Raw genomic sequence first — 144,179 nt, forward strand, 5'->3', positions numbered from 1 at the left:
ACACTGTCATGCTAACGCTACCTGGCTAACTCGTGAGCTGTATCTAATCTGCACGGCGCTCCATAGCACTTTTAGCAGCAAACAATATTATATGATTTGCGTCCTATTGAAGCCTACAACTGTTGTATTGACTATTCTACGGTTTGCATGCCACCCAGCACTAATCTCAACGTATTATAGTGTGAACTGTAGAGACTTTAGAGGTTCTCCTGCGAGACACGTATGTGTCATTTAGTAGAATACATCATATTGCTATCATGCATTAAAGTTGTGAACATGACCAATTTTACCACCCAGAAAATCCACGTGAAAGAAAATAATACATTTTATAATGAATTTCTAAAACGTTTATTTTGTGGCAGTTGTAGCCTAGTGGTTAAGGTACTGGACTAGTAATAAAAAGGTCGCTGGTTTAAGCCCCACCACTGCCAGGTTGCCACTGTTGGGCCCTTGAGCAAGACCCTTAAACCTCAATTGCTTAGACAATATACTGTCACAGTGCTGTAAGTCGCTTTGGATAAAAGAGTCTGCTAAATGCCATAAATATATGTATGTAATGTATTTTTATTTCCTACACACAGACTTAGACACACAGCTGATATAAAAGGTCTGCACACATGCTAAAATGGCAAAAGTTTTTTTTAATTATATATGCAGTGGATATAAAAACTGTACACACCCCTGTTAAAATCACCAAAGGTTAGGACCAAGATTGATCATTTCAAAACTTTTTCCACCTTTAATGTGGCATATAATCTGTGCAATTCAATTGAAAATCAAACAGAAATATTTTAGGGGTAAATAAAATAAAAACTAAAATAATGTGATTACATTATACAGACACCCTTAAACTAACACATTGTTGAAGCACCTTTTGTTGTTAAGACAGCATTCAGTCTTTTTGGATAAGAATCTATCAGCATGGCACATCTTGACTTGTCCACTCTTCCTTGCCAAAGCTCTCGAAGTCTGTCAGATTGTAAGGACATCTCCAGTGCACAGCCCTCTTCATGTCACTCCCCAGATTTTCAGTTGGACAGGTCTGAGCTCTGGCTGGGCCTTTGATCTTCTTTTGTTGATGTCGAGGTTTGCTTTGGGTCATTGTTGTGCTGAAAGGTGAAATTCCTCTTCATCTTCAGATTTTTTTAATATAATAAAATAAATATTGGGGTCATATTGGGGTTTTGACAAATAGAATTCTTTTTGTTTCCCCTGAATAACTTTAGTTTTCACCTTGCAACTTTTCCATCAATACCAATTTTGCCTTTTGTCTTTCTCATCATGAAAGCTGACGTTTTCTGAATGGATCATGGTGTTTAGTTCTTTAGTAGTTTGTTTGTGACTTCCGGAGTGGCAACCACATTGGGAGGTGGTCAAGTATGCAGACACCGCATTTGTAGTGTAAACGTTAACATGTCCCAAATGTGCCTTAGGACCCACTGTCCTGCAGATTTGTAATTTTCTTACTATGCCTTTCTTACTATAAATCTTTTAGTGACCACCTGGGTGGGTCTTTGATTACTAATGCTAGTTATTGTATTCGGAGTCAGTGATCTCACTGTGCTTTTGCTTGCAGTATGGTGTGCTGCATGTTAAGACCTGCTGCTTTTGTCCTACTTCACAAGGCTGGTTTTTATTTAGTTCAGATTTAGATTCGGGACTGGCAGTACAATTTTATTTGGTTAATTGAGTATTTTTTACTCAGGACAAGTGAAACTACTTTATATTTAGGCACGCTTTTGTATGTTCATATCAAATATCTGAAACAAATTAGTGTGATATTGTTCTGTTCGGTTTTTTCTGGAATCACACGGTGCAATTTAGTAACACACCCTGGACAGAATGCGAATCCATCACAGGGTTTCTGCCACCCCTCTTTCAGCCAATCATATCTGTATGTAGACACCTGCATGGCCAATAGCACCACTGGGGATCTGAACCTTGGATCCCAGTGGCAGTGGGCTAGTGCAGTTTATCACAGCACCACCCAAATGTGTCTGTTAACTAACAAATCATAATGAATACAGATGCAGTGGGTGTATTAAAGCTCCTTCTGACAACATTAACGTGGTTATTATTGGAAAATTACACATACTGTATATACATACATATATATACACCTATATGTATATGGGATGTATATACAGTGTATATCACATTTCTGCAGATATTTAAGTATATCTTTTCATGGGACAACACTGACAAAATGACACTTTGACACAATGAAAAGTAGTCTGTGTGCAGCTTATATAACAGTGTAAATTTATTCTTCCCTCAAAATAACTCAATATACAGCCATTAATGTCTAAACCACTGGCAACAAAAGTGAGTACACCCCTAAGAGACTACACCCCTAAATGTCCAAATTGAGCACTGCTTGTCATTTTCTCTCCAAAATGTCATGTGATTTGTTAGTGTTACTAGGTCTCAGGTGTGCATAGGGAGCAGGTGTGTTCAATTTAGTAGTACAGCTCTCACACGCTCTCATACTGGTCACTGAAAGTTCCAACATGGCACCTCATGGCAAAGAACTCTCTGAGGATCTTAAAAGACGAATTGTTGCGCTACATGAAGATGGCCAAGGCTACAAGAAGATTAACAACACCCTGAAACTGAGCTGCAGCACAGTGGCCAAAATCATCCAGCGTTTTAAAAGAGCAGGGTCCACTCAGAACAGACTCGCGTTGGTCGTCCAAAGAAGCTGAGTGCACGTGCTCAGCGTCACATCCAACTGCTGTCTTTGAAAGATAGGCGCAGGAGTGCTGTCAGCATTGCTGCAGAGATTGAAAAGGTGGGGGGTCAGCCTGTCAGTGCTCAGACCATACGCCGCACACTACATCAAATTGGTCTGCATGGCTGTCACCCCAGAAGGAAGCCTCTTCTGAAGTCTCTACACAAGAAAGCCCACAAACAGTTTGCTGAAGACATGTCAACAAAGGACATGGATTACTGGAACCATGTCCTATGGTCTGATGAGACCAAGATTCATTTGTTTGGTTCAGATGGTCTCAAGCATGTGTGGCGGCAATCAGGTGAGGAGTACAAAGATAAGTGTGTCATGCCTACAGTCAAGCATGGTGGTGGGAATGCCATGGTCTGGGGCTGCATGAGTGCAGCAGGTGTTGGGGAGTTACATTTCATTGAGGGACACATGAACTCCAATATGTACTGTGAAATACTGAAGCAGAGCATGATCCCCTCCCTCCGGAAACTGGGTCGCAGGGCAGTGTTCCAGCATGATAATGACCCCAAACACACCTCTAAGATGACCACTGCTTTATTGAAGAGGCTGAGGGTAAAGGTGATGGACTGGCCAAGCATGTCTCCAGACCTAAACCCAATAGAACATCTTTGGGGCATCCTCAAGCGGAAGGTGGAGGAGCGCAAAGTCTCGAATATCCGCCAGCTCCGTGATGTCGTCATGGAGGAGTGGAAAAGCATTCCAGTGGCAACCTGTGAAGCTCTGGTAAACTCCATGCCCAGGAGAGTTAAGGCAGTTCTGGGAAATAATGGTGGCCACACAAAATATTGACACTTCAGGAACTTTCACTAAGGGGTGTATTCACTTTTGTTGCCGGTGGTTTAGACATTAATGGCTGTATATTGAGTTATTTTGAGGAAAGAATAAATTTACACTGTTATATAAGCTGCACACAGACTACTTTTCATTGTGTCAAAGTATCATTTTGTCAGTGTTGTCCCATGAAAAGATATACTTTAATATCTGCAGAAATGTGAGGGGTGTACTCACTTTTGTGATACACTGTATATATATGTATGTATGTACGTACGTACGTACGTACGTACGTACGTACGTACATACATATACATATATACATACCATATACATATAGGTGTATATATATGTATGTATATACAGTATGTATATATGTGTGCATGTATTTGCATGTGTACATGAGTATATATGTGTATGTATATGCACATGTGTATGTATATGGGTGTATATGTGTATGTATATATATGGCTATATTGGCCTCATTGTGCAATATTGTCACGTCACTTTACTATTTAATAATTTAATTACTATTCAATTTTTACACTAGCAATATACCTCATGCATCATTACAGTTACCAGTTATTCATTTTATGTTAATCACAAGAAAGACTCGGTTCTATTTTTACTTTTCTGTTTGCTTTAGTTTTGTTTTGTACTGTTAATTATTTGTTATGCTACTGGGGCTTTAATTTCCGTCGGGATCAATAAAGTGTCTGTCTGTCTGTCTGTCTGTGTCTGTCTGTCTGTCTGTCTGTCTGTCTGTCTATCTATCTATCTATCTATCTATCTATCTATCTATCTATCTATCTATCTATCTATCTATCTATCTATCTATCTATCTATCTATCTATCTATCTATCTATCTTAAACGACTACATTAAAAATAAATGCTAACTTAAATGGAACACACAGACAAACAATAAACTACATGAGATTCACCCCAACATCAGGAATTGACCAAAAATACATTATGGAAAACGTACAGAACAAGTTATTTACACTAGATGGTAACACTAGTACTAGGGCCAGTGATAGCTCAGTGGTTAAGGTACTGGACTAGTAAGCAGAAGGTTGCCGGTTCAAGCCCCGCCACCACCAAGTTGCCACTGTTGGGTCCCTGAGCAAGGCCTTTAACCCTCAATTGCTCATCGTGTTCAGCTCATTGTGTAAGTCGCTTTGGATAAAAGCATCTGCTAAATGCTGAAAATGTAAATGTAGAACACCCCAGACAGTGACTTCTTTGTTTATTATTAACATTCCTAATTTTAATTAATTTAATGTAATGAATCAAGTTGTCATGCTAATAGCCTTATGTTTACTTGTGCTACTTGTGTGTTTGCAGGTGGCGTTTTGTCTCTCGTGTATGTGTGATTGTGTGTGAGAGTGTCAGGCCTACTCTGCACTATGGAGCAGTGTGCATGTGTGGAGAGGGAACTGGAAAAGGTCCTGCACAGATTTGTGACCTACGGACTCCAGTCAGAGGAGCGTCTGGATGAGCTGCTGAGGAAAGTGTGTGAGCTGCGCAGCCAGCTTGTTAACTTTGGTAAGGACAGGGGAACAGGGATTTAGGAGCAATGTGGATTACACCATTACACTATGCTTTAATTTGTTTTATTTTTAAACAATTTCTGTCAGTGTACATTTACATTATTAAGTGAATTGTTAATGTCCATGCACTTATGATCAATTTTCATACATATAAAATTATTTGGAGTTGCTTTTACACTGAGTAACTCATCTTAAAGACAGTGAGGGGCTCATTCAGCAATGTCACTTTCCAAATCCTTTAGAGGTATTTTACTTTGGGGGTATCAGTAAACAAATAAAAATATAGCTCATGCTAGTACGAGACATTTATGCCTGGAATTTATGCCAGTCCTGGAATTGTAATTATTTCTGTTATGTCAGAAATGTAAGTTCTTTTCCAAATTTATTGTGGGTCTATAGAAAAGTAACTCAAGGAATCTTCTGGTGTATTAGCCCACCACCGCTGAGATCTGGGTTCGAATTTCAGTGGTCTTATCGGCCGCCCAGACGTCTACACAGACATGAATGCCTATGTCTGAGGTCGGAAGGGGCGGTGGGTAAACTCTTATGATAGATCCAGAGGTTTCCCAGTGAACCAGCCCTCACCAGGATGAAGTGGTTTCTGGTGTCACAGCTGCATTTTTCACCAATTTCCCTCCCAATGTAGTCGTATCCAAGTACCCGACTGCATTACGCTTCCTCTCTACTGATGTTGACCTCCACTCTGACTGAGGAGAGCCGTGACTGACACACGCCCCCTCCAACATGTGTGCAGTAGCCAACTGCATCTCTTCACCTGCATGAGGCGAGTTCATATGTGGATCAGCTTTGTGTATGGAGAGACACACCCTGATCCTCATTATCCCTCGACTCGACGGCGCCATCAATGAGCCAGCAGAGGTCATAATTGCATCAGTTATGTGGTCCGGGTGGCAGAGCTGAGATCCGAATCGACGAGTTTGAGATGTCAGCTCTGGTGTGCTAGTGTGTTTTACTGCTGCACCACCTGAGCGTCTTGTGGTAATTAAAAAAAATTTTAGCCAAAATATTTGATAGGACACAATGTTACTGAGGTTACTGATTGCTATTGTTACTCTACATCACCACCTATAAGCACTGGGCACAGAATTCACCCTGGGCAGACACCCCACTTACATCTTGGTACACTTTGGAGTAACTAATCCACCTTCTGTGAGCTGCTTTGTAATAGGGATATGTGTATTACTTAACCGGTCGGATCTGAAATGATCTGCACTAGACAGTAGAGAAGAAAGTTCATGACTATAGATGAATTGTAATTTGGCACCATTAATAGCCAGGTCTGGCAGATCCTTTGGCTAAGCGGATATAATGTGGCCGCCATCCTGGTTTAGTTTGATGAAACGAAATCTTAAATTAGATATTGTCAATTTGTGATTAGGACAGCTGCTCAGGACAGTTGTGCAGCGGTCTAACATGCACACCACTGTAGAGAGTTACCGCACTGGTCAGGCATTCACACAGACACAAATGGTTGTGTCTGTGGGAGGGAAGGTTGCATTGCGTCTCTTCTCACTGCCGCTGCAATCTAGGCCTGGTCTGGGTGCCTGTGACGAGAAGCGGCCTCGTGTTGGAGGGTGATCAGGCTCTCTTTTATCAGATAAGGGGCTGTGCAAGAAAAAAATGTGATTAGAACAGAATGAAGCTGGTGTAAATGAAATGATAAAAACAACATAAGGATAACATTGCAAGCCTTGACAGAAAGCTGGGTGCTAGTCCTGAACAGTTTTAAGGCGTTTTAGTGAATAAACTCGAAAAAAAAACATCAGTTCTGTACCCACCAACACCTACAACAAACCAATAAGTCTTTTTTGTTGATGAATCCCAAAATGTCCTTTTGAACTTGCATCAGATAGTCGTAGATGCCTACGAAGGAAAAGTGCTTTGTTTCATGTTGGGAAGGCAATACAGCCCACTTATTTAGTCATGTTTAGCTTTCTGATCCCTCGAACTGCTTGCCCACACAACTGATTGCCACTGGTTTATATAACTTCAGATTTACGCAGATGAGTCACAGATGTTTCAGTTTCATGTTTTCATGTTTTTATCCACTCTCAGGTGTGCAGGATGCAGATTTGTCTGTGCTCACGCAGACGATGACACAATGCTGTAAGGAAATCAAGGAGACCGTGCAGATGCTCGCCTCCCGACACAAGGACATCCACGGCAGCGTCTCCAAAGTGGGCAAAGCTATTGACCGAGTGAGTGGCACACCCTTTACTGAATCTTTTTTTGGGGTTGGGGGAGGGGTTCAATTTCCCATGCCTATTGATACTGTTGTGTGCCCACTCTGCCACGTGCAGTTATAACCAGTGAGCAGTGAGGGCTTACACAGAGCTTTATCACATACAGAGTCACGCTAATGTCAATGCAAGTAGCGCCTCAGTTAGTGATGGGTTTGTAGTATGCAACGGCAGATAAGAGAAACTCTTGGACTGGTCTGGCCTGGTCAGACTTACTCTAGTTCATCAGACCTTTCATGCTATTTTCCCTAAACTTCTCATCACCTTTGTCACGTTTTAACCAGACATTAGGGCGGCACGGTGGCTCAGTGGGTAGCACTGTCGCCTCATAGCAAGAAGGTCTTGAGTTCGATCCCCAGGTGGAGCGAGTCCTTTCTGTGTGGAGTTTGCATGTTCTACCCGTCCGAGTCTGTGTGAGTTTTCTACCACAATCCAAAGACGTGCAAGTCCTGTGATGAATTGAAGAATTGGAGATACTGATGAAGTGTAAAACATGACGTTAAATCCTAATAAATAAATAAATTAACTAGACATTAAATGTCGCTGTATCAGCAGCAGGGAGGTGACTCTCCATCCAGCCTTTTCTCCCTCAAACACAGTTAATTGTCCTAAAACTGCATAAAAACAGTTCTAGCTAAAATACTGGACTAGTAATCCAAAGGCTGTCGGTTCAAGCCCCACCACTGCCAGGTTAGCTTGCCCAGATTTGCTAAGATTGTATTCAGTCACAATTTTAAGTTGCTTTTGATTATTACATTTGCTACATGCCAACAAATGAATGCCCTTTATCATACTTGAAGCATTTGACCACTAAACGCAGACACATCTTCAGTGTTTGTTGTAAATAGATGAGTTAAGGGCGCCCAGGTGGCGCAGCGGGCCCGATATTCCGCTAGCACACCAGCCCTGGGATTCTGAACACCCCGGTTCGAATCTCAGCTCTGCTACTGATCGTCTGGGCACCATCTAGAGGGCACAACTGGCAGTGCCTGCAGCTGAAAAATAGGCCACTGAGTCTGCTGTGTGGGAAATGGCCAGAATTTAGCAGACTGAGGTGCCTGTGGAGAAGTGAATAAGCCTAAAAAGAAGGGGTTGAAGGACTGCGCATATGTCAGAAAGGGTGTGGAACAGGCAACTATACCCTCCTCAAACGTGATCGGGATCCCCAGCATTGGAAGGCAAATTGGCTATGCTGAATCGAGAGAAAAAGGGAGAAATGCATAAATAATTAGAAATAAATGAGTTAAAACGAGTTAAATTATTAAGGGGTTGTGGAGGTCGTCACACTTGTAAGAACCCGTCGCTGCATCTGAACTGAGCATTTTGCGTACAAGTGAGCATTAAGTGTATAATGAGACTTTGTGCTTTATAGAACTTTGATGCTGAGGTGAGTGCAGTGGTTGCTGAGACTGTGTGGGAGTCTCCCGAAAAGCAGAGGAACCTCAGTGAGACCATCGTGGAACACTTGTATCGCCAAGGCATGCTGAGTGTCGCTGAAGACCTCTGTCAGGTACACTATTTATTTATTTGTTTAAAATAACTTTCTCAGGAGAGAATGTCGCAGCATAAATTTCACACACTAAACTACAATTTGTGCATTTTCACATTCGGTTCTTGGTGGAGAAATGCAACAGACCCTTGAGCTCTTTTTCATTTAGCTTGTTTTTGTGTTTGCTTCTCTCACGGCAGGAGTCTGGGGTCGTCATCGACATGAGCATGAAGCAGCCGTTTTTGGAGCTCAACCGCATACTTGAGGCTTTAAGGATGCAAGACCTTGGACCAGCGCTAGAGTATGTATTCTTATCACTATCAAAAATGACTTAGGGTGCATTCACATGAGAAGTGTTTTGTGCTTCGCTCACTGCGAGCCTCTGCGCAAACTGCTGCTTTGTTCAGCTTGTGCGGTGTGGTAAACCGTCATCAAAGTGTGAATATGGGACGAATCTGCATTTGTATGAAATAACCATCAAATCCACTCTGAAAGCATCCACATGCATATATGTTTTGATGTATTTTTGCCTGTTTCACTTTTAAACCTGTGTTATAGCTCGGGGTTCTGAGAAATTTTGGGAATCAGCTCTTCCAAGAGTCTAAAACGTGTATCGTTAAAAAAAGCTTAACATGGTTTAATGTATTAAAAGAATAACACAGGAACACTAAACCTGTCTTAATTATTACTGCTCATAAGTTCTATCCACTAATGAAATTCCTTGCTCCTTGTTTTAGTACAATAAGTCACGTTAAGTTTTGCTCACGTTAAGCATTGTTCGTGCTGCCTGACACACTTTTACCATATCATATCAAACAGTTTGTCTCACTGGAGGCGCTTTGAGCACAAAAATCATGAGCTCAGCGTGGCAAAAGTGTGTGGTGTGTCCTGCTCAGGAAAGCGCAGTGGAAAGCTAAGCAGCGCCGCCACACTCCATAGGAAATAAGGGCACAGCCGCTGATAAGCTGCACCCTTATTCAGGTCCAATGCGCTAGCCCACCACCACTTAGATCTTGAGCTTTTGAGTTTGAATCACAGCTGTGCTATCAATCTGACCAGTCAGGCACAATTGTTCTTAAGTTCTGCTGCAAATGCGACCTCTGCTGGGCTGGTCAAGGCACTTGCATGAGGAGTAAATGGCTCACAGAGCACCATAGAGTGACTCTCTGTATTCGATCCAGCTCTGTAAGACTTTACCTCTGGCAGCTGAAAATAGGCAGCGGGAGACTGCATTTGTTTTGGAGGGGGCGTGTGATAGTCCGTGACTCTCCTCGGTCTGAGTGTGGGTGGTGCAAGCAGCAAAGGTTGTTATGATCAGGAATGTGGAAAGAACTAGATTGGAACAAATATTGATTATGCAGAATCCAGATTCCATACCATGGTACAGTTGTTGACTGTTAAAAAAGCTGATGTACACTTATTTAACGGATGCTTTTATTCAAAGTAACTTACAATTGTGACTGAGTACAATTTTGAACAATTGAGTTAAGGACCTTGTTCGGGGCCCAACAGTGGCAACTTGGTGGTAGTAATGGGACTTGAACCAGCAACCTTATGATTACTAGTCCAGTACCTTAACCTCTTAACCACAGCAATTGGTCATTTTATTTTAATGTATTGTATTATTCTCTTTGTTAGATGGGCTGTGACAAACCGACAGAGGCTGCTGGATCTGAACAGCACTCTGGAGTTCAAGCTGCACCGGCTCTACTTCATCAGCCTACTCAATGGGGGTGTAGAGAACCAGCTGGAGGCGCTGCACTATGCCCGACACTTCCAGCCCTTCGCTGCCCAGCATCAGAGAGGTGAGACAGATTTTAGATCACACCACAGCTTCTCAGCTGACATACTTGCTTCCATAGTTTGATACTGTATTGTACCTAATGACTTCTTGAGTGCTAAATTGCATTGTTTGGTGTGCAGTCATTTATTGTTTATTAATTTTACTAGTCCCTTCATCCTGGCACCACTTCAGGGTGGTCTGGGTGCAAGGAGGGGAACACACAGGGCAGTGGTAGCTCGGTAGTCAAGGTACTAAGCTAGTGATCTGAAGGTGAATCAAGCCTCACCGCTGATACCATAACTGATTAAATCAGTTATATGCCTTTAACTTGTGGTGAAACTTTGGAGAAGGCTATTTTCATTTAAAGACATTTGTTGGCAGGTTTGGTGTGAAGAAACTTCAGTGACCTGCAGTGAGTCTGGACTAATCCCAGCGAACACCTCTGTAATGAATTGGATCATTGATTGCAAGCCTGACCTCACAAATGCTCTTTTTTCATTGACACACTTTCAACTCTTGTGGAAAGCCTTATCAGGAGAATAGAGGCTCTTATAGCTGTAGGTTAGGGGGGGGTTAGAATGGGATTTCTAATAATCCCCTGGTCAGGTGTCCACATGTTTTTGTCTGTCTAGTGTATGACTTGCAAGTTTATGGATATGTGTGTTGTTTGTGTAGATATTCAGGTGTTAATGGGCAGTCTGGTGTACCTGCGTAACGGCATCGGAAACTCGCCCTATCGCAGTCTGCTGGAGACCAACCAGTGGGCCGAGATCTGCAACATATTCACCCGGGATGCCTGCGCTCTGCTCGGCCTGTCCGTCGAGTCTCCTCTCAGCGTCAGGTCAGACAGCATGCCCTCCTGTTCCTTCATACATTCACTTTAAGCATTCACTCATACCAGGAACACACGTCATGCCAGCTTTCGGATTTCAATGCACTTGTTTAGAAATGCCTATGTAAACAGGACCAGTTTAACTGCAACCATTAGACTAAGCGTCAAGCAGTACAATAGGGAAGGTCCAGGATGGCCTGTAGAAATCGAATGTTGGTAAAAGAATGTCTGTAAATAACCAGTACTTGGAACTAGGGATGCATCAATACCATTTTTTCCCAACCGAGTACGAGTACATGTATTTTTGTACTTGCCGATACCTATTTAGAATACCGTTTTTTTTAAACAAAAACACACGTGAGAAGTGACGAGAAGTTTAATGATACCACGTCCAAAAATGCACGTCAACAAGTAGCGAGAGATCAAAGTGTTTGTGCACTGATGTGATGAAATCAAGGAGGAAAAATAAATGAATCTGAGTGGATTTGGCAACACGAATAGCATGGATTGTTCTGTAGTGAGTTGGAGGTTAATAAATAGTTTTTGCAATGTTGGTGTTTTGTTGTTATGTTTTGTAGAGATGTATTCTGATATAAACTATATTATCCCCCTGTCCCACCTGTTTACACTTCTCTCCTGCGTTTCCCCTCACACCGTATCCTGCGTTCTCATTGGCTGTTCGACACCGCACTCATTCCCAGTCGCACATGTCAGATCAGATATCTGACGTGCTAGAAAACTCGATCCGGTCGCCGAGCGAAAATCAGGGCAAAAATCGTGTAGTGTGAACCAGGCATAACGCAGCAACGTGCACTAGGCACACGGTATCGGATGTTTAGTATCGGAGCCTCGTTAATGAGGTTAACGTAAAGTTAATGAGTGCGGTATCGGGCAAATACCCGATACCAGTATCGGTACTCATGCATCTCTACTTGGAACATTAGTCTGTTTTCCAAGGTAGGAAAGAATACCCAAACTGTCACTTCATGCTGTAATTACATTAGTCTAAAACTAATTCCAGGACCTCCAAACACTGCTGTGAATTAAATCCTGCTTGAACTCATTTGTCAAGCAATCTGTACCCCACCATGGGTTTAGACTAGACTCAAGTTAAGGCCCTACCTAATTCACGGACCGTGAAACGAGCCCTTTCCAGTGTAATATGTGACTTGCTGTGAAATTCAAAATGTAAGGTTTGTGTTTAGTGATTTAACATTTTTCATTTGTGTAGCATTCAAGTGCCACATGTGTACTGGTTAATTTGCACTATGAGGCGTCCTAGCAATTTTACGGCAATTCAGTTAGCAATCGGTTAAAAACACGAATCTGATAACTGAGTTTGGAACACACCCAACCAATTCTGTGGACGTGTGGGGGAAGGGGGGGGAGGATGTCGAAACACGGACAAGAATTTTCTTTAACACGACGCCTCGGACCGTCGCTGGATGTTTTATGTTTACATTCAACCGTTAAGGTAATCTGTGCTGTGTATTGTAGCTTCCGTTTATTCTATCATTAAATTTATGAGTGTAATTTTTTATTATTTTTATTTTTTTTTAATTAATTAAATTTTCTCCCCCTTTAGCGCATCCAATTGTTCAATTAGCATCGTGCTTCCTCTCTGTCTATGCCGAACCCTGCCCTGACCGAGGAGATCGGAGCTAACCTGTATCCCCTCCGAAACATGGGCAGCAGCCGGATGCATCTTTGCCACCCGCACATTGATGAGTTTGGCGCCACCTAGCGTTGCGTGCGGAGAGACACACCCTAAGGGCACCCTCCCTCATCTCTGTGCAGGCGCCTCTAATCAGCCGGCAGAGGTCGTAATCGCACTCTGACAGAGAGAGACCCACATCCGGTTCTTTGTCCCGCCCCCCAACTGAGCAACCGGCCAATCGTTGCTCATACAGCCACTCAGCCTCGAACCGGTGAAGCAAAGCTGGATTCGATACGAGGTACTCAGAATCCAGCTCTGGTAGCAGCGCGTCTTTTTACCGCTGCAGCACCAGAGCGGCCGTTTATGAGTGTAATTTATTGACTTCCGTGAAATGTGGCACTTTTCTGTAAAAATCCTTGAAATCTGGGATTTTTTAAAAACAAGGTCCATGAAATTAAGCACATTATTCCATGAATTTAGGAGGGTTCTAAATCGAGTTATTAGAGGTATAATCAACAAACCATTAAGAAGCTTGAAGACCCAAACAGTAGACTGTATATTCTGGAGAAACACTGTCCATGTGGTTGCCAGGAATTGACTTGACGGCACAGAATAGTAATAACAGTAAAAATACCCAAATGTGACGGTCAACATCCAAGTGTATAGTACCAGTATTAATATTTTAATGTGTGTGTGTGTTTCCTCTTGTGCAGTTTTGCGTCTGGTTGCATGGCCCTACCAGTGCTGATGAACATTAAGCAAGTCATTGAGCAGAGGCAGTGCAGTGGTGTCTGGACACACAAAGACGAGCTGCCCGTAAGACACACACACACACACACACCAGCCTTGATGAAAATTATTATAATTGTTTATTATGGATACCTCTCTGCTAACACAAACCATGATATTTAATTGTTCTTTAAGTTCAGATTGTTCTTACTGATGCTACTACTGGGTAGGTACAAGTGCAATTACTTCAACCTTATTACTTTTTAACTCTTGGCAGTTTGAAAACTCTGTTAGTGAAGATTTTCAGTGGGATCTAACACAATGAAGATTGGTTACACTCAAATAAATGTTGAATTAAAAACAAACATCACAAAAGATTGTGGTAGTTTTAGATTTATTGCACTTATGAATGCTGTAATGTATTTCTGACCATATGCCCATACTCCAGAGCACTGCTTTGTTTATACTTCAAGATGTTGATGCCAATATATACACTAACATTTCATAGTTTAATATATCTTTCCTAATAGTTTACAAACCTTGGTATTGGATGAAAATGTATGAATTTATATCAGTGGTGAACACAATGTTTTGCTGTCTGGTGGCATGTGTGTGTGTGTTTAAACCACTTCATCTAGTATTGGGCAGTGGTAGCTCAATGGTTAGGGTTCCTAGAGTAGTAAACACAACACTAAGTTCAGCCAGATCTGTATTACTTTATAGTGAATGTATTTGTTGATTATACTAGCACAGCTATACACAGAATACAGAGAAACCCAATAAATTGCTATTTTCTTTATTAAATAAGAATCTTGCTAATATAAGCTTCTGTCTATTTCTTCAATGCTCGTTCTTGCGTCAAAGAACCTTGATTGGCAAATATTATGTGAATAGAAATGTTGGGCAAGAATGGAATTTGGCTTAAGTATGCTATATTATATTAATAAAATCCATTATAAAAATATAATGCAATGAATTTTATTTTTATTACTCGGTTGGTCCATTGTTTATTCCATTCTAACACTGCACTTAATGGCTTTAAAATGGGTTAACATGGTCTCTCATGAATAATTAGTCTAATCTGACTTGTTGCTGTGAATATTTAAGTTTTTATCAGAATTACTTACTATCATAATTTGGTTTGTGTTTTGTGTGTGTGTGCAGATTGAAATAGACTTGGGGAAGAAGTGCTGGTATCACTCAGTGTTCGCGTGTCCCATTCTGAGGCAACAGACATCAGAGAGTAATCCACCTATGAAGCTTATCTGCGGCCACGTCATCTCAAGAGACGCCCTGAACAAGCTCACCAACGCTGGAAAGTATGTGCATACTCTGATTTATTTTTCTAATCCTAACTGGTTTAGAGTTATTTATGCAGGCAATATGAGAAATTAAACAGATTTTTTTGCACCACACACCAACTTTTTGATCATGGAGCATTTTGCGAGTTAACATAACCTGACAAATGGAACCACGCCTCATCCGAGAACCATCTGATGTTCAGTATTCCTCTGTTGTCACTCACAAATGCCTGCAACCAGTGACAGTATCTGACTCTTTTCTCTATTTCGCTTGCTTAGAGCTTCTAAACGACAGTGACACGATATGACTGCAACTTTTTGCAGCTCTCTGACATGTTGAATAACTGATGCAGGGGCATCCCGGCTTGTTCGACGCTCCATATACTGAGGAGCACAGTGCGTGTTGTCTCTTTTAGATTGCTTCGTCCTAGCGAGAGTTATTACAGGATATTTGGGGCCTTTTTCGAGTGAATCTCCCCGTAGTAAAAATAAGTTATTTCACTTTAATGCCTAAAACTAAAATAAAATGGGGGGAGGGACCCAAACTAATAAAAATGGTAAAACGTTACACCTGCTACTAATGCTGCTTTCCTGTTCCTCAGGTTGAAGTGTCCCTACTGTCCGATGGAGCAAAACCCTTCGGATGCAAAGCAGATCTACTTCTGATTTCCTGGAGCGGAGCAGATTAACACAGCGACGTCTCCTCGACATGTTGGAGTCTCCTCGGACTGAGTTGGAACGATCCGCATTTACGGCCTTCTGCGGCGGCTCGGACCGCGGAGCCACCACTCCCCCTCCCGAGCTTTTAGTTGGCACAGGCCGGTGGTCAGGGCAACCCACACCTGTAGATATGAGTCAGTTATGTGAATGTCAAGAAGACAGATCTCCATGGATTGTTCACTCATATGTACTCATGTAAAACTCAGACGTTTAGACCTGTGTGTGGTTTTTTCATGATTAATGTTTTTATTTTTATTTTTTTCTGAGTACTTTTCGGTTGTTTTTTTTCTTTTTACCCTCCATAAGGAGAGTGGGCTGTGTGCTTGTAAACAGGTGTGACCTCTTACATTGTCTGTTTTCACGGCTGCTTATAACAAGATATTTAAACGACTATATGTAGAGCCTGTGTACATGACAGAAAGGCTTTACAGCAAACGTATATTCAGAAACGTATTAAATAAGACCTTGAGGTTTTTTTTTTTGGTGGATGGATTGTTGGTGAAGACGGCCGTCTGCTTAGACAGGATGTTGAATGTAGACAAACGGCAGCGCTCGTTATCAAAGTCTAACGATAATAAAATCATAATTAGACTGGCAGATTTTTGATCAGCGTATCTGTCTGATAAATCGTTGGAGATGTAAAATAAGCAGATTATCTTGAGCATTTTGATCTGACCTCTCTGATTCATCAGATGACCTGATGTGTGTACTGGTTTGTGTATATATTTAAGAAATATTTAAAAGAGAAAAAAAATGTTCCTGCTGTGAACTGTCTCTTTATTTTTCATTTGATGGAAATATCGAGTGTAGGTGAAAATCCTAGAGCCTTAAATGTATTGACATGTTATAAAGGAACTACAAATGCAGGTTGGCTATTTTAACTCGGTTTTTCAGTATTTTCGTGTTGAGTAGCCGACTGCATCTTTTCACCTGCACGAGGCGAGTTCATATGCGGATCAGCTTTGTGTACGACGAGCCACACCCTGATCAACGCATTATTCCTCGTCTCTGTGCAGGTGCCATCAACCAGACAGATGGCAGAGCTGAGTTTCGAACCGACGAGTTCGAAATATCAGCTCTGGTGTGCTAGTGTGTTTTTATCGCTGCGCCACCTGAGCGACATTTTTCAGTTTTTTTTTGTAGGAAACATAACATTTACCTTTTAATATTGGTATAGGGTGTCCATTTTTTACTTTGGTTTTAAATGCAAAATGATTAGAACAAATTCAACATGTTAATTATGTCTGAAGCATTTTCATATTGTGTTTATTGTTAACCATCACAAGACAGATCACCCATAAACAAATACAGGAACCAGACTATCTTACAGCATGAAGTCACTGTGGCTGTAACTTGGTGCTCAGGTGGCGCAGTGATAAATTGCTCTTGTCCACTGCTGCTGTGGTCCAGGGTTCAAATCCCCAGCGGTGGCATTAACCTGTTGGGCGTTTACATACAGACATGACTGGCTTTGTCTGAAGAGCCGTGGTCGATGCCCTGCGATAGATTGGCATGCTGTTCAGGGTGTGTTGATTCTGGGGAAACTGGATCCACCATGACCCTGACCAGGATAACGCTCTGGTAAAACATAAAAATGGATTGAAAAATATGTTATTTACACAAGAAGTTCTGAGTTCTAAAAACTTTGTTGTTGGTTGTTGGCAACCCCTGGTGAAGATGAGTATAAAGTGTTATGAGAGATTCAACTTTTGAACAAATGTCAACCTTAAATGGTTTATTCTGAGAAAAAATAAATACTTTTAATTATAAAAAAGTAAAAACAAAAGTTAAAAGTACCAATTGATTGAGTTTGTTTTACCCTCACACACAGTGTGGAAGATGGTATGAGAGTCCAAAAAGCTCCCCAGGGATCTGAAAGGTACTGCATCTTGGAGTCACCACATCTCCTAAGCTATCATCAGATGCCACCTCCATGCCGACAGATTATTTGAAAGACTTGCCAGGTTAAAGCGTTTCCTGTTATCTAACTACAAATGTAAGCACCTGGAGTTTGCTAAACGCTACTGGAACTCGTTTATTGGATGCTCTCTGGTAATATGCAATAATAATTGAGTTGTTTTTTATTTTTTTATCAACAAACACTAAAGGTGGGTTTGGTGTAAAAGATTGATGACTACAATGAAAACTTAATGCCCACTGTACATAGGGTTGCCAACCGTCCCGTAAAATACAGAAACGTTCCTTATTTGAAAACTAAACGTGGTGTTCAGTATTGAACTGGTACGGGAGGAGCTTTGTTCCGTATTTTTACCAGTGGGAGAGAAATGCTGCAGATTAAACTGAGACAGGGCGATAACTGCTGCTGTCGTGGGAATAAGAAAGCATCTGGTTATTATTTTAAGTAGTGTTCACTTTTAGTCTTAGTAACGCCGTGTGTGCGCAGGCATATCAGCATAACAACCTGTTTATTACTCCGCTGTTTGAGTAGCGCAGTGGGCAGAGAGCATCGCGCATATTTTTTCGCCCTAGATTCGAATCCGGCTTAGGGCGAAACTAAAGTAACACAAGCAGGACCGGCGCTAAAGAAAAAAATGTTACATGATGTTCTTTATGTTGTTTTGTCTAAAATATGGTTCTGATTTATTATTATAAAGAATGAAAATAATAAATGTTAAACAGCCTAAATAAAACATGATTTTGATAATGTTCCTATGACTGTGTAAGACCCGTTATATTTTTTATAGGTGCAACCCTAACCGCCAACCCCCCGCTCCCGCTCAGGTAAACCAGGTTCGCTCAGGTTTGATTCACAACAGGTAAGCAACAAGCACTTCCTGTGTATTGTACCTACCCTTTCCGTCTGATCGGCCGTTTGTAAATTTGTTTCGGCATTGGTAAAAGTGTTTCAGCTCTTGTAAATTAGTGTTTTTTTTTTGTAAATTATTAAAAAAAATTTTTTTTTTTTTTTTTTTTTCTAAAATGTTAATTTGTTTTGCACTTCTCGGCCACCGTAATTTTGCATCTGCAGTATTTGTGTATTACACAAATACTGATGTGCTGTATTGACCTCTAGAGGAACATTGCTTCACCTTAATACTAACTGTGTATTAAATATATAATGCTTTCTTTTAAGAGAGACGGCACAGTGGCTAGGTGGGTAGCACTGTTTGTTGCCTAAATGAGATAAATTCAATGTTGTGCATAATAATCAAGAGTGACTTACTGAATCTCCATAAAGGGGAGAACACAGTATACATCATTTGACTGTTTTCTGAGAGTTGAAGCATTAAACTAATAATATACCATTACTAGTATCAGTTTACCTCACCAGACTGTCATGTAGCTCAACTTAAGACCTACCTTTGATTTCAAATCAGAAACCCACTTTGGGTAGTTAATGTTAACAATGGGCCTATTATTATGCCAATAAAATCAAATAGACAGCTAAATAACATTTTCCTATTTATTCATCATTTTTTGTATGCTGTTCTATATCATAGAGCATTATATTTAGCCTTCTACATATATTAGTTTGTAATGTTAATTACCTAGCAAAATTATCCTCATTTGTAAACCTCAACTGTTCAAGTATAAATGCTTGCATGAAAATAACTCCTTGACTAAAGGTGACCTTTCCTACACAGCGTTTTGGCCAGGATGCTGTAATTATAAAATATTGTATGTTTGTATCTATTTTCAACACTTTACTGTGAGAGCTACTTGACATTCTCCTGCAAAATGTTTGTGCTCATGCTTTTTCTTCTTCAGGCTTTCACATCAAAATAAGTAATATTTTAAATGAAACAAAACTAGTGAACTTGTCTAATTTGTAAAACAGTAAAATTGTCTTTAAATTCTCTGTCTGTCTGCTGCAGTTTGTCCCCCTCCCCCTTCATTAAACATGACAAACATCAGTAAACAGCTGGACAAGGCTTTGAAATCACGTATTTCATGACTCATGAGTACTAAACGTGTAGGCTATGTGTTATGCATGGATGCTCTTTGTATGAAACACTGTCGTTACCTGTCTGTCTGATGCTGCGGGTCAGAGGAGAAGTGTGTAGCAGCGGTTTGGCCTGGCGCTCAGCACTGCATGAGTGCTAACCGGAGGAGGAGGAGGGAGGGGCAAGGCGGGAGCTTGTGCGTGCCGCGGATCAGATCGGGGCAGAATTCTCACAAGAACTCAAATAAATGCCCGTCAGATATCAAAACACTTTTGGGCTCCAGCAGAAAGGGCACTTTTCTCATCCAGGGCAAAAGGGCAGGTGCTTGAGCACCACTAGGGGTCTATCCGTGCACGTGCCTGCAGCATACCCTGTTTATTATTCCAATGTTTAAGTATGAAGTCACATGTCAGTGTGAAGATGGATTATGTAAAAATGTTGTTTGGGCCAAGCTGGTTGTCACAGGGGCACTGGCCCCCGCTGCCCCAGAACCGCCACTGGTTCTTTATGCATGTTGTTTTGCCTAAAATATGGTTCTGATTTATTATTATAAAGAATGAAAATAATAAATGTTAAACAGCCTAAATAAAACATTTTGATAATGTTCCTATGACGGTGTAAGAGCTGTTATATTTTTTATAGGTGCAACCCTAACCGCCAACCCCCCGCTCCCGCTCAGGTAAACACCCAACTTCCCACCCCCACCTTATGCCTTCCACCAACCCGCCAACCCAGGGTGTTCCTTATTTCCAGTTCTGAAAGTTGGCGACCCTACCTGTACAGTATGAAGTAGGGTCTGTTGTGTTCTCGTTATGAGTGAAGAGGATGGATGAGATCAGGAAGGAGTTTATTAGAAGAACTCTGATGACTTTCTGTGTGTACTGGTTTGTGTATATATTCAAAAAATATTTGAAAGAGAAAAAAGTAGATGATATTCCTAGAGCCTCAAGATTTTTGACAGGATCTAATTCTAAAAAAATGTTATGGTATTTTAGAGTCCCAACAAGTTCTGACTAAAAAGCATTTTATTGTTACTGTAGCATCGTAACACGTTCTGATTCTTGAATATGTCCTTTTTTATTATAGAGTCCTAACAACTTCCTAACAAACATACAAAAACATTCTCGAATTTTCTTTTTACACAGAGTGCCTTTTGCATCTTTCTTTACCGATAGAGAGCAGTATTAGCCTAGAAAATATTTCGGTTCCATCAAAACAGGTGAGGGTGGTTTTGCTTACCAACAACAATGATTCTGTGAGATATGTGTCCCAACAGCAGACATCCCAAGTTGCAAAAACTCATTTCAGGGAGGTACCCCCAGACCTGGACCCCGACCCCCCAACCCCCCCCCAAAAAAAGCTAAAAAACCTCTCGTACACACCAAAGGATATGGGGGTGATAACAGAACTTTTAGGAGCTACTAACTGAGCTACTAAACTAACTGTTCGCGTCACAAACACATTAATGTGTACTACATAGTGCACTAGATAGTGTGAAAGATAATAGATTTATGTTCCCTACATAGTGCACTAGATTGTATATTAGAAAAGAATTTATGTTCCTTACTTAGTGCACTAGATAGTGTACTAGATAATAGACTTATGTTTCTTACATAATGCTTTAGGTAGCGTATTAGTTAACGGATTTATGTTCCCTACATAGTGCACTAGATAGTATTTTAGGTATGAATTTGTGTTCCCTATGTAGTGCACTAGATAGTGAATTAGACAATTGGTTTATGTTGTATAATAGATCACAGATTTATGTTCCCTACATAGTGCACTAGATAGTGTATTAGCGCTAGATTGTATATCAGATAACGAATTTATGTTCCCTACATAGTGCACTAGATAGTGTATTAGCGCTAGATTGTATATCAGATAACGAATTTATGTTCCCTACATAGTGCACTAGATAGTGTATTAGCGCTAGATTGTATATCAGATAACGGATTTATGTTCCCTACATAGCGCACTAGATAGTGTATTAGCGCTAGATTGTATATCAGATAACGGATTTATGTTCCCTACATAGTGCACTAGACAGTATAATAGACAATTGATTTATGTTCCTTACACAGTGCACTAGATTGTATATTCGATCATAGATTTAATACGCGTGCGCGTGTGTGTGTGCGCTCTTGGCCGCTCGTTCTAAATTCCGGGAGATTTTATCTGACTTGCGGGCATCAGGGAGCCGCTTTTTATATGCGGGAGACTCCCGGAAGTTCCGGGAGACTTGGGATGTCTGTAACAGCCACATGTTGCTTTATGTAAAGCTTTATATGTAAACTGCTGTGAACTGTGACTATTTTTCCTTCGATAGAAATATAGTGTAGGTAAAATTCCTAGAGCCTTACGTGAATACAGTATTTAGAGAATATTTTGGTTCCATCAAAGCCTTTCTTTCCCATGAAGGGTAGAATCCAATCTTAGTTAAACTCAATTCTAATTTTATTGAAACATTTAATTCAAAATTAAAGCACCGGTTTATTATTTTTATGGAACAAATAGACTGTTTTGTACAAAGTAATCAATCATTTTTGATTTAGGAAAAAAAATGAAAATAATGATTTAATATTTACAGAAACAAATATTACATAAAATGTGTGTGTTTGGGGGGGTACTAGTGGAAATACTTTTGTTTAGCATTTATTACAATGTATTCATTACAAACTAGCACAAATATTTAAAAGAGAAGTTTTCTTTTTTTTTTAAATGACTTAAATTTTAGAACTTCTTAGTATTTGGTATTTTCCTTTGGCATGGAGTTGGCTTGGACTCCACAACATCTGATAATCCATGTTTTCCCAGCATGATTTCACAATATTTCAAAACATTTTGTGATCTTATCAAATGCTTAGCTTTTTTCATCTTCACATGCCCCCATAAATCCTAGGTCAGGTTTAGGTCAGGTAACAAGAGTAAAGTCCATGCTTTCTCTGGGTCTTCAAAGTACTCAGCAAATTGAGAGAGCATCTTCTTTTACTTTTTATTATAGTAGCATGATTGCTTAATAATTAAATGAGTACATCTTGTGTTCGGAAACTAATATAAAAATATATCCATTTTCTTTTAAAAAAAACATAGTAAAGTTCACTGGGCACTCCCATTCACTCCTTTCTTTACCTTCTTTGTGGGAAACTTCCATCATCACAGAGACCCTCCTGTGCTGCAATCCTACCTAAATAAGATGACCTCTGACCCTTCATTAAGATCTGTGAAAAGAACGACTGCTCAGGATTAGGGTTGCAGAAAGGTGGAGAAATGAATTGAGAGATGAGGCACAGACCACAGAAGAGCATTTCCCCCCCAATTTGAAGAGCTTCAGAGTACAAAAACATGAATAGTGATGAATTATTAAAGAAAATCCCAGTTTAGCTCTGCATTTTTTGCTACTTTAATGTACCTTTAGCTGTCAATACTTTCTTTTTTCTTCTTTACAGAAAAGCTGTAGCTACCACATCATGTTGGTTCTGATCAAAAGACCTTTGTTAGCACCTATAAGCATTCATTCATTTAGAGCTTTTCTGTGTTCAGCTTGGTGAAACCACTTTTGAGAGACTATAGAGACTATAAAGACCTTGAGATGTTTTAGAAGGCCTCATTGTCCTCTCGAGAGCAGCTCCTTCTGATCTATCAAGCGCAAAGATCCTCCAGTGAAGCTTACGCTAATACGCTAAAATGCAGGTGTGCCTTAGCTGTATGTGTGTGTGTATGGGACATTAAGCTATCCACAGTTCATTCATTCATTTTTACTACATACTTCATCCTAGTCAAAGTAATCATGGGTCCAGTGCTATTCATAAAACACTGAGTGCAGGGCAGGAACTTACCGTGGGCAAAAATAATGGCTAACACTAGGGTCACCATATTATGGTTTTTAAAAAAGCGGACACTTGTGGTGGTGGTTGCATCAATAATGCAACTATGTTATTGAATTTTAATAATAAACAGCTAATCTTTAACACAACAACTAACAAATGCCTTTATGGTCAAATAATCTTATTTCCTTCCATTCAGCGTTTAGCCGGAAATAGTAATCACAACAAATAAAATAGTTTATCAGTAGAGCTATTTTACCAGAATGTGGCACTATCACAGCATTGACAGTAACCTCTATTTTAGTACGCGCATTTGGAAATGTTTATGCAGTTTTAGCATCAGGGAAAGACTTTTTAACAAGGCAGACGTGCAGTCCACTGATCTGTAGGTGTTGTGTTGCTTTGTGATGTGAAATGCAAAAACTCTCTCTGCAGCAGTAACAGCATCTTGTGTTTTACCCGGTCTCACAGAATAGTTCATTTACCTGACAAACTTTTTCTCCATTTGTGTTTTGCTGAACTGGCATCTTTACTGGACTTTTTTGCAGGTCATGCATTCTGCTTCCCGGGGATCCCGACCGAGACAAAAACATTTTTGTGTAACAACGTTTTTGTGTAATTTGTCTGTGAATTTTCATTTGCTCTTGGACATTTTAAGGGAAGTGTGAGAAGTCAGGACCTAAAGAGAAAGGTAAAATCAGTGTAAAAACACACAAAGAATAGAGCACACAGGCTACAAAAGACAAAAAATGGACATTTTTGATGATTTATTAATCTCAGCCAGACACATTTTTTTAGTTACAAGAGCCATATTGCTGAATGGTACCCACTCTACCAGCTGAGCCACTATGCTGCCCCCTAGTCAGTTTACACTATAAAAACCTGAGCATAATCCTGTCCTCTCGAATCTGTAGAGGAGGTGGGAGAAAGTAGGATGATAGCTAAGCTGTCATCCATCCTGGACAACACCACACATCCACTACATGTGTCTGTAGGGGTCCTAACAAGCTCCTTCAGCACCAGACTCCTCCACCCCCTGTGTAAGAAGGAGCGCTACCACAGGTCCTTCATTCCTGCAGCCATCAGGGCTTTCAATAATAATATGTAACATATCACTCTTTTCTACTTTTAAATGTCTATAGTGCAATACAGAAGTGCAATATGTAATATACACTATATTGCCAAAAGTATTCACTCGTCTGTCTTCACACGCATATGAACCTGAGTGACTCCCATTCTTAATCCATAGGGTTTAATATGATGTCGGCCAAACCTTTGTAGCTATAACAGCTTCAACTCTTCTGGGAAGGCTTTCCACAAGGTTTAGGAGTGTGTTTATGGGAATTTTTGACCATTCTTCCAGAAGCGCATTTGTGAGGTCAGACACTGATGTTGGACGAGAAGGCCTGGCTCTCAGTCTCCGCTCTAATTCATCCCAAACATGTTCTATCGGATTGAGGTCAGGACTCTGTGCAGGCCAGTCACGTCCTTCCACACCAAACTCACTCATCCATGTCTTCATGGACCTTGCTTTGTGCACTTGTGTGCAGTCATGTTGGAACAGGAAGAGGCCATCCCCAAACTGTTCCCACAAAGTTGGGAGCATGAAATTGTCCAAAATCTCTTGGTATGCTGAAGCATTAAGAGTTCCTTTCACTGGAACGAAGGGGCCGAGCCCAACTCCTGAAAAACAACCCCACACCATTATCCCCCTCCACCAAACTTTACACTCGGCACAATGCAGTCAGACAAGTACCGTTCTCCTGGCAACCGCCAAACCCAGAATCGTCCATCAGATTACCAGATGGAGAAGCGTGATTCGTCACTCCAGAGAACACGTCTCCACTGCTCTAGAGTCCAGTGGCGGCGTGCTTTGCGCTTGGTGATGTAAGGCTTGAATGCAGCTGCTCTCTACACACTGTTCTTAAGCTAATCTAAAGGCCACATGAAGTTTGGAGGTCTATAGCGATTGACTCTGCAGAAAGTTGGCGACCTCTGCGCACTATGCTCCTCAGCATCCGCTGACCCCGCTCTGTCATTTTACGTGGCTACCACTTCGTGGCTGAGTTGCTGTCGTTCCCAATCGCTTACATTTTGTTATAATACCACTGACAGTTGACTGTGGAATATTTAGTAGTGAGGAAATTTCACAACTGGACTTGTTGCACAGGTGGCATCCTATCACGGTACCACGCTGGAATTCACTGAGCTCCTGAGAGCGACCCATTCTTTCACAAATGTTTGTAGAAGCATCTTTCAGCAATCTTTCTTTCATACTGATGTAACAAGTTAATTTCCCCAAGAGAATCAATAAAGTCTTATCTTATCTCACCTACCCTGTCAGTGAGCTTTATTCTGTAAATGTGATTTGTCCTTGCTATTATTTCACCTTATTAGCTTTGAAATCTTATATGAAAGCACTAATCAGAGAGGTTTTTATACCGTATGCATGCTAATAATAGGGTGACCATACGTCCTCTTTTTCCCCGGACATGTCCTCTTTTTTCGACCTAAAAAAATGCACCTGGCTGAGATTTCTAAATCACCAAAATTGTCCGGGATTTGGCTTTGGTAGTCTGCGTGCATTATGCTTTGTGTGTTTCTGCACCGATCTGAACTTCCTCTTTAGGTCCTGCCTTCTCACATTCGGTTTTTGTCTCGGTCGGGATCCTTGGGAAGTAGAATGCATGAGTGTCAAATAAAGCTGCTTTTATATCTGCTCTTGCAGTTCTTTTGTTACCACCTGTAGATATTAAAAGTCCCACACATTGTGTTACAAACCCCAAAGATAAAACAGGAAAACTGCAGTAATCTTTCTGAACGTATCCAACAATAGCACTTGCTGCATGAGTCTGGTAGAAAAAAATCCCTTCAAACTTAAATTAGTAACAATCATTAAAGTAAATTTAATGGAAGTTTTTAGATCCATCAGAACAACAATCTACTTTCTCAGACATATAACGATCTTGAACATAAGAAAATGGGTTATAAAATAAGCGAATAATTATTACAGTAAAATAATACAACATTTTCAGATATGAACCAAGACATTCGGGTTGAGCTGTGTGTATTCTCTTGCATATTAACAGTCAGATTATAGATGTATTTATTTTCATACTATTTACACATTTAACACAATGGTGTGAAAAAGTAATCGCCTTCTTTCTAACTGCCTTTCTAACATTAAATTATTTTTAATCGTTAAACAAAACATATGTATTTGGACACCTGACCATGAGCTTGTTTGACATCCCATTCAAAAACAAATGGTATTAAAATATAGTGACCTCTATGTGATCTCTTAAGCTAGAACAACAGCTACTCCTTTGAGAAGGCTTCACACAAGACTTTGAAATATGTCTGTGGGAATTTGTGTTGGTCAAGAAAGCCTCAATTGATGTTCCAGTTAATTCCAAAGCTGTTCAGTAGGACACTGGAGGTCATCAAACCAAGCTTTTCGTCATGTCTTTGTAGAGCTTACATTGTGCACAGGGACACAGTCACACTGGACCAGGAAAGGGACTTCCCTAAATGTTGCTGCAAAGTTGGAAGCATATAATATCCTTTATATAATTGATTTATTACACCTGTTTACAACATTGTTGTGGCTGAAACACATGAATTCAAAAATTACAAGGGGTGTCCCAATACTTTTGTCCATATAGTGTAGTTAGCTTAAATAGAAACACATTTTGTAAAATGGAATTTTTGTCTATTTTGATTAGTTACAAATGTTCATGTCACCCTGGTTGTAATTACCCTGCTCTCTGGGTTGCTAAATCAACCAACTCCCCAAATGTATTTAAACACACCCATATCTGGCATTAGGGGACAGTAACTTTTTTAACAAGTGGATGAGTGTGTTAAATAAACTGGAACTTTAAATAAATGATATACACCAAACAGCCATAACATTAAAACCACCTCCTTGTTTCTACACTCACTGTCCATTTTATCAGCTCCACTTACCATATAGAAGCACTTTGTAGTTCTACAATTACTGACTGTAGTCCATCTGTTTCTCTGCATGCTTTGTTAGCCCCCTTTCATGCTGTTCTTACATTTACATTTTCAGCATTTAGCAGATGCTTTTATCCAAAGCGACTTACACAATGAGCGAAACATAATGAGCAATTGAGGGTTAAGGGCCTTGCTCAGGGACCCAACAGTGGCAACTTGGTGGTGGCGGGGCTTGAACCGGCAACCTTCTGTTTACTAGTCCAGTACCTTAACCACTGAGCTATCACTGCCCTATGGTCTTCAATGGTCAGGACTCTCCCAGGACCACCACAGAGCAGGTATTATTTAGGTGGTGGATCATTCTCAGCACTGCAGTGACACTGACATGGTGGTGGTGTGTTAGTGTGTGTTGTGCTGGTATGAGTGGATCAGACACAGCAGCACTGCTGGAGTTTTTAAACACCTCACTGTCACTGCTGGACTGAGAATAGTCCACTAACCAAAAATATATCCAGCCAACAGTGCCCTGTGGGCAGCGTCCTGTGACCATTGATAACGGTCTAGAAGATGACCAACTCAAACAGTAGCAATAGATGAGCGATCATCTCTGACTTTACATCTACAAGGTGGACCAACTAGGTAGGAGTGTGTAATAGAGTGGACAGTGAGTGGACACAGTATTTATAAACTTCAGCAGCGCTGCTGTGTCTGATCCACTCATACCAGCACAACACACTAACACACCACCACCATATCAGTGTCACTGCAGTGCTGAGAATCATCCACCACCTAAATAATACCTGCTCTGTGGTGGTCCTGTGGGGGTCCTGACCATTAAAGAACAGGATGAAAGCAGGCTAAAAAGGTATGTAGAGAAACAGATGGACTACAGTCAGTAATTGTAGAACTGCAAAGTGCTTCTATATGGTAAGTGGAGCTGATAAAATGGACAGTGAATGTAGAAACAAGGAGGTGGTTTTAATGTTATGGCTGATCGGTGTAGATGCCTGACTGGTTGATGGCACCGCTGGGGGATTTAAACCTTAGATCCCAGCTAGGGTACCAGGCTAGTGTAATTTACCGCTGTGCCACCCGAGTGCCTAAATGATATGATTTTTAACAAAATGTGTGTTTTGTTACTCCCGCTAACTTTGTGTTAAATCATGTTTTGTTTAACGATCTGAACACATTCAGTAGGACAAATATGCAACAAAAACAATCCGTAGGAGGCGATTACTTTTTCCACAGCAGTTAATACATTTAGATTTCAGATGATTCAATCCTTTCGATCCAGGGAAGATCCGAGCGCAGTCTTTCGTCCACCTCCTGCCCGGCCCTGTGTCCATCACTGACACCAGCCCCGGCCCCATCTCCTCTGAGCTGCTGCAGTTCTCTCTCCAGGCTCTCGTTTTTGTGGTACATTTCCAGGTAACTGGCCTGTAGCTCCTTCTGATACCGAAGCACCTTCTCCTTCTCCAGCTGCCACGTACTGCGCTCGGCGTCGAACGCTGAGGCCTGGGCTTCATTCTGACGTCGTTCCAGCAGCAGTTCAGCACGGAGACGCTCCTCTGTAGCACCACACGTCCCACCGTCCTCGACCGTAGTCAAGTTTTGTACAGACCGTCCCTGAAAAAAAAAAAAAAACATTTCACAATGAGATAATACGTTAGTGGGGGGTAAAAAAAAAATCTTAATAATAACCATAACCATACAAATAAATATTATGTTTGTTTATCACATTTTATGGACATTATCTGATTATTTTAATTTTTAAAATTTCCACATTTTACTAAACTAAGGCAAGAAAGCCCATGAAAAGATTCATGGAAATATTTCACCACAGCATGGCCTGGAAATCTGGTCAGGTCTTATTACAAAACTAAAGGTGCACAAAGTAAAGAGGATCTTTAGACTTTTTTTCACTAAGCAAAGACTCGATGGTGGTCCTAATGTTTTGGTTTATGTCATTTTTTTAAAGGAATCCACACCAGATCAAACAAAGGAACAAACAAAATGACCTCCCAGCAGTTAATGTGAAAAGATTTCCCTCTCACCAGTGAACATTTATGCCGTACTGCCTGCAGGGCCAGTTGCAGCATGTCCACCTGACCATCCTTGATCCGCATTTCATGGCGAGTCTCTCTCAGCTGCGTCTTCAACATGAAGATCTCGCTCAGCTTCTGAGTCACTTCTGCCTGAGAATCTCTGAGCTGCTGCTTTAACAGAGAGATCTCACCCACCTTCTGACACACCTAACACACACACACACACACACACACACACACACACACACAGTGTGTTGAAGTTATCACCATCAAAGTTATTAAGTCTGTTTACAAAAACACATGAAATGCAGAATTTGCCAAATTCTTCTAAATTCTTTATTGGCACAATTTTTTCATTTAGTTTCAGAATCACTGGGTGCAGTGCAGTAACACTACCTGCACAGCACACCAATCCATCGCTGGGCATTGGCACAGATGTCTGACAAAATAGTTTGTTACATAGACCTGAGTTTAAATGATGCTACCAGCCTAGTTGAGCACTCAACAGACACAACCATCTGGGTCTCGGTTGCCTCCGTGCCACTGCAGCACTACTAGAAAGGTCCTGTCTCACACCATGTACTACATTTGATATAGTATTAAAACACTAATAGTTGTGCACTGATTTGTCAGGACAAAGCGATTGATTAAAATGAAATGAAATTAAATAAGAAATTATGTGGATTGTTACACAGCCATAATGTCTGTAAGCTAATTGCTTTCCTGTATTATGAAAATATTGTTAATGTTAAGTTAGTTAAATATGCAAAAATGCATAAATATATGAGAAAAAGTGTAAATATATATATATATATTTTTTTTTCTTTTACTTGTAGAGGGAAATGTGTAGAGGGAAAATACATTTTAAGTGCTGGATTGAGCACTTTCGGTTGCTTGTTGATGGCGGTGACTGATTTTTCTCTTCTTTTTCCTTACTGACCTGAGTGACTGAATCTAAGTGTCTGATTGACTCATGAATGACTGTTAGAAAGCGGGACATCAATAATGTGGGCAGCGTCCTGTGATCACTGATGAAGGTCTAGAAGATGACCAACTTAAACAGCAGCAATAGATGAGCGATCGTCTCTGACTTCACATCTACAAGGTGGACCAACTAGGTAGGAGTGTCTAATAGAGTGGACAGTGAGTGGACACGGTATTTAAAAACTCCAGCAGCGCTGCTGTGTCTGATCCACTTATACCAGCACAACACACACTAACACACCACCACCATGTCAGTGTCACTGCAGTGCTGAGAATCATCCACCACAAAAGTAGAGAAATAGATGGACTACAGTCAGTAATTGTAGAACTACAAAGTGCTTCTATATGGTAAGTGGAGCTGATAAAATGGACAGTGAGTGTAGAAACAAGGAGGTGGTTTTAATGTTATGGCTGATCGGTGTATATTGTGATTACAGCTTTGCTTTGACACATGCCCATGTTAGTGAGTATGACCTGTCAATGCATCATTATCATTCAAATTAATTAATTAATTTTTATTTTATTAGGATTTTAACGTCATGTTTTACACACTTTGGTTACATTCATGACAGAACTTTACTGGTTACTCAAAATTCATCAGTTCAAGTCTTTAATGTCAAACACAGTCATGGACAATTTTGTATCTCCAATTCACCTCACTTGTGTGTCTTTGGACTGTGGGAGGAAACTGGAGCTCCCGGAGGAAACCCACACAGACACGGGGAGAACATGCAAACTCCACACAGAAAGGACCTGGACCACCCCACCTGGGAATTAAACCAGGCAACAATGCTACCCACCGAGCCACTGTGCCGCCCACTTAATTAACTAAGTGCACTGAATTAACAGCGGTCAGTTTGTACCTCCCACTGGCTCTCCTCAAGCTTTGGTTGGAGTTCATGGTTCTGCCCGTTTCCGGGCTGTTTCTGCAGGTTTTGGTATTCTCTACGAAGGGTGTTTAGCTCGTCCTGCAGTTGGGTGCGCTCGTGCTGTGCTTTGTAGAGCTGTAGCTGCAGAGTTCGCTGCGAGCGCTGAGACTGCTGGGATACCTGCTTCAGCTTAGTGGCATAAAGCTGCTTCAGCTCAGTTACTTCCTTCTCCCATCTTCTCTGCTTTCCCTCAAACACCTGCAGCACACAAACACACAAGAATGTAAAGTATAATTATAATAAAAAAATGCAATTAATACAAAACGATTTTACTATTGTGTTAACTGCAAACATAATATAACTTCACTCTCATATTTTCACTCTCACTCTCTATTACTACTCCTCCCACCCTCCAAGATCCCTGTATAAGTGTATATATATATACACACCGTGAGAAAGTATTCACACCCCCTCACTTTTTCCACATTTTGTTACGTTACAGACATATTCGAAATCCGATTTGAGTATAGTTTTCTTTTAAAAAATCTACACGAAATAGCCCATAATGACAAAGTGAAAACATGTTTTCAGACATTTTTGTAAATCTTTTAAAAATTTAAAAATTTAAACATAATAGGTACATACGTAAGTAGTGCAAAAACTGAAGTGATGTTGGTTGGCACCTCACTCCAGACCCAGTCATCCCCTATAACCAGTATTACACTGGCTGGTCATACTGTTTCTCCCTCTTCAACGGTTATCAATCTTGGCATAAAATTCGACCCTCAACTCACTTTTGAAGCCAGTATTAAACATCTATGCAAGACCTCCTTTCATCATCTCAGAAACATTGCCAAACTTCGTCCTACCATCACCGTCTCAGATGCTGAAAAGCTGGTTCATGCTTTTGTTTCCTCCAGGCTGGATTACTGCAATGCACTTCTCATCGGGATTTCTACCAAGAGTCTCCAGAGATTACAGTTTATCCAGAATAGTGCTGCACGGATCCTGCTGAGAGTACGGAAACACGAGCAGATCACACCTATCCTTCATTCACTCCACTGGCTCCCTGTCTCTGCAAGGATAGAATATAAAATTTCTCTCCTTACATATCAGTGCATCTATGGAAATGCACCGCCCTACATGAAAGAACTTCTTACCCCTAAAATTTCATCGCGATCCCTCCGTTTTGCAAACTCAAATCTTCTCCACATTCCCAGAACTAAACTAAGCACCATGGGTGATTGGGCTTTCTGTTCTGCTGCTCCTCCTCTATGGAATGCCCTTCCCGACCATCTGAGGGCACCACAGACGATTTAAATAACCGCTGATTATATGATGCATGTCTCATGATGCTATGATTTGTTTTATATTTCATGATTTTTTTTATATTACTCTTTTTCTGTAGCACTTTGAGATTTGTTTTCAAATGTAAAGTGCGTTATAAATAAAATGTATTATTATTATTATTATTATTAAGTATTCACACCCTTTGCTATGACGCTCAAAATTAAGCTCAGGTGCATCCAGTTTACACTGATCATCCTTGAGATGCTTCTACAACTTGATTGGAGACCACATGTGGTAAATTCAGTTGATTGAACATAATTTGGAATGGCACACACGTGTCTATAACAGGTCTCACAGTTGACAGAGCATATCAGAGCAGAAACCAAGCAATGAAGTTAAAGGAATTGTCTTTAGACCTCCGAGACTGGATTGTGTCAAGGCACAAATCTGGGTAGGGATACAAAAAAATTTCGGCAGCATTGAAGGTCCCAAAAAGCACTGTGGTCTCCATTATTCGGAAATGGAAGAAGTTTGGAACCACCAGAACCCTCCCTAGATCTGGCCGCCCGACCAAACTGAGTAATCGGGGAAGAAGGGCCTTGATCAGAGAGGTGACCAAGAACCCAATGGTCACTAAGGCAGAGCTTCAGTGTTCCCTTGTGGAGATAGGACAACCATCCAGTAGGTCAACCATTGCTAACACACTCCACCAATCAGGCCTTTATGGTAGAGTGGCCAGATGGAAGCCACTCCTCACTAAAAGGCACATGGCAGCCCGCTTAAGGATTCTCAGACCAGAGGAATCAAAATTCTCTGGTCTGATGAAACCAAAATAGAACTTTTTGGCCTGAACTACAAGCGTCATGTCTGGAGAAAAACAGACACTGCTCATCGCCTGGCTAACACCATCCCTACTGTCAAGCATGGTGGTGGCAGCATCATGCTGTGGGGATGTTTTTCTGCGGCAGCAACTGGGTGATTAGTCCACATAGATGGTAAGATGACAGCAGCCAAATATAGAGAGATTCTTCAAGAAAACCTGCTCCAGAGTGCTCTGGAACTCAGACTAGGGCGACAATTCATCTTCCAACATGACAGTGACCCAAAGCACACAGCCAAGATAACAAAGGAGTGGCTTCAGGAGCAGTCTGTGAATGTCCTTGAGTGGCCCAGCCAGAGCCCGGACTTGAATCCAATTGAACTCTGGAAAGACCTAAAATAGCTCTCTACAGACGCTGCCCATCCAACCTGACTGAGCTTGAGAGGATCTGCAGAGAAGAATGGGAGCAAATGCCCAAAAACAGGTGTGCCAAGCTTGTACAGACATACCCAAGAAGACTTGAGGCTGTAATTGCTGCCAAAGGTGCTTCAATAAAATATTAAGCCATGGGTGTGAATACTTATGTACCTATTATGTTTAAATGTTTACATTTTTAATAAATTTACAAAAATGTCTGAAAACATGTTTTCACTTTGTCATTATGGGCTATTTCATGTAGATTTTTAAAAAGAAAACTATACTCAAATCGGTTTTCAAATATGTCTGTAACGTAACAAATATATATATATATATATACAGTGCCTTGCAAAAGTATTCAGCCCCCTTGAACTTTTCAAACTTTTGCCACATTTCAGGCTTCAAACATAACGATATGAAATTGTAATTTTTTGTGAAGAATCAACAACAAGTGGGACACAATCGTGAAGTGGAACGAAATGTATTGGATATTTTAAACTTTTTTTAGAAATAAAAAACTGAAAAGTGGGGCGTGCAATATTATTCAGCCCCCTTGCGTTAATACTTTTGTAGTCGCTTGGGGTATGTCTCTATCAGTTTTGCACATCGAGAGACAGAAATTTTTGCCCATTCTTTCTTTCAAAACAGCTCGAGCTCAGTGAGGTTGGATGGAGAGCGTTTGTGAACAGCAGTTTTCAGCTCTTTCCACAGATTCTCGATGGGATTCAGGTCTGGACTTTGACTTGGCCATTCTAACACCTGGATACGTTTATTTGTGAACCATTCCATTGTAGATTTTGCTTTATGTTTTGGATCATTGTCTTGTTGGAAGATAAATCTCCGTCCCAGTCTCAGGTCTTTTGCAGACTGCAACAGGTTTTCTTCCAGAATGGTCCTGTATTTGGCTCCATCCATCTTCCCATCAATTTTAACCATCTTCCCTGTCCCTGCTGAAGAAAAGCAGGCCCAAACCATGATGCTGCCACCACCATGTTTGACAGTGGGGATGGTGTGTTCAGGGTGATGAGCTGTGTTGCTTTTACGCCAAACATAACGTTTTGCATTGTGGCCAAAAAGTTCGATTTTGGTTTCATCTGACCAGAGCACCTTCTTCCACATGCTTGGTGTGTCTCCCAGGTGACTTTTTATAGATATCTTTGAGAAATGGCTTTCTTCTTGCCACTCTTCCATAAAGGCCAGATTTGTGCAGTGTACGACTGATTGTGTCCTATGGACAGAGTCTCCCACCTCAGCTGTAGATCTCTGCAGTTCATTCAGAGTGATCATGGGCCTCTTGGCTGCATCTCTGATCAGTCTTCTCCTTGTTTGAGCTGAAAGTTTAGAGGGACGGCCGGGTCTTGGTAGATTTGCAGTGGTCTGATACTCCTTCCATTTCAATATGATCGCTTGCACAGTGCTCCTTGAGATGTTTAAAGCTTGGGAAATCTTTTTGTATCCAAATCCGGCTTTAAACTTCTCCACAACAGTATCTCGGACCTGCCTGGTGTGTTCCTTGGTCTTCATGATGCTCTCTGCGTTTTAAACAGAACTCTGAGACTATCACAGAGCAGGTGCATTTATACGGAGACTTGATTACACACAGGTGGATTCTATTTATCACCATCAGTCATTTAGGTCAACATTGGATCATTCAGAGATCCTCACTGAACTTCTGGAGTGAGTTTGCTGCACTGAAAGTAAAGGGGCTGAATAATATTGCACGCCCCACTTTTTAGTTTTTTATTTCTAAAAAAAGTTTAAAATATCCAATAAATTTCGTTCTACTTCACGATTGTGTCCCACTTGTTGTTGATTCTTCACAAAAAATTACAATTTCATATCGTTATGTTTGAAGCCTGAAATGTGGCAAAAGGTTGAAAAGTTCAAGGGGGCTGAATACTTTTGCAAGGCACTGTATATATATATATATATATATATATATATATATATAATAGTGTTAAAAAAAAATAGCAGTCCAACACCATTAACTTGATAAATCACTGTTTTTAGTAGAAGTGATATTTCTACATAGCAAAAAATTCACTTGAAAGTGTAGTAGAGTAATGAAAACAAAACAAACCCAACAATTAGGACATGCATCCCACTCATTCTGAGTAATTGAAGCATTGATTGAAAGGGGGTTGTTCAAAATAATAGCAGTGAGGTGTTCAATTGGTGAAGTCATTCATTCTGCAGAAGAAGGTTGTTCCAGACATTGTTCTGATGAACAGCGTACTTTGATTAAAAAGTTGAATGTAGAGGTAAAAAACATACAGAGAAGTGCAGCAAATGATAGGCTGCTCAGCTAAAATGCCTTAAAGTGACAACCAAAACCTGAAAGACGCAGAAGGAAGCGTGGAACTACTGTTCGAATGGATCAGAGAATATCCAGAATGGCAAAGGCTCAGCCAATGATCACCACCAGAAAGATCAAGGAACATCTGAAGTTACCAGTAAGTACAGAAGATGATTAAGTGAAGCCAATTTACCAGCAAGATCTCCTTGCAAAGTCCCGTTGTTAAGAAAAAGACATGTCAAGAATGGGTTCAAATTTGCCAAGGAACACATTGACTGGTCCAAAGAGAAATGGCTCAACATTTGTGGACTGATGAAAGCAAAATTGCTCTTTTTCGGTCAAGTGGCCGTAGACAGTATGTCAGACGACCCTCGAGCACTGAATTCAAGCCACAGTTCACTGTGAAGACAGTAAAGCATGGTGGTACAAAATGATGATATGGGAATGTTTTTCATACCATGATGTTACGCCTATTTATCACATACGAGGGATCATGGATCAATTTAAATATATCAGAATGCTTGAGATCATGTTGCCCTATGTTGAAGAAGAAATGCCCTTAAAATGGGTGTTTCAACATGACAATGACCCAAAACATCTTGGTTACAGACAAACAAGATTAAGGTAATAGAGTGACCAGCCCAATCCCCTGACCTCAATCACATAGAGAACTTGTGTTCTGACGTCTGAAACACGTTTTTTTGAGGCAAAACCCAAAAATGCAGAAGAACTGTGGAATGTCGTCTAATCATCCTGGACTGGAATACCTGTTCAGAGGTGCCAGAAGTTGGTCGACTCCATGCAACACAGATCTCGGAAATAATTGTTATGCCACTAAATATTAGTTCAGTTATTTAAAGTAAAGTTAAACCTCAAAAATTTTTTCATGTTATAGATACATTTTTTGAGTTTTTAAAGAAAAATGCTGGCACTGCTATTTTTTTGAACAGCCTAATATTCATTTTTCTTACCTTTCTGTAAAGGATTAACACAAACTGGCTACATTTTGTTAATGCTTTGATTTAGAATTGAAAGTGTAGTATTTTCAGTGCATTTGCATTTATGGAAATAAAAGTTATTATAATGATTTTGTGCTTTATTCACTTTTTTAAAGTCACTGCTATTTTTTTGAACACTACTGTATTTAACTTATATCTCCTACACTGTTACAGTGGGGCCAAAAAGTATTTAGTCAGCCACTGATTGTGCAGGTTCTCCTACTTAGAAAGATGAGGGAGGTCTGTAATTTTCATCATAGGTACACTTCAACTATGAGAGACAAAATGAGAAACAAAATCCAGGAAATCACATTGTAGGATTTTTAAAGAATTTATTTGTAAATTATGGTGGAAAATAAGTATTTGGTCACCCACAAACAAGCAAGATTTCTGGTTCTCACAGACCTTTAACTTCTTCTTTAAGAAGCTCTTCTGTCCTCCACCCGTTACCTGTATTAATGGCACCTGTTTGACATCGTTATCTGTATAAAAGACACCTGTCCACAGCCTCAAACAGTCAGACTCCAAACTCAACCATGGCCAAGACCAAAGAGCTGTCAAAGGACACCAGGAAGAAAATTGTAGACCTGCACCAGGCTGGGAAGAGTGAATCTACAATAGGCAAGCAGCTTGGTGTGAATAAATCAACTGTGGGAGCAATTGTAAGAAAATGGAAGACATACAAGACCATTGATAATCTCCCTCGATCCCGTGGGGTCAAAATGATCATGAGAGCGGTGAGCAAAATATCCCAGAACTACACGGAGGGACCTGATGAATGACCTGCAGAGAGCTGGGACCAAAGTAACAAGTCAAGTCAAGTCAAGTCAACTTTATTTATATAGCGCTTTTTACAATATACATTGTCTCAAAGCAACTTTACAAAATCCAGGACCAACAGATACAAAAACCCCTGTTGAGCAAGCCAAGGGCGAATGTGGTAAGGAAAAACTCCCTGAAAATTACAGGAAGAAACCTTGAGAGGAACCAGACTCAGCAGGGCCCATCCTTCATGGGTGGCCTGGATGATACTTTAAATAAATACACGATTTCCACAAAACACAGAATTAAATTATCTAGTCATAACTGGTAATAAATAGATAAATAAACAATTAAATAATAATAGAGTTGTTATCCGCTCTAGTCTTCAATAAAGTCTGTAGTGATTTCTTGTCGTTGCAATTACTCCAGACCCGTCACATCTGACAGGAGCAGCATCGTTGTCCCGGCAGTCTCGACTTTAATCCTTAACCTCGGCGGGTAAACAGGTTTCCATCAGAATGCCCTCGGGGTAAAACAACAAAGAATGTAGTTAATAATGTACAATGCTAGTTGACAAACAGTTTTACAGAGAGTTTTAGACTCCGGCAGCCCTAATTATTACAGCATAACTAAAAGGGAGAGCAAGCAGGTAACAAGGTCATGAAGGCTTTCACAGGACATCAGCGCCCATCTCCCCACCGTCATCAAACCTGAGTGATCGGACAAGAGAGGCAGGACGACAGCAACCCAACATCCCTGATCACCACAAGTTTCTATGACCAAGAACCCCCAAGCTCTGCACCTTTGTCTATACTAATCAAAAGCCTGAGAAAATAAATATGTTTTCAGTCTAGACTTAAACATTGAGACTGTGTCCGAATCCCGAACAGAGGCAGGAAGATTATTCCAAAGTTGTGGAGCTTTGTAAGAAAATGCTCTTCCACCAGCTTTGGTCTTTTTAATTTTAGGAACTATAAGTAACCCTGCATCTTGTGAACGAAGTGGACGTGCTGGGTTGTAGTAATTAATAAACTCACTCAGATACTGTGGAGCCAGACCGTGTAGCGCTTTATAGGTTAGTAAAAGTATTTTGTAATCAATGCGAAATTTAACTGGCAGCCAGTGTAGAGATGATAGAACAGGAGTAATATGGTCAAATTTTTTAGTTCTAGTTAGCACTCGAGCTGCTGCATTTTGAACTAACTGGAGTTTGTTTAAGGATCTACCAGAGCATCCTGTTAGAAGAGCATTACAATAATCTAACCGAGAAGTTATAAACGCATGGATCAGTTTTTCGGAGTCATTAACAGATAGTATATTTCTTATTTTAGAAATGTTACGCAAATGATAGAAAGCAACTCTAGTAATATTATTAACGTGTGTATCAAATGAGAGATCTGAATCTATTGTGACACCTAAGTTTTTTACATCTGGGCTGGGAGTAACAGAGAACGTGTTTAAGTTTAGCACCAGGTTAGACAACTTGTCTCTTGCAGCTTTAGAGCCAACAAGTAAAACCTCAGTTTTATCTGAATTAAGTAAAAGAAAATTACACGACATCCAGTTTTTTATGTCGTTTACACAATCTTCTATCTTACTGATTGTGTCAGTATCATTTGGTTTGGCTGATATATACAGCTGTGTGTCATCTGCATAGCAGTGAAAGTTTATGCCATGTTTATGAATAATTTCACCTAGTGGAAGCATATAAAGTGTAAATAATAGCGGTCCCAGTACCGCTATTTACTTTTGTAGTTTCCGAGCATTTATTATTTACATAAACGAATTGAGAGCGGTCAGTCAGATATGATTTAAACCAAGAGAGTGCGAGTCCTTTAACACCTACTGTATTTTCTAGCCTCTCCAGTAAAATGTTATGATCGACCGTATCAAACGCTGCACTAAGATCTAATAGAACAAGAAAAGAGACACATCCATTATCAGAAGACATTAACAACTCGTTAACTACTCTAATTAATGCGGTTTCGGTACTATGGTTGGGTCTAAATCCTGATTGAAATTTTTCATGAATACAATTTTCATTCAAATAAGAACATAGCTGTTTGGAAACGACTTTTTCTAATATCTTAGAGACAAAAGGAAGGTTTGAAATTGGCCTATAATTAGATAAAACATGTTTAATCAACACAGTTAATTCATTTTGGGAGATTGGATTAAAGGAATTTAGTTGGATTAACTCGTTACTATTATCACCAATGCTGCTCGGAGTGAGTCCATACTTAACATTGGCAGGTGACACACTCTGACTCTGAAGTCGTATTTTTTCTATCTTATCATTAAAGAATTTTAAAAAATCATCGCTGGTACAGTCGGGTGGTATATTAGATTCAGTTTCATTGACGTTTTTAGTTAATTTGGACACTGTCTCAAAAAGGAATCTGGGATTGTGCATGTTTATACTCAGTTAGAGCATCTTTCCAAGCAATCTTATACACCTCCAGTGTAGTGTGACGCCACTTGCGTTCTAATTTCCGTGCTGCTTGTTTAAGTGCGCATGTGTGGTCATTGTACCAAGGAGCAAGTTTTTTCTCCCTAATCAGTTTAGTTTTGAGTGGGGCTACGTTATCTAAGGTTGTGCGCAATACAGTCTCTAGGTTTTGAGTTGCCTGATCTAGTTATTTAGGTTCCGATGCTGATATATTTGGTAATTCTGGTAGGCAGTTTATGAACGCTGCTGCAGTTGCAGATGTAATAGTGCGCTTAAATTTAAAACGATGTGGTTGCTGTACCTTATTGGACAGGGACACTTCATAAATTAGTAGAGAGTGATCAGAGATTAAGTCATTCTGTGGTACAATTTCCAGGTTGTCTATGTTTATACCATAAGTAAGTATTAAATCTAAGGTATGTTTACAGCGGTGAGTGGGTCCTGTTACATTTTGGGTGATGCCTAAAGATTCTAAAATAGAGTCAAACACAGTTTTGAGTGGATTACATTTATCCTCATAATGGATATTAAAGTCACCAACAATTAAAGCTTTCTTAGTTGATAAAACTAATTTAGAAAGAAAATCGGCAAATTCGTTAAGAAATTCTGAGTAAGGACCAGGGGGTCGATAAACAGTAACCAGTTTAAACATACTATTTTTATCAGATGAACCTTTATTGGCTATGTCAGAGATAAGAACTTCAAACGAGTTTGTTATGGGAGATGATTTTACAGTAAGACCTATGTCTTTATCATAAATTGTGGCTATTCCTCCACCACGACCGCTAAGACGTGGCTTATGTTCATAACTGTAACCCGCAGGAGATGCTTCATTTAAACCTAGATACTCATCAGGTCTAGTCCAGGTCTCGGTTAAACAAAGTGCACTAAGACTATTATCTGTAATTATTTCATTTACAATTACTGTTTTGCATGCAAGTGACCTGATGTTTAGAAGTCCTAACTTTAGTTTAGCTTTACTATGGTTTTCATGATGCTCATTTAGATAAATTTTAATTAAGTTATTATGACATACTTTTTTATTTTGTTTTGGCTTACACCTGCCACGGTAAACAGACAGTCTCAATGGTTTGTGACCTAAGGATTCCGGGTGACGTCGCAGACAGTTGGTTAGACCTGTTTGTCTGCTGCCTGGTCTTGGCTCTGGATAGTCATTTAACACTATCTGCCGCTACACTAACGCGGTGGTAAGGCCTGTCACCTATGCTGCAAGAAATGCGAGCAGCACCCTCCCACGTGGGGTGGACACCATCCCGCTTCAAAAGACCAGGCATTCCCTCAAAAGTGGACCAATTATCTACAAAATTAATGCAGTTTTCTGAGCACCATTTAGACATCCAGCGGTTCAGCGACAACAACCTGCTGTAGGTTTCGCCACTGGGTCGAATCGGTAAGGGGCCAGAGCACACTACTGCCTCAGACATCGACCTAGCTAACTCACACACCTCTTTAACATTATTCTTAGTAACCTCAGACTGCCGTAAACGAACATCATTAGTGCCGACGTGGATAACAATCTTCGAAAATCTACGATTAGCATTAGCCAGCACTTTCAGGTTTGCTCTGATGTCAGGCGCCCTGGCCCCCGGAATACAAGTGACTATGGTTGCTGGTGTCTCTATGGGGGTTGCAATACGCACGTGTCGGAGCTGAGAATCTCCTATAACCAGAGCACTTACATTAACAGGCTTCTCAGCGGGTGGCTCACTGAGTGGGGAAAACCTGTTGGACACGTGCAACTGAGATGGTCGGTGCTTTGCCCTACGACTATGTCGGCGAGACGTCACCCAGTCGCCCCGCTGTGAGGACTCTAATGCCGGAGTCTGGGGCTCTACACCTGAACTGCTGGCATTCGGGACTGCTACAGCTGAATCTAAGCCCTCACTATTAGTAGTCTGTTCTAACGCCCGAATGCGCCCTTCTAACACTGAGATCTTCTCCGTCAGACTAACAACTAATCTACACTTATCACATGTAAAGTTATCACTAAACACGGAGAAGGAATAACTGAACATATTACACTCGGAACATGGATACAGCGCTCCTACTGGGGCCATAATAACAAAGAAATATACTTAGCTTTACAAGATGAGTTGGAGATGATGTTTATGTTGGATTCACCGGCGCTTCTGCTGGTAGTCACAGAAGAATGGCTTTAATTCCGGATGAAACAGGCGATGATGAGCTGGAATACAAAAACCACCAACCAAACCAACACAAACGCGCTTCGTTCGGACAGAAGCGGCTGTAATTCTAAAGGAGAACGGTGTTATGCGCTGGTGTACAAAACAAATAAACGTGCTTCCTACGAACAGAAACGGTTATAACTCCCCACAAAACAAAGGTGTTTTAAGAGCTGAAATACAGAACACAACCAAACACAAACGCGCTTCGTGCGGACCGAAAACGGTTTTAATTCTGGATAATTAAGATGTTTATGCGCTGAAGTACAAAAACAAACAAAACCGGCTTCGTTCGGATGCCGGTAGCAGAACTTTCCTAGTTTCCAACACAGCACGAATTTACGTTAGTAAACACAAGCGCTTTTTTACGATAAACAAAATAAAACTAAATCAACAACACACGGAAGATTAACGTATAAATTATATGTTTAAAACATACGTATATAAAAAGTTATTTAGCTAAAGGCTACAAACAAACAACTAGGCTAGCGTCTCAGCGTGCGTACCACCGGAAGTGACGTTCCCCCTTGTGGCTTCTCCACTCCTCGTTACCCACTCCAAGGCTACCATCAGTAACACACTATGCTGAGAGGGACTCAAATCCTGCAGTGCCAGGCGTGTCCCCCTGCTTAAGCCAGTACATGCCCAGGCCTGTCTGAAGTATGCCAGAGAGCTTATGGATGATCCAGAAGAGGATTGGGAGAATATCATGTGGTCAGATGAAACCAAAATGGAACTTTTTGGTAAAAACTCAACTCGTCGTGTTTGGAGGAAGAAGAAGAACCCAAGAACACCATACCTACTGTGAAGCATGGGGGTGGAAACATCATGCTTTGGGGCTGTTTTTCTGCAAAGGGGACAGGACGACTGATCCGTGTTAAGGGAAGAATGAATGGGGCCATGTATCGTGAGATTTTAAGCCAAAACCTCCTTCCATCAGTGAGAGCATTGAAGATGGAACGTGGCTGGGTCTTCCAGCATGACAATGATCCCAAACACACCGCTCGGGCAACGAAGGAGTGGCTCCGTAAAAAGCATTTCAAGGTCCTGGAGTGGCCTAGCCAGTCTCCAGACCTCAACCCCATAGAAAATTTGTGGAGTCCGTGTTGCCCAGCGACAGCCCCAAAACATCACTGCCCTAGAGGAGATCTGCATGGAGGAATGGGCCAAAATACCAGCTACAGTGTGTGCAAACCTGGTGAAGACTTACAGGAAACGTTTGACCTCTGTCATTGCCAACAAAGGTTATGTTACAAAGTATTGAGTTGAACTTTTGTTATTGACCAAATACTTATTTTCCACCATAATTTACAAATAAATTATTTAAAAATCCTACAATGTGATTTCCTGGATTTTTTTTTCTCATTTTGTCTGTCATAGTTGAAGTGTAGCTATGATGAAAATTACTGACCTCTCTCATCTTTCTAAGTAGGAGAACTTGCACAATCAGTGGCTGACTAAATACTTTTTGGCCCCACTGTATCACCAAAGCAATCCTTGACTGTCTTCGATTTGTGTATGTTTACCTGTGCAATGGCGTCCTCACTCTCATCCAGATTCCTCCTCATCTGCCAAAGCTCATGTTCTTTCTCCTGCAGCCGCTCCTCCAGCTCCCTCACTACGTCCTCCATAGAGCGTGACAGCTCGTAGGACTCGGGGCCCAAACTGAGAGCCTCCCTGCCCACCGCCCCCATGGCCACCCTCTCAAATGACCCGATGTGCTCGATGTGGCCCATTGAGGCACTAATCTGACTCAGATTGGGACGAAAGGGTGGACGGTAGGGTGGCAGGCTGCTCATGGAGTTATGACCTGAATCGGACGCCGTCTCCTCCTCGTGGGAGACCAGCAAGACCCCTTTGTTCGCGCCGTTTCCGGCTCGTGACGGAGAGGAGGAGGTGGAAGAGGTAGAAAGAGATTTGGAGGTCGTCTTGGAGTAGAAGGAGTAGGTGCCGTTGGTTAGCTCGTCTGATTTGGAAGGATAGAGGTTTTGGACGGAGCTGAAGCTCTTTGGCGTGACCGGCTTGAAGGCAGATGGTCTGAAACGAGGCTGAGGAAAAAAAGCAAGATTACTTTAGGAGATCTCATCTACATTTAAGCCCTGAATTTCAGCCAAATGGCATGAAATAACTCGCACTGCTGCTTTTACCTTCATTAATCTTTTTAGTGCAGATCTCATGCACAATAAATCTGCTACAGTGTTTGATTACGGGGCTAAATTTATTCCAACAGATGCCAGAGATTCAGTCTGCACATCTGATTTACTGCAGATTGATAAAGGATGGTGCTGCCAGCCCAACTATTTGCAACCTATAACAAAAATTTAACCAGCCAGCAGATGTGACAGACCGTTACAAGTGCAGATAAAATTGTTTGATTGAAAAAAATACTGTTTGTCTGATGGGCAATAAAGCCATCTGGAGAATAAACATCAAACAGCCATAACATTAGAACCACCCAAAGAATATGCGTCCAAAACAGCTCTGATCTGCCAAGACTGGACTACACAAGACATCCAAAGAGGTCCAGTGGTATAGTACCAGGACATTAACCATCTTCTGTTACTTCTGTATGTTGAGAGGTGGATCGTCCTTCAGTGCATCCTGGTGCTTCTCTTCCATTGGTGTACAATGCCCACATCATTGGCCAATCACATGATCTTGAAAAAAACAAGACAGACAAGTCGACCTTTTTCTGTTTCTCTGATGTCCAGTTCAGACGCCTGTATGTCCATCATAGGAGCTTTCAAAGGTGGACAGTGGAATTGGTGAAGTTAGTATGGGCACTTTGACTGCCCTGTTACTATGCAGCCCCATACACGAAAGCTTTGATGAACTGTGTGCTGTGGGACATTCACCTCAACAGCAAAATTAAAATGATGAAACTGAGCCACAGTAGCTGTTGGTCTGTACCAGACTCTATAGCCTTCATGTCTTTTGACATTGATGCTTCTTGGCTGCCTAACAACCACAGCCAACAAACCACAGCCGTTGGTTACTCAACACGGCTGCCAGCGAGCATCCTTTGCTGTGTCCGAGGTGTTTAGCAAGTTGAAAATCCCATTACAAAGCCATGGGCAGATCCCTGGAGCTGTTTTAGATTTTTCCTAGATCTTCCCCCTTATCTCCCATTGTAGTCATTTCCAATTCCAGATTGCGAATCTGCTGCCACTTGCACAATCCCTCAATCTGATCAAGGAGATCCAGATCTAATCAGTGTCTGCTTCTTATCACCAGCCAATGTTAAGTTCTCACACAAAACCGTATTTCGTTTGGAAAGGGCACGCTATGCTCCAAGTACCCCCCCCCCCCCCCCCCCAAAAAAAAAGGTTCATGCAGGTGGGCAGACCATTCACAGAGATCACATATCAGAAATCACATATCGCAGCTGCAGCGGGAGGAGCCCTACGCCCTACTTGCCAAAATGTGCATGGCAATACTTATGGCTGATGGTAGTTCATGTGCTGGTAGTACATGTGCTGAATGCAATAGATCTGATCAGCATAAAGACCTGAGTGGTTTTGATAAGAGGTTACATTGTTATGGACAGACGACTGGGCTGAAGAATCTTAGAAACATTTATTTATTTACTGTTTTACCACCGCTTCATCCTGGTTTGGGTCATGGTAAGTCCAATTCATTTGGCAAAGGGCAGGAAACACACTGGACAGTTCACCCAGGACACACACTCTCACACGTAGGGCAATTTCCAGTAGCTCCAATTGTCCTGACTGCATGACTTTGGGAGGAAACCAGAGCACCCAGAGGAAACACATGTTCCACAAGGACATAGGAAGAACATGCAACCTTCACACTGAAAGGAATCAAGCCCAGGCCCTTCTTTCTGTGAGGTGACAGCGCTACTATCTTAAAAACAGCAACATTATAAAAACACAATTATGTTTAATAAACAAATGCATCTGCACATATGACACACGAGGCAATCAACATGGGGGCAATTACTTTTTCACCCTGCTGTATTTTGAACACATTTGCTGTATTAACAGAAGCACAAAGCTTGGCCCTTCATCATTCATACCTTATCAAACTTGCCGCCTATTGGAAGCGAGTTCTTTCCCAGGTCTACCTCTTTTCCATCTTTCTGGTATATTTTGGTGTAGATGTTCTCGCCCTCTCTGGAACACTCCCGCTTGATAGACGAGGTCCCACAGAAGATGTGCTTGCCACTTTTTGGTTCTTTCTTGGTGATGTTAAGGTAGTTAAGCAGCTCCCTCTGGTTAAAACCTTTCTTTCGCGGACCGTTTCCTCGATGCGGCGGTACTTGAGGGACCGCTCTGTTAACTTTAGTGGGTGACACTTCCTGCTTCTCGATTAGACTGCCCACGCTGCCCATAATGCAGTCTGCTGATGTTAGAGAAGACGCCGGGTACAGAGTGCTGATGCTTTTGCTGGGGTCTCGGGTTAAGGGCAAGGCCTGGACTGTTGCCATTGATTACAGAATCAGGAGGCTCCGATGGAAAGTCTGAAATTGACAAAGAATAAAGAAATGTATCAGGAATTGATGGGGTATTAATAGAGAAAGTATGACTCCCCACTGGACATGTTGAAAATGTTTATATTTCCAACAGTTTATATTTTAAACAGACTCAAAGGTCAAACATGGTTTTGTATTTATTAAACCAATGAGCCAAAACACTGGGGCCACAACATTGTGCTGGTATGAGTGGATCAGACACAGCAGAGCTGCTGGAGTTTTTAAATACCGTGTCCACTCACTGTCCACTCTATTAGACACTCCTACCTAGTTGGTCCACCTTGTAGATGTAAAGTCAGAGACGATCGCTCATCTATTGCTGCTGTTTGAGTTGGTCATCTTCTAGACCTTCATCAGTGGTCACAGGACGCTGCCCACGAGGCGGTGTTAGCTGGATATTTTTGGTTGGTGGACTATTCTCAGTCCAGCAGTGACGTGTTTAAAAACTTCATCAGCATTGATGTGTCTTATCCACTCATACCAGCACAACACACACTAACACCACCACCATGTCAGTGTCATTGCAGTGCTGAGAACGATCCACCACCTAAATAATACCTGCTCTGTGGTGGTCCAGTGGGGGTCCTGACCATTGAAGAACAGGGTGAAAGGAGGCTAAAAAAGCATGCGGAGAAATAGATGGACTACAGTCAGTAATTGTAGAACTACAAAGTGCTTCTATATGGTAAGTGGAGCTGATAAAATGGACAGTGAGTGTAGAAACAAGGAGGTGGTTTTAATGTTATGGCTGCTCAGTGTATATGACAAATAAAGGCATTCTATTTCCCTACATTGGTTTCATGTCATCTTTTGCCTTGCTCCTGTTATTTTGCGTAAGCCTTGCAGCAACAGTCAAACTACAAAATTTTGATTTGGTTAGCATGTCACATTGTGCGTTTCAAGACCACTGATCCTAACCAAAGTAAAGCAAAATGAAGGAAAAAATCTTATGATCAATAATTTGGTCTGCTTTAACAAAACCAGGCTAAGTAACGCATGCAGCGTACCACCAGCTTTCCATAACACCACGACCTCTAAAATTCAAAGCGGCAGCTTTCTACCCTCATCATCAACACAACAAGAATTTTCCCACTCCTGTACGCAGTACATGCACATGTTGCTGCTTGCATTGAGGATGCAAAGATCTCATCCAGAGATATGACAGTACCCTACTGAGTGCTTTCACAGACAGGACTGTGCCCTCATAAGCATGAGGTTAACCATTTCAACACAAACATCTCCTACACAGACACAGTCAGAGAGATTTAATGGCTGGAAGCTATGTAAGCCCACCCACTGTCTTCCTACTGAAGTGCTTTTATCTCTCATGTTCTTTATGCTGTTATTCAATCACATACCTACCATAGAAACGATGGTATTTCCCCTTTATACTCTGCTTACTGTGTGTGGTCTAAAATTAATTAAACATGGTGGAAATCAAACCAGATGCCCACCCCAAATCAACAAATATCACCTCCAATAACACTACAAATAAATAAAAAAATTCTCAATAGGCGCACTGTTCTTCTAAGGTGGAAACTTTCCTCTCCGCCCACCCACAACTGGTGGCTTCAGGAGCTCTTGGGTAAATCGAGGGATCTTCAAAAAGTTTCTGTACTTTTATATTTTGGTTGGAAACGATGAGGGTGGGAGGAGTAGTAATTGGTCGTGCCTGAGAGAGCTTATAGTCCGGATTTAGCTCCATCTGATTTCCACCTTTTTGAACACTCAAAGAATCTTTAGGCACTTACCCCTTAACCCTCAATTGCTTAGACAGTATACTGTCACGGAACTGTAAGTCGCTTTGGATAAAAGCATCTGCTAAATGCCGAAAATGTAAATGTAAATGTAAATGCAAGCTGACTTAGACGTTTCACCTAACGGCAGTTTAAAGCAATTCGCCTTATGTGTGTTGTTGTATGGTACGATGGAACTGATGTCCAGGAAAGAGCAGCACATTGCCGTGAGGCTCCCATTCTACTAGTTGCACCACTTTGCTGCTCTTTGTTGACAATAACTGATGTAGATCAATAACTGGATCAATTTACCTGGAAACAAGGCTGGAAACACCCACTCCCACCAAGTGACACAATATTCCACTACCTGAAGAAAACCCACTCAAAGGGACACTGTCCATGAATTAAATTGGGTCACAGGAGCTGTACACCACCATCATTACCTATTGTGCCACTTTTCTGCACTCACTGGTACTTATAAAATCTGAAATGATATCCAGGTGCAACTTTGTAAGTCTGTTATGTAACCAACAACCCAAACTCCCACACAAACACAGATCCTGAAAAACTCAAAGCACACATGGCTGGCAGCATGATGAACCCGAGTGAATCAGAGGGGAGTGTGGTGTAACTGATGTGAAGTGGTCTCCTCTAATCCTCTGCTGTAAGCTCTCAGGAGGATTTTTGTATGGGTGTAACTTTGCATGTTGTTGTGATGATAAATGAAACGTTTTTTACAGTCAAAATTACATATACAGTGCCTTGCAAAAGTATTCAGCCCCCTTGAACTTTTCAACCTTTTGCCACATTTCAGGCTTCAAACATAACGATATGAAATTGTAATTTTTTGTGAAGAATCAACAACAAGTGGGACACAATCGTGAAGTGGAACGAAATTTATTGGATATTTTAAACTTTTTTTAGAAATAAAAAACTGAAAAGTGGGGCGTGCAATATTATTCAGCCCCCTTGCGTTAATACTTTGTAGCGCCACCTTTTGCTGCGATTACAGCTGCAAGTCGCTTGGGGTATGTCTCTATCAGTTTTGCACATCGAGAGACAGACATTTTTGCCCATTCTTCCTTGCAAAACAGCTCGAGCTCAGTGAGGTTGGATGGAGAGCGTTTGTGAACAGCAGTTTTCAGCTCTTTCCACAGATTCTCGATGGGATTTAGGTCTGGACTTTGACTTGGCCATTCTAACACCTGGATACGTTTATTTGTGAACCATTCCATTGTAGATTTTGCTTTATGTTTTGGATCATTGTCTTGTTGGAAGATAAATCTCCGTCCCAGTCTCAGGTCTTTTGCAGACTGCAACAGGTTTTCTTCCAGAATGGTCCTGTATTTGGCTCCATCCATCTTCCCATCAATTTTAACCATCTTCCCTGTCCCTGCTGAAGAAAAGCAGGCCCAAACCATGATGCTGCCACCACCATGTTTGACAGTGGGGATGGTGTGTTTAGGGTGATGAGCTGTGTTGCTTTTACGCCAAACATAACGTTTTGCATTGTGGCCAAAAAGTTCGATTTTGGTTTCATCTGACCAGAGCACCTTCTTCCACATGCTTGGTGTGTCTCCCAGGTGACTTTTTATAGATATCTTTGAGAAATGGCTTTCTTCTTGCCACTCTTCCATAAAGGCCAGATTTGTGCAGTGTACGACTTATTGTGTCCTATGGACAGAGTCTCCCACCTCAGCTGTAGATCTCTGCACTTCATTCAGAGTGATCATGGGCCTCTTGGCTGCATCTCTGATCAGTCTTCTCCTTGTTTGAGCTGAAAGTTTAGAGGGACGGCCGGGTCTTGGTAGATTTGCAGTGGTCTGATACTCCTTTCATTTCAATATGATCGCTTGCACAGTGCTCCTTGAGATGTTTAAAGCTTGGGAAATCTTTTTGTATCCAAATTCGGCTTTAAACTTCTCCACAACAGTATCTCGGACCTGCCTGGTGTGTTCCTTGGTCTTCATGATGCTCTCTGCGCTTTAAACAGAACTCTGAGACTGTCACAGAGCAGGTGCATTTATACGGAGACTTGATTACACACAGGTGGATTCTATTTATCACCATCAGTCATTTAGGTCAACATTGGATCATTCAGAGATCCTCACTGAACTTCTGGAGTGAGTTTGCTGCACTGAAAGTAAAGGGGCTGAATAATATTGCACGCCCCACTTTTTAGTTTTTTATTTCTAAAAAAAGTTTAAAATATCCAATAAATTTCGTTCCACTTCACGATTGTGTCCCACTTGTTGTTGATTCTTCACAAAAAATTACAATTTCATATCGTTATGTTTGAAGCCTGAAATGTGGCAAAAGGTTGAAAAGTTCAAGGGGGCTGAATACTTTTGCAAGGCACTGTAATTCATGTAAGGTACAAATGTGTATTATACATCTTTAATGAGTGTAAGGTAACCAGTAAAACCAAAAGTATGTGTAGACCTTAATGAATTATTAAGCTAAAATGATTTAGCCACACCCATTGCTAAGAGATGTAAAAAATCAGTTACATAAAGTAAATTCTACTGCATCTATATTATGTAAGCATCTACATTATTGACAAAAAGCTGCTGTGCATCTGTATATAATAAGCATATAATCTGTGTAACAAGTCTAAAAACGCATCTTCAAATAAGTATAAAAAAAGTAACTCCGTATAATAAATCTAAATAGCAGCTCTATATAATGAGCATAAAAAGCAGCTCTGTATAATAAGTCTAAAAAGCAGCTCTATATAATAAGTCTAAAAAGCAGCTCTATATAATAAGTCTATATAATAATATAAGCTATATATGCCTTGCCTTGCCTAAAAGTACATCTCTAATAACTATAAACAACTCTGTATAATAGTCTAAAAATGCAGCTCTACATAATAAGTCTAAAAGTGAATCTTTATTTAATAGTACAAAAAGCAGCTCTGTATAATAAGTATACAAAGCTGCTCTGTATAATAAGTATAAAAGCAGCTCTGTATAATAAGTATAAAAAACAGCTCTGTATAATAAGTATAAAAACAGCTCTGTATAATAAGTATAAAAACAGCTCTGTATAATAAGTATAAAAACAGCTCTGTATAATAAATATAAAAAGAACATCTATATAATAAGTACAAAAAGCAGCTCTGTATAATAAGTATAAAAGCAGCTCCGTATAATAAGTATAAAAGCAGCTCTGTATAATAAGTATAAAAAACAGCTCTGTATAATAAGTATAAAAACAGCTCTGTATAATAAGTATAAAAACAGCTCTGTATAATAAGTATAAGAAGCAACTCTGTATTAGGGCTGGGCGATATGGATCAAAAATTATATCTCGATATTTTTTTCTGAATGGCGATATACGATATAGATCTCGATATTTTTTTATCCCATAAGGTAATAACAAAAAGACACTTCTGAGACAAAGCTACATGTTCCAAATTTTTTACAGGCACTTTTATTAATATTCATGCTGGGGAAGCTTCACACAAGAATTATTTTTCCTAAAAAAAAAAAAAAAAAAAAAGAGCTATTCTAAGAAAAAAAAAAGTTGTTTTCTAAGGCATCTCCTGTTGTGTAATGTGAATTACAAATATATTGTCTGGCCCTTTAAGAATGTTAAGTGTACGATAGGGCGCAGGGAGCGAGTGTATAGGGAAGATGTCGGAATGACACGGTTTCCGGCTGAGCTTGTGTGACATTTAAACCCTGTTAAAGTAAACCCCTCGTTAACCCCCCACCCCCCCATGTTTGGACTTTATACATTATTTTATGTATATGTTGCCACAACATTAACATTTACATTAATATTTTCTTTTACTGTATAGAACTCAGTTCTGTAATACAGGCAGAACTAATCGTTCATGTTACTGTGTAACTATTACAACATTTAATGCATTTTAATCAGCGTTCTTCTTCATGCACTTTATTATTATTTAACAGCTTTATTTGTTGTTTAATTGCTGTTTGCTCCTTGTTTACTGCAGAGTTAGTTCATGCAATTTAATAAATGACGTGTCGGACGTCGGGCGATCGTCCAGTATAAACTAACACAACCACGTACAACATCCAGTACAGAAGTCACTCCCCATAATGTTTGTATTTACACATAGAGCAAATACATGCACATCACATATACAAACACAAGAGTCAGAACAACAGGAGACGCACCGATACGTTATTATTACTTTCTCAACACTTAATGTGAAGTAAATACGTGCATGTCAGCGCGTGCATGCCCTTGTGTTGGTTTTTAAAACAAATAACGACTCGTTTTCTTGTTTTTTAACTTTGGGATTTGAAGTGAAAAACGAATGAAGGTACACAGAGCTGGAACCTTTTGTCTGGACTTGTTTTCGGCGTTCTCTACAGAATACATTATTCTGCTGCTCATCTGACACTTTGAATTCGAACCGTCTCCAAATAATTCCAAAATTAGTCATTATTTTTTATTTTAGTAAGCAGCTCCTCTTCGATAGCTTCTGTCGTGTCTTTATCCGTCTCCATGCTATCGCTGCCTGCAGGGCTTACTGGTGAAGCGGTGGGGAGGGGCGAGTTGTGTTCAGTGAGGGAGAGAGGCGGGGCAGGTGAACATGTGCAAAGACAAACTGGGAGAAGAGAAAGACGAACTGTCGGATCTAACTGGAACGCAACATCTATATCGATATATGCGATATTGTCTTATCTTATATCGCGTATGAAAATATATCGATATTTTATAAAATCTCGATATATCGCCCAGCCCTACTCTGTATAATAGTCTAAATGCAGCTCTATATAATAAGTCTGAAGGTGCATCTTTATGTAATAAGTACAAAAAGCAGATCTGCATAATAAGTATAAAAAGCAGCTCTGTATAAGTAAAAAGCAGCTCTATATAAGTCTAAAGGTGCATCTCTATGTAATAAGTACAAAAAGCAGCTCTGTATAATAAGTAAAAAGCAGCTCTATATAATAAGTCTAAAGGTGCATCTCTATGTAATAAGTACAAAAAGCAGCTCTATATAATAAGTAAAAAAGCAGCTCTATATAATAAGTAAAAAAAAGCAGCTCTATATAATAACTAAAAAAGCATCTCTACATAATAAGTCGGAAAAAAGCAGCTCTACATAGATCTAAAAAATCAGTTCTACAGTGTATCACAAAAGTGAGTACACCCCTCACATTTCTGCAGATATTTAAGTATATCTTTTCATGGGACAACACTGACAAAATGACACTTTGACACAATGAAAAGTAGTCTGTGTGCAGCTTATATAACAGTGTAAATTTATTCTTCCCTCAAAATAACTCAATATACAGCCATTAATGTCTAAACCACCGGCAACAAAAGTGAGTACACCCCTTAGTGAAAGTTCCTGAAGTGTCAATATTTTGTGTGGCCACCATTATTTCCCAGAACTGCCTTAACTCTCCTGGGCATGGAGTTTACCAGAGCTTCACAGGTTGCCACTGGAATGCTTTTCCACTCCTCCATGACGACATCACGGAGCTGGCGGATATTCGAGACTTTGCACTCCTCCACCTTCCGCTTGAGGATGCCCCAAAGATGTTCTATTGGGTTTAGGTCTGGAGACATGCTTGGCCAGTCCATCACCTTTACCCTCAGCCTCTTCAATAAAGCAGTGGTCGTCTTAGAGGTGTGTTTGGGGTCATTATCATGCTGGAACACTGCCCTGCGACCCAGTTTCCGGAGGGAGGGGATCATGCTCTGCTTCAGTATTTCACAGTACATATTGGAGTTCATGTGTCCCTCAATGAAATGTAACTCCCCAACACCTGCTGCACTCATGCAGCCCCAGACCATGGCATTCCCACCACCATGCTTGACTGTAGGCATGACACACTTATCTTTGTACTCCTCACCTGATTGCCGCCACACATGCTTGAGACCATCTGAACCAAACAAATTAATCTTGGTCTCATCAGACCATAGGACATGGTTCCAGTAATCCATGTCCTTTGTTGACATGTCTTCAGCAAACTGTTTGCGGGCTTTCTTGTGTAGAGACTTCAGAAGAGGCTTCCTTCTGGGGTGACAGCCATGCAGACCAATTTGATGTAGTGTGCGGCGTATGGTCTGAGCACTGACAGGCTGACCCCCCACCTTTTCAATCTCTGCAGCAATGCTGACAGCACTCCTGCGCCTATCTTTCAAAGACAGCAGTTGGATGTGACGCTGAGCACGTGCACTCAGCTTCTTTGGACGACCAACGCAAGGTCTGTTCTGAGTGGACCCTGCTCTTTTAAAACGCTGGATGATCTTTGGCCACTGTGCTGCAGCTCAGTTTCAGGGTGTTGGCAATCTTCTTGTAGCCTTGGCCATCTTCATGTAGCGCAACAATTCGTCTTTTAAGATCCTCAGAGAGTTCTTTGCCATGAGGTGCCATGTTGGAACTTTCAGTGACCAGTATGAGAGAGTGTGAGAGCTGTACTACTAAATTGAACACACCTGCTCCCTATGCACACCTGAGACCTAGTAACACTAACAAATCACATGACATTTTGGAGAGAAAATGACAAGCAGTGCTCAATTTGGACATTTAGGGGTGTAGTCTCTTAGGGGTGTACTCACTTTTGTTGCCGGTGGTTTAGACATTAATGGCTGTATATTGAGTTATTTTGAGGGAAGAATAAATTTACACTGTTATATAAGCTGCACACAGACTACTTTTCATTGTGTCAAAGTGTCATTTTGTCAGTGTTGTCCCATGAAAAGATATACTTAAATATCTGCAGAAATGTGAGGGGTGTACTCACTTTTGTGATACACTGTATATAATAAGTCTAAAAGTGCATCTCTATATAATAAGTATAAAAAGCAGCTCTATATAATATGTATAAAAGCAGCTCTATAAAATAAGTCTAAAAATGCATCTCTATATAATAAGTCTAAAGGTGCATCTCTATGTAATAAGTACAAAAAGCAGCTCTACATAATAAGTAAAAAGCAGCTCTATATAATGAGTAAAAAAAAAGCAGCTCTATATAATAACTAAAAAAGCATCTCTACATAATAAGTCGGAAAAAAGCAGCTCTACATAGATCTAAAAAATCAGCTCTATATAATAAGTCTAAAAGTGCATCTCTATATAATAAGTATAAAGAAGCAGCTCTATATAATATGTATAAAAGCAGCTCTATAAAATAAGTCTAAAAACGCATCTCTATATAATAAGTCTGAAAAAGCAGCTCTATATACTAAATTTGTTTGTTTGATTCTTAACACCAAGTCAGCTGCTATATTTGTATATAGTAAGTATAAAACCACTTGTATCTCTGTATAATAAGTCTAAAATAAATCTCTATATAATAACTAAAAGCATCTCTATATAATAAAGTAAAAAAAAAAAAAAACTGATTGGACACATACCCACACACACCATCATCCCAAATCTGGTGGAAAGCCTTACCAGAAAAATGAAGGGTGTTAAAGCTGCAAAGTGGAGCCAACTCCATTTTAACCCCTATGGTTTTGGAATAGTGGCTATCAAACAGAAGGTTATGGGTTCGAATCCAAGTTCTGTGCAGCCACTGTTGGGCCTTTAAGCAAGGTCCTTAACCTTCTCTGCTTAAATCTGTAAGTAGCTGACGCTGCACTCTGACCCCAGCTCCCAAACATGCTGGGATATGCAGAAGAAGCATTTCATTGTACTGTACATGTTTATATGTATGAATGACAAATAAAGGCTTTTCATCTGCCCTAGATGATAGAAATCCAACAATTTAATGCCCAGGTATCCATATATTTTGGCCATAGTGTTTACAGCTAGTATAATTAAGCTACAAAAACACGGTCAAAACAGTGACATAAAACAGTGTCAGTAGTGTATAAAATGACACTTAGATTAATTGAATGCATGAGGTGTGTGTGGGCGTGTGAGTGAGAGAGAGAGAGAACTGTGAGAGGGAACTGTGCACCACCATCCTAATGCTAAATGAACATTTCCTGCTTTAGCATGCACACACACTGAGACAAGCTAAAAGACATCCTGTCCTACCAGCTAATAAATATTGACAGTGTTAGCATTTTAGCATTCATGCATTTGGAAGCTATTTTTACCCAGTCACTAAACCCTGAGCAGTTAAAGGTACAGGCTCCAAAAGCTTAACAAACCAATAAGCTAATGCAAATGAATGCATCAAAAAAAGTTTGGATTAGTTCGGTTGACATCAGTTTTATAAGATGTATAGAAAAGATTATCGATTTTTTTATTGCATGACACTGAAAATGGTTCCTTGTTGCACACTAAAACTGAGTGAGAACCAGTAATGAATTCAAACAATGGGCAAGTGACATCATATCTGTAAACGGTTGTGTTTAGCTTTGGTGCTAATGCTGAAGTGTAAACTATTCTTTACGTACTATAGCTTTTATTTTAAATCTGAACAGCAGGCTGAAACATCACATAAATGTGATGATACAATTTAAGAATTTATTATTAAGAAATAGTATTTAAAGCCGCTCAGGTGGCGCAGCTGTAAAGTACGCTAGCGCACCAGAGTTGGGGTTTCGAATACATCGTATCGAATATCAGCTCTGCCTTTCCGACTGGGCTGGGTGGCTGCATGAACAACGATTGGCTGTTGTTCAGGGTTAGAGGGTAAGAAAGTCAGATCATAGGTCCTCATAACTGGTGCGACTGCGGCCCCTGCTGGCTGACTGATGGCGCCTGCACAGGGCTGAGGAATAATGCTGATGGGGGTGTGGCCCTCTGTACACAGTGCCCGTAAAGTGTATGAACTCGACTTGTGCAGGTAAAAAATGCAGTCTGTACTGACTGTACGTGCTGGGGGGGGGGCGTATGTCAGTTGAGAGGCGTCCTCAGTCAGCGGTGGAGGGTCGAATCAGTATAGAGGACGCAATCAGGGTAATTGGACACGACTGGATTAGGGGGGGAAAATTCGGGGGAAAAAAAAGAGTTTTTATTTTCTATATCTTTGCAATAAATTAATTTCGTTATTCAAGCTTCCATGAATTCCTCAATTAACTTGTTTTTGATCATCACAAATCCTTATTTCAGTTTTATATTTTTTGCTTTTTTAGTACAAATCATTTTTGTATCACTACCCTTCTAATGCACAACATGGGTCAAAAATGACCCTTATGTATTTACTATGGAATTTGACAGAAACTACTGACATTTGTAAGTGTTTGTAGTCAAAAACATATTTACTGATCTTTTGAAAGACAACCAAAGATTAGGCTCTTGAATCTGTCCAATACTATTTGCTTGCTAGCTGTTTACATATTCTAGTATAGATAGCTTTTATTAGCTAAGACAGCAAATACATGAATAACTGACAAATGTGCATATGAAAATATTCTTGAATGGATGAATATGGGTCATTTTTGACCCATGTTGTGCATTAGAAGTGGTTTGCTTAGCTTGTGCATCAAAGGGATATGGCCAATATTAATAAAACAAAACATAATTCATTGATTTTAATCCATGATATTCTTTTAATTTTTAAACTTGCCCAGGATGTTCTGTCAGGTGTTTTTTCCCCCACAAAACTGGTAGTTTGTGTGTGATCAGGAAACATCCCAATAGTGCTTTGTTTGTTTACTAGGATTTTAACATCATATTTTACATTATTCATTACACAAGATTCATCAGTTCACAAGTTTAGTATCAAACACAGTCATGGACAATTTAGTGTCTCTAGTTCACCTCACTTGCATGTTTTTGGACTGTGGGAGGAAACTGGAGCACCCGGAGAAAACCCACACAGACACAGGGAGAACATGCAAACTCCACACAGAAAGGGCCCAGACTGGCCCACCTGGGGATCGAACCCAGGACCTTCTTGCTGTGAGGCGACAGTGCTACCCACGGGGCCACCGTGCTGCCCCACTAGTGCTTTACACAAATATTACTATGTCCTTTGTTATTATTATTTTATTATTTGTCCTTTATTATAATATTTCATATACTGTATATACTTGCTGAATCATTAACAAAGCACTCAAGTTATTTACATATTTTTATTGCACTACATAGTTTAACGATGTCTTATTTAATCTTTATTTAACTTATTTAAACTTTTAGCTGTGATTAATAATGTTATCTCCAACTCTGACTTCAGTACTCAGGACAGTCGAGTGTAAAGAACGAAGCTGACAGCACAGAGTCTGGAGTGAACAGATCTAAAACAGAGAGATACTTCAAAGATTTTAAAGTGCTGCCACAAATCATTCAGTACTGCAAAAATGTTGTATCCATCAAGAGCTTTGGTTTGATTTACAACCCAGACACTAAGCACTGCTACATACCTGCTTTGAGGAAAAGCTTAATTAAAGACCAGTTTAGTTCCAAGGGAATAGTTGTGCTCAGGATGAAGAATGAGTGAAGTGTAAAAAGTAAGGTTTGAAAATGCCATGTTTTGACTAATGATCACTGTTTAATGTGAGTTTGCAGATGAGTACTTGTTCACTACATGGTTTAACTTCTTAGAATTTGGGCTGGATGGTATAATGACATACAGCTGACGTCAAAGGTTACATACACATTTGTGAAATGGCAATTTTGGGCTTAAAATAATTTCTGAAACAATTCTTTTACAATGACAACCCAAAATAATTCATGTACTCAGTTTGCCCTACAACATTAATCCGATGGGGACAATGTTATAAAAAATAAATATAATATTAGGGTTGGAAACGTGATCAGTACCCTGATTGAATACTTCAAAGAGCCACATTTTGCTTTAATTACAAGCAACAGTCTGTTTGGTTATGTCTCAACCAGCTTTGCACAGTTAGATTGGGAAATGTTTGCCCATTCTATCTTGCAGAATTGTTGGAGCACATTAACGTTCATCTACAGGTTGCTTTAATCAAATTTAGTACATGGCTCTGGCTTGCCAACTCAAAGACATTCACCTTCCTATCCTTAAGCCACTGTGTTGATTTTGGCAGTGTCTGTAGGGTTGTTGTTGGACTGGAAGCACCTTCCAATCTCTAACTCTCTAGCAGAAAGCCGCACCCAATCAAAAATCTGGGTGTACTTGGAATGATCTGTTTTTCCCTTAAATTCTGTCCAATTGTCCAGAGAAGAGAAACCCCACCAAAGCACCATGTTTCACAAGATGTGTGCAATATTTTAGGTAATGTACTGTTTTTGGTTTTGGCTTTTTGGTAACTATAAAGCCTTTTTTGTGATTTTTCTTCCTGTAAATGAGGCTTGTGAGACTACTGTAACTTGCACAGACGGATCAATCTCAGTCATAAACACTTGTCCATTTTTCAAACCTGCCATTTGCCTTTTAGTAGCTTCCCGAATCAATATCCTCCTGGCTTTTCAGAAATTAAGTCAGGACAGTAATTTGTGTTATTATGCACTAAAACTAGTGGAATCCTCAAACAACAGTTGAAGTAATCCAACCCACTACAGTTGATGTTAGGTGGGGGTCAATTGAATAATTTTGAATTTTAGTTTTTAGAGTGTAATGTGACAAAACAGTGATGGGGTATGGTAGCATGTTGACATACAGTAACTGCATCAAAAATTGCTGCAGATTCATCAGTTACATATTTATGCAGACAGTGTTCCAGTCTACCACCTTCCTAAAGTGCTCTGCTGGATTCAGATCTAGCAAACAGGGAGGCCACTTAAGCACACTAAACTCATGGTCATGTTTATGGACCTGGTTTAAAATAACCTGTGCTTTGTGACACAGTACACTTTCATACTGGGAGTTGCCATTGTTTGGGCACATTTACGGTGTTTTGCGCTTTGCTCACAGCGAGCCACGGCACAAACAGCGTTTTGGTCAGCGCTCGGCTTTAACACAGTGTAATGTATTAAAAGAACGACACAGGAACACTAAACTTCTCTTAATTATTACTGCTCATATGTTCTCTCCACTAATGAAATTCGTCGCTTGTTGTTTTAATACAGTAAGTTACGTTAAGCGTTGTCCGTACTGCCTGGGTCACATTTACCGTGTCATATCAAACAGTTTGTCTTATTGGAGGCACTTTCAGGGGCAAAGGTCAGGGGCAAATTGGGCCAAAGTTCAATCAGGTGAATTTTGAGCACTGTGGCAAGTGCAAAAATCACAAGCCCAATGCGGCAAAAGTGTGTGCCACTTAGGGAAGCACAGTGGCAAGCTAAGCAGCACCGCCACACTCCATAGGAAACAACGGCACAGCCAGCACAAAAGCGGTTTCGCCACTTCTCATGTAAATGCGCCCTTAGGGTCCAGTGTTAGGGGGCCCAAGGTGTACCATAAATGAAACATTTCCAAAACATTTAACCTAAAGTGTTGACAGGCAAGCTGGGTCCATGGATTTATGCTAGTTCTGACCCTACCCCCTGCATATCACTCCATAAATCAAGAGTATGCAGAGCAGGGATTATTCCAGTCTTCAACTCTGTAGTTGTGGTGAGCCTGGGTCCACTATAACCCAAAATTCCAGTTTCTGGCAGACAGGAGTAGAACATGATGTGGTTTTGTGTTGATGTAGACCATACATTTTAAAGTTGAATGTTTGTATCTATGCATCAGCCTATGATTGCCAATTATGGTAATATTAAATGTACTTGATGTCCATAATACAAACACCAATCTAAAACATCTAATATTAATATGCATATGAGTGCACATCCCTGCTCAGTCTGTGAGGTTTGCATGTTCTCTCCATGTGTACTTAGTTGTCCTCTAGTAACTCGTTTCCTCCCATCTCACAAAAACATACAAAATGTGGATAAGCTGGTGGGATTTGACCCCAGGTGTGAGTGAGTAAATGTCTAAATGTGTGATACCCTAAACTGGTTGTAAATGAATTGCTGTGCTTTCCACGTTGTAGTCCCACTTTACGCCCAACGCTTCTGTAATACTGACCAGGATATTGTTTGTTTGTTTATTAGTATTTTAACGTCATGTTTTACACTTTCGGTTACATTCATGACAAGAACGGTATTACTCATTACACACAAGGTTCATCAGTTCACAAGGTCATATAGAACACAGTCATGGACAATTCACCTGTATGTCTTTGGACTGTGGGAAAAAACCGGAGCTCCCGGAGTAAACCAACGCAGACACGGGGAGAACATGCAAACTCCACACAGAAAGGACCCAGACCGCCCCACCTGGAAATCGAACCCAGGACCTTCTTGCTGTGAGGCGACAGCGCTACCCACTTAGCCACCGTGCCTCCCCTGACCAGGATAAAGTGTTTAGTTAAAATGCATGAATTACCGAATTATATTTTGCTGAATATTTTTCTTCATTTGATGTCTTCAAGGTTAGGAAGCTTTCTGAAATGAAAACAGGGTTTATATTTAACCTGTTCTCAAGCCCAGTGGACCAAATGTATGCAAGGCAACTAAAACTCAGATGAGCATGAACACAAACAAATACCAAGCATACTTCCAAAAAAAAAAACAAGTTACGACCCGCCACCCACCTGATGCTCCTCAGATTACTGGTATCACATTGTTTTAAAAATATCACTGTGCTCATTTCCTGCTCAGCTGTTAACCACAATACAGTGTTTCTTTCCTGGTCACATATATTTTTTAGAGTTCTGACTTCCCTGGAAAAATGACCTAGATGCTCGTAAAACTGTTGATTAGTGCCCTTAGTTAAAATACCACAGAGGAAATGGTGCGTAACCTGAGTTTAACTTCCCTGCTCTTTTGTTGGACACACCTAGCTCAATGCCAGATCGCCGAAAATGACACTTGTCAATCGACCGCCAACTTCTTCCATGCTGATTTGTTGACACTCAGCAATAAAAGCCGCTGGTGTTGATTAGCAAAGTGGCTTTAGCCAAACAGTGTGAGGATGCGGACGCTGCAGTTGAAGCATTGCACCATGACTGATTGATGGCACAGCAAAGGCTGAGCTGCATACAGAAACCAGGAACACTCAGAGATCCAGAACAAAACAGCAACACAAGCTAATCAGTAATGACCATTAGCCTCGGGGTATGCATGTTACATGCCTGTAAATCTTCATGTTGTTAAAAGGTTACCAATTATAAATAATGTAAAAATGTGAATCCCATAGGGTTGGTCGGAGAAACGGCACCTTATTTTAGACCTCCTTATTTTATCTGGGCTTGGGATCAGCACTAAGATTGCACTGACAAGTGCACTTTCCAATGGCTTGGCGGTTCTTCCATTCCCGAACCCCCACTCAAAACCAGACATACTAAATCCTGTCTGTGTAGACATCCAATCGGCCAACAGAAACCACACACACTCAAGCACCCACCTCCAGGCCAGATATAAAACATCAGAGAGAACAACAAACAACTTTAACAACTGTACTTCCAAATTTACCCTCAGAAGTGGTCTTAAAAAACCAAGTTATATTACTTTCTTTTTCATTCCATTTTCATCAACTGCTTTATACTGTTTAGAGTTGCAGTAGGCCCAATTTCACCGGAAAACACTGGGCACAAGGCAGGAATAAACTGGGCAGTGGGCTAAAGTAACAGACCCCTGTGCCTCCCAAACACCAAAGTCTAGTTATGTACCTTAAAATAGGTTTTAGAATAGAGATGGGCTGGAATTTGTCATTAAAACAATTGTAGCATATTTTTTATATTGTATGTGTGTTGTGTGCTTAGGTGGCACAGTGGTAAAATATGCTCGCACACTACCGTTGAAACCCAGGATTCGAATGTCAGCAGTGCTATTAGCCAGTCGGGTGTCTACACAGACATTGGCTGCGTCCGATGGTGGCTGATCCCAGGAAAGCAGCCGACACTGGTACTGAAGCTGGCTTCAGCTAAACTCAGCCAATCCGTACTGGGAGAAGCATTTCTTAAACACTTCAGTTCTCAAGATAATCTGTACTAATCAACTTTAACTGCCAAGAAAATATAAGCGTTGTAGAAAGTAGGCTAAATAAAAGTTGGGATGCAACTGGGATAGAAATACAGTATAAAATATTCACTGTACTTCACTGAACCATAGTGAGAGCCGTTGTCTTGGATAACTTTGATTCCTAAATAAATTAAAATTGCTTTTATCTATTTAATTTCTTTAGCCTTTATTCAACTGACAAACTGCTCAAACAGAAACAGGGGTTGTATACAGTGCCTTGCAAAAGTATTCAGCCCCCTTGAACTTTTCAACCTTTTGCCACATTTCAGGCTTTAAACATAACGATATGAAATTGTAATTTTTTGTGAAGAATCAATAACAAGTGCGACACAATTGTGAAGTGGAACGAAATTTATTGGATATTTTAAACTTTTTTTAGAAATAAAAACCTGAAAAGTGGGGCGTGCAATATTATTCAGCCCCTTTACTTTCAGTGCAGCAAACTCACTCCAGAAGTTCAGTGAGGATCTCTGAATGATCCAATGTTGACCTAAATGACTGATGGTGATAAATAGAATCCACCTGTGTGTAATCAAGTCTCCGTATAAATGCACCTGCTCTGTGACAGTCTCAGAGTTCTGTTTAAAGCGCAGAGAGCATCATGAAGACCAAGGAACACACCAGGCAGGTCCGAGATACTGTTGTGGAGAAGTTTAAAGCCGAATTTGGATACAAAAAGATTTCCCAAGCTTTAAACATCTCAAGGAGCACTGTGCAAGCGATCATATTGAAATGAAGGGAGTATCAGACCACTGCAAATCTACCAAGACCCGGCCGTCCCTCTAAACTTTCAGCTCAAACAAGGAGAAGACTGATCAGAGATGCAGCCAAGAGGCCCATGATCACTCTGAATGAACTGCAGAGATCTACAGCTGAGGTGGGAGAATCTGTCCATAGGACAACAATCAGTCGTACACTGCACAAATCTGGCCTTTATGGAAGAGTGGCAAGAAGAAAGCCATTTCTCAAAGATATCTATAAAAAGTCATCTGGGAGACACACCAAGCATGTGGAAGAAGGTGCTCTGGTCAGATGAAACCAAAATCGAACTTTTTGGCCACAACGCAAAACGTTATGTTTGGCGTAAAAGCAACACAGCTCATCACCCTGAACACACCATCCCCACTGTCAAACATGGTGGTGGCAGCATCATGGTTTGGGCCTGCTTTTCTTCAGCAGGGACAGGGAAGATGGTTAAAATTGATGGGAAGATGGATGGAGCCAAATACAGGACCATTCTGGAAGAAAACCTGTTGCAGTCTGCAAAAGACCTGAGACTGGGACGGTGATTTATCTTCCAACAAGACAATGATCCAAAACATAAAGCAAAATCTACAATGGAATGGTTCACAAATAAACTTATCCAGGTGTTAAAATGGCCAAGTCAAAGTCCAGACCTGAATCCCATCGAGAATCTGTGGAAAGAGCTGAAAACTGCTGTTCACAAACGCTCTCCATCCAACCTCACTGAGCTCGAACTGTTTTGCAAGGAAGAATGGGCAAAAATTTCAGTATCTCGATGTGCAAAACTAATAGAGACATACCCCAAGCGACTTGCAGCTGTAATCGCAGCAAAAGGTGGCGCTACAAAGTATTAACGCAAGGGGGCTGAATAATATTGCACGCCCCACTTTTCAGTTTTTTATTTCTAAAAAAAGTTTAAAATATCCAATAAATTTCGTTCCACTTCACGATTGTGTCCCACTTGTTGTTGATTCTTCACAAAAAATTACAATTTCATATCGTTATGTTTAAAGCCTGAAATGTGGCAAAAGGTTGAAAAGTTCAAGGGGGCTGAATACTTTTGCAAGGCACTGTATAGTGTGTTTTGCTTCTTTTGTCTTAATCAGATATGAATTTCTCAGGAATTACAAAAATACTAACACATGCTTCAGTTTCGATGCATCACTATCAGTTTACTCACTATAGACATGACAGAAACTTGTTGATCTGAGAGCTGCTCATTCAACAACAAAGATTAGATCTGTGTGTCTGTATCAGATTAGACTTGTAAGAGTCTTCCTTTGTAGTGGAAACAAACAAGTATGCAAATCAATATTCATAACAAGATTAACACATAACACTAACTGTAGTAAAGCAGGCTAGCATCACGCATGTGGCGTTTTACAATGATCACTAGTTGAAAGTTACTGTATTTTATCTGACTACATTGGCAAACACACACACACACCTAGGGGCAATTTTAGTAGCTCCAATAAATCTGATTGCATGTCTTTGGACTGTGGGAGGAGAGACACAGGAAGAACATGCAAACTCCACACAGAAAGGACCCGGGACACTCCATCTGGGAATCAAACCCATTAACTTATTGCTGTGAGGTGACAATGCTACCCACCTAGCCACTGTGCTGCCCCGATGAACACTTATTATTTAAATCCTTGGTACAGTCAGATGCAACTCAGATGGTGCTTTTGTTTTATTTTTGCTTTATTAGGATTTTAACGTCATGTTTTACACTTTGGTTACATTCATGACACACAAGATTATATCAAACAGTCTTGGACAATTTAGTGTCTCCAATTCACCTCACTTGCACCCGGAGCACCACTCAGATGGTGCAAAAAGTTCTACAATATTATTGACTTTTGTGAATCACCTGTTAATTCATCAGTATTGATTATGATTGCAGAAGGTAACTTTTCTAGTTGTAATGCTTGTAGTTCGCTCGAATGGGTTCAGTCAAACTAGCCCTATTTATTTGGGTACATGGAAGACCTACCTGTAGTCATTCATAATCACAAATCAGGAATTAGCACCCAATGCTAACAAATAAACTTTACATGAACACCCTTATGCCTAGTTCACACTACATGATCACTACAGTCGCTATGTGTGAACTACTTAACAACTCGATCCGAGTGGCTCGCCGAATCACCCGACTGGCAATGAGGGCTATGTTGAACAGCCGATGAGAACGCAAGATACGATGTGAGGGGGAACGCAGGGGAGAAGTGTAAAAAGGTGAAACGGGGCATAATATAGTTTCTATCAGAATACATCGGCACACACACACAGGTTTTACAGTATTTCTGACCTTAGTGTCATAACATCAACGTTTCATTGCAAAAAATTTTATTAACCTCCAACTCACTATAGAACAAACAATCCAATCCAAATCCACTCAGATTCATTTACTTTTTCTCCTTGATTTTACGCTGCACATCAGCGCACAAACTTTGATCGCTTGCTACTTGTTGACGTGCATTTTTGGACGTGGTATCATTTAACCTTTCGTTACTTCTGGTGTTTGTTTTTGTGACAAAACGTAGTTTGGGAGACCAGAGAAACTCGCCTGCGATTCCAGTTGGTGATAGATGGTGTAGTGTGAACCCCCCTATCGCTGATCAGTTGTGTAGTGTTAAATACACACCGACTTGAAAGACTCCCGATTACAAGAGATCCAGTCATGTAGTGTGAACTGTACAGCGACCTGACGACTTGGAAAGTCGTGTAGTCTGAACTTGGCATAAGGAAACTTAACCCTTTGATGCACAACCTGGGTCAAAAGTGACCCAACTGAGTTTTTATTTTCTATATCTTTGCAATAAATTAATTTCGTCATTCAAGCTTCCATGAATTCCTCAATTAACTTGTTTTTGATCATCACAAATCCTTATTTCAGTTTTACATTTTTTGCTTTTTTAATAAAAATCATTTTTGTATCACTACCCTTCTAATGCACAACATGGGTCAAAAATGACCCTTATGTATTTACTATGGAATCTGACAGGAACTACTGACATTTGTAAGTGTTTGTAGTCAAAAACATATTTACTGATCTTTTGAAAGACAACCAAAGATTAGGCTCTTGAATCTTGAATATGTCCAATACTATTTGCTTGCTAGCTGTTTACGTATTCTAGTATAGATAGCTTTTATTAGCTAAGACAGCAAATACATGAATAACTGACAAATGTGCATATGAAAATATTCTTGAATGGATGAATATGGGTCATTTTTGACCCATGTTGTGCATTAGAAGGGGTTTGCTTAGCTTGTGCATCAAAGGGTTAAAGTGCTAAAAAATGTTGGGACAAATAATTACGTGTTCTTATCAGTCACAGAAGCAGAAATGATTAAGAACTCAAGACATGTCTCTTAGAGATTTTGACTTTAACTGTATTTGAATAGTTTTGTGAAACTAAAACTCTGTTCCTTTCATCATCTTATGCTTCTGATTATTATTATTATTATAAAATGTTTTTGGCAAACCCAGTCCTTATTACCTATAACTACTAGTATCTAATTTCTTGCTATTAAAATGATTATTTAAAAGAAACATTAATAAATGATATCAGTTGATGCTTTCAGGAATTACTTTATTTAATTCCTTGATATCAGTATTGGTATTCATGATAACACCATTGATATCGGTGTAGCTCTGAGTTCACTCCACCCAGTACAAGCCCAAAGCTTAATGACTAACTGAATCAGCACTATTTCTAATGAAGTCGGTGGGAAATCTGTACAAGGGTTTTATGTGTGCCATTAGTTAAATTAAAAAAACAACAACTGTAGGTCAGAATCAGATCAATTAGACACTTCAGCAAAGTGAAGCTTTGGCAGCTACAGGCCACTTTCACCTCAGAGCCATGATTTGAAAGGTGGTTTGGACAAAATAACAGCCACAAATGTTATGGTGCAGAGAAACCATTCGCTAGGACAATATCAGACTGACTTCTTCATGATTAAATGGACCTAGTACCTCGTTTTTACATGCCATGATGATGTAATAAAGGCTTATTTCATAAAATAATTCATATAGTACAAAGTAACATATCGTCGCTGTCCGATTAAAAACACGTATCTACAAAAAAACAACTTTTCAGGAAAAAAGAAAAAACTTTTCCCCCTGACCACAGATGGCGACATTTAGATGCAATTCAGCACAGAAATAAAAATATATCTTTATCAGGTCGTCAGTCCGTCACTTTCATATGTAAAATGGACAAAATTTACAAATATAAATCATGTTTACAATCATGCAATTGAATAACCTGAATAAACTGTATAGATCAAACATTACAACGAGGAGGAGTACAGAGGACTGATCGAGAGCTTCACTACATGGTGCAGTGAAAATCACCTGAAGCTCAACATCAGCAAGACTAAAGAGATGTTGTGTGGTTGCCAGCGCCCTCTTTTTTGCTGTGGTGTGCTGGGGTGGTGGCATCAAGGCTGGAGATGCCAACAAACTAAATAAGCTGGTGAGGAAAGCCAGTTCTGTGGTGGGTCTACAGCTGGACAGTCTGGAGGCAGTATGTGAGAGGAGAACAAAGGACAAAATCAGGGCCATCCTGGATAATCCTTCTCACCCTCTCAATAAGGGTTCTGAAAAGTAAGACGGAGCGCTTCAGACGTTCTTTTGTGCCAACTGCCATCAGACTGCATAACAATAGCAGAATACACAGACTGTCTTCACAATGATGAGCCAGCTCCCTCTACAATAACTCAAGGACCCCCCCCCCCCTTTTTTACCTGCACTGGACTCTATGGTTCATTATTCACACATACTGTATGTACAGTGTATCACAAAAGTGAGTACACCCCTCACATTTCTGCAGATATTTAAGTATATCTTTTCATGGGACAACACTGACAAAATGACACTTTGACACAATGAAAAGTAGTCTGTGTGCAGCTTATATAACAGTGTAAATTTATTCCTCCCTCAAAATAACTCAATATACAGCCATTAATGTCTAAACCACCGGCAACAAAAGTGAGTACACCCCTTAGTGAAAGTTCCTGAAGTGTCAATATTTTGTGTGGTCACCATTATTTCCCAGAACTGCCTTAACTCTCCTGGGCATGGAGTTTACCAGAGCTTCACAGGTTGCCACTGGAATGCTTTTCCACTCCTCCATGACGACATCACGGAGCTGGCGGATATTCGAGACTTTGCGCTCCTCCACCTTCCGCTTGAGGATGCCCCAAAGATGTTCTATTGGGTTTAGGTCTGGAGACATGCTTGGCCAGTCCATCACCTTTACCCTCAGCCTCTTCAATAAAGCAGTGGTCGTCTTAGAGGTGTGTTTGGGGTCATTATCATGCTGGAACACTGCCCTGCGACCCAGTTTCCGGAGGGAGGGGATCATGCTCTGCTTCAGTATTTCACAGTACATATTGGAGTTCATGTGTCCCTCAATGAAATGTAACTCCCCAACACCTGCTGCACTCATGCAGCCCCAGACCATGGCATTCCCACCACCATGCTTGACTGTAGGCATGACACACTTATCTTTGTACTCCTCACCTGATTGCTGCCACACATGCTTGAGACCATCTGAACCAAACAAATTAATCTTGGTCTCATCAGACCATAGGACATGGTTCCAGTAATCCATGTCCTTTGTTGACATGTCTTCAGCAAACTGTTTGCGGGCTTTCTTGTGTAGAGACTTCAGAAGAGGCTTCCTTCTGGGGTGACAGCCATGCAGACCAATTTGATGTAGTGTGCGGCGTATGGTCTGAGCACTGGCAGGCTGACCCGCCACCTTTTCAATCTCTGCAGTAATGCTGACAGAACTCCTGCGCCTATCTTTCAAAGACAGCAGTTGGCTGTGACGCTGAGCACGTGCACTCAGCTTCTTTGGACGACCAACGCGAGGTCTGTTCTGAGTGGACCCTGCTCTTTTAAAACGCTGGATGATCTTGGCCACTGTGCTGCAGCTCAGTTTCAGGGTGTTGGCAATCTTCTTGTAGCCTTGGCCATCTTCATGTAGCGCAACAATTCGTCTTTTAAGATCCTCAGAGAGTTCTTTGCCATGAGGTGCCATGTTGGAACTTTCAGTGACCAGTATGAGAGAGTGTGAGAGCTGTACTACTAATTTGAACACACCTGCTCCCTATGCACACCTGAGACCTAGTAACACTAACAAATCACATTACATTTTGGAGGGAAAATGACAAGCAGTGCTCAATTTGGACATTTAGGGGTGTAGTCTCTTAGGGGTGTACTCACTTTTGTTGCCGGTGGTTTAGACATTAATGGCTGTATATTGAGTTATTTTGAGGGAAGAATAAATTTACACTGTTATATAAGCTGCACACAGACTACTTTTCATTGTGTCAAAGTGTCATTTTGTCAGTGTTGTCCCATGAAAAGATATACTTAAATATCTGCAGAAATGTGAGGGGTGTACTCACTTTTGTGATACACTGTATATATTAGAATATATAGTGTATTATATTGTAGTAATTGTATGTATAATAGTAATAGTTTTTCCTTATTTTCTTATTTTTATTCTACTTTTATTTACTCTACTTATTGTACTTACACTGTACTGGAGCTGCTGTAACACTTGAATTTCCCCCATGGGGATCAATAAAGGAATCTTATCCTATTACGCATTTCTCAAACAGTACCGGAGGGGAAGGAAGAGGAGATACGTGGCTTTGATGAACAGGTCTAGCAGCCAATGGATATACTTGTTGAAGAGATTGTGTGATTTTTCATCTTCTCATTGGTCATTTCGATATTCACTGCTAAACTCGCACTGGCACGAAGAAACACTAAACCACCTCCACTTTACATTTAAAACGCGAATGTGGAGTGAAAATATCATAACGTGGAATCAGTGTGATGCTAACATAATTAAGACAACACCGGTGTTGTTTAAGGTTGCTTAAGGTTGTCGAGCCCTACATAATGAGTCTTCAATGGCATCAACAAATGTGCACTTGGTTAAACTTGTGTGACACTAAGGTAAAGAATTGAAAACATTTTTCATTTACTTTCATTTTACTCAACCGCATTATCCTGGTCATGTGTGTCAAGTTCCACCAGGAAACACTGTTAATGCTTTTCCACTAAAAGAACTCTGGTTCCTGAACCGGTTCTGTTTGGGTTTCTTTGAACCTTGGTGTTTTTTAGAGAACCGACCGGCGTTTCTACCAGTTTTTGGGAACCAAGCATGTGTCATCAGTGGTGGGTGTTGCGTAGCTAAAATAGAGAGTAGTAACATGATGGCGGAACGTGTAGATTACCTGCGAGCATTTGTGCTGTTTATACAGATGTTCATTTTTATGCAAAAGGCATCAATCAACTATTGCTAATGGCAGTGGGCAGTGATAGCTTAGTGGTTAAGGTACTGGACTAGTAAACAGAAGGTTGCCGGTTCAAGCCCCGCCACCACCAAGTTGCCACTGTTGGGTCCCTGAGCAAGGCCCTTAACCCTCAATTGCTCATCGTGTTCAGATCATTGTGTAAGTCGCTTTGGATAAAAGCGTCTGCTAAATGCTGAAAATGTAAATGCTAATAAGATCTAGAAGGCGACTCCATTCCTCGTGTTTGTCTTTTAGCTTGAGCATTAAAACATCACTAAAGTGTACTAAGACATGAACATTTGTGTAAAATAACCATCAAACCCACTGTACATGTGGTGGTTCTGCAGCTCGTGGTTCTGAGAATCCACTTCTCGTAAAGCGTAACGTAAAAAAGCATAGGTGGCTGAATGTAATAAAAGTTTTACATAGGAAAACTAAACTTCTTTCCGTTATTACTGGTTATAAGTGTACTGGTTATAAATCCATCGCTCGTTGTTTTAGTACAATAAGCCACGTTAAGCTTTATTTTTCACGTTAAGCATTTTTCGTTCTGTCCGGGTCGCTTTTACCACGTCATATCAAACAGTTCATCTAATTTGAGGTGCTTTGAAAATATCAGCAGCAAACTGGATCAAAATTTAATCAGGTGAACTTAAAAAAATAGAGGTAAAGCGTCAAGCTCCATACGAGCCAACAGCACAGCGGTTTTGCAGCTTCTCATGTGAAAGCACCCAAACCTCCATACTTTGACACGCCCACAGATGACGTCACGGTTTGCACTGAAAAACCGAGTATTCTGTGGTGCCAGATTAGAAAGCTAGTTCGCTGTCTGGAACCTTATTTTTTCAGTGGAGACACGCAGAACCGGTTAAAAATCAAGTTTGCGAACCAGAACCGGAACCGTTCCGCGTCGGTGGAAAAGGAGAATGTGAGCAAGGCAGGAATACCCTCGAGTGCCAATTTCTCGCAGGGCTTCAGCTACCCAATCCTAGACATAGCAAATCATTTATAGACACCCAAATGTCTGATAGTACCTCTAAGATTTAAGATCCAAGATTCTCAGCAGTGGTGGGGTAGTGTAACCCCAGAGTGCCAAATTTAAAACTAAAATGCAAATTTAAAAGTAGAATAAAACATTGTGATGTTATTTTTGAATAGCAATAATCCACTTAGTCACATGTGGTGGAACTATACTGCGGTAAAATAAATGAACCATATTCAAACATATTTACTTTAAACAACGTTTGTAATAAAAATAAATGCTTTTACCTGCATCCAAAGTCCAGCTGTAATGTTATTTATGATAACACCCCCCTCATGTTCGACTTTTTACAACATTATTACAACAAAGTTACAGTAAAATCAGCACTTTTTACAGTTTTTTGGTGTGTCACAGACGTTTTTCACATGAATAAAATCATGCTATTCTACCTTCTGCTCATATCTAAGCTGTGTGTAGTTCGAAACAGCTTAGCCCACTGTTGTTCACTCTGATGACCCACGACTACAAAGCTCAATTTAAGAACAACCTCGTGGTTAAGTTCGCAGACGACACAGTGGTGGCCGGACTCATCACTCACGGAGACGAGTCGGCATACAGGCGGGAGGTAGAGGACCTGACATGGTGGTGTAGGGAAAACAACCTCATCCTCAACGTCCAGAAGACCAAGGAGATGGTTGTGGATTTCCGCAGGTCTGGCACGTCACCCCCTTCCCTCTACATTGATGGTGCAGCTGTGGAGATGGTCCCCTCTGTCAGGTACCTCGGGGTACACCTGACCGACACACTCACCTGGCGCACCAACACCACAGCTGTCACAAAGAAAGCCAACCAGCGCTTGTATTTCCTGAGGAAGCTGAGGAGGGCAGGTCTTCACACAGACATCCTCAGGTCCTTCTACAGCTGTGTGGTGGAGAGCACCCTGACCACCTGCCTCACTGTGTGGTATTCTGGCTGCACTGTGGCAGAGAAGGAGGCGCTGCAGAGAGTGGTTAAGTCTGCACAGAGGACAATCGGATGCAGCCTACCACCCATCAGTGACATTTACACAACCAGATGTAGGGAAAAAGCCACCTGCATCCTCCGTGACCCCACCCACCCCGCACATGGACTTTTCACCCCCCTTCCCTCCGGAAGGAGGCTGCGCTGCATCCAGGTAAAAACATCTAGACTGAAAAACAGCTTCTACCCGGATGCAGTCAGACTGTTGAACTCTTCTACTCCCCATATACTGAACATCTTATCAACACAATCTACCATACTGGACACAACTGGCACACTGTCACTTTGACAATCTTGGGATTGTTGCTGCTAGTTTTTGCTGCTACACCTTTGCAATCATGCACTTTAGTAAACATAAGCTGCTGCAGTTGTTGTGCAATACTTGTAAACTTTGTACTTGTACTCTTTTTAGTTTCTCAGTTTGTTCTAAATTTTTATTACTTATCTTAGTTTATTCTATATTATTCTATATTTTATTCTATTGTATTTTCTTCATGTCACACACACCGAGACCGGGGAAACTGTATTTCGTTCTATCATGTACGTGGTTGAATGACAATAAAGCAGAGTCTGAAAAGGAAAAGGAAATGCTAGTCCATATTTTCTTTTAGACTTGCGGAACTTCATTCTAGAGTTTGTATATTTTGCATGCTGTGCCAAAAGCTTTGTAGTTTTTATGATCTCATGTTCCGTACAGGAATGAGAGACAGAGATAGACGACTTGCTTTCATTTCTAAACGGATCTAAAGAGTCCGAGTGTAGAGCTGAATTCTTTATGGGTAAAGAATATGATAAGTGGTGGAAAATGGCATTCCTGAAATTACTGTGCAGGTAATCATTAATACAAGAGGTACAACAAACTCAGATAAGCAGAGCTGGGAAACTATAAAAACTTGGAGCCTGTCCATATTTTAATACTACTGCGAACATAAATGCATTAATGCTATAAAACATTCATGTGAGGTGATGTTCTATGTATTGACAGCTGATATAATAAATAATAATAATAATATAATGCCTTGCATGTACCAGACATATGCTTCTATTCCAACAATTATACTACACAACTAATTATTATTAATATACAACTAATTATTGTAGGCTAACACTGGACATGGTCAGGTGTTGATAAGTCTCTGACACAAACATGCCATTCACTGACTATATTATATTTACTGTACAGGTCTGAGATGCTGGGTTCGAATCTCTAGTAAGGTGTCTACACAGACATTATTGGCTATGTACTGTATGTGGGGAAGGGGGGTTGGCTGAACAGCCCAGACATTGGGAGGTAAACTGGGTTGATTCAGGAAGGGTCTCCGCATAAAGTCTGTGCTAAATCAGGTGCATGCGGACCAGAATGATCCACTGTGGTGACACCTACAGTGGTGCTTGAAAGTTTGTGAACCCTTTAGAATTTTCTATATTTCTGCATAAATATGACCTAAAACATCATCAGATTTTCACACAAGTTCTAAAAGTAGATAAAGAGAACCCAGTTAAACAAATGAGACAAAAATATTTTACTTGGTCATTTATTTATAGAGGAAAATGATCCAATATTACATATTTGTGAGTGGCAAAAGTATGTGAACCTCTAGGATTCACAGTTAATTTGAAGGTGAAATTAGAGTCAGGTGTTTTCAATCAATGGGATGACAATCAGGTGTGAGTGGGCACCCTGTTTTATTTAAAGAACAGGGATCTATCAAAGTCTGCTCTTCACAACACGTTTGTGGTAGTGTATCATGGCACGAACAAAGTAGATTTCTGAGGACCTCAGAAAAAGAATTGTTGATGCTCATCAGGCTGGAAAAGGTTACAAAACCATCTCTAAAGAGTTTGGACTCCACCAATCCACAGTTAGACAGATTATGGAGGAAATTCAAGACCATTGTTACCCTCCCCAGGAGTGGTCGACCAACAAAGATCACTCCAAGAGCAAGGCGTGTAATAGTCTGCGAGGTCACAAAGGACCCCAGGGTAATTTCTAAGCAACTGAAGGCCTCTCTCACATTGGCTAATGTTAATGTTCATGAGTCCACCATCAGGAGAACACTGAACAACAATGGTGTGCATGGCAGGGTTGCAAGGAGAAAGCCACTGCTCTCCAAAAAGAACATTGCTGCTCGTCTGCAGTTTGCTACAGATCACGTGGACAAGCCAGAAGGCTATTGGAAGAATGTTTTGTGGACGGATGAGACCAAAATAGAACTTTTTGGTTTAAATGAAAAGCGTATGTTTGGAGAAAGGAAAACACTACATTCCAGCATAAGAACCTCATCCCATCTATGAAACATGGTGGTGGTAGTATCATGGTTTGGGCCTGTTTTGCTGCATCTGGGCTAGGACGGCTTGCCATCATTGATGGAACAATGAATTCTGAATTATATCAGAGAATTCTTAAGGAAAATGTCAGGACATCTGGCCATGAACTGAATCTCAAGAGAAGGTGGGTCATGCAGCAAGACAACGACCCTAAGCACACAAGTCATTCTACAAAGAATGGTTAAAGAAGAATAAAGTTCATGTTTTGGAATGGCCAAGTCAAAGTCCTGACCTTAATAAAATCGAAATGTTGTGGAAGGACCTGAAGCGAGCAGTTAATGTGAGGAAACCCACCAACATCCCAGAGTTGAAGCTGTTCTGTACGGAGGAATGGGCTAAAATTCCTCCAAGCCGGTGTGCAGGACTGATCAACAGTTACCAGAAATGTTTAGTTGCAGTTATTGCTGCAAAGGGGGGGTCACACCAGATACTGAAAGCAAAGGTTCACATACTTTTGCCACTCACAAATGTGTAATATTGGATCATTTTCCTCAATAAATAAATGACCAAGTATAATATTTTTGTCTCATTTGTTTAACTGGGTTCTCTGTATCTACTTTTAGAACGTGTGTGAAAATCTGATGATGTTTTAGGTCATATTCATGCAGAAATATAGAAAATTCTAAAGGGTTCACAAACTTTCAAGCACCACTGTACATACGAGATAAGTGAAAAGAAAAAGTCCATGCTGGCCATGACGATCCAAGGTTAGTAACTGTCTTTTGAAAAAAGAATGTTTACTGGCATAACAAAGTACAGGGAACATTGATGTCTAATAAAGGGACAGCAGTAGCCTAGTGGGTAGAGCTTTGGGCTATCAATCAAAAGGTTGAGAGTTTGAATCCTGGCTCTGCCATACAGCCACTACTGGGCTTCCAAACAAGCTGGGATATGTGGGAAAAGCATTTTATCATACTGTACATGTGTATATGTATTTATGACAAATAAAAGTGTTCTATTTAAAAGGTTGGCAAGCAGGGGTGACAGTGTCCACAGTCAAGCAAGCTTGACATTCTAATGGGTTTAAAGGTTGCCGTGACATGCACAGCCTCTTAATGTGCAATGTTAATCACTTGATTAGTTCACTAACATTGTTTTGAGATATTTAGAAGCAACTGAGTTGAACTATTCAATAAATGCATGTAAGGCAATTAATATGAATTGATATTTTTACCGTCACATGGTAATAAGCCATAATTTCAGTTCATCATCATTTTAATTTTTTACCACCACTTCATCCTGGTCAGAGATGTGGTGGGTTGGGTTTTCCTTAAAATCACGGGGCGCAATGCAGCAACACCCCCCAAACAGGACGCCAATCTATTGTCATTCCTTCCTCCCGGAGGAAACCCATGCAGACACAGGGAGAACATGCAAACTCCACACAGAAAGGACCCAGACCCGCACCGAGCCACTACATGTGTACAGTACAATCCAATTTTTTACTCTCCATATATGTATATATATGACAAAAAAACATTGTACATGAGGATATATACAGCATTCATTCCAAAAACTATTCCAAAAAAGTTGGGACAATAGGACAAATGTAAACAAAAAACATTTATTACTGGGTTACGCATTAGAATGCCATGGGCATTTATAGCTCAATGGTTAAGGTACTGGACAAGTAATTACAAGCTGTCGGTTTAAGCCCCACCAATGCCAAGTTAACACTGTTGGGCCCCTGAGCAAGGCCCTTGTATGTATTTTTATTCAAATCTTCCTTTCTTAATGGAAATTACTTATTACTAGGGGTGGGTTTATAAAATCGATTTTTCGATTTTAATCGATCTGTATTTGAACGATCCGATATCGATTCATATAAATGCGAGATCGATTTTTTAAATACGCCCCTTTTTACGGTGCACACGGAAATCTATTACTATTGTTACCCCCTTTAATTTCGCGTGACCAGCCACTGTTTTTTCATGCAACGAGATCTGACCTGCACATCAGTTTAGCATGGCAGAAGCTCAAGTTATGACCACTACACAACTTTTTGCACTGATTTTCGCTCGGCGACGGGTCGGTGCTGGATTCGGGAGGAACTCGGTGTTCGCTCTGCGATCAAAACTCGGCTCTCAATCAATGTGAGAAACAGCGAGGGGAAACACAGGGGAGAGGTTGGAAACAGGTGGTGGAGCGCAATATAGTTTCTATCAGAATACATCAGCACACGCGAGATCGTTCTCTACAAAACAAAATATTTATTAACCTCCAACTCACTACAGAACGATCCATGCTGCTCGTGTTGCCAAATCCACTCAGATTCATTTATTTCATCAGCGCACAAACTTTGATTGCTCGCTACTTGTTGATGTGCATGTTTGGACGTGGTATCATTAAACCTTTCATCACTTCTCACGTGTGTTTTCGTGACAAAACGTAGTTTTGGAGACCAGAGAAGCTCGCCTGTGATTCCCCCTGGTGATGGATGGTGTAGTGTAAAACTCCCCATCGCCGATCTAAGTAGTGTGAACATTACAGTGACCACGTGTTAATCAGAGTGTCGTGTAGTGTAAACTTGGCATAAGCTGTACAACAGCCAGGTGTATGTTTACATTACATTTACAATGTTGTAGCATGTCAGACAAATGGAAGAAAACAGTAACATTCATTTTTTATTATTATTTCATTTGTCTGACATGCTACAACATTGTAAATGTAATGTAAACATACACCTGGCTGTTGAATGTTACTGTTTTCTGTTTTGGATTAATTATTTATGTAAACAAAATACACAAATATTTTTATTAATGAGCGTTCTTTGTACAATTATCACATTCGTTCTCTGAACATCTGTACATATGTAAACAAAACCTGTTAATGTAACTCAAATATGCCTAAATGTGTTGAATCGAAATTGGATCGAAAATCGAATCGAAAATCGAAGATCGAATCGAATCGGGACCTGGTGAATCGGAATCGAATCGATCCAGGAAATTGGTGGCGATACCCAGCCCTACTTATTACCACAACAAAAAAACACAAAACTATATTGTCGTTAATAAATAGGGTTTTTAAGATGCTTTAAATGTGTCTAAATAAAGCAGAGAGAATCACAGGTCACCTGAACTAGTGTGTCGTCCCCCAGCCGTATTTAATCCAACTTTCTCCAACTTAATCCGTGGTTACACCTGCTCCCTGCTTCAGCTCTGTTTCAGTACAGATCCTCAATCATTATGCTCGCTGCTTTCGGACTAATCTTACTTGCGCTGCCCTCAGCATGAAAAATCCCTGAGAAACTTCCCTGTGCTGAGCAGCGTCTCTGATTACTCTTATCTCCTTCTCTTGGCCCCTTTGTAAAGAAAGCTCCATTATGTGCAGCGCTGTGGTAGGACCTGTTCTCCTTGTTTACACATGCGGGATTAGCAACAGTGAGGTAGCATTATACACAATGCATGACCAAATCTATGTGGACACCTGACCATAAACATGTTTGATACCCCAATCCAAAACTATAGGTATTTACACTGGGGGAATTGCACCTCTCCCCTAAGAGCTATTAGTCTAATCGTCTATGGGAATTTGTGACCATTCGGGCAAATGAACATTCGAATGGTCTTCAAATAGACCATAGAGGTCAGGCCATCAAAAATCTAAAATCATAAAATGTATTTAATTTAATCACTTTTATACTTCTTTAAACAAAGGGTGTGGCTCACAGAGCTGAATTCAATCAATAATTAATCTGGGTGAACAGCTATGTTTAGCCATGTAGTGTACATACTGAAAACAATACACTGTTTACTATAAATATTGTAATGATTAAAGTTTTGTATGCTGTGGGAGCTTGTATAGCAAATTCTCAACAAAAAACTATGGGTCCATAAATCATTCAGCATCATTTATTTATTTATCTATTCATTCACCTTCTTCTTTCTTATTTTTCGTCATCTTGATACAAATTACAATAAATCCTACACACATTTCATTATTCACCTACAGGCATGTGTTTGAAAGTTTAAAGCAATAAAATGTCCAAATTGTCCATGACAACTGCATATTTTGTTCTATAAAACAGGTGACCTCTTCTAAAAGCTTTGCTGTTGTCTTGCAGTGTGTTCAGACAACGACATTTAGACTTGATCACTTGATGCCTCATCTGGTTCTTCATAAGATCAAATGACACAATGCTGGTGGGGACCACTTGACTCTAACAGGCAAACTGAATAAAGGAGCTACTCACTCAGGGCTTTATCACGGCAAAAAAATACAGAGACGTTTTGCACAAAAAAACGGAACCACCAAGTGTGTTTACATGCATACCGCCTTTCATAAATGTCCTGGAACAATTAATATCTCTTGGTCCTACACTACTGTTTAGTGAATATAAATGTATATACACTGCCTGGCCAAAAAAAGGTCACCACCTGGATTTAACTAAGCAAACAGGTAAGAGCCTCCCATTGGATAATTACTGCATGGGTGATTATGTTTCAGCTGGCAGCAAGTTATTTAACCCTAACTGATGCAGTGAGTAGCTTCTCATTTGTTAAACAACCATGTCGAAAGATGTTAATCTGTTTCAGAAGGGTCAAATTATTGGCATGCATCAAGCAGAGAAAACATCTAAGGAGAAGCTGAAACTACAAAAATCGGGTTAAGAACTGTCCAACGCATTATTAAAAAGTGGAAGGATAGTGGGGGAAACATCATCTTCGAGGAAGGAATGTGGTCGGAAAAAAATCTTGAACGATCGTGATCGGTGATCACTTAAACGTTTGGTGAAATTAAATGGTAGAAAAACTGCAGTAGAACTCAGGGAAATGTTTAACAGTGAAGGTAAGAGCATTTTCACACACACAATGTGCAGGGAACTCAAGGGATTGGGACTAAACAGCTGTGTAGCCTTAAGAAAACCACTTGTCAGTGAGGCTAACTGGCAAAAACGGCTTCAATTTGCTAGGGAGCATAAAGATTGGACTCTGGAGCAGTGGAAGGTCATGTGGTCTGATGAGTCCAGATTTACCCTGTTCCAGAGTGATGGGTGCATCAGGGTAAGAAGAGAGGCGGCTGAAGCGATGCACCCATCATGCCTAGTGCCTACCGTACAAGCCTATGGGGGCAGTGCTATGATCTGGGGTCGCTGCAGTCGGTCAGGTCTAGGTTCAGCAACGTTATGTGCCCAAAGAATGAGGTCAGCTGACTACCTGAATATACTGAACCACCAGGTTACTCCATCAATGGATTTTTTCTTCCTTGATGGCACGGGCATATTCCAAGATGACAATGCCAGGATTCATCGGGCTCAAATTGTGAAAGAGTGGTTCAGGGAGCACGAGACATCATTTTCACACATGGTTTGGCCACCACAGAGTCCAGACCTGAACTCCATTGAGAATCTTTGGGATGTGCTGGAGAAGACTTTGCGCAGTGGTCCAAATCTCCCATCATCAATACAAGATCTTGGGGAAAAATTAATGCAACTCTGGACAGAAATAAATGTTGTGACATTGCAGAAGCTTGTGGAAACGATGCCACAGCGAATGCGTACTGTAATCAAAGCTAAAGGCGGTCCAACCAAATATTAGAGTGTGTGACCTTTTTTTTGGCCAGGCAGTGTATATAAGAAGAAGAAGAAGAAGAACGCCTTTATTTGTCATATATACATATACACATGTACAATACAACAAAATTCTTTCTTCACATACTGTATCTCAGCTTGTTTGGAAGCTGGGGTCAGAGCACAGGGTCAGCCATTGTACTGCACCCCTGGAGCAGAGAGGGTTAAGGGCCTTGCTTAAGGGCCCAACAGTGGCTGCATGGCAGAGCTGGGATTTTACTTCTCAACCTTTAAGTTGGTAGCCCAAAGCCCTACCACTGTCCCTTATATACAGGGGTTGGACAAAATAACTGAAACACCTGTCATTTTAGTGTGGGAGGTTTCATGGCTAAATTGGACCAGTCTGGTGGCCAATCTTCATTAATTGCACATTGCACCAGTAAGAGCAGAGTGTGAAGGTTCAATTAGCAGGGTAAGAGCACAGTTTTGCTCAAAATATTGCAATGCACACAACATTATGGGTGACATACCAGAGTTCAAAAGAGGACAAATTGTTGGTGCACGTCTTGCTGGCGCATCTGTGACCAAGACAGCAAGTCTTTGTGATGTATCAAGAGCCACGGTATCCAGGGTAATGTCAGCATACCACCAAGAAGGACAAACCACATCCAACAGGATTAACTGTGGACGCAAGAGGAAGCTGTCTGAAAGGGATGTTCGGGTGCTAACCCGGATTGTATCCAAAAAAACATAAAATCACGGCAGAATTAAATGTGCACCTCAACTCTCCTGTTTCCACCAGAACTGTCCGTCGGGAGCTCCACAGGGTCAATATACACGGCCGGGTTGCTATAGCCAAACCTTTGGTCACTCGTGCCAATGCCAAACGTCGGTTTCAATGGTGCAAGGAGCGCAAATCTTGGGCTGTGGACAATGTGAAACATGTATTGTTCTCTGATGAGTCCACCTTTACTGTTTTCCCCACATCCGGGAGAGTTACGGTGTGGAGAAGCCCCAAAGAAGCGTACCACCCAGACTGTTGCATGCCCAGAGTGAAGCATGGGGGTGGATCAGTGATGGTTTGGGCTGCCATATCATGGCATTCCCTTGGCCCAATACTTGTGCTAGATGGGCGCGTCACTGCCAAGGACTACCGAACCATTCTGGAGGACCATGTGCATCCAATGGCGGTGCCGTGTATCAGGATGACAATGCACCAATACACACAGCAAGACTGGTGAAAGATTGGTTTGATGAACATGAAAGTGAAGTTGAACATCTCCCATGGCCTGCACAGTCACCAGATCTAAATATTATTGAGTCACTTTGGGGTGTTTTGGAGAAGCGAGTCAGGAAACATTTTCCTCCACCAGCATCACGTAGTGACCTGGCCACTATCCTGCAAGAAGAATGGCTTAAAATCCCTCTGACCACTGTGCAGGACTTGTATATGTCATTTCCAAGACGAATTGACGCTGTATTGGCCGCAAAAGGAGGCCCTACACCATACTAATAAATTATTGTGGTCTAAAACCAGGTGTTTCAGTTATTTTGTCCAACCCCTGTATATAATTCTTGACAGCTCCTCTGACGTTTAAAGCCTCTGACTGGTTCTTTTCACTTTCCGCTTGTGGCGGCACCTCAACCAGACAGTAAAGGTCACTACTCTAGTGACAAGGTGGTAACTACCAACCCAGCTTTTCTTTCATCTCATGGGTCTCAGGAGTAAAGTGCATTACAGTGATCTGTTTCATTTAAAATTTTATTAAAATATTTGTTTATTTGGGGCAGTAGTAGCTCAGCCACTGTTGAGTTATTGAGCATGGTCCTTAACACTACCAGCTTTAACGACACTGCATGATGGCTGAACCCATCTGATCCCAGCAAAGAAACGAAAAGAAGTTGATTGACTAGCCATTGGGAGATGCACTTGTCAGCATGTACTGGAGCAGCCAAAAGAAAATAAATAAAATGAGTAAATGGTGTTGTTACCATGCTCACATACTATAGTGCAAAAACAATTCCAAAAAAGTTGGGACGGTAGGACAAATGTAAATAAAAACATAGAATGCAATGGGCATTGGTAGCTCAGAGGTTAAGGTACTGGACCAGTAATCAAGGGGCTGCTGGTTAAAGCCCCACCACCGCTGTTTCCACTGTTGGGCCCCTGAGCCAGGCCCTTAACCCTTAAACACTTGTATGCAGACAGTCCTAATAATTGAGACACCTATCACTAACTAAGTGTACCAAATTAAAAATATAAAAAAATCTTGCCCATGGTTTTGAAATGGTATGTCCAACTAGCTTAAGGTCAAGTGTCCACATACTTTTGATCATATAAGGTATGGAAATAAACAAGCCAGCAGTGTTTCTTCAATCTGATAGCAACAGAAGCTACTAGAAAAGCACTAAGAGTGAATACTTGATGGCTTAAAAACTCATTAGATAAAACAAGGAAGGTCCAGGTCTGCTGTTTCAGCGACTCTGTCAGTGGTGATGTGTGATCTAACAGCGAGTAAAAATGCCTGCAGAGGAACTTGATGGGAACAACAGGAACGAATTACATGCAGAAGAGCACAAGCATCAAAGAACTACTGGTGTCTGTTGAGATCGCAATGTATGATGAAGCTCTGAAATGTCTAAATCACCCAAGTCATCTTTACCAACTAAAAAGTATGTGGACATTTGTCAGCTTGTTGGACATCCTGTACCAAAATCATGGCCATCAATATAGATTAAACCTACCCCCTCTTTGCAACTATAGCAGGCTCCACTATTTTGTAGGCTTAACACAAAAGTTAACACAAATAAGACCTGACATCATCTTGCCGAATTACCCATTGACTTCCTGGGAAAAGCTGTCACTTTTATGGCAGCATGTGTTTTTCTAAAATCCCAATACACCATTGCACATGTAGTTTACCCATGCCATAGGCCGATGTTGGCTTTTGCACCTTTCACTAATAACAGTCTGGATGGTCCTTTTCATCAATGATCCCAAGAACTCAACATCCGTTTCCCAAAGACAAGCTGGAATGTGGGCTCACCTGTGCACAGCAGACGATTGCGCTGTCTATTGGTCCATTTAAGATGACCTTAGACCCAGAGTGAGACTCAGCTGTGTTTCTGCATGATTTAGCATTCCCCTTTTACAACTTTTTTAAGTGTGTTGCAGGCTCCAAGGTCTTGCACATTCAACAGTGGTTAGCATACATGGATCGAGATTTCTCTGAATTCCCCAAATATAACATTATTTAATAGATAGAATGCCTTTATTAGTCATATATATATATATATATATACAGTGTATCACAAAAGTGAGTACACCCCTCACATTTCTGCAGATATTTAAGTATATCTTTTCATGGGACAACACTGACAAAATGACACTTTGACACAATGAAAAGTAGTCTGTGTGCAGCTTATATAACAGTGTAAATTTATTCTTCCCTCAAAATAACTCAATATACAGCCATTAATGTCTAAACCACCGGCAACAAAAGTGAGTACACCCCTAAGAGACTACACCCCTAAATGTCCAAATTGAGCACTGCTTGTCATTTTCCCTCCAAAATGTCATGTGACTCGTTAGTGTTACTAGGTCTCAGGTGTGCATAGGGAGCAGGTGTGTTCAATTTAGTAGTACAGCTCTCACACTCTCTCATACTGGTCACTGAAAGTTCCAACATGGCACCTCATGGCAAATAACTCTCTGAGGATCTTAAAAGACGAATTGTTGCGCTACATGAAGATGGCCAAGGCTACAAGAAGATTGCCAACACCCTGAAACTGAGCTGCAGCACAGTGGCCAAGATCATCCAGAGTTTTAAAAGAGCAGGGTCCACTCAGAACAGACCTCGCGTTGGTCGTCCAAAGAAGCTGAGTGCACGTGCCCAGCGTCACATCCAACTGCTGTCTTTGAAAGATAGGCGCAGGAGTGCTGTCAGCATTGCTGCAGAGATTGAAAAGGTGGGGGGTCAGCCTGTCAGTGCTCAGACCATACGCCGCACACTACATCAAATTGGTCTGCATGGCTGTCACCCCAGAAGGAAGCCTCTTCTGAAGTCTCTACACAAGAAAGCCCGCAAACAGTTTGCTGAAGACATGTCAACAAAGGACATGGATTACTGGAACCATGTCCTATGGTCTGATGAGACCAAGATTAATTTGTTTGGTTCAGATGGTCTCAAGCATGTGTGGCGGCAATCAGGTGAGGAGTACAAAGATAAGTGTGTCATGCCTACAGTCAAGCATGGTGGTGGGAATGCCATGGTCTGGGCCTGCATGAGTGCAGCAGGTGTTGGGGAGTTACATTTCATTGAGGGACACATGAACTCCAATATGTACTGTGAAATACTGAAGCAGAGCATGATCCCCTCCCTCCGGAAACTGGGTCGCAGGGCAGTGTTCCAGCATGATAATGACCCCAAACACACCTCTAAGACGACCACTGCTTTATTGAAGAGGCTGAGGGTAAAGGTGATGGACTGGCCAAGCATGTCTCCAGACCTAAACCCAATAGAACATCTTTGGGGCATCCTCAAGCGGAATGTGGAGGAGCGCAAAGTCTCGAATATCCGCCAGCTCCGTGATGTCGTCATGGAGGAGTGGAAAAGCATTCCAGTGGCATTCTGTAAAGCTCTGGTAAACTCCATGCCCAGGAGAGTTAAGGCAGTTCTGAGAAATAATGGTGGCCACACAAAATATTGACACTTCAGGAACTTTCACTAAGGGGTGTACTCACTTTTGTTGCCGGTGGTTTAGACATTAATGGCTGTATATTGAGTTATTTTGAGGGAAGAATAAATTTACACTGTTATATAAGCTGCACACAGACTACTTTTCATTGTGTCAAAGTGTTATTTTGTCAGTGTTGTCCCATGAAAAGATATACTTAAATATCTGCAGAAATGTGAGGGGTGTACTCACTTTTGTGATACACTGTATATATACTGTATATATACAGGGGTTGGACAAAATAACTGAAACACCTGTCATTTTAGTGTGGGAGGTTTCATGGCTAAATTGGACCAGTCTGGTGGCCAATCTTCATTAATTGCACATTGCACCAGTAAGAGCAGAGTGTAAAGGTTCAATTAGCAGGGTAAGAGCACAGTTTTGTTTAAAATATTGCAATGCACACAACATTATGGGTGACATACCAGAGTTCAAAAGAGGACAAATTGTTGGTGCACGTCTTGCTGGCGCATCTGTGACCAAGACAGCAAGTCTTTGTGATGTATCAAGAGCCACAGTATCCAGGGTAATGTCAGCATACCACCAAGAAGGACAAACCACATCCAACAGGATTAACTGTGGACGCAAGAGGAAGCTGTCTGAAAGGGATGTTCGGGTGCTAACCCGGATTGTATCCAAAAAACATAAAACCACGGCTGCCCAAATCACGGCAGAATTAAATGTGCACCTCAACTCTCCTGTTTCCACCAGAACTGTCCGTCGGGAGCTCCACAGGGTCGATATACACGGCCGGGCTGCTATAGCCAAACCTTTGGTCACTCGTGCCAATGCCAAACGTCGGTTTCAATGGTGCAAGGAGCGCAAATCTTGGGCTGTGGACAAGGTGAAACATGTATTGTTCTCTGATGAGTCCACCTTTACTGTTTTCCCCACATCCGGGAGAGTTACGGTGTGGAGAAGCCCCAAAGAAGCGTACCACCCAGACTGTTGCATGCCCAGAGTGAAGCATGGGGGTGGATCAGTGATGGTTTGGGCTGCCATATCATGGCATTCCCTTGGCCCAATACTTGTGCTAGATGGGCGCGTCACTGCCAAGGACTACCGAACCATTCTGGAGGACCATGTGCATCCAATGGCGGTGCCGTGTATCAGGATGACAATGCACCAATACACACAGCAAGACTGGTGAAAGATTGGTTTGATGAACATGAAAGTGAAGTTGAACATCTCCCATGGCCTGCACAGTCACCAGATCTAAATATTATTGAGCCACTTTGGGGTGTTTTGGAGAAGCGAGTCAGGAAACGTTTTCCTCCACCAGCATCACGTAGTGACCTGGCCACTATCCTGCAAGAAGAATGGCTTAAAATCCCTCTGACCACTGTGCAGGACTTGTATATGTCATTTCCAAGACGAATTGACGCTGTATTGGCCGCAAAAGGAGGCCCTACACCATACTAATAAATTATTGTGGTCTAAAACCAGGTGTTTCAGTTATTTTGTCCAACCCCTGTATATATATATATATATATATATATATATATATATATATATATATATATATATATATATATATATATATATATATATATATATATATATATATATATACATACACACACATATATATATATACTGTATATATATACATATATATATATACTGTATATATATATATATATATATATATATATATATATATACACAGTGCCTTGCAAAAGTATTCAGCCCCCTTGAACTTTTCAACCTTTTGCCACATTTCAGGCTTCAAACATAACGATATGAAATTGTAATTTTTTGTGAAGAATCAACAACAAGTGGGACACAATCGTGAAGTGGAACGAAATTTATTGGATATTTTAAACTTTTTTTAGAAATAAAAAACTGAAAAGTGGGGCGTGCAATATTATTCAGCCCCCTTGCGTTAATACTTTGTAGCGCCACCTTTTGCTGCGATTACAGCTGCAAGTCGCTTGGGGTATGTCTCTATCAGTTTTGCACATCGAGAGACAGAAATTTTTGCCCATTCTTTCTTGCAAAACAGCTCGAGCTCAGTGAGGTTGGATGGAGAGCGTTTGTGAACAGCAGTTTTCAGCTCTTTCCACAGATTCTCGATGGGATTCAGGTCTGGACTTTGACTTGGCCATTCTAACACCTGGATACGTTTATTTGTGAACCATTCCATTGTAGATTTTGCTTTATGTTTTGGATCATTGTCTTGTTGGAAGATAAATCTCCGTCCCAGTCTCAGGTCTTTTGCAGACTGCAACAGGTTTTCTTCCAGAATGGTCCTGTATTTGGCTCCATCCATCTTCCCATCAATTTTAACCATCTTCCCTGTCCCTGCTGAAGAAAAGCAGGCCCAATCCATGATGCTGCCACCACCATGTTTGACAGTGGGGATGGTGTGTTCAGGGTGATGAGCTGTGTTGCTTTTACGCCAAACATAACGTTTTGCATTGTGGCCAAAAAGTTCGATTTTGGTTTCATCTGACCAGAGCACCTTCTTCCACATGTTTGGTGTGTCTCCCAGGTGACTTTTTATAGATATCTTTGAGAAATGGCTTTCTTCTTGCCACTCTTCCATAAAGGCCAGATTTGTGCAGTGTACGACTGATTGTGTCCTATGGACAGAGTCTCCCACCTCAGCTGTAGATCTCTGCAGTTCATTCAGAGTGATCATGGGCCTCTTGGCTGCATCTCTGATCAGTCTTCTCCTTGTTTGAGCTGAAAGTTTAGAGGGACGGCCGGGTCTTGGTAGATTTGCAGTGGTCTGATACTCCTTCCATTTCAATATGATCGCTTGCACAGTGCTCCTTGAGATGTTTAAAGCTTGGGAAATCTTTTTGTATCCAAATCCGGCTTTAAACTTCTCCACAACAGTATCTCGGACCTGCCTGGTGTGTTCCTTGGTCTTCATGATGCTCTCTGCGCTTTAAACAGAACTCTGAGACTATCACAGAGCAGGTGCATTTATACGGAGACTTGATTACACACAGGTGGATTCTATTTATCACCATCAGTCATTTAGGTCAACATTGGATCATTCAGAGATCCTCACTGAACTTCTGGAGTGAGTTTGCTGCACTGAAAGTAAAGGGGCTGAATAATATTGCACGCCCCACTTTTTAGTTTTTTATTTCTAAAAAAAGTTTAAAATATCCAATAAATTTCGTTCTACTTCACGATTGTGTCCCACTTGTTGTTGATTCTTCACAAAAAAATACAATTTCATATCGTTATGTTTGAAGCCTGAAATGTGGCAAAAGGTTGAAAAGTTCAAGGGGGCTGAATACTTTTGCAAGGCACTGTATATACGTATATATACACACACACACACACACTGATCAGCCATAACATTAAAACCAGCTCCTCGTTTCTACACTCACTGTCCATTTATCAGCACCACTTACCATATAGAAGCACTTTGTATTTCTACAATTACTGACTGTAGTCCATCTGTTTCTCTGCATGCTTTGTTAGCCTGCTTTCATGCTGTTTTTCAATGTTCTTCAAGGACTCTCCCAGAACCACCACAGAGCAGGTATTATTTGGGTGGTCATTCTCAGCACTGCAGTGACACTGACATGGTGGTGGTGTGTTTACAGTATATATACAGTATATCCAAATGTTTCCAAATGTACAGTACAACAAAATTCTTTCTTTGCATATCCCATTTTGTTTGTGCAAGGCAGAGCTAGGATTCTTTTACTAATTTATTTATGGCAGGTGGTGAAATATTGGCAACTCTTTCACAAAATCTGGCCAAAAGTTTAAATCTATTGAGTAGTGGATCCTTCTACTAATTCACCTGCTTATTGCCGAAGATTCTAAAGACTTCTCACCTTTTTGTGCCATTCCCATCTTTTTTGAGTGTGTTGCAAGTATTAGATTAGATTAAACATTTGTATTTACAAAATACAAGTAAGTTGGTCAGTAAGAACATTAAAAATCCTTTCTTTGTACTTTTGTTGGATAATAAAGGTTCAAGAGGATTAATAAATCAAAGCTTCTTGCTTGTACTGCATTTTACAAAATGTCCCAACTTTTTCCGGAAATGGGATTTGTACTTTTGACCATATATTTTTCCCTTCTTTCACCAGTGTGTTTGCAACATGAAAGGATTTCATTCATTGGCCCTTAGTCCAGTCGTGACAGCTGTGAAGCAAGCGCTGAATCAGATCCCAATAGAAGCCACAATATCGTGTCCACACTGGATCCCAGCAAGTCCAAGCTGTGCTTTTAATTCTTCATGCAGTATATTTTCTCCAAGGTATTTTATCAGTCTTTCTCATTTTTGTCATAAAAATTAAGCCAAAAACTCAGGTTTCGTTTAGAAGATGACGAATGTGTTCCATTACTTTAGTAAAATAATAACAGTGGTTTCGGATGTAAACCTTTGACTTGTACTACAAAAGTGCTATAAAATGCAGAAGTAAGTGCAGAAGTTTGATTCTTAACCTCATAAAATCAGCTTTGAGAGGGAGGCTTTGTGGAATCAGAGCGCTCTAAATATAAAGAGCTTTTGTTTAGAGCTGTTCAGTGCATAACAGGTTTGAATTACTCTTTGTTTAACCACAGATGTAGATTCCATGATGTGGGATGCATTTTGGGAAAGATATCAATGGTGTATTTGTAACCAATACTTGTAGGCCAAAAAGAAAAATGACAAGCAAGGTTGATCAAGAGTCACTCGCCCCCAAGTTTGAACAGTGCAAGGTAGCACAGCTGCAAATTCAATAAGGTTTGTTTTTCCATTCGATGCACATTAGTCTGAGAATCATATGTTTTCATAAAGTTACAATAATTGTCTGACTATTTTTGGGTATATGCACAAAGAAAATATCCAGTTAGACGGTAGAGATCATTTTTTCATAAGCTTCAGAACAGAGATGGGCACACGTAATGTCACAGCGACTTCAGACTCGACTCGGACTCGTTTCAAATGACTCAGACTTGACTCATGACTAACAAGAGTCGCTAGCGTCAGCATGTGTTAACATTAGTTACGTGTGACAATTAAATGTATATCTGATTATTATTATTATAAATATTCTGCTCTCTAATAACGCTCCGGCCGTCCTAACCCACAACACACGCAATGGGTAAATGTTACAGCTAGCTTCCGGCGTAGTGATGAAGCATCGCTCCCTACACAGTTTGAAGTTTACTTCATTTAAATATTTTCGTTACCTTTAGATTGGAATCTCACCTAAAATGGTGAATTACCCTACGTAGTGCACTTCACAGGAACAACTGTGGTGAATGGAACGCTCCTACAGAATTGTCACTAATGGTTGAAAGAACTAGTCAGAACTTCTGATTAAAATTTTTAGTAAGAAATGCTGTTATTTGCATTTATTCAGTTTGTGTCACATGATGTGTCAATGAAACGCTTGACTGGCTTTGCAATAAAAACAAAACGTATCAGTTTAAGTTTTTAACTGATACCTTGTTGTTATGGAAATTATATTCATTTGCACAATGACTAGGAAAGTAAAGGCACTAAGTAAAACGGCAAAATACAGTCGCTAATCTGTTGTTTTTTATCTGAACTTACATATTATTTGTTTATTTCTACGCTACATTTCCAATATATGTTTTGTGTATATTATATTGACTCGTGACTTGACTCGGACTCTAGCCTAAAGACTCGTGACTTGACTCGGACTCTAGCCTAAAGACTCGTGACTTGACTCGGACTCTAGCCTAAAGACTCGTGACTTGACTCGGACTCGTATTTTGTGAACATCTCTGCTTCAGAAACAAACTTTCTATCGTCACCAAACTCCTCCTTAGAGAGATGCAAAAATAAGCACTGAATTGCATTGTGGGTTACAGTGGATAGACAACATACATATATTGAAAACTAAGAGTTCCAGGAAGTCTCCAAATTGAAGGTGCATTAATGTTTTGAGAGAAACAGTCTGAGATCAACGCAGCAGGTCAAACACTGACGAATGACATCATCAAATGTGAGCAGTGGCAAATGACATGAGATAAATACAGTGGGGCCAAAAAGTATTTAGCCAGCCACTGATTGTGCAGGTTCTCCTACTTAGAAAGATGAGAGAGGTCTGTAATTTTCATCATAGGTACACTTCAACTATGAGAGACAAAATGAGAAAAAAAATCCAGGAAATCACATTGTAGGATTTTTAAAGAATTTATTCGTAAATTATGGTGGAAAATAAGTATTTGGTCAATAACAAACAAGCGAGATTTCTGGCTCTCACAGACCTGTAACTTCTTCTTTAAGAAGCTCTTCTGTCCTCCACTCATTACCTGTATTAATGGCACCTGTTTGACCTCGTTATCTGTATAAAAGACACCTGTCCACAGCCTCAAACAGTCAGACTCCAAACTCAACCATGGCCAAGACCAAAGAGCTGTCGAAGGACACCAGGAAGAAAATTGTAGACCTGCACCAGGCTGGGAAGAGTGAATCTACAATGATGGTGTGAATAAATCAACTGTGGGAGCAATTGTAAGAAAATGGAAGACATACAAGACCATTGATAATCTCCCTCGATCTGGGGCCCCACGCAAGATCTCATCCCGTGGGGTCAAAATGATCATGAGAACGGTGAGCAAAAATCCCAGAACTACACTGAGGGACCTGATAAATGACCTGCAGAGAGCTGGGACCAAAGTAACAAAGGCTACCATCAGTAACACACTACTCCGAGAGGGACTCAAATCCTGCAGTGCCAGGCGTGTCCCCCTGCTTAAGCCAGTACATGTCCAGGCCCGTCTGAAGTTTGCCAGAGAGCATATGGATGATCCAGAAGAGGATTGGGAGAATATCATGTGGTCAGATGAAACCAAAATGTAAAAACTCAACTCGTCGTGTTTGGAGGAAGAAGAATGCTGAGTTGCATCCCAAGAACACCATACCTACTGTGAAGCATGGGGGTGGAAACATCATGCTTTGGGGCTGTTTTTCTGCAAAAGGGACAGGACGACTGATCCGTGTTAAGGGAAGAATGAACGGGGCCATGTATCGTGAGATTTTAAGCCAAAACCTCCTTCCATCAGTGAGAGCATTGAAGATGGAACGTGTCTGGGTCCTCCAGCATGACAATGATCCCAAACACACCGCTCGGGCAACGAAGGAGTGGTTCCGTAAAAAGCATTTGAAGGTCCTGGAGTGGCCTAGCCAGTCTCCAGACCTCAACCCCATAGAAAATTTGTGGAGTCCGTGTTGCCCGGCGACAGCCCCAAAACATCACTGCTCTAGAGGAGATCTGCATGGAGGAATGGGCCAAAATAGCAGCTACAGTGTGTGCAAACCTGGTGAAGACTTACAGGAACCGTTTGACCTCTGTCATTGCCAACAAAGGTTATGTTACAAAGTATTGAGTTGAACTTTTGTTATTGACCAAATACTTATTTTCCACCATAATTTACAAATAAATTCTTTACATTTACATTTTCTGCATTTAGCAGATGCTCTTATCCAGAGCAACTTACAGAAGTGCTTCCATAGTGAACATTTCATTTCTCAAGTATTAGTAAACAACAGTCAAAGAACACAAATCTGCTGAAACCTGTTAGAACCAAAGTTTTTTTTGTTAATGGAAGAAAAATGTTAGTAAACAAGTACAAGTCAGCTGATGGGATTAAAAAGTTGGTATGACACTGGGAAAAATCGAAATAATTTCTTAATTAATAGAGTTTGAATAAGTGCGAAAACTTTTTGAAGACCCCTCGTATTAGGATAGCAAAAAGTCCTAAATTAAAGCCACTAAATTAAATAAACACTTCTACAAATCAGTCTTACTCAAATTCAGCTTACATGGTTAGACACATCTGAGGATCCATAATAGTACATCTAAAGCCCTGTTGCCCAGTCCAGGGTAATTCCTTCGTTGTGCATCCCAGTAAAACAAAACCTGCTATGATAACCATAACCAGGACTAAATGGTTGATGATTAAAATTATTGAAATGTGTAACTAAATAAAGGCACAAACAAGGGACAAATAATGCAGGGTTCGACCACACAACCTCCCTCAGCATAGAACTTTGGACCCTTACCTTCTAAATGGTTTCAAATGTAAGTTAGTGAGTGTGTTTGCCCTGTGATGTAATGGCTACCTGTGTTTCCTACCTTTTGCCCAGTAAATTTGACCCACTGTGACCCTGAATAGTACACAGCAGGGGTAAAACAGACAATGAATGAATGAATGATTGGTTGTGTCTGATGGGGAGAATGATCGAAGCCCTGTGATGGGTTGTGATGGATCCTGTCTGGAGTATTCTTGCCCTGCACCCAGCGCTTACGGGTGAACAGGATAAAGCGGTTGATGAAAATGAAAAGAAAACATGTTTTATTTTAGTTATTGTTGGTTTGCTTGGCATTGGTACTCTGTACCAGTATCAAAGTTAAACTGGGACTTAAATGTGTGCCATCAACTATTTTTCAGTGCTTTGTTACTGTACCAGACAAATAGCTCCAAAGCATTTTAGCATTTAAGCAGTTAATGTGCACCAAATGCATAGAGGATCCTTTTTCATGGTGTACGATATGCAACAAAACATTCCTTATATAGTATATTCCTTATAGCTGACCACACACCATAGCTGGAGAAGCCAAAGGTCATGAAGTGGCCTCAAGTCTCCATGGATACTGTCTGGTGGGGGAAAACACTGTGGCAGTCCCTTTTGTCTCTTGGTTCTTGGCGCTAACTCGACAGGTCTTCTCCAAACAACACCCAACAACAGATAAATACACTCCAGTCCTACTGAAGTGGAAGTGGAGGGGGTGTCAACGTTCCACAACCACCATGTTAGATAACAAGAACTGCCAGGCGACACCTTCTACTGCGCATTGTGGTAGCCATTAAACTTTCAATACAGGGTTTGCAAATCTGGGTTTTAAAACCACAAACATGAGATGAGTGATACACCCCTTGAAAAGTAGAGACGTGTCTGCCAGAAGAGACCTGATTCTATTGTTCATACCATGTTACAGAAAGCTCATGATTAGAGTTGTGCTGTAAACTGTTACAAACTGTGCTGATAATTTTAAACAGATACCTAAATTGTATCTCATTTATATATATATATATACAGTGTATCACAAAAGTGAGTACACCCCTCACATTTCTGCAAATATTTTATTATATCTTTTCATGGGACAACACTATAGAACTAAAACTTGGATATAACTTAGAGTAGTCAGTGTACAGCTTGTATAGCAGTGTAGATTTACTGTCTTCTGAAAATAACTCAACACACAGCCATTAATGTCTAAATAGCTGGCAACATAAGTGAGTACACCCCACAGTGAACATGTCCAAATTGTGCCCAAATGTGTCGTTGTCCCTCCCTGGTGTCATGTGTCAAGGTCCCAGGTGTAAATGGGGAGCAGGGCTGTTAAATTTGGTGTTTTGGGTACAATTCTCTCATACTGGCCACTGGATATTCAACATGGCACCTCATGGCAAAGAACTCTCTGAGGATGTGAGAAATAGAATTGTTGCTCTCCACAAAGATGGCCTGGGCTATAAGAAGATTGCTAACACCCTGAAACTGAGCTACAGCATGGTGGCCAAGGTCATACAGCGGTTTTCCAGGACAGGTTCCACTCGGAACAGGCTTCGCCAGGGTCGACCAAAGAAGTCCACGTGTTCGGCGTCATATCCAGAGGTTGGCTTTAAAAAATAGACACATGAGTGCTGCCAGCATTGCTGCAGAGGTTGAAGACGTGGGAGGTCAGCCTGTCAGTGCTCAGACCATACGCCGCACACTGCATCAACTCGGTCTGCATGGTCGTCATCCCAGAAGGAAGCTGACGCACAAGAAAGCCCGCAAACAGTTTGCTGAAGACAAGCAGTCCAAGAACATGGATTACTGGAATGCCCTGTGGTCTGACGACACCAAGATAAACTTGTTTGGCTCAGATGGTGTCCAGCATGTGTGGCGGCGCCCTGGTGAGAAGTACCAAGACAACTGTATCTTGCCTACAGTCAAGCATGGTGGTGGTAGCATCATGGTCTTGGGCTGCATGAGTGTTGCTGGCACTGGGGAGCTGCAGTTCATTGAGGGAAACATGAATTCCAACATGTACTGTGACATTCTGAAACAGCGCATGATCCCCTCCCTTCGAAAACTGGGCCTCATGGCAGTTTTCCAACAGGATAACGACCCCAAACACAACCTCCAAGATGACAACTGCCTTGCTGAGGAAGCTGAAGGTAAAGGTGATGGACTAAACCCAATTGAGCACCTGTGGCGCATCCTCAAGTGGAAGGTGGAGGAGTTCAAGGTGTCTAACATCCACCAGCTCCGTGATGACATCATGGAGGAGTGGAAGAGGATTCCAGTAGCAACCTGTGCAGCTCTGGTGAATTCCATGCCCAGGAGGGTTAAGGCAGTGCTGGATAATAATGGTGGTCACACAAAATAATGACACTTTGGGCACAATTTGGACATGTTCATTGTGGGGTGTACTCACTTATGTTGCCAGCTATTTAGACATTAATGGCTGTGTGTTGAGTTATTTTCAGAAGACAGTAAATCTACACTGCTATACAAGTTGTACACTGACTACTCTAAGTTATATCCAAGTTTTAGTTCTATAGTGTTGTCCCATGAAAAGATATAATAAAATATTTGCAGAAATGTGAGGGGTGTACTCATTTTTGTGATACACTGTATATATACAGGGGTTGGACAAAATAACTGAAACACCTGTCATTTTAGTGTGGGAGGTTTCATGGCTAAATTGGACCAGTCTGGTGGCCAATCTTCATTAATTGCACATTGCACCAGTAAGAGCAGAGTGTGAAGGTTCAATTAGCAGGGTAAGAGCACAGTTTTGCTCAAAATATTTCAATGCACACAACATTATGGGTGACATACCAGAGTTCAAAAGAGGACAAATTGTTGGTGCACGTCTTGCTGGCGCATCTGTGACCAAGACAGCAAGTCTTTGTGATGTATCAAGAGCCACGGTATCCAGGGTAATGTCAGCATACCACCAAGAAGGACAAACCACATCCAACAGGATTAACTGTGGACGCAAGAGGAAGCTGTCTGAAAGGGATGTTCGGGTGCTAACCCGGATTGTATCCAAAAAACATAAAACCACGGCTGCCCAAATCACGGCAGAATTAAATGTGCACCTCAACTCTCCTGTTTCCACCAGAACTGTCCGTCGGGAGCTCCACAGGGTCAATATACACGGCCGGGCTGCTATAGCCAAACCTTTGGTCACTCGTGCCAATGCCAAACGTCGGTTTCAATGGTGCAAGGAGCGCAAATCTTGGGCTGTGGACAATGTGAAACATGTATTGTTCTCTGATGAGTCCACCTTTACTGTTTTCCCCACATCCGGGAGAGTTACGGTGTGGAGAAGCCCCAAAGAAGCGTACCACCCAGACTGTTGCATGCCCAGAGTGAAGCATGGGGGTGGATCAGTGATGGTTTGGGCTGCCATATCATGGCATTCCCTTGGCCCAATACTTGTGCTAGATGGGCGCGTCACTGCCAAGGACTACCGAACCATTCTGGAGGACCATGTGCATCCAATGGCGGTGCCGTGTATCAGGATGACAATGAACCAATACACACAGCAAGACTGGTGAAAGATTGGTTTGATGAACATGAAAGTGAAGTTGGATAAAACCAAAGAGATGGTCATTGACTTTAGAAAGACACTAAGGGACCACTCCCCACTGCACATCGACGGCTCATCTGTTGAGATCGTCAAGAGCACCAAATTTCTCGGTGTTCATCTGGAAGAGAATCTCACCTGGACCCTCAACACCAGTTCCATCACCAAGAAAGCCCAGCAGCGTCTCTACTTTTTGAGAAGACTGAGGAAAGCTCATCTGCCACCCCCCATTCTCACCACGTTCTACAGAGGAACAATCGAGAGCATCCTGAGCGGCTGCATCACTGTCTGGTTCGGAAATTGTACTGCGTCGGACCGCAGGACTCTCCAGCGAGTAGTGAGGACAGCTGAAAAGATCATCGGGGTCGCTCTTCCATCTCTCACGGTCATTTTTAACACCCGCTGCATCCGCAAAGCTCTAAGCATTGTGGACGATCCAACCCATCCATCACATGGACTTTTTACTCTGCTCCCGTCTGGGAGACGATACCGCAGCATCCGGACTAACACAACCAGACTGTGTAACAGTTTTATCCCTCAAGCAATCAGACTCCTCAATTCAGTACTATAACAATTTCCTCCGGAAATTTTCTGCTGCCACACACTAACCTGTATTGACTATGTTACTTGCATTTTTTGCACACCTCCTGGAACTGCACAAGTAATTTCTGCACCTTACTTGTATTTTTGCACCTTATTTACTTTTTAGGCACCTTATCGGCATTGCCAATTTTACGCTGCTAATGTACAACATGTCACTACCTCATGAACCATTGTACCATCTATTCACCATCATGTACTAACACTTGTCTTTAGTCCTGTCTTCTAATTACTTGTTTAGATTAGGGATAATTAGGAATATCTTTTGTAGTTATTTATTATAGGATTTTTTGTATTTATTGTTGTATTTACAGTGTTTTGTATTTACACTGTTTTGTCTTGCACTTTTTGTACCGTGTTACACCGTGATCCTAGAGGAACGCTGTTTCGTTTCAATATGTACTTGTATGTAGCTGAAATGACAATAAAACCTCTCTGACTCTCTGACTGACCTCCTTGTTTCTACACTCACTGTCCATTTTATCAGCTCCACTTACCATATAGAAGCACTTTGTAGTTCGACAATTACTGACTGCAGTCCATCGGTTTCTTTACATACTTTTTTTTAGCCTGCTTTCACCCTGTTCTTCAAATGGTCAGGACCCCCACAGGACCACCATAGAGTAGGTATTATTTAGGTGGTGGATCATTCTCAGTACTGCAGTTTAAACAGGAATGTTTGTCTCCAAACTACCTCCTTCAGCATGTTTTGAAAATGTTGCCTTGTGGAAGCCACTTTACAGCTTTTAAAACCCCGATTGCTTTACAGGCTGTAAAAATCCTGACCCGAGGCTGCTTGACCTATTGCTAATCAGATTCAGCAATAAAGCACTGCAGCGATTCTGAACCTGTTCCAAAACCATAAATCATGCAGAGACTCTCATGGGCCATAATGCATTATTACATAAACAAGTTCAAGTAGATGCACAGCCTACACCAAAACAGCTTCCCTTGATCCAGGCTCGGTTGCTTTAGTACGTTTTCTAAAATGACATGACAGAGCTAGCCTAGTGAGTAGAGTTTTGGGCTACCAATTGAAACATTGTGGGTTTGAATCCTTGCTCTGCTATGCAGCTACGTTGGGCCCTTAACCCTGTCTGCCTCAGAGGTGCTGTACAATGGCCGACCCTGTGCTCTGACCCCAGCTTCTAAACAAGCTGGGATATGCACACATGTATACGTATATATGACAAATAAAGGCATTCTATTCAATTCTATTCTATATAAGAAAACACCAACATATTCTTCAGAAGTATGTGGCCACCTGACCACGAGCATGTTGGACATCCTATTCAGTTGTAGCTTAGCGGTTATGGTACTGGACTAGTAATCAGAAGTTTACTGGTTCAAGCCCCACTACTGCCAGGTTGCTGTTGTTGGGCTCTTGAGCAAGGCCCTTAACCCTCAATTGCTCAGACTGTATACTGTCCTAGTACTGTAAGTCACTTTGGATTAAAAACTATATGCATTCATATGAAGTTGCCCCACCTTTTTTTGTTTTGTTTTCTACTCTTCTGAGAATGTTTTCCACAAAATTCCAGAGTGTGTCTGTAGAAATTTCTTGCCAATTTAAAAAGAGACAAAAGACCATTTATGACACCAGGTACTATTGTTGGATGAGAGGGCCTGGCCGGCAGCCACCCGGAAGGTATTTATTGGGGCTGTTGTCTCTGGGCCACTGGAGTTCATCCATAGCAAACCCATCTGTCATTTTGTGCTTAAAAGGTCCTTCCTTAAACTCTTCTGTTCCACAAGGCTGAAGTCTAGACTTTCCAAAATATTTTAATCAGTCACAGATAAATTTAACTTATAAATGGGTGGGGGTGTAAACAAACAAGCCCTGTGATGGATTGGCATCCTGTTCAGGGTTTTATTTTAGCCTTGTGTCCAGTGTTTCCAAAGAAACCGAACCCACAGCAAGCCTCACCAGGACAAAGCTGTGATGAATATGAAATTGAAATCAATAATAAACTTTGTAAATCATAAAGTTTAATAAACTGGGTTATTATGCAATTTTATGGTTAAATGTATAGAAAACCAGTTCAAAAAGTCTTAAAATTCAGTAAACAAACTACTGTATTTTACTTGTAATGGTTGTTTAACATGATGCACTAAAATTGAAACACGTAAGCGTGTTTTGTTCTGTCCGGGTCACTTTTATCTCGTGATATCACACAATTCATCTTTTTAACGGCGCTTTGAAAATATCAGCGGCAAACTGGCTCAAAATGTTATCAAGTGAACTTTAAAAGATAAAAATGCAGCATTACGCTCCATACCAGCTGACGGCATTGTTGCTAACGCGCTATGCTGTACAACATGACACGCCCACTGATGTCACGGTTCGGGCTGAAAAGGGGTAGTACAGGACAGTACAGTATACACTATATTTGTGTTCTGGTATCTTGTGTTCTATGTTTATGTATAGGTTCTCGAGTAGTGCACTAGTCCATCAACCGGGTTGGAATCTCAGCTGCACTAACACTGACCTGTAACCGACACAGACATGACTGGCTAAGTCTGAAAAAGGGGGGTGTTCATTCCTAATAGTATTTGAGTAATGGAGAATGATGGGCCTTGCTCAGGAGCCCAACAGTAACACTTGGCAGTAGTGGGGCTTAAACTGGCAACATTTTGATTACTAGTTAACTGCACACTGACACTCATACCGTCATGTCAAACCTACATACAGTGTATCACAAAAGTGAGTACACCCCTTACATTTCTGCAAATATTTCATTATATCTTTTCATGGGACAACACTATAGACATGAAACTTGGATATAACTTAGAGTAGTCAGTGTACAGCTTGTATAGCAGTGTAGATTTACTGTCTTCTGAAAATAACTCAACACACAGCCATTAATGTCTAAATAGCTGGCAACATAAGTGAGTACACCCCACAGTGAACATGTCCAAATTGTGCCCAAATGTGTCGTTGTCCCTCCCTGGTGTCATGTGTCAAGGTCCCAGGTGTAAATGGGGAGCAGGGCTGTTAAATTTGGTGTTTTGGGTACAATTCTCTCATACTGGCCACTGGATATTCAACATGGCACCTCATGGCAAAGAACTCTCTGAGAATGTGAGAAATAGAATTGTTGCTCTCCGCAAAGATGGCCTGGGCTATAAGAAGATTGCTAACACCCTGAAACTGAGCTACAGCATGGTGGCCAAGGTCATACAGCGGTTTTCCAGGACAGGTTCCACTCGGAACAGGCTTCGCCAGGGTCGACCAAAGAAGTTGAGTCCACGTGTTCGGCGTCATATCCAGAGGTTGGCTTTAAAAAATAGACACATGAGTGCTGCCAGCATTGCTGCAGAGGTTGAAGACGTGGGAGGTCAGCCTGTCAGTGCTCAGACCATACGCCGCACACTGCATCAACTCGGTCTGCATGGTCGTCATCCCAGAAGGAAGCTGACGCACAAGAAAGCCCGCAAACAGTTTGCTGAAAACAAGCAGTCCAAGAACATGGATTACTGGAATGCCCTGTGGTCTGACGAGACCAAGATAAACTTGTTTGGCTCAGATGGTGTCCAGCATGTGTGGCGGCGCCCTGGTGAGAAGTACCAAGACAACTGTATCTTGCCTACAGTCAAGCATGGTGGTGGTAGCATCATGGTCTTGGGCTGCATGAGTGTTGCTGGCACTGGGGAGCTGCAGTTCATTGAGGGAAACATGAATTCCAACATGTACTGTGACATTCTGAAACAGAGCATGATCCCCTCCCTTCGAAAACTGGGCCTCATGGCAGTTTTCCAACAGGATAACGACCCCAAACACAACCTCCAAGATGACAACTGCCTTGCTGAGGAAGCTGAAGGTAAAGGTGATGGACTAAACCCAATTGAGCACCTGTGGCGCATCCTCAAGTGGAAGGTGGAGGAGTTCAAGGTGTCTAACATCCACCAGCTCCGGGATGTCATCATGGAGGAGTGGAAGAGGATTCCAGTAGCAACCTGTGCAGCTCTGGTGAATTCCATGCCCAGGAGGGTTAAGGCAGTGCTGGATAATAATGGTGGTCACACAAAATATTGACACTTTGGGCACAATTTGGACATGTTCACTGTGGGGTGTACTCACTTATGTTGCCAGCTATTTAGACATTAATGGCTGTGTGTTGAGTTATTTTCAGAAGACAGTAAATCTACACTGCTATACAAGTTGTACACTGACTACTCTAACTTACATCCAAGTTTTATTTCTATAGTGTTGTCCCATGAAAAGATATAATAAAATATTTGCAGAAATGTGAGGGGTGTACTCACTTTTGTGATACACTGTATAATTCCTTGATAATTCTTTGACATTTGTATCTCTTGTGTTTATAATTACATGTATATATTGGTTATAATCTATACTACTGCTTCTACTACATATATTCATTCATACCTACAGTGTATCACAAAAGTGAGTACACCCCTCACATTTCTGCAAATATTTTATTATATCTTTTCATGGGACAACACTATAGACATGAAACTTGGATATAACTTAGAGTAGTCAGTGTACAGCTTGTATAGCAGTGTAGATTTACTGTCTTCTGAAAATAACTCAACACACAGCCATTAATGTCTAAATAGCTGGCAACATAAGTGAGTACACCCCACAGTGAACATGTCCAAATTGTGCCCAAATGTGTCGTTGTCCCTCCCTGGTGTCATGTGTCAAAGTCCCAGGTGTAAATGGGGAGCAGGGCTGTTAAATTTGGTGTTTTGGGTACAATTCTCTCATACTGGCCACTGGATATTCAACATGGCACCTCATGGCAAAGAACTCTCTGAGGATGTGAGAAATAGAATTGTTGCTCTCCACAAAGATGGCCTGGGCTATAAGAAGATTGCTAACACCCTGAAACTGAGCTACAGCATGGTGGCCAAGGTCATACAGCGGTTTTCCAGGACAGGTTCCACTCGGAACAGGCTTTGCCAGGGTCGACCAAAGAAGTTGAGTCCACGTGTTCGGCGTCATATCCAGAGGTTGGCTTTAAAAAATAGACACATGAGTGCTGCCAGCATTGCTGCAGAGGTTGAAGACGTGGGAGGTCAGCCTGTCAGTGCTCAGACCATACGCCGCACACTACATCAACTCGGTCTGCATGGTCGTCATCCCAGAAGGAAGCTGACGCACAAGAAAGCCAGCAAACAGTTTGCTGAAGACAAGCAGTCCAAGAACATGGATTACTGGAATGCCCTGTGGTCTGACGAGACCAAGATAAACTTGTTTGGCTCAGATGGTGTCCAGCATGTGTGGCGGCGCCCTGGTGAGAAGTACCAAGACAACTGTATCTTGCCTACAGTTAAGCATGGTGGTGGTAGCATCATGGTCTTGGGCTGCATGAGTGTTGCTGGCACTGGGGAGCTGCAGTTCATTGAGGGAAACATGAATTCCAACATGTACTGTGACATTCTGAAACAGAGCATGATCCCCTCCCTTCGAAAACTGGGCCTCATGGCAGTTTTCCAACAGGATAACGACCCCAAACACAACCTCCAAGATGACAACTGCCTTGCTGAGGAAGCTGAAGGTAAAGGTGATGGACTAAACCCAATTGAGCACCTGTGGCGCATCCTCAAGTGGAAGGTGGAGGAGTTCAAGGTGTCTAACATCCACCAGCTCCGTGATGTCATCATGGAGGAGTGGAAGAGGATTCCAGTAGCAACCTGTGCAGCTCTGGTGAATTCCATGCACAGGAGGGTTAAGGCAGTGCTGGATAATAATGGTGGTCACCCAAAATATTGACACTTTGGGCACAATTTGGACATGTTCACTGTGGGGTGTACTCACTTATGTTGCCAGTCATTTAGTCATTAATGGCTGTGTGTTGAGTTATTTTCAGAAGACAGTAAATCTACACTGCTATACAAGTTGTACACTGACTACTCTAAGTTATATCCAAGTTTTATTTCTATAGTGTTGTCCCATGAAAAGATATAATGAAATATTTGCAGAAATGTGAGGGGTGTACTCACTTTTGTGATACACTGTATATATATTTTGATGATCATAATGTGTATTTGTATTTATTGTTAATAAGAATCATGGACTACTGCTGCTATTTTTTAGTTATATTTCAAGCCAAAGTATCGGACACACAGTTGGACATCTTTTGCATGTTCTTGTATTTTGTATGCATGCACATTGTACATTTGTATTAGTTCTTCTTTTGTTCTTGTTTAGTTACTGGAGTCTGAGACCAATAATTTCCTTCGGGATAAATAAAGTGTCTGTCTGTCTGTCTATCCATCTATCCACCTACCCATCTATCTACCCATCTATCTACCCATCTCTCTCTCTCTCTATCTATCCATCTATCTAGTCCAGTAGTGCAACCACAGAGCTACCACTGCCCTGCAAAAATGTTGCTTTCTTGTCACCCAGTCCAGGGTATTCCTGCCTTGTGCTCAGTGTTTCCTGGTGGAACTGTGCCCGCTGCTACCCTGACCAGGATAAATCAGTTGATGAAAATGAAAAATTCACCAGGAAATTAAATGAACTATGTTTTGTCAAATAGTAATTAATCCTAGCTTATTTTCATATGACAACATGACATAAAAAGAAAGTAATAAAACAGTTGGACACTCCTCTATGTGCAGTTACTGAGACAAATAATTGAGACAAACAAACCTCCTGCATTTTTCTCAGTACAGGGAAACGTAATGAAATGACTGTCCATGGTAATCACACAAACTTCTAATAGGGTAAAATATGAGATTAGGATCAAGTTCCTACAGGTTCCTAAAGTAACACATTAACTCTTACTGTTTTGTGTACAGCTGGACTTATTTGATCCAGTCTAGATAGATAAATCTGATCTGTAGGTACTGAAACATGCATCAGATTTAAACAACGCTCACCATCATCACTCGATTCCGTTAAAAGCGCGATCCTGAATGTGATGCGGTTTAAATCCTTCTGGTTTAAATTAAAAGTGAAGTGAAACAATCCCTGCAGTTGGAGGTTATGAATCAGATGTGCAGGTAGTCCTGATCAGATTCAGTGTTAAACTCAGACTGCTGCTGCAGCTCACTTTCCCTCTCTCACATTCAAACTCCCCGTTCAGAGTGAGCAACCACAACACACCCGCATTCCGAAAGGAAACATACCTCTATTCATACAAGCCCGGATTCCTAACCTAGGATTGGCTGGAAGTTCAACAAAGCGGTCTCTAATTGGACAGTTTTAATGTCAATCACGTCTCTATGGAAACAGTAGCAAACGATGAAAGTGCCCACTAGTGGATGTCCATAGTGACACCTGCTGTCTACAAAACAACCGCATATTAGTTTGTTTATTAGGATTTTAATCTCATGTTTTACACTTTGGTTACATTCATGACAGAAACAGTAGTTACTCATTACCCAAGATTCATCAGTTATATCGAACACAGTTTTGGATAATTTTGTATTTAGTTCACCTCACTTGCACGTCTTTGGACTGTGGGAGGAAACCCACACAGACACGGGGAGAACATGCAAACTCCACAAAGGACCCGGACCGCCCCACCTGGGGATCGAACCCAGGACCTTTTTGTTGTGAGGCGACAGTGCTACCCACTTAGCCACCGTGCCGCCCCAACTACACATTATCATACTAAATAATGACATATATAATTACGATAACAATAAAATAATACAACAAGCTATAACTACAGCCACTCTTCTGAAAAGGCTTCTCAGTCCTTACAAGAAGTTGAAGTATGTCTGTGGGAGTATGGGTCCATTCAGTCAAAAGATTATTTGTTTGGCTGGGCACTGATATTGGTCAAGAAAGCCTGACCAGTTCCAGATCACTATGAAGCTGTTCAGAGGGGCTGAGGTCAGAGCTCTGTACAGGACACTGTAGTTTCTTTAAACCGAGTCTTTTCCTTGCTTTGTGCAGGAAACTTTAGTGTACAGTAAAATGACAATAAAGTAAATCTTGAATCTTGAAACGGCCTTCCTTAAACAACAACAATAATAATAGTAATAACAAGCAAGCAACGATTCCTCAAATCTAATCACAAATTAGCGTAATGTGGCCAACTACCTACTGGACCATTTCTGAAGGAAGACCATCACAAAAATACACCAATAATTATCAACAGCAGCTATAATCAATTTACAGATCTTAAATAATTCAGCAAACTTTAACTTTGTTATTTAATTATTTATGTATTTACATCTTCTGCATTTAGCAGATGCTTTTATCCAAAGCGACTTACATTACAGTATACAGTCTGAGCAATTGAGGGTTAAGGGCCTTGCTCAAGGGCCCAACAGCAGCAACCTGGCAGTGGTGGGGCTTGAGCAACCTTCTGGTTACTAGTCCAGTACCTTAACCACTAGGCTACTGCTTGCCTATGTATTTGATATAGCAACAGCAACAACATGTGAACAATACAGTAGACCCTTGAGTTACGAATGGTTTACCATATGAACATTTTGGGTTATGAACAATCTTTTTCAACTTAATGTACGAAAATTCGCGAAACACGTGATGTCACGAACAAGTTGACTCCAACCGTCTCTCTCTCTCTCGCTATATATATATATATAGTGAGCAAACATTCGGACAGCGGACGGTGTTTTTTCGGTGTTTTCTTTATATTTTGTAAAATTCCATACTAAAATGCAGAGGATGTCCAGTGGTGAGAAAATGTTGTTGTATAATTACTCCTGCCAGTAGGTGTCACTGTGTATCAGACAGAAGGGACAGTGAGTGTGAGAGAAGAGGGAATTCGGCTCAGTAAAGTATTCTTTCTTTCGTGTAATTACACCTACAAAATACAACATTATTGAAATAAAGAAGGAAATAATAGAGACATATAAGAGTTGTTGTTTCTGGTGAAAAAGACCATTAAATACATTAGAGAGGTTAGGTAAGGGGGGGTTTGGGAGGTCTGGCATGGATTAATTCTATTTACATGATTTCTAATGGGAAAAATAGGTTTAACTAACGAACATTCTTACTTAAGAACAGCCCTTCAGAACCAATTAAATTCATAAGTCAGGGATCCACTTACTGTAATAATAAGCACAACTGTGTGATCCAAGGGCGCCACACTCTGGTCCACTCAGGTCCTACCAATATTTTTTTTATGCTTGCCTCCAAAGCTGGGTAAAATACATTGTCCAAATGTACTCAGTAGGGTATTCTATTACAATACATAGATACAGTATTTAAAATACATTTAAAAAACAAATCCCTAATTTAGTCTCTTGGGCTGGGCAAAATCACTGAGTTTGTCTCAAATGAGTAGCTAAGGTCCCCAACCTTTTTTGCACCATGGACCGGTTTCATATAAGATATAATTTCATGGTCTGGGGTGTTTAAAATAGAATAACAATACTACTCACAAATGAGCTTTTTTCGCTGCAACTAGACGCAGCTCCCACCTAGGAGTGATTGGGGACAATACACCCGTAAAAAAGTTGTGTTTTCATTGCTGATGTAGCAATCTCTAATTATATATTCTTTCTGTGCGGCCCGGTAATAAATGACCCACGGACCGGTACCGGTCCGCGACCCAGTGGTTGGGGACCACTGATCTAGTGATATCCCTGCTTTTTTCAGTTTGATAAGCTTTATTGTGCACGTCCCAACAGTGTGCTTTTGTAATAAGCGAGTGCAGGTGCTAGGTTAGTCTTGTCTGCAGTCTCCCATTAAAATGTAAGGCACAATAGTAATTGCAATATTTATTAAATAAGATGCTGGATTGTTTAAAAGCTGAGGTGCTTTATCAAGCAAATAAAATGTTAACATTCAAAGGTACAACAGATGGTTTCCTCAGTTCCATTCTATTAAAAAAGAATGTAATACAGTGATAAACATACACCAGACCCAACTTATCAAGTGTTAAAGCCATCAAATTAAAAATAAGCATATATACATAAAAATAATGAAGTTGATCAGTTTAAATAATACATTTTAGGCATTTAGCAGGCGCCTTTATCCAAAGCGACTTACAGTACTGTGAAAGTATACAGTATTGTCTAAGCAATTAAGGGTTAAGGGCCTTGCCCAAGGGCCCAACAGCAGCAACTTGGCAGTGGTGGGTCTTGAACCAGTGACCTTCTGATTACTAGTCCAGTACCTTAACCACTAGACTACAACATCCTTAATGTATGTCTTAAAATATTTTGTCTTTTTACTGTTTTAACTGAATACAGGTCAAACATGCATTAAACAAGTCCTAATATACTACATTTGAAATATCATATATATTGTGTAAATTTTTTTCACCAAGCTGTATCTACAGGGAACCACAACCAGGAAGCACCTGTATGATTAACGTATGCATTGATTTTCCTCTCAGGTTCTTCTTGGTTTGGTGGTGGTGCGATTCTTTTGCACTTTGACGGTGGTGGAGACAGAACGGGAACCCTGAAGGTTCTGGGCGGTGCAGGTGTAGGTGCCTTCATCAACTTCTCTTACTTCATCCACCAGCAGGAGCGACTGGGAGCGCTGCCGACTGCGCCCGTCCACCTGCACTGTCTGCACATCCTCCTGAGTGTAGAGCGGCCGGTCAAGCTGGAACGCATGCAAGTTCACACAGGTTGTGTTTTAATATTTACAAATGTTTAAACTTATTTCCAGTATCCATTCTTGCTGTGTATAATTAAAGTGTTGCAAAAAAGCTTTTGGGTTGGGACTTGGTAGTCGGCTAAGTTACACTTACCTGCTTGTTTTCAGTGTTTTTAGGGTAAAGTCTGTAAAGTGCTTAGATCTGACTCTCATCTGCCAACCTTTTGCCTTCCGAAGAGCTTTATTCATTTTTAATGCTGTTATACAAGTCCTGAACTTTTTTGTGCTGCGACTTCATAATAAAATCATTAGTTCTTTAAGGGTTGGAGATATGCTGTACTATAGTCTGCTGTAAGACTATAAACGCTAAATTTTTGATTGAGGAGGTCATGGGAAAAGGCTTGATTTCATTCTGGTGTTTAAACCAGTGTTGCTTAAGCTAAGCACTATTTATTTTAAAATATGGAATCATCATCAGAAGAAAATGTTTGCACCTGTTACTCTAAATGACCTTAGTCAAGCCAAATTGATGTAAACCCCTGTTAAACCAGCCAAGGGTGCCAGTGGGAAGGAAAAACTCCCTTAAAATGACAGGAAGAAACCTTGAGAAGAACCAGACTCAGCTGGGACCTGTATCTTTATTGGAGTTCTTTATTATTCAGTTCAGTCATTGTCAAAATGTAGATCCTTCTGGGAAAATATTCTATGAACATATGAACGCAAACTACAGCTTTGACAATTCACACCAGCATTATATGTATTTATAGATAAAACAAAATGAAGCCTATAAAGAAAAGTGCACTCTACATACAGTGAAATATAGTGAAGGATCCATAATATTGTGGGGCTGCTTTGTTGCCTTTGGGACTGGAGGCTTTCAACATGTTATCAGAAGATTATTAGAGCATTTTACAGTGAAATGTAGAAAAAAATAGGTTGGGTTTAACAAAATGGGTCCAGGATAATGACCCAAGGCACACATTTAAAATTAGGCTACACAAGAATGGTAAAAAGAGAAAATGGACTAAAAGGTTATTAAAGAAACAGATAAACTGAACCAAATTCTCAAGAATTAATGTGGCAGCTAAACTAGTAAGATGATCTATCAGTAAAGTTCATCAGTGCAGTTAACTCTAAACTAATGAGCCAAAACATTAGGGCCACCCACCTAACATGCTGAGACATGGACTCCTCAAGACATCTAAAAGATTCCTGTGGTATCTGGTACCAGGACATTAAAAGTAGTTTCTTTTGTATATTTCAAGGTGGATCATTGATGATCTGGCCTTCTACATAATCTTGGAGAAAACAGAATTTGTTGGACCAGTCAACCTTCTTCTATTGCTCCAATGTCCAGTGCTGATGTCTGTATTTCCATTGTATGTGCTGTCAATAGTGGACAAGAGTTTGCATGGGCATTTTGACTGGCCTGGGTGGTCCTAATAATTCGGTTTATCAGTGTAAAGGATAGGGTAGCTGCCATCATGTTGGTTTTGTCACTCATTTGTTTGAAGGCTTTTTATCCCAATATGCACTGTAAAGTGTTGTCATGTTTGACTGACCTTTTGTCCGGGGTATTCCCAGCTGAATTCTACTGCCACCTCCTGTTCTCCCACCACTGTACAGGAAAGCTGCAGGTTTGCACCAATAATCACAGAGGAAGATGAGGCTTGGATGACAGGGGCAGGAGGAGCAGCGGGGTCTGTCAATTGGATATGGCAAGCAGACATTTCATTTTACACATGACGAAGATTCCAGTGCTACCAACATCTGTTTTATGCTGATAATTTACTGTACGTGTGCACTCACAGTTAACATAGATGAGCATATATTTAGTGGAGCTCTGCCGCAGGTTACCCAGGGTGGCCACACAGTACAGAGAACCACCATGGTGTGCTTTGGGTCTGTGGATGGTGAACCCACGCGTCACCTCATAGGAAATTTCCGACACATCCACCTTGATCTCTACGGGTGGGAACTCTCTGTGCAGGGTGACTTTAGCCAGCGGGTTTGTAACCTGGCAGGGCAGCAGCGTGGGCCAGTTGGATCTGAGCTGGATGACTTCATAATAGTCAGATGATGGCACAAAGAGCTCCTGAGGATCTGACAGGTTACATGGGTAATGTGAAATAGCAAAAGACAATTTCTTATGTATAATTTTATACGAATTACAGATACTAGACTGGAATTCTTTATCAGTAATTCTTATAACAGTTCAGGAAATGTAAAACAGGTTCACCTGAAGGTGCTGCAACCCTTTATAAATGAATAAAATGAATAGCATTTAAAATGTGTTGTGTTTTATTTAAGTTTGCCTTGTTTAAAATCATATTTTGTTTATTGACTAGAAATGATTCAGTGTGGGCGACACAATGGCTCGGTGGGTAGCACAGTCACCTGGGTTCAATTCCAGGTGGAGAGGTATGGGTCTTTTCTGTGTGGAGTTTGCATATTCTCCCTGTGTCCAAATAAGTGTTCTCCAGGAGCTCTGGTTCCTCCCACAGTCTAAAGACGTGCAGTCAGGTTAATTGGAGCTTCTATCATTGCTCCAAGTGTGTGTCTGTGTGTGTTTGCCCTGTGATGGACTGGCAACCTGTCCAGGGTGTTTTCTGCCTTTCACCTGGTATTGTACCCACTGTGACCCTGACCAGGATGAAGCAGTGTTAAAACAGACAATACATTAATGAATGATTCAGTGTCACAAACATGCAGCAACAGTGATAATCTGAAAGCAGCAATTACTTTTTCTAGATATTTTGTGGCCAGTAAATGAAATTAGCTGTATAAACTCTATATAGGAGATACATTACCAGGGAAGAAAATGAAGACCTTGAGTGATTTATCATATTCTTTCCTGCAGTTTGTATCCTCACAGTACAAGGGGAAGCAGGTGTACTCTCCGGTATCTGCTCCTGTTGCATTGGCTAAAATCAGTGTGCCATATTTCTCATGCTGGACTGTCCTGATGAAAAAAACAACATTAAAAAAAGACATTCTGATATAATACTAGAATGTAATATGTCATTTATCATTGTATGTAGTGTACGAAGAGATAAAATGATGTAGGTTAAAACAGCCACAATCTTTGTGCAGCACAAATTAAAACTAAAGAACTTTGTGAACTAGGAGATGAGTGCACATAAGCAGTATTTCATTAAAAATATGAAATACTATGGCGCCCAGGTGGCACAGCGGGATATTCTGCTAGCACACCCACGGCGAGATTCTAAACTCCTTGGTTCGAAACTCGGTGATGCCACCGGTTGGCTAGGTGCCATCTAGCAGGAATAATTGGCAATGACCGGAATATGTGGGCGGGGTTTTCAAACGCTGTGTAAGGACCCTGATTGGTGGATAGAGGCGCCTGTGCAGAGTGCATGGGTGAAAAGGAATCCGTTAAGGGCTGCCCGCGGGTCGGAGGAGACGGAAGCAGCAATATACCCTCCTCAACTGCAAAAAACCGGGGATCCCCCAGCAACGGAAGACAAATTGACTACACTAAATTGGAAGAAAATGGGAGAAAAACGCATAATATATATATATAAATGGGACAGTGGTAGCCTAGTGGGTAGGGCATTGGGCTATCAACCGGAAGATTGGCGATTCAAATCCAGGCTCTGCTATGCAGCCACTGTTGGGTCCTAGAGCAAGGCCCTTAACCCTGTCTGCTCCAGGGTACGATGGCTGACCCTGCGCTCTGATCCCAGTCTCCAAACAAGCTGGGATATGCGAAGAAAGCGTTTCATTGTACTGTACACCTGTATATGTATATATGACAAATAAAGTATATCTTCTATCTTCTTCTCTATATAATATACAAAAATGAAATGCTGCTTATGACAGTCCTTAAAATCTCATTGAGAATTCTTTTAAAATAGGCTTTCAACCCCTTGTTGAGCAGTGACCCTGTTTTTAAGGATCAATATATTTGCAACTATATGTTAACTACACATCATGAGTATTTTTTGAAGTGCATTTCAGTAAATAAGTGCATATTCTGCAGAACATTCACTAGCTAATTTTTCTTTTAAAGATAATTACATGTAATCACCTGAACAAATTACTTTTTTGCTGTTAACAAATTGTACACAATGATAAAACTACAGTAGAAAAAAACAATACATGGGTTCTTTCTTCTCCTTACATATCACTGCATTGTGTTTGGCCAATCAGGTGCCAACTTTAAGAAAAGGAAGACTTCAGATTTGCTATAACCACAACTAAACTAACCTCATACACAAGACCATCAGCAGTGGGTAGGTATAAAGTGGACAAAAATTGTAAGTCAGGATATATCTGATGCAGCTGATACTCCCATAAGCATGAGAGGAAGTCCAAAATTGGATCACTATCTGCCAAACCTTTTTCATTTTATATGGGTTTTGCTTACTTTTAAGACACAAATCTAAAAATAGATTTTTCCTCAAAAATTGTTAACAGTTTTGAAAAAAATGTCTTGCAACCTCATCAGCATTCTACCCACATGGGGTCCCAATCCCAGTGTTGAGAACCTCTGTTTTAACCTTTTTCAAGAATAGAAAGAATAGAAAGTCATTTCAGCTCCAATAAGATGGTCTAGATACACAAATTAATGAGGAGAAAAAAGCAACAGGTGGAGCCATTCTTTAGACAGTAGGCAGGAAGTTGGAAGACAAGTAGGTAAAGATAGGGTTAATGTATTGATCACATACCTTAGTCGTCCCTCATCATCTTCCTGCAAATAAGAGGGGACAACCCACTGGACACGATCCCCTTTACACCTCAGCTCCAAAGAGTTCCCAGCAGGGATGGACAGTATCTTCCCCACCTTTTGGAATTTCCCTTTCCCCACTACATGTATTAGATACGACTGAGTCGGTGTAGGGCTCTGTGGCCTGGGTTTGGGTTTGTTTTTTATTTTAACAGGAGTGCTTTTGGTTTTCTTCTCAATTCCTTTATCAATCTTCACCTTACTGTTTAGCTTCTTATCTGCTGCTGGCTTTGACTCCTTTTGGCAGCTGCCTGGAATGTTTACAGGGTATAAAACAAATGTTTCAAGTCTTTATAATGTTTTTTATGTTATGTATCAAAAAAGAAAGGAATTATTTAAGGTGCATTGTTGTCACTAATGAAACAGACTTGTTGAAAGTATGTGATTTAAACAAGGTTACCATAAGACTAAGAAACAACATCTAAAAAACACAAAGCTGGGCTGACTTGTTTACATTCCTCTTTCTAGTCATTTTCTAATCAGAAGATTAAATTAGATGAAGAAATCCTACCTGTTTCTACCTGTGATAAATGTAAAGTAACATAGTTTCTTAAACAGTTGGTTAGCCGGTCTGTTTTAAGAGAGGTCAAGAGGACATTCGAGTGTTTAAATTTGTACTGTTTAAATTTGTGTTAAAATACCTGTTTAAAAATATTATTGTATGAGGGCATAGAAAAACGTTCCTGCGCCACAAGCAAAACACAGCAAGCAAAAATAGTTTTAGTACAACATATTTTATATTTCATGTTATGGACTGGAAAAAATTCCCACCTATATAGGTACAGGATGGGGATGTCAGTTGCTTCAGTTAACTGTTTTATCTCAACATCTGCCATATACATAGCCTAAACACCTGGCAACCCTATGTCTAACATGTATTTATAAAATATGTTTATTTTTTAACTACAAATCATTCACCTAAGCATAATAGGGGTAATTCTATAAGGTAAACCAGTGTAGACAATTTACGTATCAGAAATTGATCCTGGGCGGCACGGTGGCTCGGTGGGTAGCACTGTTGCCTCACAGCAAGAAGGTCCTGGGTTTGTTCGCTAGACAGGGAGGTCTGGGTCCTTGCATGTTCTCCCCGTGTCTGTGTGGGTTTCCTCCAGGAGCTCCGGATTCCTCCCACAGTCCAAAAACATGCAGTCAGGTTAATTAGAGACACTGAATTGCCCTATAGATGAATGTGTGTGTATGTGTATGTGTGTCTGCCCTGCGATGGATTGGCACCCCGTCCAGGGTGTTACTGTGTGCCTTGCGCCCATTGAAAAGCTGGGCTAGGCTCCAGCACCCCCTCGCGATCCTGATTGGATAAGCGGTTAAGAAAGTGAGTGAGTGAGTGAAATTGATCCTCTGCCCCCTCAGCAAACTATAGAAACAGAAAAATCACCACACTAAAAGGACTGATATTCTTCTTATGGCAGTTAACAGGAAGTTTATTTATATATAGAATATATAAATTAAAGTAATTATCATCATACAGTGTACGGGCAAAAGTTTAGAGACACCCCTTTTATTTATTTTTTTAATTCATGTGTTTCAGTCACAAAAATTGCTAACAGGTGTAATAAATCATTTATATAAAGGAATGCTTCCAATTTTGCAGCAACAGTTTCCAGCAAGACTGTACCCCTGTGCAAAAAAACAGGGTCTATAAAGACATGAAGAAAAACTTGTTTTAAAGAAACTCCAGTGTCCTGCACAGAGCCCTGACTTCAGCCTCACCGAACAGCTTTGAAATGAACTGGAACAGTAATTGAGGCTTTCTTGACCAACATCAGTGCCCAGCTATACAAATGCTGTTTTGACTGAATGGGCACAAATTCCCACAGACATACTTAAAAGTCTTGTGAGAAGAGTGGTTATTGTTGTAGCTGAAAAGATTACATTGAGAAACCATTAGTTTTTGAAATGGTATTTTCAACAAGCTCATGGTCAGATGTCCAAACACTTTTGGCCATATAGTGTATATAGAATTTTGTAGCTATTGTACATATTTCGTACATAATTTAGTAGCTTTTGTACATATGCTCTTTTCTTATAATAAATTATAATAAAAAAGGATTTTTGTAATATCAGTAAAAAAAATCACTCACCAAGCTGGAAGCACAAAATGGAATAGTGCAGAACAACCAACACCACTACCAGCAACTTCATGACCCAGACCTATCACTGCACACACTACAAATAACACAAAACCAACACACAAACAACAGCACAAAATCCAGGGTATTCTGTAAACCTCTCCTCATGTACTGCTCACACTGACTGACTGAGCGGAGAAACAGAGTCGAGGGAGCTGGTGTAGACGTTCCTGCCTCAATGGTTGCATTAAACCACCAAATTCCTCACAGTACTCTCAATGGGTCCTTTCTGCAGTCAGTGTGTCTGAAGAAGTCCTTGTTTATTCAGCTGGAGAAATGGACTGTACATGCTTCAAACTGTTCACTAGTAAACCAACGATATGCGTCTACCTGTTCTAATTAAAAATATTAACATATTGTGCAGGTAAGTCTGGTCTTGGTCATGTCTTTAGTTTTAAGCTCATTTTGTCTCATTTTGTGTACTATTCTTAAAGCTAGAACTCCTAAGCTTTATTCTTTTTATTATTCCCCAAATCAAGAAACTATGTGCATTAGAAACATGGCATTTTGCATGTAAGATAGATAAGAATGTCTCCTATAAGGCATATTAGGTACTAAATAACATGTCAAACTAATGTACACTCAATTGTATTTTGATTCACTTCATGCTTTAAAGAAGCAGATTTATGCTTTAATTTTGTGGTACATAAAATCTTAATAATAGAAAATTGTGAGCCAGTATGAGCCATTATTAGGTTGTAATAACTGACTTGAACTAGATGTTCTATTGTGTCACATAGTAGGAACAAGAACAAGTTGACAGGGCAGAAGTGCAGTGCCAAAATTGTAAAAAGGTAAAGAACATATGAGAACATATGAGAGACATTTATTCAGGGTTGTGGTGGGTACAATTCACTGGGTTAAAGGCAGGAAACATCCCAAACTGGTTGCCAATCCACCACAGGGCAAATACACACACTCACACCTGGGGCAATTTTAGTATCTCCAAAGTAGCTAAATAACAAGACATTTTCATAAGAAGTGATATAGGGATCACGCATGGATCCATTACAGTCCCAAATCAAATGGTGTCCTGTGTTTCTATTGTACAAGAGCCTTTCACATATAGAAGTCACCCCTGTGTACTGCAGGCATGTGCTTGTAGCCCTGTTTGCAATGTGAATTTATTGAATTTATTGTATGTGTGGCTATTTTAAGGAAAAGAACATGAGAGAACATAAAATGACATTCAATCATTCATTGTCTGTTTTACTGCTCCTTAATCCTTTTCAGGGTTGTGGTGGGTACAGTCTCCTGGTTGAAGGGCAGAAAACATCCCGGACAGGTTGCCAGTCTATTACAGGGCAAACACACACACTCACATCTAGGGCAATTTTAGTTCCTCCAGAAGTGCTCAATAACAAGCCATTTCCAAGAGAAGTGATATACAGTAGAGATCACACATACAGTAGATCTATTACAGTCCCAAATAAAATGGTGTCCTGTGTTTCAATTGTGCAAGAGCCTTTCACACAAAGAAGTCACCCCTGGCCAATAAAGCTGATTTAGATTTCATCATTTATTGTATGTGTGGCTATATTATAGTCAGGGCAGATGTCAGTGCCAAAATTTTAAAAAGAGGGCATAAAAGAAACATTCATTAATTCACTGTCTGTTTTTCAGTGCTTTATCCTACTCAGGGTTGTGGTGGGTACAATTCACTGGGTGAAAGGCAGGAAACATCCTGAACAGGTTGCCAGTACATCACACGGCAAACACACACACTCACACCTAGGGCGATTTTAGTATCTTTTTGTTAAGACTTTTTGTGCATGACTTTTTGTTAAAATCTAAAAGCTAATGAAAATAATAAAAAAGGCAATAACAAAAAAATATATATGATGCATTATAATTGTGAACAGTTCTACTGCAAAGATGATATGTTTGTGTAGCATATTCTAAGTTTTATTGATTTATTTATTTAAATTTTGTTTATGCATTTTCTTTCCCTTTTCTCCCTTTTAGTGCGTCCGATTGCCCGATTGCATCATGCTTTCTCTCCAGCAATGCTGATCCCTGCTCTGATTGAGGAGAATGAAGCTAACCCCCCTCTGACACGTGGGCAGCAGCCGTGTGCATTTTGTCACCTACACTTTGACGAGTGCAATGCGGATCAGCACTGTGTACAGAGAGACACACCCTGACAGCACTCCTATGTTTTAAAACTTTTGTTCATTTCTGTTTTTTTTATTTGAATTTAATCCAGAAAAATATCCCTACACAGTACTAACCCTTTCTCTCTAGTATTCTCTAACTCACTGCACAACAAGAGGAGCTCTGTTTACACAGACATGGTGATTACTTATTAATTAAACAGGAGAAACGTACTGAATATAATGAAAATGAAGTATCAATCCCATCATGCTAGTACTGATCCAATTCCAATATTAACGTTGGTACCAATACTATTGATATTTAGATAGAGTCGCCCACCTCTACCACTGAATATTAACTTATTAATTAATTAATTAATTCATTGACTGTTTTACCATCAGTTCATCCTGCTCAGGGTTGTGGTGAGCCCAGATCTCTGGGAAAAAGGTAGGAAACACCCCGGACAGGTCTGTATGTCTTTTGATTGTGTGAGGAAACCGGAGCCACTGTGCCACCCACCACTGGATATTGTGTCGTCAAATAAAAAAATGTCTCTTAGATAAGAAAGTGCAAATGAAGACCAACATGAACATGCAAAGATCAGTTTATTATGCAAAGTGTATTACACTCAACAAACAAGCCCCAGATTCCACACAGTCATGTAGACACAATAGACCTATCTATAGCAAAGCAGTAATACGTCTCCAGTGTGTTGATGCTGTAACCAAATTTGGGGCGAGGCTGCCCTTCAGTGACTAAAAATCAGTGAACACTGAATGATTTGATCTCTGGTTTGGTTTAATTTTCAGAACTTTCAGAGCTTCTTATCAGAACAAGATTAGCACAGCAGGTAGCATTTGTGTTGCACAGCTCAAAAGGTGTAGTCTAGATCCTCACTTATCTTTATTGTCTGAGATGATTGGCATGGCATGTCTGTGAAGGTTTTCTACTGTCAATCTGGTTTCCCACCACCTCCTGAGTGGCAGTACATGCCAGTATATCTTGGCTACTCTTAACTGCCAGGGTGTTTTAAGACCACCTGTACCAGGATAAAGCAGATATTAAAGACATATAAATAAAAGAACTTAGTTACGAGGAAATTGATTTCATATAATATAATGCTCCACACATTCATACAGCTCAGCCCGGTTTACTTTGTCGTTGTCCAGCCTGATTTAAGGGATTGGTTTACTAGATATTAGTCCACATTGGGCTCATGGCTTCGTTTGATAAATAAAAACAAACAAACACAAATAGAAAAAGGGTATAAAAAGGAAAGACTATGTGATCCTTTTAACTAAGGTATGATTACAATGAAAAGTTACTTCATTACAAAAATACAGGATAATACATGTAGTCTAACTATTAGACAATTGCATGATGGATTTTACAGTTTTGTTTCATCTTTCTCTGGCTTCTTCTCCTCAGTTTCGACGGTGCTTAGTTTTCCCAGCAGCCTTTGTTTCTGAACGCTGTTCCTCACGCCATATCCAAAATAGATGAGAAGCCCTGATTCAGAAAAGTCAGACAGAAGATTAGTGAGTGACATTGTATGTTAATAGACAATAGATCCAATATATGGAGCCCCTTAGGGGTCATTAACAAAAAAAAATGAAGAGCTAAATCTGTACCCATGGTTCAGTAATCTGTACCCACGAATGTGTAAATCGTAATGCATATTAAGCTGTAAAGAGATGGTTTTCCCTCTTAATGCTTCGAAACTGTGTTACCGTAAAACAGGGTTCAGATGCGCAGTAAAACCTTTAGTGGGTACGGATTACTAAACTGTGGGTACGGATTGCTAAACTGTGGGTACGGATTACTAAACTGTGGGTACGGATTGCCAAACTGTGGGTACGGATTACTAAACTGTGGGTACGGATTGCCAAACTGTGGGTACGGATTGCTAAACTGTGGGTACGGATTACTAAACTGTGGGTACGGATTACTAAACTGTGGGTACGGATTACTAAACTGTGGGTACGGGTACGGATTGCTAAACTGTGGGTACGGATTACTAAACTGTGGGTACAGATACGGATTGCTAAACTGTGGGTACGGATTACTAAACTGTGGGTACGGGTACGGATTACTAAACTGTGGGTACGGATTACTAAACTGTGGGTATGGGTACGGATTACTAAACTGTGGGTACGGATTACTAAACTGTGGGTACGGATACGGATTGCTAAACTGTGGGTACGGATTACTAAACTGTGGGTACGGGTACGGATTACTAAACTGTGGGTACGGGTACGGATTACTAAACTGTGGGTACGGATTACTAAACTGTGGGTACGGATACGGATTGCTAAACTGTGGGTACGGATTACTAAACTGTGGGTACGGGTATGGATTACTAAACTGTGGGTACGGATTACTAAACTGTGGGTACGGGTACGGATTACTAAACTGTGGGTACGGATTACTAAACTGTGGGTACGGGTATGGATTACTAAACTGTGGGTACGGATTACTAAACTGTGGGTACGGGTATGGATTACTAAACTGTGGGTACGGATTACTAAACTGTGGGTACGGGTATGGATTACTAAACTGTGGGTACGGATTACTAAACTGTGGGTACGGGTACGGATTACTAAACTGTGGGTACGGATTACTAAACTGTGGGTACGGGTACGGATTACTAAACTGTGGGTACGGATTACTAAACTGTGGGTACGGATTACTAAACTGTGGGTATGGGTACGGATTACTAAACTGTGGGTACGGATTACTAAACTGTGGGTACGGATTACTAAACTGTGAGTAGGGATTGCTAAATTGTGGGTACAGATTACTAAACCGTGGGTACGGATTATTAAACCGTGGGTACGAATTGCTAAATCATGGGTACGGATTACTTAGAGCAGACAGTTGGTTTGGTTTCATGGTCCCATGGCTGAGTACGACCAACAGCATCGGTTGCTTTAGGACTGTAGCCCATGTGTCCACCGCTGCTACTGCTGGTCTTTCTCCAGCAAGGGCATCACATGGCATCTGTTAGAATGTTTGTTTCATGGTTTATTTCTACGCTGCTAGCGTGTTCCAGCCCATTAAAATTATGAGTGTAATCTTCTTTACAGTTTGCTTTTTAATTAAATGGTAAACACGATTATTTCCTTTGTGTACTTGTGTCCTGCCTCCCATTCCCATACCACTGTCAACAAACTCCTGGTGAAAAAAACTTTTTTAACTGAGTTTGTCACCAGTCTGTGTAGGACTTATTTGTTTTGTGATACATATGTTCAGATACTTCAAATAGTCACTGGGCATTTACATTCAACTTTTCAATCTTATACTTTCACATTTATTTTATGACTTACCCACAGCCATCCAAACAGCATAGCGGATCCAAGTGGCGCCACCCAGCTGGACCATCAGGTAAATGTTAACAAAAGCACTTACAATGGGAAGTAAAGGTAGAAAAGGCACCTGGACAAACACAGACACACAACACACAAACATATATAAATATATATATATATACGGTATATATATATATATATACAGTATATATATATACGTATATATATATATATATATATATATATATATATATATATATATACCTATCAGCCATAACATTAAAACCACCTCTTTGTTTCTACACGCACTGTCCATGTTATCTGTAGTTCTACAATTACTGACTGTAGTCCATCTGTTTCTCTACATACTTTTTTAGCCTGCTTTTACCCTGTTCTTCAATGGTCAGGACCAACACAGGACCACCACAGAGCAGGTATTATTTAGATGGTGGATGATTCTCAGCACTGCAGTGACACTGAGATGGTGGTGGTGTGTTAGTGTGTGTTGTGCTGGTATGTGTGGGTCAGTTTTTAAATACCGTGTCCACTCACTGTCCACTCTATTAGACACTCCTACCTAGTTGATCCACCTTGTAGATGTAAAGTCAGAGACGATCGCTCAACTATTGCTGCTGTTTTGAGTTGGTCATCTTCTAGACCTTCATCAGTGGTCACAGGACGCTGCCCACAGGGCGCTGTTGGCTGGATATTTTTGGTTGGTGGACTATTCTCAGTCCAGCAGTGACAGTGAGGTGTTTAAAAATTCCATCAGCAGTGCTGCAGTGTCTGATCCACTCATACCAGCACAACACACACTAACACACCACCACCATGTCAGTGTCACTGCAGTGCTGAGAATGATCCACCACTCAAGTAATATCTACTCTGTAGTGGTACTGGGAGAGTCCTGACCATTGAAGAACAGGGTGAAAGCAGGCTAACAAAGCATGCAGAGAAACAGATGGACTACAGGCAGTAATTGTATAACTACAGTATTATATATATAAGCCAAGCATTAGCTTTTAAAATGTGGATGAAATGGGTGTGGATGTAATGAAGCTCATTACATGTGCACTCTCACCATGAACGAAGCTTTGGTGGGGTTCTGCGGTTGCCTCCAGATCAGCAGAACACAGAGCAGGATGGCAAAAAGGACCACAGAAATACATACCAGGCTCCAAACCTCCAGAAGTAACAGAGGTCTGATAGCATCGGTCAGTAATATGGTCAGGATCAACAACATGATGACTGCACGGACCAAACAGAGAGAAACACGACACACATCACAACTCAGCATGATAAAGCATAAATATGATCAGAACTGAGGAGAAGCTTTTCTTGTAATTGTTTGTAATGTAAAGTTTTGTTCTGGTGTTGTTTAGCCTTTGGCATGCATAGAGGATGTGTTAGATGTTCTTGATCCACAGAGGGGGCAAATGGGGGCCTGGTCTCCCTTTAGCGGGCAGCTATGAGTGAGTTTGGTTTGTCCTATACAACATCTTGTGTGAATAATTTGTGAGTTGGAAACAAGGTATAACAAAATGTATGTATCAAGGCTTCATGCCTTTAAAAAGCCAACACAAATTACATTTTAGCTTGGTCCTAGGTAACTGCTTGGTTTAATCACCTTCTAGCTTTATTTACATTTTCGCCATTTGGCAGATGCCTTTATCCAAAGCGACTTACAGTAGCGTGAGAGTTTATTGTCTGATCAGTTAAGGGTAAGGGGGCTTGCTAGGGAGCCCAACAGCAGAAACAGCAGGATGGGCACTGGTTTGAACCAGTGACCTTTTGATTGCTAGTCTAGTTTCTTCACCACTAGGCTACAACTGCCTTTATGGCTAAGCAAGTCTGGCATGCTTTTTAAATACTATATGTACCCATATGCTTAGTGTAAATGTAGGTGAGTGGAACGGTCATTACCACTGAATCCAGTACATATTTTGACAGTGTTTGATGTTTCCTTTGTTGGGTAGGAAGGAGGATTTAAAAATCCAAATTTTGAGCTCTGTTTGCACTTTTCAAGGTTTGTCTCGTTCTCTGAGCACGTATCCTCTTGGTACCTATAGAGAAAAGAACAAGCTGAGTCTTGGTGCTTAGAACAACAAAATAAAATATGCTTTTTTTTTTTTTTTTTTTACAGTTTTTTACAGTCTACAAACTGTTTTTTAGAAAGTAAAACCCACAAATTGTTGCTGTAATGTCTCCAATTAAAAAATATTATTAGATTCAAACCTCAGTGTAACACAAGTGCCTTCACATGCTCATTTAAATAACATGCAATAATATAATAACATGATACATAGAAAGTAAGAGGCCCCTTCTTGAATATTTTTTAATTGGAGACATTACAGCAACAATTAGTGGGTTTTAATAGCTGCTCTTTGCTGGTGGGCATATGTACAGCCACTGAGCCGCCCAGCAGGTCCAGGAATCATTAGGTGCAAAGCAGGAATACCCTGGACAGGCTGCCAATCCATCACAGCACTTGGATGAACACTTCTTTCTTCATTCCTCCTTCCTTCCTTAATATGCACAGTCAATCTTGTCTGTGCATATGCCCACCAACAGAGAGCAGCGTTGAGATTATAACCCGTATTTCACCAATGTTGGGCTAGCATAGTTGATCATTGTACCATTAAAGTGCAGCTATTACAATCTTTAGGTTAAAAACTAAAAGAACTAAACATACAAACCTCAGTATAAGAATGCAAATGGCCACCAGTGTGTAAGCAAACAGAGTTCCGATCGACATGATGTTCACCAGCGCATTCAGATCAAATAAAAGTGCCATTATTGCTGTGAATCAAACAAAACACACTTTTTTATCATTCATCTGCTGGTGAGAATGCCACTAAACTCTCATAAGATTCATGCACAGAGCATTGAATAGGAAAAGTAACTCACATACACGAACAAGCATAAAATGCCATAAAGAAACTTGTTCTGTTACTCTCATTGGGCTAGATATAGGTGCAATGCTAATCTGTGAAATCTGCTGCCACTATTTGTGGTCACATTGCACATTGATCTACCAAAGCTGCACTCCCTCACAGAATTGCACCGGATACTGATTTACTAACTGCACTTTGCACGTGTTGCAAAGCTAAAAATTGTGAAAATAATCAACCATGATCAACCTGGAAAATGCTAACGATGCTAAAGAAGACTTTTTAGCACGTCCAATTGCCCGATTGCGTCATGGTTCCTCTCCACTAATGCTGACCCCGGCTCTGATCGAGGAGAATGAAGCCAACTCAAGCCCCCTCTGACACATGGGCAGCAGCAGTATGCATCTTGTCACCTACACTCTGACGAGTGCAATACCTTAAGGATTATTTGGATGTACAAATATATACATTAAAAACACACAGAGCTAATGTTGTGAATGGAAATGTCAGAAAACCATGTTTTATTTTATAATTAATCAATTAATTAAACATCCAACTCATAATGTTGATTATGTAATGCAATTATAGGAATAATTAAGCATGGGAAGCATGGACCTGGCAACCACTTTGCATATGCACAATTAGCAGCACAAATTGTAACACACACTACAAATGATCAAATATAAAGGCCATATACAGGAATGGATTATTATAAAAAATGCTCTTGATGTGTTGTTCTCTTTGCTCTATTATTCACCTGATATAGCGCCAGATGTAAGAGTAGCCAAGGCGGGACTCTGCCTGGAACTGACCCTACTCAGCACTTTGAACAGAAGACCATCTCTAGCCATGGCAAAGATCACTCGAGGCATGGGAATCATGGATCCTAGCAGACTGTGAATTAATCAGGACACAATAATTTAGAAACATTGATGATTAAAAGTAAATAATCTCTTTCTTTTGATACTGCATATTTGGCACATTGAATAATTTTAAGTTATTAAAAACATTACATTACACCAAGGAAATTACCAAGGATGATACAGATTTCAGATTACATTGCATCTTAAATAAATAAAATCAATAAATATATTAAAAGTATTGTTTGTGTGCTTTGTTAAACAATCTGAAATGATTAAGTTTAACCTGTATGTAAACATAGTAGCAACCAACCATAAAAATCATCAAACAGTAATTCACTTTCACCTGTTTATTAAGCATGTTTTCCTGTTGTAGTCTGGTGAATCTTATAGTTATATCTATAGTTATGTAGTTATATAGTTTACCTTGTAGACAGGGCACACAGGGATCCCACAGCCACTGCATACTTGGCTGCAGGCCAGCCCACATAAGCGAAGGCGACTGGCAGAGGGCTGTGGATGTTTAGCAGGTAATACGGCATCATCAGGGTGAGCGCAGCTGATACGCCGAAATAAGCCAGGAAACAGATGAGTAGTGCAAAGATGATACCCAGTGGTATAGACTTCTGAGGGTTCTTCACTTCCTCCCCTAAAATTTACAATTTACAGTTTACTCTTATGTAACTTTTTAAGACTTTGTTAAAGCTTTAAATCATTTTCTAGTAATAACATTCTTTTTAACAATACTTTTCTGTAATTAAGATAAAAATCATTTCATTACTCTATTTATTTAAATTACATTGCATCAATGACATGGTTTTTAACAATATATATTTATTTATTGTCCAAAAGTACTTTTTTTTGCATATATCCCAAGCCATGTCCTCTGCCCTGCTGACCTCCACCCCGACCAGGAAAAGCTGTGACTAAAACACGCCCTGTCCGACGTGTGCAGTAGCCGACTGGTTTTTTCCACCTGTACATGGTGGATTTATATGGGACTCAGTCTTGCATATGGAGAGACATGCACTAATCCCTATTATCTGTGCAGGTGTCATTAATCAGCCAGCAGAGGTTGTAATTGCACCAGTTATAAGGAATCCCCCCGGCATTTAACCCAACAAACGAGCCAATCACTGTCCATGTAGATGCCCAGCCTGCTGGAAGCAGAGCTGAGATTCAAACTAACGACACTGAAGTAATTTTCGTGGCTTTTTCAGCGCCTCCAGTTCATTTTAAAATGAAGTCACTCTTAAGTCATTCAGTACTTTACATCAATTATTTATTATTTTACATTAAATATGTAATGGTGACAGTTTCACAAGATATCAATAAAAACTTGCTTTTTACTACTCCAATGTCAGTACATCTGTACAAGTGTACTTGACTAGTTGATAACAAGCAAAAAAACAATCTTATATGATTTTCAGCGTGGGTGGGAGAAGATTTTGAGCAGTTCTTAGGGTCTAACTGAGAAGTTTCTGCTAATAAAAAATGGGCAAGTGGGACTGTTTAAGTGGGGACTAACCTTGCATTTAATTTTAGAAGAAATAGTAATAATTGTTTGAATTTTCTTTGTATGTAATACAAATTTAAAAAGACCTACCTGTACTTGCAATGCAGTCAAACCCCACAAATGCGTAGAAACAGGTTGCTGCTCCTGCCAGTGTTCCTTCAATGCCGTAGGGGAAAAACCCACCTACACCGAACTCAGAGGTCACATTTACTATAGACGACCGATTTCTGAAAAGAGCACATAGTATTTGAATTTATGAGCTTTTAAAAACACATTGAGGGCACACGAGTATACCAAAAATTGGATGGATAAGCATAACTAAAATTAACATTGTTTTTATTGTTGTTATACTGTTTTAATGCATTTTCTCCCTTTTTCTCACCATTTTTAGCACGTCCAATTTTTTCTATTGGTGCTTACCCCCGCCCCTGGTTGAGGAGAGCGAACTGACACATGCCCCCCCCCAACACGTGAGCAGTACCGACTGCATCTTTTCACATGTCAATCAGCCTTGTGCACTGAGAGCCACACCCTGATCAGCATTATTCCTCTATCAATTCCTCTATCAATTCCTCTATCAATCAGCCAGCATAATTGCCATATCTGGCTTCCTACCTGGATGAACAACAGCCAAATGTTGTTAATATAGCCGCCCAGCCCAGTCGGATGGCAGAGCTGAGATTAGATACGATGTATTCGAAATCCCAGCTCTGGTATGCTAGTGTGTTTTACCTATGCGCCACCTGAGCGGCCCTTTGTTGTTATACTGTTTTTATCATTATTACCAGTCTTGATTTATTTTAGCTTTATGTTCGAGGTCGGTTTTTTATTTTATTGATTAATTTATTTATTTTTTATTATCTTGGCCAATAAGATCAAATTCTTCTGTGTAACTGTACACGGGTCTTTGATCATTCCACAACTTCCTAATCTTACATTACACCTACATTCTTTTTTTTTATTTTTGAAAAAAAAATTAAAAAAAAAGAATAAAAATTAATAAGGTAAAACAAGAGTTTCTGATTTGTGTTGTTTTAATTAAATACCTGTAAAAGAAAAAAATAATTGCTTCCTGTTGGACTTCGACTGGCAATGGAAATTGTGGTGCCCCAAAATTGGCACCTGAATGCTTGAAGTTTCCTGCTTATCAGTTAAACAAAAAAAACCTCCTGGAGGTCAGTTTTGCAGTCAGATAAAACACAGCTTAAGTTGTTTGTCCACAGTTATCAAAAGCATTATTGGATAAAAAGGTTGACTAGAATTACCCGTGACTAGGATTAGCCGTGACTAACACACGCTCTCTCCGTGTGCAGTAGCCGACTGCATCTTTTCACCAGCACATGGCAGATTCATATTGGGCTCAGTCTTGCATACGAGAGACATGCACTAATCCCCATTATCCCCCGTCTCTGTGTAGGTGTCATTAATCAGCCAGCAGAGGTCGTAATTGCACCAGGTATGAGGAATCCCCCCTGGCATTCAACTCAGTGGACGAGCCAATCATTGTCCGTGTAGGCACCCAGTCTACTGGTTGTGACAGTTTCACAAGGTGTCAATACCAATAAAAACTTGCTTTTTACTGCTCCAATCTCAGTACATCTGTACAAGTGTACTTGACTGGTTGATAACAAGCAAAAAACAATCGTATATGATTAAATCTTAGAATCTTATATAATTATGATTTTCAGCATGGCTGGGAGAAGATTTTGAGCAGTTCTTAGGGCCTAACTGTGAAGTTTTTGCTAATAGAAAATGGGCAAGTGGGACTGTAACTAGGCTTAAAAACAATATTTTAATTATACTAAGAATATGTGAATTGTACTGAAAAATGCTAGAAAGTCAAACAAAATTGAACCAGAGTTCCACCAGATGCTTGTTAACCTTAGCAGATTTTATCATAGTATTTTCATTCACCCCACAATACACTTTTTTTTCTAGACAAAGAACAATGTGTTCTAGTTATTCATGTTGTGTCACTGTGCCATCAATGCTTTGTGAAGGTTGGCTGCACAGGTGGGTCAGCTTTCTCAGTCTCAATGTTCAAGTCTAGATTGAAAACATCTTTATTTACTCAGGTTTTTGATTAGTCTTTTCAAACTAAACAAGCAAACTTAGTTATGCTGTAATAATTAGGGGTGCCGGAGTCTAAAGCTACTCTCTGTAAAACTGACATTTTACTCTTAACAATTTTACATTGTAACTACATTTTCTGTTGTTTTACCCCAAGGTGGTTCTGATGGAAACCAGTTTACCCTCTCGAGGTTAAAGACTGCAAGTCGAGACTTCTGTGCCAACAATGCTGCTTCTACTAGATGTGACGGAAACCTGCCGTGTTTGCACCAACAAAGTCCAGAACTTACAATGGTTTATCACAGACTGGACTGAATAATGAAGAACTCCAATAATTTTTTGCTAGTTATAACCTTCAGTTCAATTTAACTTTGTGTTTGTATGATGTGTAAATCCTATTTATTTAAAATATTCTCCAGGCCACCCAAAAAGGATAGAGGTCCCTGCTGATTAAACAGCAAAGTGCCTTTAGTGGTAGGTTCTGCCAACTTCGCTGCAACAATGAGCGCTATAGGAAGTCATTTTTGCCCACAGCTGTGGCAACCTATAATAACTCTCACTGGTGCAAGAGAAGGACGCAGAACCTATAACACCCACGAAAGACAATTAAACTTTCAATTTGCACATGGTACTGTTTTATTTGCACAGTTTTAAATTAGGCTTTAGGCTCCCCCCTTTCTTTAGTTTATAGTTGTTGTTTTTTTGTTCTTGTCCTGCTAGATGTTTTATACTCTTATTTTTTATATTATTACATTTTATTTTCTTTATATATATTTTATATTTTCAGATTTTATATCTCACTTGTATTTACAGTTCTGTCTTAATTTTTTGATTCTTTCATTTACCTCATTGTAATGTCATTGTGTGATGTTTGTAATAATTGTAATTGCTGCTGTGACACCACAATTTCCCTTCGGGGATAAATAAAGTACTCAATCAATCAATCAATCAATCAATCAATTCTTGTCAGACTTCCTTTGTTACCCTGAAACATGCTTATGTGTGATTGGCTGTCCTGACAGCAGCATATTGCTGGCTTTACAGATAACCCTAGTAGTTGGACCAAAGGTAGGGGTCATTGGTCATGCTGTACCATGTCAAACATCTTTGTAAAATCAATGAAACATAAATATAGTGCCTGGTTCCTTTCTCTTGCTTACTCCACGATGATCCGTAGGTTTGAGTTCTGATCCTGTTTGCCTCTTCTTCACCTAATGTCAGCTTGTTCTTGGTCAGTCTTTTCTTCAAGCTTGGTTTGCACTTTTTTAGGATTGCTTACAACAGGATCTTGTTAGACCAGTGCAATGGTCATGTAGTTGGTGCACTGGAGCAAGTCACCTTTCTTGGGCAGTGAAATGATGACTGATTGTGTCCATTCCTCTGGTCAGATTCCAGTCTCCCACACTTTTAAGCAGACCTTATGCAGCTTGTTCAGGGTCATCCAGACTCCACCAGAACTGAGCAGTGTAACTTAGTCATTTGAACCAAGTGCCTTTTGCTTAGCCAGTTCTAGCATGGCACAATTCCTCTTCCTTAAATGACAATGGTTCCTTTTCATTAACATTAATCTGTATGCTCTACCTATTTACCACTGTAAAATACACTGATTGAGCATCCCAATCACTTGTCAGCCCTATAGTCGACTGCTAGGTTCACCCAGCAAAAACTCATCTAATTATTCAGTAGCAGAAAAGGAAGATTCACGTTCCTTACAAGCGAATGTAAACTGACCTTAGCTACAGTATCAGAAGTGCGAACTTACTCAGACTCTGCTGTTACATTCAGTAATGTGTCTTCACTGATGTACCAGTTTGCCAGTTTCCCCTTGATGAATCCAGAGATAATTACAAACACCAACACCAGTATGTTAACACATGTGAAGATCTTGTTCACCATCGTAGATTCTTTCACACCAAAAGAAAGGAGGCCTAAAAACAGATCGGGTCAAAGTACATCAGTTTCTATATCCGGTACAACAGCTTAAACAATATAGTGTAAAACCATATTTGACACTATACCTGCGAGCAACAGGATGAGGGCAGCTGCAAAGATGTCTGGGTAGGGAGCCAGGCCGGGCAGATTCATAGCTGCGTGTTTGCTAAAGTAATTAGACATCACATTCCCAATCAAGTCATCAAATGTACCACTCCAGGCTCGGGCCACACTGGAGGCTCCTAGATCGCAAGCAGGAGTTTAATTATTGCAGAGTAATGTGCAGCTTTTTGGTTTTTAATTATAACCCCAAATCAGAAAAAGTTGGGACAGCATGGAAAATGCAAATAATGACAGAGTTTCTTACATTTACTTTGACTTTTAGGCGTTCAGCTTAAGCTTTCACCCTTGGCCTTTACACACTAAAATTTCTCCTGATTCCTTGAATGGTTTAATGATATTATGCACTGTAGAGGGAGAAATATGCAAATCCCTTCCAATCTTTCTTTGAGGCTCATTGTTTTTACAATCATTTTCTCACGCATTTGTTGACAAACTGGAGATCCTCTGATCATCTTTGCTCATCAAAGCCTTTCCTGGATGCTGCTTTTGTACCAAACCATGATTACAATCACCTGTTGACATCACTTGTTTGGAATCACATCATGATTGAATGAAATGAAGTTGAGCAGACAAAACATGAAATATCTTGGGTTCAAACTGTCTGCAATCAAATAAAAGTCAAAGTAAATGTAAGGAACACTGTATTTTCCATACTGTCCCAACTTTTCTGATTTGTGGTTGTAAAAAAAAACATAAAAAAACTTGCTTATACTCACTTACACCTAAAAACAATTAAAAGCAGCCACTCTACCCTCTGCCTCTTTTTAAGTGGTGGAAGGAAACTGGAATACACAGCAGAAACTCAGGCAAACACTGAGAGAACATGTTAAATTGCTCAGTCAGTGGCCAGAGGTGAGGATTAAATCCAGGTCCCCAAGACTCATTTTGCTATGTGGCATGCAATATACTGTACCAGCTATGTCACCATTTTTTTTTTTTTACATTTTTTAGAAATTTAAGTAATTCTAATATTTTCTAAACAGGGTGACAAACGGTGCAGCAGATACTGCATGGCAACCTCTGTTTGAACCTCACAGCCACTGTCTGTAAGGAGTTTATTATGTTCCCATGTTTCCTTTGGCTACTTCAGTTTTTGCCCAATTCCCAGAAACATACAGGAGGGGAATTTGCTGCTCTACAGTGTTTTAACATTTTATTTCATTATGATTTTCAGCATTTAGCAGACGCTTGTATCCAAAGCGACTTACTGTACTATGACAGTACACTGTCTAACAATTAAGGGTTACATGCCTTGCTTAAGGGCCCAACAGTGGCAGCATGGAATTGGTGAGGCTTGAACCAGTAACCTTTTGATAACTAGTCCAGTACCCTAACTACTAGGCTACAACTGACTCTAACTGCCCCACTGTAAACCTGATCAAGAAAAGCTGTTAGTCACTAACATCAGGGCAATTTATAGCAGCCAGGCAAACTTCTGTCTGTTTTTGGAGGTAAGAAACAAACACTAAATTTCTCACTGGACATCCTTGGAGGCAAGAATCACACAAGGACCCATCAGCACCCCTTTTATACAGGCCATTTTACCTACTTTTTTCTTTATAATTTAAGCATATATATAATTTATAATTGTCCTGGATAACCAGCTGACCTTCTCTCCTCATATAGCCAACATGACAAGATGGTGCCGGTTCCTCCTGTACAACATCAGTAAGATTCGACCATTTCTCTCCAGGGAAGCTACCCAGATTCTGGTCCAATCACTTGTAATCTCACGGTTGGACTACTGCAACTCCCTCCTGGCAGGAGCTCCCATGTCCACTATTAAACCCTTGCAACTCATTCAAAATGCAGCTGCCCATCTGGTTTTTAACCAGCCTAAACACTGCCACATCACCCCACTGCTGCGTTCTCTTCACTGGCTTAAAACACTGATGCTCGCCTACAAAGCCAAAAATGGGCCAGCCCCAAGCTACCTTCAAGGTCTAATCAAACCCCGCTCTGTACCGCGCAACCTCAGAGCCACTAGTCTCGCTCGACTTGATCCTCCACCCAGAACTCGAGGAAGACAAGCATCAAGGCTCTTCTCTGTTCTAGCACCCAAGTGGTGGAATGAACTTCATCTGTCTGTCCGAACATCTGAGTCTCTTGCTGTCTTTAAAAAACAATTAAAAACCCACCTTTTTACTAAACACTTAAGCTGACTTGTACTTACTTACTAACATTTTTTTCCATTTCCAAAAAAAACTAAAAAAAAACCCCAAAAAACCAAGCACTTTGGTTCTAACAGGTTTCAGCAGACTTGTGTTCTTTAACTGTTGTTTACTAAAACTTGAGAAATGAAATGTTTACTATGGAAGCTCTTCTGTAAGTCGCTCTGGATAAGAGCGTCTGCTAAATGCAGAAAATCTAAATGTAAATGTAAGCATTGACACCTACCATCACATCTACCATGGCTATTGCATTTTCCTGGACTAAATTGGAAACAGACTATCATTCTCACCTATCACATAGGAGAGTAGCAGGTTCCACCCCGTGATGAATGCCCACACCTCACCCACAGTCACGTAGCTGTAGAGATAAGCCGATCCAGTCTTGGGAACACGGGAGCCGAACTCCGCATAGCACAGTCCGGCGAAGACGGAGGCCAGCGCAGCGATGAGGAAAGAGATCATGATACTGGGACCTGACAGACTCCTGGCCACCTCACCTGTGAGAACGTAGACACCAGCACCCAGGGTGCTGCCCACCCCCAGAGACACCAGGTCGATTGTGCCAAGGCAGCGAATAAACGATGAAACCTCACCCTCGGGCTCCAGTGGTTTCTTGCGTGACAGACCACGCACAAATGAACAGACATCCTGACAAGACATGATCAGCTGCCACCGAAAGAGAAAAATGTATTTATTTATTAGGATTTTAACATCATGTTTTACACACTTTGGTTACATTCATAGAAACAATGGTAGTTACTGGTTACACAAGATCCATCAGTTCACAAGTATAACGTCAAACACAGTCATGGACATTTTTGTTTTCTATGTACAAAATGCCATGAAGTGAAGTGTTTTCTTTGTACTTTGGTTACAGTTTTGTCAGTTGAGTAAAGAAGTAAAGAATAAAGATTCAAGAAAATGACTGAGTCACAGAGTACTCTAATTGTGTTTTACAAAATGTCTATCTATCTATCTATCTATCCATCTATCCATCTATCCATCCATCCATCCATCCATCCATCCATCCATCCATCCATCCATCCATCCATCTATATGTATTTATATATATATATATATACATATATATACAGTGCCTTGCAAAAGTATTCAGCCCCCTTGAACTTTTCAACCTTTTGCCACATTTCAGGCTTTAAACATAAAGATATATAATTGTAATTTTTTGTGAAGAATCAATAACAAGTGCGACACAATTGTGAAGTGGAACGAAATTTATTGGATATTTTATTGGAACTTTTTTTAGAAATAAAAACCTGAAAAGTGGGGCGTGCAATATTATTCAGCCCCTTTACTTTCAGTGCAGCAAACTCACTCCAGAAGTTCAGTGAGGATCTCTGAATGATCCAATGTTGACCTAAATGACTGATGGTGATAAATAGAATCCACCTGTGTGTAATCAAGTCTCCGTATAAATGCACCTGCTCTGTGATAGTCTCAGAGTTCTGTTTAAAGCGCAGAGAGCATCATGAAGACCAAGAAACACACCAGGCAGGTCCGAGATACTGTTGTGGAGAAGTTTAAAGCCGAATTTGGATACAAAAAGACTTCCCAAGCTTTAAACATCTCAAGGAGCACTGTGCAAGCGATCATATTGAAATGAAGGGAGTATCAGACCACTGCAAATCTACCAAGACCCGGCCGTCCCTCTAAACTTTCAGCTCAAACAAGGAGAAGACTGATCAGAGATGCAGCCAAGAGGCCCATGATCACTCTGAATGAACTGCAGAGATCTACAGCTGAGGTGGGAGAATCTGTCCATAGGACAACAATCAGTCGTACACTGCACAAATCTGGCCTTTATGGAAGAGTGGCAAGAAGAAAGCCATTTCTCAAAGATATCTATAAAAAGTCACCTGGGAGACACACCAAGCATGTGGAAGAAGGTGCTCTGGTCAGATGAAACCAAAATCGAACTTTTTGGCCACAACGCAAAACGTTATGTTTGGCATAAAAGCAACACAGCTCATCACCCCGAACACACCATCCCCACTGTCAAACATGGTGGTGGCAGCATCATGGTTTGGGCCTGCTTTTCTTCAGCAGGGACAGGGAAGATGGTTAAAATTGATGGGAAGATGGATGGAGCCAAATACAGGACCATTCTGGAAGAAAACCTGTTGCAGTCTGCAAAAGACCTGAGACTGGGACGGTGATTTATCTTCCAACAAGACAATGATCCAAAACATAAAGCAAAATCTACAATGGAATGGTTCACAAATAAACTTATCCAGGTGTTAAAATGGCCAAGTCAAAGTCCAGACCTGAATCCCATCGAGAATCTGTGGAAAGAGCTGAAAACTGCTGTTCACAAACGCTCTCCATCCAACCTCACTGAGCTCGAGCTGTTTTGCAAGGAAGAATGGGCAAAAATTTCAGTATCTCGATGTGCAAAACTAATAGAGACATACCCCAAGCGACTTGCAGCTGTAATCGCAGCAAAAGGTGGCGCTACAAAGTATTAACGCAAGGGGGCTGAATAATATTGCACGCCCCACTTTTCAGTTTTTTATTTCTAAAAAAAGTTTAAAATATCCAATAAATTTCGTTCCACTTCACGATTGTGTCCCACTTGTTGTTGATTCTTCACAAAAAATTACAATTTCATATCGTTATGTTTAAAGCCTGAAATGTGGCAAAAGGTTGAAAAGTTCAAGGGGGCTGAATACTTTTGCAAGGCACTGTATATATATAAAAGCAAGCAAGCAACAGCACAGCACCAACAAGCAACAGCACCATTTTAACCCCATACACACATTTTGCTGGGAATAGATTCATTAATGTTAACATAATTTTGACTCAAGTATATATATATATATATATATATACAGTGTATCACAAAAGTGAGTACACCCCTCACATTTCTGCAGATATTTAAGTATATCTTTTCATGGGACAACACTGACAAAATGACACTTCGACACAATGAAAAGTAGTCTGTGTGCAGCTTATATAACAGTGTAAATTTATTCTTCCCTCAAAATAACTCAATATACAGCCATTAATGTCTAAACCACCGGCAACAAAAGTGAGTACACCCCTTAGTGAAAGTTCCTGAAGTGTCAATATTTTGTGTGGCCACCATTATTTCCCAGAACTGCCTTAACTCTCCTGGGCATGGAGTTTACCAGAGCTTCACAGGTTGCCACTGGAATGCTTTTCCACTCCTCCATGACGACATCACGGAGCTGGCGGATATTCGAGACTTTGCGCTCCTCCACCTTCCGCTTGAGGATGCCCCAAAGATGTTCTATTGGGTTTAGGTCTGGAGACATGCTTGGCCAGTCCATCACCTTTACCCTCAGCCTCTTCAATAAAGCAGTGGTCGTCTTAGAGGTGTGTTTGGGGTCATTATCATGCTGGAACACTGCCCTGCGACCCAGTTTCCGGAGGGAGGGGATCATGCTCTGCTTCAGTATTTCACAGTACATATTGGAGTTCATGTGTCCCTCAATGAAATGTAACTCCCCAACACCTGCTGCACTCATGCAGCCCCAGACCATGGCATTCCCACCACCATGCTTGACTGTAGGCATGACACACTTATCTTTGTACTCCTCACCTGATTGCCGCCACACATGCTTGAGACCATCTGAACCAAACAAATTAATCTTGGTCTCATCAGACCATAGGACATGGTTCCAGTAATCCATGTCCTTTGTTGACATGTCTTCAGCAAACTGTTTGCGGGCTTTCTTGTGTAGAGACTTCAGAAGAGGCTTCCTTCTGGGGTGACAGCCATGCAGACCAATTTGATGTAGTGTGCGGCGTATGGTCTGAGCACTGACAGGCTGACCCCCCACCTTTTCAATCACTGCAGCAATGCTGACAGCACTCCTCCGCCTATCTTTCAAAGACAGCAGTTGGATGTGACGCTGAGCACGTGCACTCAGCTTCTTTGGACGACCAACGCGAGGTCTGTTCTGAGTGGACCCTGCTCTTTTAAAATGCTGGATGATCTTGGCCACTGTGCTGCAGCTCAGTTTCAGGGTGTTGGCAATCTTCTTGTAGCCTTGGCCATCTTCATGTAGCGCAACAATTCGTCTTTTAAGATCCTCAGAGAGTTCTTTGCCATGAGGTGCCATGTTGGAACTTTCAGTGACCAGTATGAGAGAGTGTGAGAGTTGTACTACTAAATTGAACACACCTGCTCCCTATGCACACCTGAGACCTAAAAACACTAACAAATCACATGACATTTTGGAGGGAAACTGACAAGCAGTGCTCAATTTGGACATTTAGGGGTGTAGTCTCTTAGGGGTGTACTCACTTTTGTTGCCGGTGGTTTAGACATTAATGGCTGTATATTGAGTTATTTTGAGGGAAGAATAAATTTACACTGTTATATAAGCTGCACACAGACTACTTTTCATTGTGTCAAAGTGTCATTTTGTCAGTGTTGTCCCATGAAAAGATATACTTAAATATCTGCAGAAATGTGAGGGGTGTACTCACTTTTGTGATACACTGTATATGGGTCATTCTATAATTTGGGGTACATTTCACATCACCAAAAAAGTACAAAAACAATGTTCTCTCTCAATAAAACAATCAGTGGTTCAAGTTAATATATTCTTTAGTATAACATATCCACTATTTGCAAGGCTTAAACATTAATTTTTTATTTTTTTATTTTAAAGGGACAGTAGATGTAGACTACTAGGTAACTTAGTTGACAGGTAACATAGTTGACAATTTCCCTATTTTGACCCATAACTTCAGTGGTAGACCTTGCCTGGCTGACCACATGTCATTTCTTGAACAGAATAATGTCTAATTTGAACATACGTTTGAATTAAAATTATAAAAAAAATTGTAACCATAAGTAACCATAAGTTATGTAACATAGTTGACGGTCAATTAATATACTCATTGACAATGTTCTATTATAGATAAAATATTTTTAAAAATAAGAGAATATTCACCACAGTTTGTTCAATATACCCTCCACAGAGAAAAATGATATCATGTAATGCTGGTCACATAATTTTAGAACAAACCATTTTTGAGTTGCTGAGTGGAGTTCTGTTAGTAACATAGTTGACAGAACTTTTGCGGACATTAATAAATAAAGATATTTAAATTATTTAAAAGAGAAACTCAATTTAAAAAATATTATTTTTCTTTGGTATTTAAACTTTTAAAATAAATAAAAAAATAGATGTTGTTGCCCTTAATGATTTTATTCATTATTTTAAAACCAAGGCACCCTCAACTTAAAAAACAGACACAGCAAAAACTGTTCATTTAGGAACATCATGACAAATTTCAAGTTAAATGAAGCATAGGATGCACATAATGTTTTTGTGATATTACAACATGTTTTCCATTAATAGGTAAAATATGACATTTTTAAAGAAAATAGTTAGAATAAATATAATTATTATCATTGGACATGGAATGTACCCCAAATTATAGAATGACCCATATATATATATATATATATATATACAGTATATATACTGTATATACTTGAGTCAAAATTATGTTAACATTAATGAATCTATTCCCAGCAAAATGTGTGTATGGGGTTAAAATGGTGCTGTTGCTTGCTGGTTTTTGTGTGTAGAACATAATGGCGAACATGTTGAGACTGTCCTGTAAATCATCTTACACATATAAAGCATGTTTTGTGAATAAATGGTTTTTGCCATACAAGTGTTAACATAATTTTGACTGATAATATATATAAATAAAGTATAATAATTCAGGCTCACACCTACCTGTATGTAAGTCTCTTCTCTGGCTTGTAGGGTCTAAAAGGAAAGAAAACACATCATGTGTCATTATTTAAACTTGGGTCGATTATGCAAGTCCTGCCTTCATCAAATCATTTTATCAACTCAGCGATATCACACTGCTGATTCCGAAAAAACACTGACCCTAAACTTAAAATTAGCCTGGAGGGTTGGATTAAATCTGTTCCTCAGTGTATTATTATGTTATTAACACAGACCCCCACGTTTGCGCTCACCTCTATTACACAGTGCTCATGATTTCAGCTCAACACAGAAGAAAAAGCTGAATCTTCTTTTCTTTTCTTTTCTTTTCTTTTCTCTGCACTTGTTGAAGAAAAACATGCATGTGAATATTTCACACGGTGTTAATGCATTAAGGACAACACTGATCATATTTGCAATAGTTTGTGCCAAAAAACCTCGTTGTTAATCTTTTACAGATAAGAAATCAAACAGTAGAAAATAGCACTGTGTAGGAGATGTGAAGGGCAAGTGCACATGGCAAATAATACACATGTGCTAGGAATAAATATCAAGAACCTCAGATGATTTATTCAGTCTGTGTTTGCACTGTTTTATCCTGGTCAGGGTCGCAGTGGGTAAAAGTAACCTCAGACAAATCCTGTATAACTGTTATTAAAGGCAAAACTACAATTATTGTGATACGTTTCACATTTCGTGGCAAAGCATTTGTTCGACGGCTAGATAAAATAAGAAAAGCAAATAATTTTCCTTACTTAACTGATATGCAGTGTTTGTAAGATCTACACTGTATCAGCGTACATCATGTACATTGTTCTGCTAATATCCTTTTAATTTTGTTTACACACGCAGCTATTACTGATGCCTTTATAGAACATTCACATTCCACAGTCACAGGTCTCAGAAGAAAATTTTCTAAAACTGAACTGAGCTAAAGATAAATAATAACAGTCAAGAGCTCTAAAGAATAATATATCTGTTCCTCAGAACATATATATACACACCGATTAGGCATAACATTATGACCACCTTCCTAATATTGTGTTGGTTGCCCCTTTGCTGCCAAAACAGCCCTGACCTGTTGAAGCATGGACTCCACTAGACTCCTGAAGGTGTGCTGTGGTATCTGGCACCAAGATGCTAGCAGCAGATCCTTTAACTCCTGTAAGTTGTGATGTGGGGCCTCCATGGATTGGACTTGTTTGTCCAACACATCCCACAGATGTTTGATTGGATTGAGATCTGAGGAATTTGGAGGCCAAGTCAACACCTCAAACTCGTTGTTGTGCTCCTCAAACCATTCCTGAACCATTTTTGCTTTGTGGCAGGGTGCATCATCCTGCTGAAAGAGGCCACAGCCATCAGGGAATACTGTTTCGATGAAAGGGTGTACATGGTCTGCACCAATGCTTAGGTAGGTGGTACGTGTCAAAGTAACACCCACATGGATGGCAGGACCCAAGGTTTCACAGCACAACATTGTCCAAAGCATCACACTGCCTCAGCTGGCCTGCCTTCCTCCCATAGTGCATCCTGGTGCCATGTGTTCCCCAGGTAAGCGACGCACACGCACCATCCACGTGATGTAAAAGAAAAATTTATTTATCATACCAGGCCACCTTCTTCCATTGCTCCGTGGTCCAGTTCTGATGTTTACATGCCCATTGTTGACGCTTTCGGCGGTGGACAGGTATAGTTAGTCATCAAGACTTGAGTACAATAAGCCAGCTAAAAAATAGATGTATTTGTCTCTTGCAGACTAAAGTTATATGATATAGGATGTAGTAGACAGGCATCATCCCTTAATAAAACTTCTCCTATTTTTTACCTTATACATCAACAGACACAAAACTGCCTTGGGAAGCCAGCAGCAGCAGCCCTGCACACTTGTTCTTTGTGTGCTGCCTTTCTCCGGTGTCCCATTAGGGGTGTTTTAATCGCCCCTAATCTTGCATGGAATCTGCTCTGGCATGCTTGCACACTTGGCTTCCCTGAGGACCCACAGTACATACACAACTCCAAAGATTTTGCAAAATGCACAATAAAACACAGAGATAATTTGATGATGGGGCATGGAAAATTTTTTCTTTGCACCTGCTGTTTGGTAAAATATGTGCAATAAAAAATACATCATAATAATAAAAATCATTGATATGCAGTATATCTTTATATAAGATCATATAACATCTTATCTTTACACTGATGCAGAAAGTTTACAAGTTTGGCTTTACCTTCTCAGAGCTGGTGAAAGTCTGCTTCACTGGTCAGTTCTGTTTACACCGCTGAATTAATGTGATTATTATATATATTTCAGCACACCCTGTTTGACCCACCCACCCGCTGGAATCAGGGACAAAAACGTCTTTCTTTCTTCACTCTCAAGCTTGAACTATAATACACCCATTCTTATTGCTAAAGTATTTTGTGAGAGAAGAAAGAGGCAAGCTATATAAGGCTGTGAGAGTATCAACGTCACACATTTGTTTGCTTTTTTCATTCTTATACTTTTTTTTTTTTTACTAAATTTTGATTAAAAAATGTGATAAAAATAATAGAAATGATAAAAGATACGAAGGGGAAAAGAGAGAGAAAATAAATAAATACATATATATATACACCGATCAGGCATAACAGTATGACCACCTTCCTAATATTGTGTTGGTCCCCCTTTTGCTGCCCTATACACAACAAACTGAGATGCACTGTGTATTCTGACACCTTTCTATCAGAACCAGCATTAACTTCAGCAGTTTGAGCTACAGTAGCTTGTCTGTTGAATCGGACCACACGGGCCAGCCTTCGCTCTCCACGTGCATCAGTGAGCCTTGGCCGCCCATTATCCTGTCGCCGGTTTACCACTGTTCCTTCCTTTTGATAGATACTGACCACTGCCGAGAACACCCCACAAGAGCTGAGTTTTGGAGATGCTCTGACCCAGTCATCTAGTCATTACAATTTGGTCCTTGTCAAACTGGCTCAAATCCTTACTCTTGCCTATGTTTCCTGCTTCTAACACATTAACTTTGAGGATAGAATGTTCACTTGCTGCCTAATATATCCCACCCACTAACAGGTGCTGTGATGAAGATAATCAGTGTTATTCACTTCACCCATCAGTGGTCATAATGTTATGCCTGGTCGGTGTGTGTGTATGTGTGTGTATATATATACAGGGGTTGGACAAAATAACTGAAACACCTGTCATTTTAGTGTGGGAGGTTTCATGGCTAAATTGGACCAGTCTGGTGGCCAATCTTCATTAATTGCACATTGCACCAGTAAGAGCAGAGTGTGAAGGTTCAATTAGCAGGGTAAGAGCACAGTTTAGCTCAAAATATTGCAATGCACACAACATTATGGGTGACATACCAGAGTTCAAAAGAGGACAAATTGTTGGTGCACGTCTTGCTGGCGCATCTGTGACCAAGACAGCAAGTCTTTGTGATGTATCAAGAGCCACGGTATCCAGGGTAATGTCAGCATACCACCAAGAAGGACAAACCACATCCAACAGGATTAACTGTGGACGCAAGAGGAAGCTGTCTGAAAGGGATGTTCGGGTGCTAACCTGGATTGTATCCAAAAAACATAAAACCACGGCTGCCCAAATCACGGCAGAATTAAATGTGCACCTCAACTCTCCTGTTTCCACCAGAACTGTCCGTCGGGAGCTCCACAGGTCAATATACACGGCCGGGCTGCTATAGCCAAACCTTTGGTCACTCGTGCCAATGCCAAACGTCGGTTTCAATGGTGCAAGGAGCGCAAATCTTGGGCTGTGGACAATGTGAAACATGTATTGTTCTCTGATGAGTCCACCTTTACTGTTTTCCCCACATCCGGGAGAGTTACGGTGTGGAGAAGCCCCAAAGAAGCGTACCACCCAGACTGTTGCATGCCCAGAGTGAAGCATGGGGGTGGATCAGTGATGGTTTGGGCTGCCATATCATGGCATTCCCTTGGCCCAATACTTGTGCTAGATGGGCGCGTCACTGCCAAGGACTACCGAACCATTCTGGAGGACCATGTGCATCCAATGGCGGTGCCGTGTATCAGGATGACAATGCACCAATACACACAGCAAGACTGGTGAAAGATTGCTTTGATGAACATGAAAGTGAAGTTGAACATCTCCCATGGCCTGCACAGTCACCAGATCTAAATATTATTGAGCCACTTTGGGGTGTTTTGGAGAAGCGAGTCAGGAAACGTTTTCCTCCACCAGCATCACGTAGTGACCTGGCCACTATCCTGTAAGAAGAATGGCTTAAAATCCCTCTGACCACTGTGCAGGACTTGTATATGTCATTTCCAAGACCAATTGACGCTGTATTGGCTGCAAAAGGAGGCCCTACACCATACTAATAAATTATTGTGGTCTAAAACCAGGTGTTTCAGTTATTTTGTCCAACCCCTGTATCTATGTTACTGAAATTAAAGAAATAAATAAAACTATCATTTGTACACAGGGTACATTTCAAAATGGACATTTTTACTCTGTACTGTAGTTGAGCTCTTAATTTGAAACAAGCATCAGCTGTTGAAAATAAAAATGAAATGACATTTAAACTGACAGCATAAATTGAATAATGAGTTCTGTCGGTTAGCGGTTGACAGGTTAACTATTGACATCCCTACGCTGAACCCTTGGACAAATTACAGCAAGCTGGTCTCTCCTGGGTAAATGTATTGTGATTTTGCTTCTCTTTCTCTTTGTGTTGTATCAGTGTCATTCTTTGTTTCATGATGTGAGATCATTTAGTGTGACAAATATGCACTAATAGAGACAATCAGAAAGGGCACATGTACTTATTACATTTACAGCATATTTATATGCTAATTTGATGCTAAATAATTGGATTTTTATGCCAAATTTAACAGGTGCTTTTGTCAAATTTCTATAAAAAGGGGTTGACAATCTGGTGCAGGGGTGCTTACTGGATTTTGGAATACTGGGTAGAAGTGGTGTGAGGAGTGTGTGATTCACAGGTATAATAACCACTGGGAACTCATTAAGCATAAACAGCTGACCACGCACTGTGAGATCCTTAGGGGTGGAATGAGGTTTCTTCTCTTCTTTCTCGTTCTCTCTCTCTTTCTCTCTCTTCTTGTTCTAAAAGAGCTTGATCTCCCAACGGATGATCCAACTCTCCAAACAGACATAAACAAACACAAAGCGCACACTCATGTTTTTTTCAGAGATGACATTGAAAACTGCAAGGCCGTGCTAATCCTGTCCTGAAGCAGGTGTAGGCAAACGAGCGCTTCATATCTACACCATACCTCCTCCTTCCCCCTGTTCGCCCTTTCGACCCTTCGCTTTCCCTGTGGAATACCATCCCCCCTACTGCTTTCCATCATTCCCTCAACACAGACACATGCACATATATAATGCACACACACATCAAAAGACTTGAGCACACACAGACACACAAAGACATATGATTCCAGGCTACGCTGGAGTGACCTGACTATATACAGACATGCAAAATCGTGCTGAGCCTTGCTGGAGCATGCAAATAAGGACAGGAAGTC

The 144,179-nt window shown here is 40.6% G+C and overlaps 4 protein-coding genes across 4 annotated transcripts; 1 reads left to right on the forward strand and 3 right to left on the reverse strand.

Annotated features, from left to right (window-relative positions):
• Window positions 1-4,862: 4,862 nt before the first annotated feature.
• On the forward strand, window positions 4,863-16,595 carry rmnd5b (required for meiotic nuclear division 5 homolog B). The gene is made up of 9 exons (XM_063000239.1): window positions 4,863-5,060; window positions 7,142-7,284; window positions 8,699-8,836; window positions 9,016-9,116; window positions 10,454-10,620; window positions 11,274-11,439; window positions 13,801-13,903; window positions 14,981-15,135; window positions 15,720-16,595. The coding sequence occupies exons 1-9, from the start codon at window positions 4,922-4,924 to the stop codon at window positions 15,781-15,783; spliced, it is 1,176 nt and encodes a 391-aa protein (XP_062856309.1). The 5' UTR covers window positions 4,863-4,921; the 3' UTR covers window positions 15,784-16,595.
• A 12,165-nt stretch (window positions 16,596-28,760) lies between these two features.
• n4bp3 (NEDD4 binding protein 3) lies at window positions 28,761-105,486 on the reverse strand. The gene is made up of 6 exons (XM_063000252.1): window positions 105,396-105,486; window positions 46,697-47,140; window positions 44,187-44,708; window positions 31,419-31,682; window positions 29,581-29,778; window positions 28,761-29,152 (listed from the first exon to the last, which is right to left on the reverse strand). The coding sequence occupies exons 2-6, from the start codon at window positions 47,105-47,107 to the stop codon at window positions 28,787-28,789; spliced, it is 1,761 nt and encodes a 586-aa protein (XP_062856322.1). The 5' UTR covers window positions 47,108-47,140; window positions 105,396-105,486; the 3' UTR covers window positions 28,761-28,786.
• A 3,345-nt stretch (window positions 105,487-108,831) lies between these two features.
• Window positions 108,832-115,954, reverse strand: LOC134319211 (platelet-derived growth factor receptor-like protein). The gene is made up of 6 exons (XM_063000263.1): window positions 115,894-115,954; window positions 113,736-114,045; window positions 111,855-112,006; window positions 110,854-111,147; window positions 110,607-110,746; window positions 108,832-109,050 (listed from the first exon to the last, which is right to left on the reverse strand). The coding sequence occupies exons 1-6, from the start codon at window positions 115,952-115,954 to the stop codon at window positions 108,832-108,834; spliced, it is 1,176 nt and encodes a 391-aa protein (XP_062856333.1).
• A 3,468-nt stretch (window positions 115,955-119,422) lies between these two features.
• On the reverse strand, window positions 119,423-133,566 carry LOC134310359 (cationic amino acid transporter 2-like). The gene is made up of 11 exons (XM_062991965.1): window positions 133,197-133,566; window positions 130,699-130,854; window positions 130,443-130,608; window positions 126,701-126,837; window positions 125,521-125,743; window positions 124,992-125,128; window positions 124,040-124,142; window positions 123,267-123,406; window positions 122,425-122,591; window positions 121,362-121,470; window positions 119,423-119,544 (listed from the first exon to the last, which is right to left on the reverse strand). The coding sequence occupies exons 1-11, from the start codon at window positions 133,564-133,566 to the stop codon at window positions 119,423-119,425; spliced, it is 1,830 nt and encodes a 609-aa protein (XP_062848035.1).
• Between the last annotated feature and the right edge of the window lie 10,613 nt (window positions 133,567-144,179).

The sequence above is a fragment of the Trichomycterus rosablanca genome, chromosome 1 (assembly GCF_030014385.1).
Source record: "Trichomycterus rosablanca isolate fTriRos1 chromosome 1, fTriRos1.hap1, whole genome shotgun sequence".
Lineage (NCBI taxonomy): Eukaryota > Metazoa > Chordata > Actinopteri > Siluriformes > Trichomycteridae > Trichomycterus > Trichomycterus rosablanca.

Bases quoted from the DNA above. Each gene is read 5' to 3' on its own strand.
- rmnd5b (XM_063000239.1), top strand. From the start codon at position 4,922: ATGGAGCAGTGTGCATGTGTGGAGAGGGAACTGGAAAAGGTCCTGCAC. The intron at 8,837-9,015 runs GTACACTATTTA...CTCTCACGGCAG, and splicing joins TCGCTGAAGACCTCTGTCAG to GAGTCTGGGGTCGTCATCGA. The intron at 11,440-13,800 runs GTCAGACAGCAT...CCTCTTGTGCAG, and splicing joins GAGTCTCCTCTCAGCGTCAG to TTTTGCGTCTGGTTGCATGG.
- n4bp3 (XM_063000252.1), bottom strand. From the start codon at position 47,107: ATGGCAACAGTCCAGGCCTTGCCCTTAACCCGAGACCCCAGCAAAAGC. The intron at 44,709-46,696 runs GTATGAATGATG...TTTTTTCCTCAG, and splicing joins TAGGCGGCAAGTTTGATAAG to CCTCGTTTCAGACCATCTGC. The intron at 29,779-31,418 runs GTACAAACTGAC...TGTGTGTGTTAG, and splicing joins TTGAGGAGAGCCAGTGGGAG to GTGTGTCAGAAGGTGGGTGA.
- LOC134319211 (XM_063000263.1), bottom strand. From the start codon at position 115,954: ATGAAGTTGCTGGTAGTGGTGTTGGTTGTTCTGCACTATTCCATTTTG. The intron at 112,007-113,735 runs GTATGTGATCAA...TTTTTTCATCAG, and splicing joins GATGATGAGGGACGACTAAG to GACAGTCCAGCATGAGAAAT. The intron at 109,051-110,606 runs GTCAGTCAAACA...CATGCGTTCCAG, and splicing joins GGGAATACCCCGGACAAAAG to CTTGACCGGCCGCTCTACAC.
- LOC134310359 (XM_062991965.1), bottom strand. From the start codon at position 133,566: ATGTCTTGTCAGGATGTCTGTTCATTTGTGCGTGGTCTGTCACGCAAG. The intron at 124,143-124,991 runs GTGAATAATAGA...TTTGATTCACAG, and splicing joins TACATCTGGCGCTATATCAG to CAATAATGGCACTTTTATTT. The intron at 122,592-123,266 runs GTAATGACCGTT...TGGTCCGTGCAG, and splicing joins AATATGTACTGGATTCAGTG to TCATCATGTTGTTGATCCTG.